Source organism: Ornithorhynchus anatinus, chromosome 1, assembly GCF_004115215.2.
Source record: "Ornithorhynchus anatinus isolate Pmale09 chromosome 1, mOrnAna1.pri.v4, whole genome shotgun sequence".
Lineage (NCBI taxonomy): Eukaryota > Metazoa > Chordata > Mammalia > Monotremata > Ornithorhynchidae > Ornithorhynchus > Ornithorhynchus anatinus.
The window spans coordinates 67152311-67274206 of record NC_041728.1 but is presented as its reverse complement, the minus strand read 5'-3'; the positions used below and the strand labels follow the sequence as shown (position 1 = coordinate 67274206).

General features: G+C 46.9%; 1 protein-coding gene across 4 annotated transcripts; it reads right to left on the bottom strand.

The window, feature by feature from the left end:
- Nucleotides 1-511: 511 nt before the first annotated feature.
- THUMPD2 (THUMP domain containing 2) lies at nt 512-41711 on the bottom strand. Of its 4 annotated transcripts, XM_029066928.2 has the most exons (11): nt 35727-36263; nt 32401-32533; nt 29475-29875; nt 28467-28544; nt 23549-23601; nt 22722-22809; nt 21234-21305; nt 20456-20570; nt 12814-12922; nt 6311-6633; nt 512-1275 (listed from the first exon to the last, which is right to left on the bottom strand). In XM_029066928.2, exons 3-10 carry the CDS (start codon nt 29856-29858, stop codon nt 6312-6314), a joined length of 1221 nt encoding a protein of 406 aa, XP_028922761.1. In that variant the 5' UTR covers nt 29859-29875; nt 32401-32533; nt 35727-36263; the 3' UTR covers nt 512-1275; nt 6311. The 4 variants fall into 4 exon arrangements, with proteins under 4 accessions (XP_028922761.1, XP_028922759.1, XP_028922764.1 ...); XM_029066926.2 differs by lacking the exons at nt 512-1275; nt 35727-36263 and adding an exon at nt 41673-41711 and having other exon boundaries at nt 4545-6633; XM_029066931.2 differs by lacking the exons at nt 512-1275; nt 35727-36263 and adding an exon at nt 41597-41677 and having other exon boundaries at nt 4545-6633.
- Nucleotides 41712-121896: the final 80185 nt, after the last annotated feature.

Sequence of the window (121896 nt, the reverse complement as noted above, 5' to 3'; positions counted from 1 at the left end):
ACTCTTCATCCCCATCGTTCAGACGGGGTAACTGAGGCACAGAGAAGTGAAGTGACTTGCCCAAGGTTGCGAAGCAGACGTGGCGGAGCCGAGAACAGAACCCAAGACCTTCTAACTCCCAGGCCTGTGCTCCATCAACTAAGCCCCACACGGCTTAGGAGTCTGAAGGACCTGGACTCTAATCCCATCTCTGCCACTTTGCTGGGTGACCTTGGGTAAATCATGACCACTCTGTGCTCAGCCACCTCATCTGTAAAATGAGGATTAAGGCTGTGAAGACCCATGGGGGACATGGACTGTGTCCAACTAGACTAAATTGTATCTACCCCCAGCCCTTAGTAAAGTGCCTGGTTTATAGGAAGCACTTTACAAATGCCATAAAAGAATAGTGGGAACAGGAAGAGCAAAAATAAAACTGGAATTGTACTTTCCAAGTACTTAGTACAGTGCTCTACACGAGGTAAGCGCTCAATCAATACGATTGAATCGAATGAATGAAGCAGCAACAATGTTTGGATGAAATAGAATTTACTTCACATACTCTTGAAGAGAGGAATATTAAATATTAAAATTAATATTATGCTTCCACAACCAAATAAGTGACTATTGCCAGTCTTTAGCAACCTCCCTTACCAGCCCAAGAACCATGTTCAGGATTATGGTTCTTGTCCCCTCTAGACTGTAAGCTCGTTTTGGGCAGGAAATGTGTCTACCAACTCTTATCTCCCAGGTGCTTAGTACAGTGCTCTGCACACACATCCAGCGTTCGGTAAATTCCACTGATGGACTGATCAGATACTTTTGTTTCATGGAGGCAGGCCAAGTCTGATTGGAGAACCACTTCAGTTTTGACTATCTCGTCTGATTCCTTTTTGCCAGACTGGCTGCGGATTATTGGGTCTTTGTAGCTTTTCTTCCATTACACTTTACTATAAATAACCTATTTTTTAAAGGCCCCATAAATCTGAACTCATTATACCGAGAGAGAGAAAACCACATTCGGAGAGACGCTGGTAGAGGTCGGGTTTGGAAGCTGGACACTTTTTGGGTAGTTTCCAATCTGCTGTTTTCCGGGACAGGTCAGGATCTCTGGCTCCTCTAAGCAGTCATTTCAGAAGACGCAGAGGCAGTGGAGAATGACTAATGCCAGCCAGGTTAGCTGGCCCCATCTCTGGACTTTCCGGCGGCCCCGGGAAACCGGTGTCAGCGGAGGACGCAGCTACGGCTCAAACTTCGGACTGGAGTCGATTCTGGCTCCCTGCTGCAGTGCCATTTCTGCTCAAATAAGAGGCGGAACAGGAAAATCTTGGGAGGTCTGAGAGTCAATACACTGTGTGCTGGAGAAGTAAACAATCAGTGATATTCAGTAGTTACCGTTTTTACAACACTTTAATAATGACACTAATAATGATGACAGTATTTGTTAAGTGCTTACTTATTTGTTAAGCACCGTTCTAAGCGCTGAGGTAGAGACAAGATAATCAGGGTATCCCACATGGGGCTCACAGTCTTAATCCCCAGTTTACAGATGAGGTAACTGAGGCCCAGAGAAGTTAAGTGACTTATCCAAAGTCACACAGTTGACAAGTGGCAGAGCCGGGACTAGAACCCAAAAACTCTGACTCCCAAGCCCGCGCTCTTTCCACTAAGCCATGCTACTTCTACGGTTGGATGGCCTGGTGACAATAAATGGGCCTGGGAGTCAGAAGGCCCCGAGTTCTCATCCTGGCTCCTCCACTTGTCGGCTGTGTGCCCTCGGGCAAGTCACTTAGCTTTTTGGGGCCTTGGTTACCTCATCTGGAAAATGGGGAGAAAGACTGTGAGTCCCATGTGGATCATAGACTGTGTTCAACCTGATTACCCAGCTCTTAATACAGTGCCTGGCACATAGTAAGTGCTTAACAAATACCATAAAAAAAGAGAATACCATGCAAGAGAGTTGGTAGACATGTTCTCTGCCCACAGTAAGCTCAAGGCCTAGAGAGAGAGATAGATTTTGATCTAAATAAATGTGTCTAGGAGATGCCCTGGGCTCTCAGACCATCCCATTTGAGAAGCTTCATTTGTGCAGCTTCGACTCCTGACGGGAAGTTTCCCAATTCCACGAACATGCAGTTCTTTCCTTTTCAGGTTTACCCATTACAGGATTTTTTAAAATATTTGCTAAGCGTTTACTATGTGCTAGGCATAGTACTAAGCTCCGGGGTAGATACAGTCCGTGTCCCACATAGGGCTCACAGTCTTAATCTCCATTTTACAATTGAGGTAACTGAGGCACAGAGAACTAAAGTGATCTGTCCAAGGTCACCCAGCAGAAAAGGGCAGAAGGGGGTCCTTCTGTCCCCCAAGTCTATGTTCTATCCATTAGGCCACACTGCTTCTCATTGGGACTTTTCAATCCTGTGCACAGTGGTTCTGTCTGGGTCTCGGGGCAGAGGATTCAGGTTAGACTTCTTTTCCCTCTTGTTCTTGATGAGGGGAGGGAAAGGAGAGCCGGTTTTGGCCACTTGAGAAGCTACCCTACACCTCCTCGGTTTTCATTATGGGGACGGAGATTGCAATAATGAAGGGGGAAACCACCAGGCACCCACTCAACGGTGACAGATCTGTCCAGGTCAGTGAGTCTGATCAGCCCAAAGAGAGAACCAATAATAACTCTTGTAGCCTCTGCCTCATTTTTCTTTCAGGCTGTTGTGTGCAGGAAAAGAAAAAAAAGTGGAAATGGCTCAGGTGAAGTGACTTGGGTGGGCAGATGAATCAAAATTGCTCATTCTGAATTAGGGAAAGACTTCTAATTCAGGGTCAAAACCAAAGCAGCAGCTTTTAAATGGGGATTTTTCTTTTTACCCCTAACTGAGAGCCGGGGGAAAGTTAAACAACATCCACCCGCTGGGAGGGGGGTTCACTTCTATTTCTCTTTTGGAGGGGATCCCCAAATCAGGAAGGCTGCAGCAGCCTTTGCCGCATTGAAGATTTTTGCAGTAAACAGATTGTTGCTACACCCCTTTAGGTCTTCTTTGGGACTTTTAGAGGAAACTAGGGCTCTGTACAGGTTTGATGGCAGGCAAAAAAAGGAAGAACAGAGGGTTAGCCATGAGAGGAAGGATAATCAGTCAGTCAATCGTATTTATTGAGCGACTACTGTGTGCAGAGCACTGTACTAAGAGCTTGGGAGAGTATAACAGACACATTCCCTGCCCACAACGAGCTTACAGTTTAGAGTCACAGGATTTAGGTCTGTTTCACCCAGACTCAAGTGATCGGAGGCAGAGGTGAAGTCACACGGGTGTTCCCAGCCAAGAGTGAGTTCTTGTAAAGCGAGTCAACTGGGAACTGAATTCTGGAGGCCAGATACAAGCAAATCACTCCCAAGATTGGCCTTAAAACACCTCCCACCAGCATTCCAATCCCCCTCTTAGATTGATTCTCTTCAAAGTGTGCCCACCTTCCGGTCTGGGTCAAGTTCCTCTGATTTTTGGTTCTACTTAAGGTCGTGTGTTCTTCCCCCTCTGGGCTTTCCAGACAAGCAGTTGCGTTCCCAGGGTGATGAATTATCACTCACCAGCGGCCCCCTCGTGTAGCAGAGAAGGGCCGAGCCACGAGCTGAGTGCCGGGACTCGGTCACGAAGAAGAACGGGGAGTGGACCACCGACAATCTCGGTCCCTGATGTCTCAAATCGAGGAAATCGATTTCCTCATTGCTTGTATCAGCATCTCGGTTTCCCTGAAGAGATGCTCGCCTACGTGAGATTGTACTCCAAAAACAGAAGCGGCGTGGCTTAGCAGAAAGAGCACAGGCTCGGGAGTCAGAGGTCGTGTGTTCTCAATCCCGGCTCCGCCACTTACCAGTTCTGTGACTTTGGGCAAGCCACTTCTCTGTGCTTCCTTTACCTCATCTGTAAAATGGGGATTAAGACCGTGAGCCTCACCTGGGACCTGATTACCTATCTACCCCAGCGCGTAGAACAGCACTTGACACATAGTAAGCACTTAAATACCATTACTATTATTATTATTATTGTTAAAAACGTAGTTGCTGGAGAGAGAAAGAGAACAGATTTTCTCTGGCCTTCTGAGGGAGAAGCTTCAGTTGACAATTTTTGACTTTGGGAGCATGGTAACTGGCTCTCTCTGCCTCACTCATGAGTATATTTTTATTACCCTATTTATTTCGTTAATGAGATGTCCATCCCCTTGATTCTATTTATTGCTACTGCTTTTGTCTGTCTCCCCCGATTAGACTGTAAGCCCGTCAACGGGCAGGGATTGTCTCTATCTGTTGCCGAATTGTACATTCCAAGTGCTTAGTACAGTGCTCTGCACATAGTAAGCGCTCGATAAATACTATTGAATAGTCTCCTGCCTGCCAACAGGAGCAGTAAGAATGCATTGATCAGTCTGAGTTTCCTTAACCACAGCACCTAACATTCAACAGTCAAGAAAGTCACTTCTCCCTCAAATGGGATTTCCTTTCACCCCCTTGCTTCTTTCAAGTGACAGACACAGTGAAGAAATTAAGATTTTTCACAGACAGACAGCACAAATTCTTCCTAGAAAAATAGGTTTTATTTTCCATGGTGCAGTAGAATAGAGATGTAGTGCACTGATTTTCTTAAAGAAGCTACCCAGTGCAGCAAGAATAAAAATTTCTCTTGCTCAGCAAAGGAAATGGAAGACTTAAAAAGAAATCTAGATTCTTATCAGAGCAGCTCTAGTGAGAGCTATCACGTTTAGAAAAGCACATTTCTCCAAGAATCAGGATTCACTTTGTGACATCATACGGCTGTCGGCTGATAAAATCAGTCAGTCAGTCGTATTCGTTGAGCGCTTACTGAGTGAAGAGCACTGTAATAAGCACGTGGGAGAATACAAGATAACAATAAACCAGTGGAACAGATTGGTTTCTTTTATTTTATGGCTCTTCTAACTACTCAGGTATATATAATGTTATCTCATTCTGAATTGGGGGAAGACTTCTAATTCAGGGTCAAAACCAAATAAGCAGCTTTTAAATGGGGAAATTGTTTTTACCCCCGAGAGCCGGGGGATATATGATGTTACCAGGGGTCACCGATATCCTTTCTGGAGCCCTTTCCAGGATCCACTCCCAGTGCTCTGGTCGTGACAAAGCTCCTCTCCCACCCTGCGGATTCTCTAGCCAACTCCGGGCCCATACACGGGGTTTTTATGTCTTCAAACCTCTTTCCGGACTCCTGCGGGTGACTCTCTCTCTCCTCTGGCCTCGGAGCCTATGTTGAACATCGGTTGCTACCAACAGGTGGTAGAAAGAGAGAACAGACGGTCTCTGGCCTTGTGAGGGAGAAAACTCTTTTGCTTCCTCAGCCCAGGCCGCTCGCCAATCCACTGAGGGTCCTGCTGGCCTTCTGCCGGTGCCTACAATCCTCCTCGGCCCGCTGTCCCTGCTTGATTCCATCCTGTGAGCTCCTGTGCATCTGTCACCACCCTCGTTTCTCCCCTGATAACTCAGTGTGACCTGTGCCCTGATTCCTGCACTTTTTTTTCCAGGTCTGAGCAGTGGCAGGGACAGCACAGTGCTCTGCGCCCAGTAAGCGCTCAAATACAATTGAATGAAGCTGTCCACTAGTAAAACCGACGACTGCTTCATGTTTTCAGAGAGCACATTTTGAAAAGCCAATGAGATTTCATCCCCTTGATTCTATTTATTGCTATTGTTTTTGTCTGTCCGTCTCCCCCGATTAGACTGTAAGCCCGTCAGAGGGCAGGGACTGTATCTGTTACCGATTTGTACATTCCAAGCGCTTAGTACAGTGCTCTGCACATAGTAAGCGCTCAATAAATACTATCGAATTAATTTCCTTCAAGCAGAAGATCGAATTTAAATTCTGAGGCCTTCAATAGGATCTCATTTTTCCTCTTCATATTACAGACACTATAGCCATTCCTCCCACTCTGTTTAAAATTTGGAATTCCATTGGCAGGCAAAACTCTAGGAAAGCGGGAACTCTTGAAGTGAGGATCCCAGCCTGCTACCCACAACAACTTCAGTGGATGGTACTAAGCTGGAAGTTCTAGTCCTGGAACCAACAGCCTTTCTTCACCGTGACTAACTATGGAGATTTGAAGAGGGTGGTGCTGTCAGTGACGTATTTATCGGTGTGTATATGGGGAGGGACAGAAGGAGGGGAAACGCAAACTGGCTGATGAAGCCAATAATCCCACCCCCCTCGGTGGGAAATGAAGATTGCCTCTCGCTGCCCGGACTAAACTACTGTTCCTCCAGGGATAATGAGTTGCGACCTAGCAACTTGGCCCAATTTAAGCAACCTACTTCAGTCCGAAAGATGTATCTTCCTGTATTTATGGATGAAGGCCTCTGTTTTTCCAAGACTAACTCCATAGCACTCTTCCACTACCAGTCTGTCCAATGGTGACGCCATGTCTCGGCCACTCAGTTCCGAGTCTTGAGGTGAAGAGGAGGTGATCTCCGGGATTCTAGATTTTCCTTCGGGATTCAAATATTTCCCATTTTCAATATTACTGGTCCTATCACCTTGGGAATCCGAAGGGCTGGAGCTTTCTTTGCAACCTTTAAGGTGCCTGTGGAGTTCTTCGCTGAGGAGCAAGACGACGGTTCCTCCGACCCGAAGCACTCTGTAGCAAGAGGAGAGAATTGTTTTCTGTCAACATCCGCCTTGGCTACTAAAAATTTTAGGTGCCGCTCTTAAAATATTGTTAGATGCTTCTTTATGTTCAATTACAACCTTAAACCCCAAATTCTCTAATTGAAACAGTCTAACCTCATACCGTTACCTTCAATCACCGTAATGCATGTCGAGGACCAAAAGTCATCGAGGGGAGAGTCCAAAGAATGGGTAGAAGCAAAGGGAGAGAGAAAGCTGACAGCGTGGCTCAGTGGAAAGAGCACGGGCTTAGGAGTCAGAGGTCATGGGTTCTAATCCTTCACTTAACAAATACCAACATTACTATTTCACAGAAGCCCACCCCATCATGTAGTACGGCGTAGTGCATAGAGCACAGAACTGAGAGTCAGAAGGTCATGGGTTCTAATGTCGGCTCTGCTACTTTTCTACCGTGTGCCCTTGGGCAAGTCCCTTCACTTCTCTAGACCTCAGTTGTCTCATCTGGCAAATGGGGACTGAGACCGTGAGCCCCTCGTGGGACAGGGACCGTGTCCAACTGGATTTGTCTGTATCCACCCTGGTGTCTGGTACAGTGTCTGGCACAGAGTAAAGTGCTGAACAAATACCATTAATGATTATTACTATTAAGCTGAGACTCCCACAGTGACAGGAACTCCAGAAACAGACGGTGGGAGGAGGGATGGAGAGGGAAGGATGGCAAAGGGAAGAAAGGGAAGCCTACGATAGGTCTAGCTCGATTTTTTGGCAGCCTGGAGCCCTTCCTGCCCGTGGCTATCACTTGGTAGGCTCTGCTTCTGCCCTCCATTCAGGGTACTTGCCTGGTGCTCCCCCAATGTTTACCCCCCCACCATGTTTACCTACCCCCCCGCCCCGACCCCATCCCCTGCTCAGGACTAGCTGGGCTGCCAGGGGCCAGGCTACTTTACTCAAGTGGGCCGGACCAAGCTGAAGGTGGCCCGGTTCTCATTTTCTGGAACCCCTGTGGCGCTCACAGAGCTATGGGGGTATGATCAGTGGCCCCCGCCCGTAAATAAGCGTGGGCGGGGAGAGGGGTTAAAGCGATGATTCTGGGTTGGGAAGTCGCCCTCTTTATAGGGCCAAGCAGCGATGGTTTCACAGCACAGGCTGTTGCAAGGCTGGCACGTGCCCTGTGCCCGTCTCAGGATGGCATGGCAAACGGCAGGAGCCGCCAGCGCTCGCTATAACCAGTGTTTGAGGTTAACAGGATGGCATCTGCTCGATCGATACAACAGATAAAATCGGCCGGCGTGCTACTGCCACCAGTGTGATTTCCGGTGGCCAGCTGAGGGACAATACTGACTACGGGGCACTGCTTATAATAATGTTGGTATTTGTTAAGCGCTTACTATGTGCAGATCATTGTTCTAAGCGCTGGGGTAGATACAGGGTGATCAGGTTGTCCCACGTGAGGCTCACAGTTAATCCCCATTTTACAGATGAGGTAACTGAGGCACAGAGAAGTGAAGTGACTTGCCCGGAGTCACACAGCTGCCAAGTGGCAGAACCGGGATTCGAACCCATGAACTCTGATTCCCAAGCCTGGGCTTTTTCCACTGAGCCATGCTGCTTCTCACCCGCCTGTTTCCTTGCCATCTGAAAATCCTTCACATTCAAGACTTCTTTAATGTTGCTAGAAAGTTGATGCAGGAGAGGGAAATAAGCAGCACGACTGTTTAAGGCAGTTCAGAGCAAGGTGGTCTTTTACGATTTCTAGAGTGGTTTTTAATAATAATAATGATGGCATTTGTTAAGTGCTTACTATGGGCAAAGCACTGTTCTAAGCACTGGGGGGGTACAAGGTGATCAGGTTGTCCTACGTGGGGCTCACAGTCTTCATCCCCGTTTTACAGTCGAGGTAAATGAGGCTCAGAGAAGTGAAGTGACTTGCCCAAAGTCACACAGCTGACAAGTGGTGAACTCCCCCTTTGCCCTCTGCTCCCCCTCTACCCCCCTTCACCTCCCCTCTGCTAAGCCCTCTTCTCCCCACTTTCCTTCTGCTCCTCCCCCTCTCCCTTCCCCTCCCCTCAGCACCGTACTCGTCCGCTCAACTGTATATATTTTCATTACCCTATTTATTTTGTTAATGAGATGTACATCGCCTTGATTCTATTTATTTGCTCTTGTTTTAATGAGATGTTCATCCCCTCGATTCTATTTATCGCTATTGTTCTCGTCTGTCCGTCTCCCCCGATTAGACCGTAAGCCCGTCAAAGGGCAGGGACTGTCTCTATCTGTTACCGATTTGAACATCCCAAGCGTTTAGTACAGTGCTCTGCACATAGTACGTGCTCAATAAAGACTATTGAATGAATGAGAGTGGTGGAGCCGGGATTAGAACCTATGACCTCTGACTCCCAAGCCCGTGCTCTTGCCACTGAGCCACACTGCTTCTTGATCAAGTCTTTAGGGTGACAATACTACTCCTATGTGAAATTCTTTTTTAATACTAAACACTAACCTTTTATAGAACGCGGAGCCAGTTACCAACTTTCTCTGGAGAATATCTCACTGCTGACATGAAAACTGGACAGATTCCCCCACAGAAGACTTCAGATTTTAACATCCGTTAAGAAATCAAGAGGGGAAAAGAGCAACTATTCATAGAATAATATTCACTCAAGTTCTTGATACGCAGGGGGAAAGTGATATTTTGTATTTACTTTCCCCACATCATCACTCCATTGAACATTATAGTTTTTCCACTGGCGGTTATTCAATTTTCACTTCGATATTCAGCGATTTTAAAGAACGCTGAGCAATCCAGAGAGATTGCATGGTATCCTGGAAGATTACGGACAGTTCGGATAACTGTCCTGGCACTTAGGACTTGGAAAGAGCCTGGGCTTGGGAGTCAGAGGTCATGGGTTCGAATCCCAGCTCTGCCACTTGTCAGCTGTGTGACTGTGGGCAAGTCACTTCACTTCTCTGTGCCTCAGTGACCTCATCTGTGAAATGGGGATTAAGACTGTGAGCCTCACGTGGGACAACCTGATGACCCTGTATCTACCCCAGCGCTTAGAACAGTGCTCTGCACATAGTAAGCACTTAAATAACAACATTATTATTATTAGAACAGTGCTTGGCACATAGTAAACACTTAACAAATGCTATTATTATTATGACACATATTAGCCCACCAGCCCTGGCCTTTCCCTCCATCTTATACGATCACTTTTCACTTTCCAAGGGAAAAGTATAATCAGACCATAACACTTCTTTTTATCTGAACCCGTCTCTGATGCTGTCAACTGAGCCCCTGCTCAGATCCCAAGGATGTGCCATTTCCTCGGAAACTCGATTTCTCACAAAGATGATAGCCGAACTTCCCTGCCCCTTTTGGTTCAGCAGAGGTGCCTTTCTGCTTTTCAGAGCCTTGCTTATGTTAGGGGAAGCCTCTCTAGAAAGGCCACAAAGACTAAGCCCCCACCTTTCCTCTTCTTCTACTTCTATCTGTGCCTTGCTCCCTTGGTTCCTTCCCCCCTCCCAGCCCCAAGCACTTACGTACATGTCTGTAATTTATTTATTTAGATGTCTATTTAGACTGTAAGTTCATTGTAGGCAGGGAATATGTCTGTTCACTGCTATACTGTATTCTCCCAAGTGTTTAGAGCAGTCCTTTGCACATGGTGAGCACTCAATAAATATGGCTGGATGATCAAAGAGACGCAGGCATTCTGAACTAACTCCACTAAGGAAACCTAACTCTATGATAGCCTTCCTGATCACTCTAGGTTACTGACGCGCCAAATCTAACCTTCTCTCAGAGTCGGGGAGAGGGGACAACTCCGGTAGATGAGGTGGGGTATGGTGCTGCCTCTCCCATAGCAATGATAATTATGGTATTTGTTAAGCGCTTTCTATGTGCCAAGCACTGTTCTAAGCGCTGGGGCAGATACAAGCTAATTACTGAGCACTGACTATGTGCAGAGCACTGTACTAAGCGCTTGGAATGTACAATTCGGCAACAGATAGAGACAATCCTTGCCCAACAACAAGGCTCACTAATCAAGTTGGGCACTGTCCACATCTCGCGGGCAAGGCAGATTACAAGCTAATCAAATTGGACACCGTCCATGTCTCGTATGGGGCTCACAGTCTAAATCCCCATTTTACAGATGAGGTCACTGAGGCACAGAGAAGTGAAATGACTTGCCTACGGTCACACAGCAGACAAGTGGAAGAGCCGAGATTAGAACCCAGGTCCTCTGACTCCCAAGCCCGTGCTCTTGCCACTAGGCCATGCTGCTTCCATATTAGGAGGTAATTATTTTAGCTTGCTGGAGAGGATGGGGGGAAGAAGCCAGGTGACCTAGCAGACAGAGTACGAGCTTGGAAGTCAGAAGGACCTGGTTTCTAACTCCAGCTCTGCCATCTGTTGGTTGTGTGACCTTGGGCAAATCACTTTACTTCTCTGGGTCGCAGCTTCTCATCTGTAAAATAGGGATTAAGTCTGTGAGCCCCCTGTGAGACGAGGACGGTGTCCAACTTGATCAGTGAGCCCGTTGATGGGCAGGGGTTGTCTCTATCTGTTGCTGAATTGTACATTCCAAGCGCTCAATACAGTGCTCTGCACATAGTAAGCGCTCAAGAAATACTACTGAATGAACGAATTAGAACCCAGGTCATCTTACTCCCAGGCCCCCCCTTTTTTTTTTCCATTAGGCCAGGCCGCTACATATTCTCTTCCAGCATTTAGTACAGTGCTCTCCACCCAGGAAGCGCTTAATAAATATCATTACTACAATCATGGGAAACACTTCTCTGTCAGGGCCAAAAAACCTTTAAAGAGGGCTCTAGTACTATCGCTAGAGGTCAGAATTTAGAATAAAATGAAAGAGGCAACGGGAATTTAGGCTGGACCTCTCCAAAGAAAACGGATGAGGAGAAGATTATCGCCAAGGCCCGACTCTGCTGACCCTGAAACCCCAAACTTCCTTTTGTCCCACACTGAAATGTGTACCGCCAAAATTTTCACTTGTTTCTTGAGGACTGAGTCCAGAGAACCCCTGGCTGGTATTCTCCCCATCAAGGCTCTCATTTCTTGAAAGCGTTAATAAATAGCCCCTTGCTTGGCCTTTTCAGGCTCAACAACCGCAAATCCTTTAACCTATCGCCTCAGAAGCAAACAATATTTATTGAGGGTCTTGTGTGTTGCTTCCTGTCCTAAGGGTTTGGGCAAATACAACTGAGGTAGAATACACAGTCCCTGCAGATAAGGAGTTTACAATCTCACAGGAGGGTGGTGCAGATACAAACAGTTAACAGCGAGGGGGAGGAGGAGGAAGGATAACATTTAACTGAGGTAGGAAGAAGGAAAGAAGGAACGGGGGATAAAGAAGTGAATGAAGATGAAGTGCACATCATTTTTTTGTACTGGAGTACAAAAAGGCTAATCAGGCTGGACACAGTCTAATTCCCACACGTGGGTCATAGTCAATCTCCATTTTACGCGCAAGGTGAGGCATAGAAGTTCAGTGATTTGCCCAAGGTCAACCAGTAGACGAGTGGTGGAGCTGGGATTTGAACCCAGATCCTCTGATCCTCGCTCTGTGATGTAACCGTTCTGTGACCTTGGGTAAGTCACTTAACTTCTCTGTGCCTCAGTTCCCTCACTGGCAAAACGGCGATTCAACACCTCTTCTCCCACCAACTTACACTGTGAGCCTCATGGGGAACCTGATTATCTTGTGTCTAAGCAGCGTGACTCAGTGGAAAGAGCACAGGCTTGGGAGTCAGAGGTCATGGGTTCGAACCCTGGCTCTGCCACTCGTCAGCTGTGTGACTGTGGGAAAGTCACTTCACTTCTCTGTGGTTCAGTTACCTCATCTTTAAAATGGGGGATTAAGACTGTGAGGCTCACGTGGGACAACCTGATGACCCTGTATCTACCCCAGCGCTTGGAACAGTGCTCTGCACATAGTAAGCGCTTAACGAATACCAACATTATTATTATTACCCGAGTACCTAGTACAGTGCTGGCACAGAGTAAGCACTTAAGAAATACAACACTAATTATTAACGGTTCTAGGACCCATTCATGAAGAGCTCTGTTATATCCATCTTCTATCCTCCCTTTGGAAACCCATCATTTTGATGAATTACTGGAAAGTCACCCCAAGGTCTAACACAGTTAAGAAACCAGATTTACCTTTTCATTTCTTGAAGAATGCTCTCGATGTCTTTTCCTATCGTGAACTTTTTCCCAAAGGGCACATCGGAAATGATAACATCAAGCCTTCCTGATGGGAATGGCAATTCTACAAAACAAAAACCAGAATACTATATTATTTGTAAATCAATCCCACAAGAAATTAAACTTTATAGAAGGAAGCCTTGGTAAAACGCAATTTCAACTACAGGTTCCGCTTTTCCCTTTGAGTGCAGGAGACGGGAGTACTTCTGTTTTTATTTACTCGTATTGATGACTGTCTCCCCCACTCCAGACTGTGAGCTCCTTGCGGGCAAGTCACTATTTAATAATGTTGGTATCTGTTAAGCGCTTACTATGTGCCGAGCACTGTTCTAAGCGCTGGGGTAGACACAGGGGAATCAGGTTGTCCCACGTGGGGCTCACAGTCTTAATCCCCATTTTACAGATGAGGCACCGAGAAGTGAAGTGACTTGCCCACAGTCACACAGCTGACAAGTGGCCGAGCCGGGATTCGAACCCATGACCTCTGACTCCAAAGCCCGCGCTCTTTCCACTGAGCCACGGTTTACTGTTGTTCTGTACCTTCCCAAGAGGTTAGTACAGTGTGCCGCATAGAGTAAGTGCTGAGTAAATACGATTGCATCAATGACTCAGTGTAGAGGCAAGAGAGGTTTTCTCTTCCCTATTCTCTGTTCCAGAAATGCCAGAAGGGACTGAGAAGGTCCTGGTGCGAGCTGCAACTTGCCTCAGGGGACCCCACTCCAATTACAATTAATCGCAGCTCGCCCCACCCCCAAATCAAGGGAGAAAATGTTTCAGTTTCAACATATGGCATTTTCCACACCATGGTTCAGATTTCAAATATTTGCCGTGATTCATCCTTGAAGCAGCATGGCTGGAAAGAGCCCGGGCTTGGGAGTCAGAGGTCATGGGTTCGAATCCCGCCTCTGCCACTCGTCAGCTGTGTGACTGTGGGCAGGTCACTTCACTTCTCTGGGCCTCAGTTCCCTCATCTGTAAAATGGGGATGAAGACTGTGAGCCCCACGTGGGACAACCTGTTTACCCTCTATCTACCCCAGTGCTTAGAACAGTGCTCTGCATATAGTAAGCGCTTAACAAATGCCAACATTATTATTATATAATGGATAGAGCATGGGTTTGGGAGTCAGAAGGTCATGGGTTCTAATCGCAGCTCTGCCACTTATCGGCTGTTTGACCTTGGGCAAGTCATTTAACGTCTCTGTGCCTCAGTTACTTCATCTGTAAAATGGGGATTGAGATTGTGAGCCCCACATAGGACAAGGGACTGTGTCCAACCTGATTTGCTTGTATCCACCTCAGTGCCTAGTACAGTACCTGGAACAGAGTACGCGCTTAAATACCATTATTATTACTATTACTACAACCTGATAGGTAAATTATTCTGTATTTGGTAAATCTGAGGCCCACAAAGTTGAGTCAGAACCCACTTTTGAAAAACCAGCTGACTTTAGAGCATACGAGCCAGGATAGAAGTTATCACTTTTTAGTGAAGAAATCTATGGGAACTTTGCTTCTCTTCACAACCTCCAGAATAATCCTGTCCACTTTTTAAGTACTTGGATTCATTCATTCATTCAATCGTATTTATTGAGCACTTACTGTGTGCAGAGCACTGTACTAAGCGCTTGTAAAGTACAATTCGCCAACGGATAGAGACAATCTCTACCCAACAACAGGCTCACTGTCTGGAATAGAATCTTGGATCTGTTCCTGACTTACAACACATACCAAATCTCAATGATTATGGTCCCCTTGAGTGAAGTAATTCTGTGTCTGTTATACTGTACTCTCCCAAGCGCTTAGTACAGTGCTCTGCACACAGTAGGTGCTCAATAAATACAATTAATTGACTGGATTCACTCCGTGAAATCTGGCTATATGAAGACATATGGAGGGGGTTCCTGAAGTCACTCTTTCTTGGAAAATCGTGATATTAAATTAGTATTTTCTGACATATATCATTTAGACTGGAAGGATTCCTGAGATCCACATTCTTTAAGATGAGTCAATTTAATAGAAACGACTTGGCTTTACTGATGTACATAGCAGTAATCTATTTCACTGTCTGTCTCACCTCTGACTGTGAGCTCCTTGTGGGAAGGGAATATGTCTATCAAATGTTATATTCTAATAATAATAATGATAATTATGGCATTTGTTAAGCACTTACCACGTGCCAAGCACCATTCTAAGTATTCTCCCAACCCCTTAGTATAGTGCCCTGCACACAGTAAGTACTCAATAAATACGATTAATCGACTGACCCATTGGCAGATTCTTTTACTGGATGGGTTCCATTGTTGGGTTTTTTCTAAGGGAGATCTGGTTCTCGCAAGGAACTGGTTCATTCAGCCACAGCAGAAGACATTTTCAGGTCCAACGGTTTACCACGATACGGTGTAAACCCAATTACCTGGCTAACCGGAGTAGCTCCTGCCTTTCTGCTCAGATACCATTTGATCTGAGTGAGTGACAATTCCTTGCTCCCCCAGACAGAAACTGAATCTGGATTAAAAAACAGAGCTATGCAATTTGTTTTTCTTCTGAGTAGAGATGTTAAAGTCAAAGTTGGGAGTATTTGCCCCTTTTTCCTGGTGATTGTTCTGCTTTTCGTTTGAAGGCATGGCCCAACGTCACTTCTAATGATCAAGCGGGCTGGGTACAAATTCAGGAAAATGAAAGCATCATCGGCAAACTCCTTCTCTTAATCAAGTCCTTCAATAAACTGTGAATTCTCCAGTTGTCCAGAGGGTTCCGCTGAGAATAACTTAAGTCCTCCAGAGAGTTAGTAATGTAGATAGGGACCAAAAGCGGTGTCAAGCTCAATTAATCGGTCGCATTTATTGAGCGCTTATTGTGAGCAGAGTACGTATTGAGTGCTTGGGAGTGTACAGTATAACAGTATAACAGAATTGGTAGACACACTCCCTGCCCACAGCAAGGTTAGCCTAGAGGGGGAGACAGACATTAATGTAAATACGTTAGACATGCAAAAAAGTGCTATGGGGCTGAGGGAGGGGTGAATAAAGGGAGCAAATCAGGATGATGCAGAAGAGAGTTGGAGAAGAGGAAATGAGGGCTTAGTCAGGGAAGACCTCTTTGATGAGATGTGCCTTCAAAAAGGCTTTGAAGGTGGGGAGAGTAATTATCTGTAGGATATGTACAGGGAGGACGTTCCAGGCCACAGGAGGACATGGACAAGAGGTTGGCAGTTGAGGATGGAGGAGAGATCATCTGATTTAGTAAGAACATCATGGATGACCTCCGAGAGGTTAAGAACATCATGGGTGACCTCTGAGACGGCAATTTCTGGGGAATGAAGGGGATGGAAATCTGATTGGAGGGGGTCAAGGAGAGAACTGAGGAGAGGAACGTGAGACAATGGGAGTAGACAAATTCCTCAAAGATTATGGAGGGGAATGGAAGGAGGAAGATGGGGCAATTACTGGAGGGAGCCATGGGGTCAAGGGAGGGTTTTTTTTTTTTAGGAGAGGGGAGACATAAGCATGCTTGAAAGCAGTGAGGGAAAAGCCACTGGAGAGCGAACAGTTGAAGATGGCAGGCAGGGAGGGAAGAAGGCAGAGGGCAAGTGCTTGGATATAGTGCAAAAGGACTGGGTCAGATGCGCAGTGGAGGCGGTGGATTTGGAGAGCAGGCAAGAGATCGTCTCTTGAGATACTGCTGGGAAAGATGGGAGAGTTGAAGAAGGGGCAGGAGGAAGGAGGGACTGGAGAGGAGCAGAGAAGATTTTAAAATCACACCTGAGAGTTTGAATTTCCTCAACAGAGTAGGTGACCAGGTCAATAGGGACTAGGAATGGGAGAGGCAGTGGGACAGAGGGTTTGAGGAGGAAGTTAAACATTTGGAACAAGTGGCGAGGGCAATGAGCTTGGGTGTCAATAGGATGGAGAAATAATTTTGCCGTGCAGAGGAGAGGGCAGAGCTAAAAGAGGCAAGGATGAACTGGACCAGGTCATCCTCATATCTAATAATAATGTGTGGTACTTTTTAAGCACTGTTTTAAGCGCTGGGGTAGATACAAGGTAATCAGGTTGGACACAGTCCTTGTCCCTCATGGGGCTCACAATCTTGATCCCCATTTTACAGAGGAGGTAACTGTGGCACAGAGAAGTGACGTGACTTGCCCAAGGTCACACAGCAGACATATGGCAGAGCTGGGATAAGTTCTTGTCTGTCCGTCTCCCCCGATCAGACCGTAAGCCCGTCAAACGGCAGGGACCGTCTCTATCTGTTGCCGACTTGTTCATTCCAAGCGCTTAGGACAGTGCTCTGCACATAGTAAGCGCTCAATAAATACTATTGAATGAATGAATGAATGAATGAACACACGACCTCTGGCTTCCAGGCCCGTGCTCTTTCTACTTTCTACTGCGTCTCATTTCTCATCTAGATTTCTGCGAGCAGCGCTCTGTGGTTCATGCCCAGGAGTGAAGGAAGTGGACTGTGGGGAGGTGATCCAGGGCTTTGGGTTACTTGTATGAATCTGACCAAGAGCACAGGGGAGCTAGTGAGCTGAGTTCAGCAGAGAGTTCAATCTATATTCTTTTCCACCTAGGACAGTGGACTACTGCAAAAATAGTACATTAGTTTATTGCTTGGTAAAATTCTGCATTTCCAGTTCATGCAGTCCGTATCTTTCCTTAAATCTGTAAAACTCTGGATTTGGAGCATTTCTTAAATGAGAAATGGCCATTTGATTTCATTACAGAATCCACCTATGAACATTTGACACATAACGGCTAAATCCTGCAAGTTATTTCTTTTTTAAATAATGATATTTGTTAAGCGCTTATTATGTGCCAGACACTGTACTTGAGTGCCGAGGGAGATACAGGATAATCACATTGGACACAGTCCACATCCCACCTAGGGCTCAGAGGCTTAATTCCCATTTTGCTGATGAGGTAAGTGAAGCACAGAGAAGTGACTTGTCCAAAGTCACAGAGCACACAAGTGGCAGAGCCGGGACTAGAACACAGGTGTTTTGACTGACAGGCCCACGCTCTTTCCACTAGACAACAGTCCTTCTCTAAAACATTCCCTGGATCTGTCCCTTCCTTTCTACTCTAACAGCTGTCACCCTGCTCTAAGCTCCCGTCCTATCCTAGTTAGACATCGCGATTAGAGCACGGGCTTGGGAGTCAGGTCATGGGTTTTAATCCTGGCTCCGCCACTTGTCAGCTGTGTGACCATAGGAAAGTCACTAATCCTCCTTGACCTCTCAGCTGCCTTTGACACCGTAGACCATCCCCTTCTCCTCCGCACCTTATCTCACCTTGGCTTCACGGACTCCGTCCTCTCCCGGTTCTCCTTTTATCTCTCTGGCCGTTCATTCTCCGTCTCCTTCGCGGGCTCCTCCTCCCCCTCCCATCCTCTAACTGTTGGGGTTCCTCAAGGGTCAGTTCTTGGCCCTCTTCTGTTCTCCATCTACACTCACTCCCCCGGTGAACTCAGCCGTTCTCACGGCTTCAACTATCATCTCTATGAAGATGACACACAGATCTACATCTCCGCCCCTGTCCTCTCCCCCTCCCTTCAGGCTCGTATCTCCTCCCGCCGCCGGGACGTCTCCACCTGGATGTCTGCCCGCCACCTAAAACTCAACATGGCCAAAACTGAGCTCCTCATCTTCCCTCCCAAGCCCGGTCCTCTCCCTGACTTCCCTATCACCGTGGACGGTACGACCATCCTTCTCGTCTCTCGGGCCCGCGACCTCGGTGTCATCTTTGACTCGTCTCTCTCGTTCACCCCACACATCCGATCCGTCACCGAGGCCTGCCGATCTCACCTTTATAATATCGCCAAGATCCGCCCTTTTCTCTCCACCCAAACGGCTACCTTACTGCTACGGGCTCTCGTCATATCCCGGCTAGACTACTGTGTCAGCCTTCTCTCTGATCTCCCTTCCTCCTGTCTCTCCCCGCTCCGGTCTATTCTTCACTCCGCTGCTCGGCTCATCTTCCTGCAGAAACGCTCCGGGCCTGTCACTCCCGTTCTTAAAAACCTCCAGTGGTTGCCTAACGACCTCTGCACGAAACAAAAACTTCTCACTCTGGGCTTCGAGGCTCTCCATCACCTTGCCCCCTCCTACCTCTCTTCCCTTCTCTCTTTCCACTGTCACCCTGCACGCTCCGCTCTTCCTCCGCCCACCTCCTCACCGTCCCCCGTTCTCGCCTTTCCCGCCGTCGACCCCTGGCCCCCGTTCTCCCGCGGTCCTGGAATGCCCTCCCTCCTCACCTCCGCCAAACTCATTCTCTTCCCCTCTTCAAAGCCCTGCTGAGAGCTCACCTCCTCCAAGAGGCCTTCCCACACTGAGCTTCCCTTTTCCCTCTGCTGCCTCTCTACCCCCCCTTCACCACCCCTCAGCTAAATCCCTTTCCCCCCCTTCCCCTCTGCTCCTCCCCCTCTCCCTTCCCCTCCCCTCAGCATTGCGCTCGTCCGCTCATTTGTATATATTTTTATTACCCTATTTATTTTGTTAATGAGATGTACATCCCCTTGATTCTATTTATTGCTATTGTTTCTGTCTCCCCCGATTAGACTGCAAGCCCATCATTGGGCAGGGACTGTCTCTATCTGTTGCCAATTTGTACATTCCAAGTGCTTAGTACAGTGCTCTGCACATAGTAAGTGCTCAATAAATACTACTGAATGAATGTAAAGTCACTTAATTTGTCTGCACCTCAGTTATCTCATCTGTAAAATGGGAATTAAGACTATGAGCCCGACGTGGGACAGAGACGGTCCAACCCTATTTGCTTGTATCCACCCCAGTGCCTGGCATGAAGTAAGCGCTTAACAAATACCATAATTAGCAGCCCTCCTCCAGCTTCTCCCCTCTTCAGTCTAAGCGGCTGCCCAGGTCATAGTCTTGAAAAGTTACTCAAATCCCATCTCTCCACTCCCCCAATATCTCCAACTGCGGCCCGATACCCCTGGACATCAAACCAAAACTCTTTTCTCTTCACAAGGCACGCTTCCAGCTTTCTCTATCCTATATTTGGCCTCTCTTCACCTGCTACTCTTTAGCTCACACTCTGCATTCTTTACCAAGATCACTCGTGTCCATTTATTGTTCTATTGTACTCTCCCAAGCACTTTGTACAGTCCTCTGCACACAATAAGCACTCAATATATATGGCTGAATAAATACAATCGAATGAACCTAACTGTACCTATTTTTTCCCTCGTTCATGCAGTTCATATTGTTCATTAAAGATACTGTTCTTTTCCGCAAACCTGGCCTCCTTGCTCCTCGTGACCCATCAGACTCGAGTTCTTCACGGTGAGAAATGTTCTCAAAGTATTAAACGACCCATCCTAGAGCAGAATGTGGACTAGATTTATGGAACTGTGGCGGACGTCTTTGTTTTAAAAACGTGGAAAAAAATGCGGATTATTTAAACACTGTTATTACTCTTTCGGGTACGTTTGAATATTACATAAGAATTCTCATGTCTTGAGAAGACCTGATTATAGGTTTTCCTGACCTACAGTTTTGTGTTCCGACACATTTTAGCCCAAAAGAAACACGCTTTGTTTCATTTAAATATACTTGTGATTCAAATACTTTACCTATCACAGAGACTTTCAGAAGCTCAATTTTATCCATCAGGCCCGCGGCATTCACATTGTCCCGTGCAACCTGCAGCTGTGAATTACTGATGTCAGTGCCCAAATAATTTGCATCCTGAGGAGAGACAGGAAAACAGGTAAAGATTCTTCACTGCGGAGAAAATTCATTTGAATTTCATTAGATGCTCTAAGTGGGAGAGATTGGTAATCCATTCTGATATTCACTTCAGATGCTGGGATCAAAAGACATTGTATAAGAAAATTTAAGACATTTAATGCTATTTTAAAAGCCAAGAGTTTTTAAAAAAAATCACGTTTGTGCTGCTGAATGCTGAATGCTGCTGAAACAACACTGCCCTTTAATCTCCCTTGGCCCCAAAGCATAGAGACTCCTTTGCCCCAAAGCATAGAGACTCCTTTGCCCGGGATCTAATACATGGGTTCGGATTGACTCAAGATACGTGGCAAGCAATCAAAACTGAGGTTGCGTGGCCTAGTCGTCAGAGCACGGGCCTGCGAGTCAGAAGGACCTGGGGTCTAATCCCGACTCTGCCATTTGTCTCCTGCGTGACCATGGACAAATGGACGAATCACTTCACTTCTCTGTAACTCAGTTAGCTCATCTGCAAAATGGGGTTTAAGACTGTGATCCTCATATGGGACATGGACCGTGTTCGAACTGATGAGCTCGTATCTACCCTAGCGCTTAGAACAGTGCCTGGCACATTGGAAGGAGTGAATCAATACCATAAAAAGAGAAAAACCCCCACCAACTTACTGGCCATTCTTTTGCGGCTTCCAAAAGGATGGTTCCGAGTCCACACATTGGATCTAAGACAAGAGAGCCAGCCTGTAAACCAGAAATATTGAAAGAACATTAGTCAAAGCAAAAGAGGGTCCTTACTTTAGTTTGCTGTAAAAGCTCCGGTAAAAAACAAACCAAAAAATCCACTCATTGTACAATGAAAATCAGTCTGATTAGAGGGTCTCTTTCTAAAATGAGGGAAGAATGCTTTATATATAGGTAGCTACCATCAAGGGCCACTAGATTAAGGGGGCTTCCCTCTCCATGTTATGATCCATTTAGACTGTGAGCCTGTCACTGGGGAGGGATTGTCTCTATCTGTTGCCGAATTATACAATTCAAGCGCTTAGGACAGCGCTCTGCACATAGTAAGCGCTCAATAAATACTATTGAATGAATGATCACTGTCACTCTGCCAAATACTTCAGAACAGTGAGCACGGTGAGCATATCCTCCTTCTCTGTCACTGCTGGCATCAGTTTGGTACATGGTGGGGTGCATTTGTTCTAGACTGTAAGCTCCCTGTGGGCGGGGAATGTGTCCGCCAACTCTCTTGTACTGTCTGGACTGTAAGCTCGTTGTGGGCAGGGGATGTGCCAGTTTATTATTGCACTGTACTCCTCCAAGAGCTTAATATAGAGCTCTGCACCCAGTAAGTGCTCAATAAATACAAATGAATGAATACTCTCCCTAGCACTTAGTATGGTGTTCTGTACATAGTAAATGCTTGATAAATTCCATCTATTATAACTGATGATGAGATCCCTGTTTTCAAGACTGAATTGATTGTGAAGCATCCAACTCTCCTCTCCAAGGGGAGAGTTCAGAAAGGGGCCTCATAGTGGGGAAATGGGCAGAGGGATAAGAACGGGAAGAAGATAGAGAGGATAGCTTTGGTATGTCGGCTGCTCCGAAGCCTATCCCAGGGGTCTGACTGAGGCAAACCCATAGGGTGTGGCAAAGGAGGTGTGAGGAATCTCTTTTCTGGCCCAATTTTAGGATCAAGAATAGGTAATGCAGTCCCAGTATTCTCTACTTACAAAATTTGTGGCTGGAAAGTTAGAGTTCCCCTCCTCACTCGGAAGAAATTTTTTTCCTACAGTTCTTGATTCTTAAACATCTTCTCCTCAAGTTCTATTTTAAGCTTCCAGGTCGCCACAAGACTATATCCGAGGAAGAGTTTCCTGAAACCTAAAATCTGTGCTCCTCTCTTAGCAGGCAGGGATCATCAACAGATTGCTCTTGCCCAGTACAGGTCAGAAACCTCGTCGTAGGCAGGAAATGTATCTATTTATTGTTATACTGTCTCTCCCAAATGCTTAGTACAGTGTGTTGCACACAGTAAGCGCTCAATAAATACGACTGAATGAATGACAATCGCCTCCGTCTATCGCCATGGGAAATTCTCAGCTTGTGCAGAAATAAAAAGTACTATTATCAACAAGGAAACTGATTTCTTACGTTTATTTCGGCCAGAGATGCCATGGCCCAAGCTATAGTAGATCGTAATCCTGCTGTCTTGATGTATGTCCTGCTCGCCAGAGGAAGCCTACATGAGCATGGAGGTGATTGTGATGTATGAAATAAAAAAAGGTTACACACTGGAGCACCAACCAGATCATATCAAACAATTTCGAGTCCATTTCAGTGTTATTCCAACTGACACCAACCCAAGTCCAGGGCCATTTCCCCATCCAAAGAGCTCCCTCTTCGAAGCCGCCCACGGGGGATAAAACCTTTCGAGATTGTGAGCTCGTTGTGGGCAGGGAGTGTGTCTTGTTTGTTGTTGTAATCTCCCAAGTGCTTAGTGCAGTGCTTTGCACAAAGTAAGTGCTCGATAAATACGACTGAATGAACGAACGAATGAAGGAAGACACTGCTATGGAACATGGTGGGCAGCTGTGGGGAAAGGGAATCTGTTCCTGGAGCAGGTAGACTGTCTGACACCATACAAGAGCGGAGATGTGGGGGAAGAAAAAAGGGCCTGGGAGTCAGAGGACCTGAGTTCTAATCTTGGCTCTGGCAACTGCTTGCCGTGTGACCTGTGTGACTGTGTGCAAGTCACTTAACTTCTCTGTGCCACAGTTTCCTCATCTGTAAAACAGGGATTTAATGCTGGTGCTCCCTCCTACTTAGCCTGTGAGCCCCAAGAGGGATGGGGACCGTGACCAACCTGATAAAATTGGTATTCACCCCAGCACTTAGAACGGGTGCTCAACAGCCCTGAAGGAGGAAGGACAATTTGGCGGCCTCAATGGCCCAGGACTGGGGCCACCAAGCACGCTTACCTGAAAACGGGAATGCCCACCACAGAGTACATGTCATTAAGATGTATAAAGATCTGAAAGGCCGAATAGAGAAGTCAGACGGAAAATGAAAGCAATAGAACAAAAACCAAACAACTGTACTCCCCAAATTATTCGGTGGACAGTTTGAGTCCTTTTTTACCTAATCAATCAATCAGTGGAATTTATTGAGCACTTATCATGTGCAGAGCACTGGACGAAGTGCTTGGGAGAGTACCTGATATAAAAGAAAGCTTTGGAACCCCTCTTCCTCTAGACCGTAAGCTTGTCGCGGCAGGGGATCTGTTTATTGTTACAGTGTATGCTCCCAAGTGAGAAGCAGCGTGGCTCAGTGGAAAGAGCCCGGGCTTGGGAGTCAGAGGTCATGGGTTCGAATCCCAGCTCTGCCACTTGTCAAATGTGTGACTGTAGGCAAGTCACTTAACTTCTCTGTGCCTCAGTTCCCTCATCTGTAAAATGGGGATTAAGACTGTGAGCCTCACGTGGGACGACCTGATTACCCTGGATCTACCCCAGCGCTTAGAACAGTGCTCTGCACATAGTAAGTGCTTAACAAATACCAACATTATTATTACAGTGCTTTGCATACAGTAATTGCTCATCCCTCCATCCCTTCTGCATCACCCTGACTTGCTCTCTTTGCTGTCCCCCCGTCCCCCAGCACTTATGTACATATCTGTAAGCCCGTCGAAGGGCAGGGACCGTCTCTGTTACCCATTTGTCCATTCCAAGCGCTTAGTACAGTGCTCTGCACATAGTAAGCGCTCAATAAATACTACTGAATAATAATGACGGTATTTGTTAAGCGCTTACTTTCATTCAACAGTATTTATTGAGCGCTTACTATGTGCAGAGCACTGTACTAAGCGCTTGGGATGAACAAGTCGGCAACAGATAGAGACGGTCCCTGCCGTTTGACGGGCTTACAGTCAAAGCACTGTTCTAAGCGCTGGGGCGATACAGGGTGATCAGATTGTCCCACGTGGGGCTCACAGTTTTAATCCCCATTTTACAGATGAGGTATCTGAGGCACAGAGAAGTTAAGTGACTTGCCCAAAGGCACACAGCTAGCAAGCGGCAGAGCTGGGATTCGAACCCATGACCTCTGACTCCCAAGCCCACACTCTTTCCAATGAATATCGGTAATTTTATTTATTTGTACTGATGTCTGTCTCCCCCCCAGCCACACCATAAGCTGCTTGTGGGCAGGGAATGTGTCTGTTTCTTGTTGCACTGTACTCTCCCAAGTGCTTAGAACAGTGCTCTGTTCACAATAAGCACTCAGTACATATGAATCTCAATAAATACGAGCAAATACAACTGAACGAACGAATGAATACGCAAGCAGCAGGCTCTTCCTATCACTCAGGGCAGGAGAAAGCACGGGCCCGGGAGTCAGGTCACGGGTTCTAATCCCGGCTCTGCCACTTGTCTGCTGTGCGATCTTGGGCACGGCACGGCACTTCTCTGTGCCTCGGCTCCCTCATCTGTAAAATGGCGATGAAGAGAGTGGACCCCACATGGGACAGGGACCGTGTCCCAACCGATAAACTTCTATCTACCCCATAGCTTAGTACAGTGCCCGGCACATACTAGGCGTTTAACAAACACCACAATTATTACCATTATTTTTAAAATACCCACAACTGGCAGTCCACGGGTCAGTCTGCAGGGCTGGCTCCGAACCGCCGATCGATTGGCAGAAGGGGCACTTCCTCCTGCAGTGACCCCCCGCCAGGCTCGGGGCATCCTGGCGGGGATGCCGGCTGAGGATGATGAGAGCGGTAACATCCGGGCGCCGCTCACTGCCCTTGGCGTCAAGCCGCGGGTCTCCGGCGGGCTCGAAGCCAAGTAGGAGCAGCGAGGACGGAGGGCAGAATTGTACATTCCAAGCGCTTAGTCCAGTGCTCTGCACCTAGTAAGCGCTCAATAAATACTACTGAATGAAAGGGCAGATGTGGCCGCCTTTCACCATCCCCTTTACCCACTCCTCCTCGCTCTCAGTCCGAGGCTTATATCATCCAGTTTGCCGGAAGCTGATAACTGATTGGACTGTGTCCAACCTGATTAGTGTGTATCAGTGCTTAGTACAGTGATTGGCACATAGTAAGTGTTTAACAAGCACCACTTAAAAAAGCCCCAACAATCCCCCGCCCCCCCCGCCAAAAAGCCCCCCCCAAAACCGACTGATTACCGTTTTTGTTCATCAAAAGAGTTTGCTGCATTCTAAGTATATTCCAATCTGCACGAGGAATGCATACAACTGGAAAATATCTTGGCTCGATATAGGGCAGACGAAAGGCAGCATATTTACATTCTAAAAATGGAAGCATAGCAAGGTCCCTGTTGGCAGGGGACACGCCAGTTTTTTTGCTTTGTGTGTCCCAAAGGCTTGGCATGGAGCAATGTGTCCCTTGGGTGTTCAATAAATGCCACTGCTACTATTGCAGAAGGTAGTCACCTAAAAACCTCATTTTTGCCTTCTATCGGGAAGTTCCACCCTATATCGATATCTCAAAAAAACTTTTAGAGAAACTTTTTCCAAGAAAAAAATGGATTACAAAAAAAAAAAAAAGATTACAAAGGATGCTTAGCCTCAGCAGAACACGCTATTGAATCAGGATGCGTTTACCATTTAGCTGAGTCCAATCGTTTCTGAGAAATGTGAACCAACTGTTCGCTATTCGTTAATACCCTTAGGATGATTTTCATCCCTGGGTTCATTTTTTCCTGAGTTTTTTTTTTCTTTTTTTGCCTCTTAAAGGCTGCGTATTCCTCATTTCCCCTCTGGGAACAAGGGGCATGAAGAAAGACAGTGTTTGCTCAGATGTCAGCATTTTAGAAAAATTAATTTGCAGTTGATACTTCATGTCCCCAACTAGGAGGATTAGCAGGGAACCCTAGGTGATGAGCTTGGAAACTATCAACAAGATTTATCTGACAGCCTCTTAAAATCTAGGAGAGGATGGGTTGAAAACCGGGAACGTGGGCACGTGGTACAATCAATCAGTGGTATTTACTGAGCGCCTACTTGGGACAGTACAACGCAAAATAATAATGTTGGTATTAGTTAAGCGCTTACCACGTGCACAGCACTGTTCTAAGCGCTGGGGTAGATACAGGGTAATCGGGTTGTCCCACGTGAGGCTCACAGTTAATCCCCATTTTACAGATGAAATAACTGAGGCACAGAGAAGTTAAGTGACTTGCCCAAAGTCATCCAGCGGGTAAGTAACAGAGTCTGGATTAGAACCTGCAACCTCTGACTCCCAAGCCCGTGCTCCATTAGTATTAGTAGACATGATCCCTGCCTGCAAGGAGCCTAGAGTCCAGAGAATAAAAGTTGTGGCATATGTTAGATACTTACCGTGTGTCGAGATGGGACAGACATCAGGTTGGACACAGTCCCTGTCCCAAAACCTAAGAATGTTGGGGGACAAGAATTTCAGCCCCATTTTACAGATGAGGAAACTGTGAGCCCCATATGGGACAGGGTCTGTGTCCAACCTGATTTACTTGTAGCCACCCCGGGGCTTAGCATAGTGTCTGGAACATAGTATGCACTTAAATACCATTATTATTTATTATCTATGAGCTTTTCAGGGGAAGACTCTGTTAGGAGGCAGTGGTGATGCTGTATCCATTGATTTTGGGCTGTTCCCACCAAGATAGCTTGGTGGGATTGGAAAGCCCAAGGCTGCAGCACGGGAGGAGTTTCTTATTGTCTCCCTAAATCTGATTTGGATATTGACCATGTCCTGCTGCTTTAGGGGTTTCAAACCTCTGCCAGTGTTCAGAGAAGAAAGGAAGGAGTGTAAAAATGCTGAGTGGAATACGCGATCCCATCCCATCCTCGGAACAAAACTGGAGCTGATCAGAGGCCAGCACAGCAAGCGTAGGGAAAGGAGGAGGAGACCGGGGTCACTTGCAAATATACTGCTCGGGATGGACCAGCTTTTGCCTTAGAACTTGCCGCTTCCAGGTTTAGTTCCTGTGCAGGCGGAGGAGTGTGGCCACGTGGAAAGAACCCAGGCCTGGGAGTCAGGGAGAATGGAGGAGAATGGAGGAGAATGGAGCTCCTCCACTGTCTGCTGCGCATAGTAAGGCTTAGCAAATACCATCAACATTATTATTATTCCTAGCATTTCCCTCAGATAACCATTACAGACCTTAACTGCAATAATAATATTTGTTAACTTCACCCTGCATGTCAAGCACTGCTCTAATGGTTGAGGTATATTACAATTTGATCAGAAGGACACGGTCCACGCCCCACACGGGGCTCACAGTCTAAGTAAGAGGGAGAACAGGTATTGAATCCCCATTTTACAGTCGAAGAAAATGAGGAACACAAGTTGAATGACTTGCCTAGGGTCACCCAGCGGGCCACTGGCAGATGTGGTTTAAATAATACTAATTTAAAAAATTATTTAAGGTGGACCTATAGAAAAGGGATTATTTACATTCGTAGAGTGCATCTGGGGCAGAGACACCAAGGACTAAATTAGAACCCACCAAAAGAATGCTTTTTCCATTAGGCCACACTGTTATTGGGCAGAGCAGTTTTAACCACATCGCTTAACCAAAAATACACCTTCTAGACTGCAAGCCCGATGTGGGCAGGGATTGTCGCTCTTTATTGCTGAATTGTACTCTCCAAGAGCTTAGTACAGTGCTCTGCACACAGTAAGTGCTCAATATATACTACTGAATGAATGAATTATTGGAATTAAATAGCCCACCGCTAAAACCACCAGACTATCGCAAGCCCAATTTCAGTCCCCCCCAAATGGATTTTTGGTGTTATATCACAAAAAGCTAAACTAGGTCTATTTGATGGTGCTAGTTTACAGGGAATGAACAAAACAAATCCAGAACCGATTCTTAGTCTAATCATCACCTCTAAATCAGGGTTCCTTAAATCTGCTTTCCAGGCAAATTGTTTTATAAGAGTCATTCCGATTACTCTTCCCACCTCCTGGAAAAAAAGGGAAAGCAAATATTGAAAAGAAAACTGTAAGCCTAGAGAGACAGGAAGAAACTGAAACACTTTGTAGGCAGCAATGTCAGTACGGTACAGATAAAAGAAGTCTGGACTCTTAGTACCGTACCAAATTATTTCCACATTGAAACAATAAATTTAATTTAATCCCTATTCTAGCAATCCAGGGTCAAGAGTTATTTCTACCAACTCTGTCATACTGAACTCTCCCAAGTGCTTAGTGAAGTGCTCTGCACACAGTAAGCACTCAATAGACGGTGAGCCCGTTGTTGTTGGGTAGGGACTGTCTCTATCTGTTGCCGAACTGTACCTTCCAAGCGCTTAGTCCAGTGCTCTGCACACAGTCAGCATTCAGTAAATACAACTGAATGAATATATACGACTGATTGGCTTCAAAACCTAAATAACTCATTTCTTCCTGCCTCAGTGACTGTGCAAGCAATCTCCATAATTCTTCAAAAATGCTCAAAAGAAGTTACTCTTCTTGTTTTAGGGCACAGTGTTCTGTTCTCGGTGATCACCAGCTCCAAGATATTAAAACTTCAAACTGATGACTAAGACGCACCCATTTCTTCTGATACTTAAATGGAAAGAGGCACCTTGTAAGTCAGTACCTCAAGTCCAAATTTACAAGGGAAAAGTTTTTCTGTTCCCCCCTGCTCTGACCTTTTAGAAGCCTCCAGTTTTGGCAAAGTACACTATAGCAAAGTTCAAAAGATCAGATAAGTTTTGAAGGTGGACCTACAGAAAAGGGATTATTTACATTTGGGGCAGAGACACCAAAGACTAAATTTCAATAGTGAAACACAGTTAATTCCACTGATTTTGTCAGTTCCACAGATGTGAAACCAACATTCCTTTTAATCTAGAAAAGTCAGAAAAGGGGAGGCTTTTGAGGGATCGTACCTGTGAGGTGAATGCCCTCGCTATTGCTCCACTGCAGCGACAAGACACTCGGAAGGTGAAGGGGGAGTCATTATCGTTCCCCGCTCCTTTCGCGCTCTCATTTTCCGACCTTTCGGAGGGAAAGTCTTCTTCCTCGGTGAGTGGGTTTTGATGCTCTTGTTCCATTCCTTCTTTTGGCTCTTCCGGCTGGCATTCGCTGAGGTCTGGCATCCCTACCGTTTGTTCCATCTTTAATTTCTTAGTAATGACGCTTGTACTCCCGCCAGCCTTTCGTTTGAAACCCTGAGGGAGTTTTTCTTCACTTGCATCAAATCCAAGGAGATTTTTCCACACGGAGACAGCATCTAACCAACATCTGGGATCCTCCGTTACAAGCCTCTGCATCGCGTTACATATTTTTCCTACATTGATAAGAATCTCTTTTCAATTCTTAACATTTCAGCATATAATTTAAGTCGAAATGCATCGTTAAAATGTTGCCTAGGATCAATCACATATTTGTTCTCTTCGGTACGTGCGCGGTATACATTACCTCCCGCAAGTTCCTAGGGCAAATTTACTTAAAGAAATGATGACGATTGGTTTTTTACGACTTACCGAGTGCCAAGCATTGTACAAAACGCTGGGTAGATCGATGATGGCCAGATTAGACCCCCATCTCTGTCCTACACGGGGTGCGATCGAAGAGGGAGGGGGAGAGCGAGTATCTGATTCCCATTTTACCGATGAAGAAACTAAGGAATGAGGGTTGAAATGGTTTGGCCGGGATCACCCAGCAGACCAGTGGTAGAGCTGGGCTAGCGGGTCTCCTGACACCAAGTCCAGGAGCCCTTTCCACCAGACTATGCAGCCGGCTTGATCAAATGTCTAGTGAAACTCTAAAATACATGTAAAATTCAACATCATCTTAAAGATACTTGGAATCCTAAACGCATGTGCGCTGCAGCACAAAATAACACCCCAAGCTGGTTTGGAAGAAAGAAATGACTTCAGGAAACTTGTCGTCTTGGTGGAGATGTTCCGTTGCAGCAAACCCCCCTTCCGCCAAAAGTTAAGATTCTGTCTCAGTAAAAAGATGGAGAGGAAGAATAAGTATACATTACAATGAAATCGAAGAGGAGAGGATGGTAAGATATAGAAGCAGCATGGCCTAGTGGCAAGAGCACGAGCCTGGGAGTCAGAGGGTGTGGGTTCTAATCCCAACCCTGCCACTTGTGTGCTGTGTGACCTCAGACAAGTCACTTACCTTCTCTCTACCTCAATTACCTCATCTGTAAAATCGGGATTAAGACTGTGAGCCCCATATGGGACAGGGAGTGTCCAATCTCATTATCTTGTGTCTACCCCAATGTTTAGAACAGCGCTTGGCACACAGTAAGCACTTAAATACCATTATGATTATTATTATTACTACAAAAATTACAGGCTTGCCAAACAGGGAGGATGATGGTCTTATTGACAGTTTGACATTGACGGGGAATTTCAGGTGAGGAGAGGGTTTGGTTAGGAAGATGAGGAGTTCTGTTATGGACATGTTAATTTGAGATGTCAGCTGGACACTGAAGTAGAAATGTCCTGAAGAAAGGAGAAAATGTGAGACTACAGAGAGAAGGAGAGAGGTTGGGGCTGGAGAGGTAGGATTGGGAGTGTAAGGCGTTAACGCTGGCAGTGGAAGCTGCGGAAGAGAATATGTTCTTCAAACGAGTGGGTGTAGACGGAAAACTGAAGGGAACCCAGAACCGAGCCTCGAAGGACTCTCGCATTGAGGGTGGGGGAGGCAGAGGAGGAACGAACTGGAGAGATGGGAGCCGAACGGAGAGGACGGTGTCGGTGAAACCGGCGTTAGACAACGTTTCTAGGAGGCCGGGGTGGGTGGGTGGCCCGAGCAGCAGCAGCAGGCCGTTAGTTTAGAACCACATTTTCTAAGGCGGGGATGAGATGCAGAAGTTCATAACCGTCTCACGATCTTCTTTACACAATTACTATGCCCGATAATAGATTCGAGAGCTCTGAGTTTCTGCCTTGCTGGCAGAAAGGGACTCAAACAATCCTATAGAACACAGAAGACAGGGTCAGCCTCTCCGCTAGTGTAGCACTGCTATTCTATTAAATGAAACGACTTTGTTACCTCACGAAATCTATTCTGGGAATAAAACCAGGGCTAGAATAGAGATGGCTTGTACCTTTTGCTGAGGCAGAAGGAATGATATAGTTTCTTGCTCCCTGGAGGCTGAAGGGAAGCAGTAGAATGACTTCACCACCCCCCCCCCCCACCAGCGCTTACGTACAAATCTATAATTTTCCATGTTTATATTAATGTCTGTTTCCCCCTCTACACTGTAAGCTCATGGTGGGCAGGGAATGTACCTGTTATACTGTTATATTGTACTCTCCCAGGTGCTTAGTAGTGCTCTGCACACAGTAAGTGCACAATAAATATGGTGGACTGACTTCACAGAGTGATGGCAGGGGCTGAGGAGTACCGGGAGAATAGCTATATCCACTGAGAAACCAGTCCCACTGAAGTGGCTTTGGGACTTTTTTTTTTAACGGTATGTACTTACTATATGCCAGGCACTGTACTAAGCGCTGGGGGAGATCCAGGCTAACTGGGTCCTAAATGGGATTCACAATATTAATCTCCATTTTACAGACGAGGCACAGAGAAGTGAAGTGACCTGCCTAAGTGAAGTGACCTGCACACCAAGACAAGTGACAGAGGCGGGATTAGAACTCAGGTCCTTACTCTCAGGCCCAGTCTCTAGGCCACACTGCTTCCCGACACGAGAGCGACGGTGGAAAAGGAGCGAATCCGTGTCTACGTTCTTTCTTCCCCTTCACTGGTTCCAGAGCCCTGGTTTACGGTTGAACTAGGGAATGTCCTGCCACTGCATTAATAAAGCAAAGAAGTTCAAGTACAACATACCTTTACTTCCAGAAACACTGAGGGGAGGTTGTTTTTTCAAGAGCAAAAATAGCCGTTCTCCAGATTTCAGTTCCCTCAGGACCGTCAAGTCGGAATTAGTTGTAAAGAAAACTTTTCCGGAAATATAGTCTACCTGATGGAAGAATGAAATGCATAAGGTAAATCTGGTGGCTGGCTAGTAGCTCACATTTCTTTTTCGGTTTCCACCACACATTTTATATGACCAATAATATGTGAACTGAAATTCTCTTGTCAATTGTCCTCCCAGCCCCTGCCCTAACCCCACCCTCCTCACGGCCTCGACCGGTCCTGACCCTGGTGTTGGCCCTATGTCCGTCCCAGTCTTGCCCCTCTCACGGAATTATCGATAACCCCACTCCGTCTGGGCCCTTTGCTGTTTCCCTCCTGTTCCGCACTCCGCTGCGTCCTTACGCTTCTCTCACTCATGCGTGATCAGCTGAGGCGAGAGAGTCTCCTTGTCGTTAGGGACACGGATGGTGAAGTTGCCTAAATTCCTTCCTTAGGCAATGAAGAAGGGGGACACAGGAAGGCTTTAAGGAGGCCCAGTGATGGGACCATAACCAACAACTTGCGTTTCTAGTGTTCTAGCTCCTAGAAAATATTCAGTCACCTAAGTAAAGATATATTACCTTTAAATGTTTAGATAATTACGAGAAGGTTTAAAATGCGTTGTCAGTAAAACACAGTCTGATTTTTACGCAGAGAGCAACACAAAATCTGGGCCAAAGTGTTCAAGGCTGGTGAAGCCCTGACTGAAAGCCCTCAATCTCAGGGAAACAATCATTTCAATGGTATTTATTGAGCGCCTGCTGTTTGCACAGCACTGTAGTAAATGCTTGGGAAAGTACAGCACAGTAGAGTTGGTAGAAACGATCCCCGATCACAAGGATAGTTTAAGGGATGAGCAGAAAGTAGTCGGTTGGGCATAGAAGAGTATAAAGAATATTAAAATAAGTATTAAAGAGCTGAAGTGAATATCAGTGTGGCTCGGTGGAAAGAGCCCGGGCTTGGGAGAGGTCATGGGTTCGAATCCCTACTCTGCCGCTTGTCAGCTGTGTGACTGTGGGCAAGTCACTTCACCTCTCTGGGCCTCAGTTCCCTCATCTGTCAAATGGGGATGAAGACTGTGAGCCTCACGTAGGACAACCCGATGACCCCGTATCTACCCCGGCGCTGAGAACAGTGCTCTGCACATAGTAAGCGCTGAACAAATACCAACATTATTATTATTAAACTGATTAAGGGGTACACAGAGAAGAGAGGGAGGATAGGGAAAGGATTTGAGTTTGGGAAGGACTCTTGGAGGAGATGGGATTTCAGGAGGGTTTCGAAGGTGGGGAGAATGGTGGATTGCCGGTTATGAAGCGGGAGGGAGTTCCGGCCTCGAGGGAGAACGTGGGCGAAGAGTTGACGGAGGGGTAGACGAGATCGAGGTACAGTGACTACAGATTGGATTTAGAGGAACAAAGTGAGTGTGCTGGACCGCCAAAGGAAAGCAGCGAGGCAAGGTAGGAGGAGGGCAAAGCGACGGAGTGTTTTAAAGCCAACGGTGAGGAGTTTCTGTTTGCTGTCCGGGTGCACGGCCACCCACTGGAAGTTCTTGAGCAGTGGGAAGACAGGGACTGAAGGTTTTCTAGAAAATTGATTTGGGGCAGCAGAGTGAAGTAAGGACTGGAGACGGGGGGAGCGAGAGAGGAAGCAGAGAGAGGTCAGTAAGGAGGTTGGTGCAGAAGGCGGACCAGTGTTTTAGCAGGTTGGAAGGAGAGGAAAGGGGGGATTTCAGAGATGTCGCGAAGGCGGACCCAACAGGATTTGGGGAAAGATCGAATAAGCGGGTTGAATGCGAGAGGTGAAATCGAGGATACCAGGGCTTGTTAGGCAGGGAGGACGGTGGCTCCGTCTACAGTGATGGGAAAGTCGGTGACGGGTTGGGGTGGAGCTTTGGGAAACGTTAAGTTTGAAGTGTCAGCGGGACATTCAAGTAGAGATATCCTGAAGGCAGGAGGGAATGTGAGACTGCAGAGAAGGAGAGAGCTCAGGGCTGAAGAGGTAGATTTGGGAACCTTCACTATAGGGATGGCATTGAAGCCATGGGCATGATTGAATCCTCCGACAGAGTGGGTGTAGATGGAGAATAGACGGGGACCCAGAACTGCACCTCGGAGCGGAGCACCCCCGAAGTTAGGGAGGGTGGGTGACAGAGGAGACTGCTCAAGAAAATATACTGCCAGTTCTAAAAAAAAGCCCAAGTTAATAATAGACTCTCCCCCCAAAAGCCCGTTGAAAATATTCTCGGGTCCTATACACCAAGACTAGTGTCCAGACAAACCCATTTACATTTGTCTAACGGCACACCGTTCTGAAAACCTTACATTTTCTCTAATAATAATAATGACGTTGGTATTTGTTAAGCGCTTACTATGTGCCGAGCGCTGTCCTAAGCGCTGGGGGGAGATATAGGGGAATCAGGTTGTCCCACGTGGGGCTCACATTCTTCATCCCCATTTTCCAGGTGAGGTAACTGAGGCACCGAGAAGTGAAGTGACTTGCCCACGGTCACACAGCTGACAAGTGGCAGAGCCGGGATTCGAACCCATGACCTCTGACTCCCAAGCCCGGGCTCTTTCCACTGAGCCACCCTGCTTCTATGCCAACCTAGCCTAAGTTTGCAGAGGAAAAGAGAGAAAGAGCCCCTTCCGTTCACACTTTATAATGTTGGTATTTGTTAAGCGCTTACTATGTGCAGAGCACTGTTCTAAGCACTGGGGTAGACAAAGGGGAATCAGGTTGTCCCACGTGGGGCTCACAGTCTTCATCCCCATTTGACAGATGAGGTAACTGAGGCCCAGAGAAGTTAAGTGACTTGCCCACGGTCACACAGCCGACAAGTGGCAGAGCCGGGATTCGAACCCATGACCTCTGACTCCCAAGCCCGGGCTCTTTCCACTGAGCCACGCTTTATAGTATTTTGGGTTATAAAAGACTTGCAAAATGCCATGGCAGCGTGCCAAGTCAGGTCTAAAACAAGAGACTGGAAATGGTTTCTTTAAAATAACACGACGACCTAGATCAACCACCTCTTGCCCACAGTCACTTCGTGTTGAAGTATACCCTAAAAACAAGATAATGGAAAACAAGTTCTTCCTGCCAAGATACGGGTTAGGGCTCTGTGTTTCCCTTCCTGGGGCTGATATCCCTTAATGTCAGCAGCAACCCGGAACCCAAACGGGTTTAATTGCTCCATCAACTTCAACAGGAGATTTTTATCTTCCGGAGCTTACGCCGGATAACGGGGTTACTTATACCGTGGAGAGCAGGAGCTGCTGACGTAAAATGTGCTGGACTGCTGTATTTTCATTTCATATTTGCTACTAGAAAACATTGCCGGCAACACTGTATTTACAAATACAATCTGTTTTTTCTCCATCTGGGGATTAAATCCAAACCCGACTTCATTTCTGACACCAGCTGCTTTTACGTCTAGCATCTGCGAAGATGAAAGAACAGCCTTTATTAACGTACTGACGGTCGTGTCCGCCAGCAAGGCTACGCGGTGACCATTTCTCGTCTTTTTTCCTAAAATTAACTGATTCAAGTCCAACGCCACGAGCCAAGCTTATATTCAAAGTAGTTCTAATATATGAATACCATGATTATTATCTACTGCAATTAGCAGAATTCACTGTAGCGCTATTGATTCGTTCACGTTCAAAATCAGATTAAGCCTGTCGAGCCATTAGACCAAGATCTTGCTGATCGTGAAGAAAAAGAAGAGTTTCAGGCATTAGCACGGGTTATTTTCACTGCTTTCTTTTTTTAAAATGGTATTTGTTAAGCGCTCGCTATATGCCAGGCGCTGTACTAAAGCTGGGGTAGAGACAAGCGAATCGGGTCGGACGCCATCCACGTTCCACAAGAGGCTCACGGTCTTAATTCCGACTTTACAGATGAAGTAACTGAGGCCCAGGGAAGTTAAGAGACTTGCCCAGGGTCACCCAGCAAAGTGGACAGAACCCGGGCCTGGGAGTCGGAAGGACCCGGGTTCTAACTGCAGCTCCGCCACCTGTCCGCTGTGTGACCTCGGATAGGTCGCCTCACTTCTCTGGGCCTCGGTCACTTCATCTGTAAAATGCCCCATGTGGAACGTAGACTGTGTCCAATCTGATGGTCTTATATGCACCCCAGCGCTCAGTACAGTGCCTGGCACATAGTAAAGGCTTAACAAGTGCCGTTTTTAAAAAAGGTATGGGTAGGGTCCTTCCCTTCCTCACCAACACCTCCTGATGAGGCTGGATCCCACAATCCCTCAGTATACTCGGCAAACATTTAGGAGGAACAATAATAATAATGATAATGATGGTATTTGTTAAGCGCTTACTATGTGCCAAGCACTGTTCTAAGCGGTGGGGGAGATACAAGGTAATCAGGTTGTCCCACACGGGGCTCACAGTCTTAATCCCCATTTGACAGATGAGGCACAGAGAAGTTAAGTGGCTCGCCCGAAGTCACACAGCTGATAAGTGGCGGAGCCGGGATTCGAACCCCCGACCTCCGACTCCCAAGCCCGGGCTCTTTCCACAAGAGAGGGTGGCACCAATTTGACCACGGACCACCTCGCCAGAAGAGTAGAGAGAATGATAACCGCTCCTTTAGCCAGCGTGTATTCTCTTACTGTTTCTCACGGGCAAGTCACTTCACTTCTCCGGGCCTCGGTTCCCTCATCTGTAAAATGGGGATGCAGACTGGGAGCCTCACGTGGGACGACCCGATTCCCCTGTATCTCCCCCGGCGCTTAGAACGGCGCTGTGCACCTAGGAAGCGCTCAACCAATACCAACACTATCATCACATCCTTATATGTGTTATTTTTTATCATTTCAATCTTTCCTTGTCGGTCCGGTGCCCCACCGAGCCTCCTCTCTGCCCCCCTTCCCGTTCTCAGGTTGCGAGTCTTTAATAAGAATAACGTCGGTGTCTGCTAAGCGCTCACTAGGTGCAGGGCACTGTTCTAAGCGCCGGGGTAGATACAAGGTCATCGGGTTGTCCCTCGTGAGGCTCCCAGTCTTCACACCCCATTTTCCAGATGAGGGAACTGAGGCCCAGAGAAGCGAAGTGACTTGCCCACAGTCACCCAGCTAAGTGGCAGAGCCGGGATCTCTGCTAGGGTCACCTCCTCCAAGAGGCCTTCCCTGACTAAGCCCTCCTCTCCTCTTCTCCCCCTCCCTTCCGCGTCGCCCGGACTCGCTCCCTTTTTTCATCCCCTCCTCCCAGCCCCACGGCACGTACGTACATTTCTTTTTATTAATGTCCGCCTCCCCCTTCTAGACTGTAAAATCCCAGCGGGCAGGGAACGTGTCTCTTTCTCGCTGTATTGTACTCTCCCAAGTGCTTAGTACAGCCCCGCGCACCCAATAAACCGGACTAACACAGTGCTCCGGATATTGTAAGCGATGAATAGATATTATTACCCTGGCATCGGTTAAGCCCTTACTATGTGCCAAGCACGGTACGGCTACTAATAATAATGTCGGTATTTGCTAAGCGCTTACTCTGTGCCGAGCACTGCTCTAAGCGCTGGGGGAGATACGGGGGTCGTCAGGTTGTCCCTCCTGAGGCTCCCAGTCTTCATCTCCATTTTACAGATGAGGTCACTGAGGCCCAGGGAAGTGAAGGGGCTTGCCCACAGTCACGCGGCTGACAAGTGGCAGAGCCGGGATTCGAACCCCCGACCCCCGACTCCCGAGCCCGGGCTCTTGCCGCTGAGCCGCGGTACTAGAAGCGCTGGGGGGGGGATCCGAGCAGATTGGCTTGCACACGATCCCTGCCCCGCATGGGCCGCACAGTCTCAGTCCCCATTTTACGGATGAGGGAACTGAGGCGCAGAGAAGTCAAGTGACTTGCCCACAGTCACACAGCAGACGGGTAGCGGGGCGGGGATCAGAACCCACGACCACCGATCGATTAATTATTCTTCCATTATATTCTTCCCCAGTACACTGACCTAAACACACTAGGTCCTCAGGGAATATCACTGACCGACCTTGGGGAGCCTGTTGATTCTTTCTGGCCTCCGTGGGGGTTATTTAGAGCCGAGCAACAATCAATCAGTGATATTTATTGAGCGCTTACTGTGTGCCTAGCACTGTACTGTCGGAGGTTGGGCGTCCCGGGAGAGACGGGTCCGTGGCGCCGCTACGGATCCGACACCTCTCGACAGCATAAGGCGTCGACCACCGCCACTGTACTGAGCGCTTGGGAGAGGAATAATAAACGTTGCTATCTGTTAAGCGCTTCCTATGTGCAGAGCACTGTTCCAAGCGCTGGGGGAGATACAGGGTCATCGGGTCGTCCCACGTGGGGCTCCCGGTCTTCATCCCCATTTTCCAGATGAGGGAACTGAGGCCCGGAGAAGGGTAGCGACTTGTTTAAAGCGCTGAGGGAGATACAGGGTCATCGGGTCGTCCCACGTGGGGCTCACGGTCTTCATCCCCATTTTCCAGATGAGGGAACTGAGGCCCGGAGAAGGGAAGAGAATTGCCCACGTGAGGCTCCCGCTCTTCATCCCCATTTTCCAGATGAGGGAACTGAGGCCCGGAGAAGGGTAGCGACTTGTTTGAAGCGCTGAGGGAGATACAGGGTCATCGGGTCGTCCCACGTGGGGCTCACGGTCTTCATCCCCATTTTCCAGATGAGGGAACTGAGGCCCGGAGAAGGGAAGTGACTTGCCCACGTGGGGCTCACGGTCTTCCTCCCCGTTTTCCAGATGAGGGAACTCAGGCCCAGAGAAGGGAAGCGACTGGCCCACGGTCACACGGCTGGCAAGGGGCAGAGCCGGCATTCGAACCCATGACCTCGGACCCCCCCCCCCCCAGAGCGGGCTCTCTCCACTGAGCCACGCTGCTTCTTGGTAGCCACGTTCCCTGCCCACGGGGAGCTCAGAGTCTCGTACGAAATCAGCCGCACGCGCTCGGCCCCGGTTCTCCTAAAACCCGGGGATCGTCCTCTCGTAAAGGTCGCTGCTTCCAACGCCGCGATATTCCGCATCCAAGCGGGCTTATGTTGTTGGATCGACATTCCCGGGTAACGTTTTCGCCCGCACGTCCAGTAAAAGCCCACGTGGACGACACGGAACGGAGTCTTCCAACCGCCGCTGGCGAAATGAGAGGCAGCGCGGCTCGGCGGCAAGAGCCCGGGCTTGGGAGTCACAGGTCACGGGTTCGAATCCCGGCTCCGCCGCCTGTCAGCTGGGTGACTGTGGGCGAGTCACTTCTCTGGGCCTCAGTGGCCTCATCTGGAAAATGGGGATGAAGACCGGGAGCCTCACGTTGGGACAACCCGATTCCCCTGCATCTACGTGCTTAGAACAGTGCTCTGCACATGGTAAGCACTTAAATACCAACGTTATCACGATTATTATTGGAACTGAAATGCTCAGTACAGTACCTGGCACATAGTAAGTATTCACCAAACGCCGTCACTATCATTATCGGAACCGAAGCGCTCAGGACGTTGCCTGGCACACGGTAAGCGCTTTCCAAATACTATCACTGGTATTATTGGGACGGAAGTGCTCGGTACAGCGCCCGGCACATAAACCCGGCTCTGCCACTCGTCGGCTGCGTGACCGTGGGCAGGTCACTTGACTTCTCTGGGCCTCAGTTCCCTCATCTGTAAAATGGGGATGAAGACCGTGAGCCCCACGTGGGACGACCCGATTCCCCCCCGTGTCTACCCCAGCGCTTAGAACAGTGCTCGGCGCGGAGTAAGCGCTTAACAAATGCCATTATTATTCTTACCAAATTTAACAAATACCAACATTGTTATTACCAAATATTATCCCTGTTATTACTGGAACAGAAGCGCTCAGTACTGCGCCTGGCACTCAGTAAGTGCTCACCAAATACCATCATGGTTGTTATTGGAGCTGAAGCGCCCGGGACAGCGCCTGGCACCTAGTAGGCGTTTACCAAATACCATCACTGTTAGTTTTAGAGATGAAGCGCCCAGTACGGCGCCCGGCACAGAGCAGGCATTTCCCCGATACCGTCACTGTTCGTTTTAGAGATGAAGCGCTCAGTACGGCGCCCGGCACATAGGCATTCACCAAATACCATCACTGTCAGTTTTAGAGACGAAGCGCCCAGTACGGCGCCTGGCACAGAGTAAGCGCTTACCAAATATCATAGTTAATATTGGAGCTGAAGCGCCCCGTACAGCTCCTGGCACGTAGTAAAGGCTTCCCAAAGATCATCATTGTTATTTTTGGAGCGGAGGCGCTCAATACAGCGCCTGTCACACAGTAAATGCTTCCCAAATACCATCGTAGTTATTATTGGAGCCGAAGCGCCCAAGACAGCCGCCTGGCATAGCAGACGCTTCCCAAAGACCATCACAGTTATTATTGGAGCCGCAGCGCCCAGGACAGCGCCAGGCACATGGTAAGCGTTTAGCAAATACCATCATCGTTATTATTGGAGTGGAGGCGCTCAGTACAGCGCCCGGCACGTAGTAGGCGCTTCCCAAAGACCATCATCGTTATTATCGGAGCCGCAGCGCCCAGGACAGCCCCCGGCACGTAGTAGGCGCTTCCCAAAGATCATCATAGTTATTATCGGAGCCAAAGCGCCCAGGACAGCGCCCGGCACGTAGTAGGCGCTTCCCAAAGATCATCATCGTTATTATTGGAGCCGCAGCGCCCAGGACAGCGCCCGGCACACAGTAGGCGCTTCCCAAAGACCATCATCGTTATTATTGGAGCTGCAGCGCCCAGTACAGCGCCAGGCACATGGTAAGCGTTTAGCAAATACCATCATCGTTATTATTGGAGTGGAGGCGCTCAGTACAGCGCCCGGCACGTAGTAGGCGCTTCCCAAGGACCATCATCGTTATTATTGGAGCGGAGGCGCTCAGGACAGCGCCCGGCACGTAGTAGGCGCTTCCCAAAGATCATCAGCGTTATTATCGGAGCCGCAGCGCCCAGGACAGCGCCCGGCACGTAGTAGGCGCTCACCAAAGCCCAGCCCTATTCTAGGTGGAGCCGAGCGGGGGTGAGCGTCCAAGAACTAGCACGGAGGGCGGTGCCCCCAGGGGACACGGGAGGCGCCCGGGCGGGCCCCGCGGCGAGGGAGCGTACTGAGCGCCGGAGCCCTGCCCCGAGCGTTGCGGCGCGGGCCGACCTGCTCGGCGTGCAGGCGGGCTCGCAGCTCGCGCAGGAGGAAGGGCTCCAGCCCGCGGCCCGCCGTGCAGAAGTACCGGACGCCTCCCGGGGGCCGCTCCCGCGCCGACGCCGCCGCCGCCGCCTCCTCCGGGCCGCCCGCCATGCCGCCCGTCACGCCGACCCGGGGGAGGGACCGGGGCGCTCCTGCGCGTGCGCCGAAGGCCGGGCTGGCGGGAGGCCACGCCCCCTGGCCGCTACGTAGCCGACGCCGATTGGTCCGGCTCGAGGCAGGCCGCGCCCCTCACCGCAGGCCACGTCACTCATCGGGGGCCACGCCCCCTGACCGCACGTGGCCGACGCCGATTGGCCCGGCTCGAGGCAGGCCACGTCACTCATCGAGGGCCACGCCCCTCAGAGTTGTCCACGCCCCCTGGCCGCCACGTGCCGACGCCGATTGGCCCGGCTCGATGAAGGCCTCGCCCCCCATCCCCGCGGGCCACGTCACTCATCGAGGGCCACGCCCCTCATAGTTGGCCACGCCCCCTGGCCGTACGTGGCCGACGCCGATTGGCCCGGCTCGAGGCAGGCCACGTCACTCATCGAGGGCCACGCCCCTCATAGTTGGCCGCGCCCCCTGGCCGTCACGTGACCGACGCCGATTGGCCCGGCTCGATGAAGGCCTCGCCCCCCATCCCCGCGGGCCACCTCACTCATCGAGGGCCTCGCCCCCTCCGCGCCGGCCACGCCCCCTTACCTCTACGTGGCCGACGCCTATTGGCCCGGCTGGAGGAAGGCCACGCCCCCCTCCGGGCCGGCCACGCCCCTCCCCCCGCAGCACGTCACCGACGCGGATTGGCCCGGCTCGCGGAAGGCCACGCCCTCTCCTTTGGCCACGCCCCCTCCCCTCAAGCCACGAATGCGTGCATTCACTCATTCGTTCGTTCATTCATTCCTTCATTCACTCATGCATTCATTCATTCATTTATTCGCTCGTTCATTCATTCATTCATTCATTCGTCCCTTCATTTGTTCCTTCATTTGTTCATTCATTCATGCATGCATGCGTTCAGGGTGGCTCAGTGGAAAAAGTCCGGGCTTGAGAGTTAGAGGTCATGGGTTAACAATAATAATAATCATGTTGGTATTTGTTAAGCGCTTACTATGTGCCGAGCACCGTTCTAAGCGCTGGGGGAGATACAGGGTCATCGGGTCGTCCCACGTGGGGCTCCCAGTCTTCATCCCCATTTTCCAGATGAGGGAACTGAGGCCCCCGAGAAGTGAAGTGACTTGCCCAAAGTCACACAGCTGACGTGGCCGAGCCGGGATTCGAACCCATGACCTCTGACTCCAAAGCCCGGGCTCTTTCCACTGAGCCACGCTGCTACTCCACCACCTGTCGGCTGTGTGACCTTGGGCAAGTCGCTTCACTTCCTTGTGCCTCAGTGGCCTCATCTGTAAAACGGGGATGAAGACTGGGAGCCCCATGTGGGACAGCCTGATTCCCCTGTGTCTACCCCGGCGCTTAGAACAGTGCTTGTCACATAGGAAGCGCTTAACGAATACCAACATGATTATTATTCAGTCATCGGTTCGTTATTCGCTCATTCATTCATTCATTCATTCATTCATTCATTCATTCATTCATTCATTCATTCGTTCATTCATTCATTCGTTCATTCAGTCCATCGTATTCATTGAGCACTTGCTGTGTGCAGCACACTGAACTAAGTTCTTGAAAAAGTAAAATCCGACAACAGATAGAGACGATTCCCCACCCCAACAGCAGGCTCACAGTCTAGAAGGGGAACACAGACAGCAAAACAAAATAAAGCAAGTAGGCAGGCATCAGTACCATCGAAATAAATAATAATAATGATAATAATGTGGGTATTTGTTAAGCGCTTCCTATGTGCCGAGCACTGTTCTAAGCGCTGGGGTGGACACAGGGGAATCAGGTCGTCCCCCGTGGGGCTCCCAGTCTTCATCCCCATTTGACAGATGAGGTCACTGAGGCCCCGAGAAGTGAAGCGACTGGCCCAAAGTCACCCAGCTGACAAGTGGCTGAGCGGGGATTCGAACCCATGACCTCTGACTCCCCAGCCCATGCCCTTTCCACTGAGCCACGCTGCTTCTCGAATCATAGATATATGGATATATACGCATCATTAACAAAATAGAGTAATAAATATGTACGTATACGCACACGTGCTGTGGGGCCGAGAGGGGGGTAGAGGAGAGGGAGGGAGTCGAGGCGATGGGGAGGGGAGGAGGAGCGGAGGTAAAGGGGGGCTCGGTGTGGGAAGGCCTCCTGGAGGAGGGGAGCTCTCAGGAGGGCTTGGAAGGGGGGAAGAGAGTTAGTTTGGCGGAGGTGAGGAGGGAGGGCCTTCCAGGGCAGAAGGTAGGACGTGGGCCAGGGGCGGACGGCGGGACAGGCGAGAACGAGGCCCGGGGAGGAGGTGAGCGGCGGCAGAGGAGCCGAGTGGGAGGCCTGGGCTGGAGGGGGAGAGGGGTTATTGAGGAGGGGGGGGTGACATGCCCAGAGCGTTTCTGTAGAAAGATCAAGCGGGCAGCAGAGTGAAGTCTAGACCGGGGTGGGGAGAGACAGGAGGACGGGAGATGAGAAAGGAGGCCGACGCAGTAATCCAGTCGGGATAGGATGAGCAAGTGTACCGGCAAGGTAGCGTTTTGGATGGAGAGGAAAGGGCGGGTCTTGGCGATGTTGGGAAGGTGAGACCGGCCGTGACCGATCGGCTGTGCGGGGTGCATGACAGAGTAGACGCAAGGATGACACCGAGGTTGCGGGCTCGTGAGACAAAGGACGGTGGTGCCGTCCACAGAGACGGGAAAGTTAGGGAGAGGACAGGGTTTGGGAGGGAAGCTAGGGAGCTCAGTCTAGGACACGGTGAGTTTTAGGTGGCGGGAGGACATCCGGGTGGAGACGTCCCGAGGGCAGGAGGAGATGCGAGCCTGGAGGGAGGGAGAGGGAACCGGGGGCGGAGATGTAGATCTGGGTGTCGTCTGCGGAGAGATGGATAGTTGAAGCCGTGGGAGCAGGCGAGTTCACCAAGGGAGGGAGTGGAGATGGAGAACAGAAGAGGGCCGAGAAATGACCCTTGAGGAACCCCAACGGTGGGAGGGGGAGGAGGAGCCCGCGAAGGACACCGAGAATGAGCGGCCAGAGAGGTAAGGGGAGAACCGGGAGAGGACGGAGTCCGTGAAGCCCGAGGTGAGGTGACGTGGGGAGGAGAAGGGGATGGTCAGTGGTGTCAAAGGCAGCTGAGCGGTCGAGGAGGATTAGGATAGCTTAGGAGTCATCGGATTTAGCAAGAAGGCAGTCAATCCTCCATTCATCCTTCTCCTCCGATCGATCGTATTTACTGAGCGTTTATTGTGTGCAGAGCACTACGCTAAGCACTCGGGAGAGTAACGACAACAACAAACGGACACATCCCCGGCCCACAACGAGCTCATCATTCATTCATTAAATCGTATTTAGCGAGCGTTTACCTGGTGCAGAGCACTGTGCGAAGCATTTGGGAGAGTACAGTACAAATGACAGGCACATTCCCTCCCCACAACAAACTCATAGACCAGAAGGGACATAATCACTCAGTCATATTTACTGAGCACTTACTGTGCAGAGTGCTGTACTAAGCACCTCTCCCAGAGGGTACCGATAAGACAGGGTTGATTCCCTTTCCCTCCCGTCCCCCGTGGCTCCCTGGGTCCCCAACGATCGACATTTATAGAGCGCTTACTGCATTCATCTTCTCCAGGAAGCCTTCCCTGACTGCGCCCTCCGCTCCTCTTCTCCCACTCCCTTCCGCGCCGCTCTTACTTCCTCCTTCATTCATCCTCCCTCTCTTCCCCAAGGCACATATTAGTATATATCTGTTATTTATTTATTTATAATGATAATAATGTTGGTATTTGTTAAGCGCTTACTATGTGCAGAGCACCGTTCTAAGCGCTGGGGGAGACACAGGGGAATCAGGTTGTCCCCCGTGGGGCTCACAGTCTTCATCCCCATTTTACAGATGAGGGAACGGAGGCACAGAGAAGTGAAGTGACTTGCCCACAGTCACACAGCTGACAAGCAGCAAAGCTGGGATTCGAACTCATGACCCCTGACTCCAAAGCCCGTGTTCTTTCCACTGAGCCACACTGCTTCTCACTGCTTCATTCTTTCTTTCATTCATTCATTCGTTCATTCATTCATTCATTCATATTAATGTCTGTCTCCCCCTGTAGACGGTGAGCTCACGGTGGGCAGGGAGTGGGTCTGATATCATCTTGTACTCTCCCAAGCGCTTAGTACAGTCCTTTGCCCACACTAAGCACTCAACAGAAACGATTGAATTCCAGATCACTGTACTAAGCACCCGGGAGGGTGCGGTGCCACAGAGTTAACAATAATAATAATAATAATAGTGTCAGTATTTGTTAAGCGCTTACTATGCGCCGAGCACTGTTCTAAGCGCTGGGGTAGACACAAGGGAATCAGGTCGTCCCACGTGGGGCTCACAGTCTTAATCCCCATTTTACAGATGAGGTAACAAGCACAGAGAAGTTAAGTCGCTTGCCCACGGTCACACAGCTGACAAGTGGCAGAGCCGGGAGTGGCAGAGTTGGAAGACATGATCCCTGCCCACAACGAGCTTGGCGTCTTAAGGGGGAGACAGACATGAATATAAACAAATTACAGATATGTACATAATTAATAAATTACCGGTATGTACACAAGTGCTGTGGGGGTGAGGGAGGAGTGACTACGGGGAAGCAGCGTGGCGCAGTGGAAAGAGCATGGGCTTTGGAGTCAGAGGTCATGAGTTCGAATCCCAGCTCGGCCACTTGTCGGCTGTGTGACTGTGGGCAAGTCACTTCACTTCTCTGGGCCTCAGTTACCTCATCTGTAAAATGGGGACGAAGACTGTGAGCCCCATGTGGGACAACCTGATTCCCCTGTGTCTACCCCAGCGCTGAGAACAGTGCTCTGCACGTAGTAAGCGCTTAACAAATACCAACATTATTATTATTACGGGGTGCAACGGTGCCCTTGACCTTAGTGGTCCCCGGGGTCAACGACAAGAACCCCCTGCATTCGGCTGAGGGAAACCGGATTAAACCTGCCTCTTGCATGATGTGTGGCAATTTTGAAGGGTCAGACCCTGCCCCGCACAACGTGAACAGCGGACAATTTCATTCATTCATTCAATAGTATTTATCGAGCGCTTACTATGTGCAGAGCACTGTACTAAGCACTTGGAATGTACAAATCGGTAACAGATAGAGACAGTCCCTTCCCTTTGACCGGCTTACGGTCTAATCGGGGGAGACGGACGGACAAGAACAATAGCAGTGCCAGGCAAAAAAGGGAAATCGATCCATCAGTGCTATCTACTGAGCGCTTACTCTGTGAGAGAACGCTTGGGAGACTACACTAAAACAGAGTAAGCAGACACGTTCCCTGCCCACCACAAATCTACATCTAGAAGGGGAGACAAAACACTCACGATCCACGATCTTTGGGTGCCCACCGCCTCGGGAAGCCGGCTGACTGATTTTTACTTTCAAAGCGTCTTTGGTGCAGCAAAAGAAATGGTTGCATTTTAGTTTCGAATTTACAGCAAGCGCGGCTCTCTCCAGTGAGAGACCGAAGACCATGGCTTAGTACTGCGGTTCAGACTCTAGGCTATTAGACTTGGATTCGTGGGCCCAACTCCATTATGGCGCATTAACCCATCTGTTGCAAACCGGACCATTAAGTACATTTATGTGACAATGTCTTTATTATTATTTCTGTGAACCGTGTCTCTAATAGTTCAGTTCATCTTGAGAAAAGACCGCTTTCTGCCTGACCTCTGTGCACAGTTCCATACCGCGAGTCAACTAACCCCACCATGGTCATCTGTACTTCGATCAATCGATCAATTAATGGTATCGATTGAGCACTTCCTATGCACAGAGCACACGGGAAAGTAGAATACGACCTAATTAGCAGACATGTTCCCCGCCCATAATGAACTCACCTTATCGTTTAATGCAAAATTACCAGGAACAAAAGACGGGTTGAGAAAGATTAGAACTGTAAACTAGCTGTGGCCAGGGAATGTGTCTTTTTATATTGTTATACTGTGCTCTCCCAAACGTTTAGTAGAAGCAGCTAGAGAAGCAGTGTGGCTCAGTGGAAAGAGCCCGGGCTTGGGAGCCAGAGATGGGTTCGAATCCCGGCTCTGTCAGCTGTGTGACCGTGGGCAAGTCACTTCACTTCTCTGTGCCTCAGTTACCTCATCTGGAAAAGGGGGATTAACTGTGAGCCTCACATGGGACAATCTGATGACCCTGTATCTACCCCAGTGCTTAGAACAGTGCTCGGCACATAGTAAGCGCTTAACAAATACCAACATTATTATTATTATTATCTCCACTAGACTCTAGACTGTAAGCTTGTTGTGGGGAGGGAATGTGTCCGTTCATTCTTCTATTGTACTCTCTCAAGTGCTTAGTACAGTGCTCTGCACACAGAAGGCGCTCACTAAGCACGATTGAATGAATGAATATGAGCCAGAAGAAGAGCTGTCTGAGAAACAGTCCAAGAAGGATTGGAGAGAGAAGAAAGAGAACTGGATCAGAAAAAAAATAAAATAAAATTGAATTTCCAGAAGAAGGGAGAGTCCACAGTGTTGAAGGCATCAGAAAGGTCGAGAAGGATTAGGAATGTAACCTAGCTGTGGCCAGGAAATGTGTCTTTTTATATTGTTATATTGTACTCTCCCAAGCACTCAATACAATGCTCTGCACACAGTAAGTGCTCAGTAAATGCGATTGACTGTTGATAGAGTAGTGACCTAAACGTTCATTCATTCAATAGCACTTATTGAGCACTCGGTGCAGAGCACTGTACTAAGCGCTTAGAACGTACAATTCGGCAACAGAGACAATCCCTGACCAGTGACGTGCTCACAGTCTAAATGGGGGAGACAGCAAAGCAAAACAGAACAAAACAAAAACAAGACATCATCAAGACAAATAGACTCAAGGGGATGTACATCTCATTAACTGAATAAATAGGGTGATAAATAATATATACAAATAAGCTCAGTGCTGAGGGGAGGGGAAGGGGAAAGAGCAGAGGGTGGAGGAGGAGGGGAGGGGAGGGGGAGCAGAAGGAAAGGGGGGCTCAGTTTGGGAAGACCTCCTAGAGGAGGTGAGCTCTCAGCAGGGCTTTGAAGAGGGGAAGAGTTAGTTTGGCGGAGGTGAGGAGGGAGGGCATTCCGGGACAGCGGGAGGACGTGGCCCGGGGGTCGACGGCGGGATGGGCGAGCACGGGGGACGGCGAGGAGGCGGGCGGCGGAGGAGCGGAGCGTGCGGGGTGGGCGGTAGAAAGAGAGAAGGGAGGAGAGGTAGGAAGGGGCAAGGTGACGGAGAGCCTCGAGGCCTAGAGTGAGGAGTTTTTGTTTGGAGCGGAGGTCGATGGGCCACCACTGGAGGTGTGTGAGAAGGGGAGTGACAGGCCCAGATCGTTTCTGCAGGAAGATGATCCAGGCAGTGGAATTCATTCAATAGTATTTATTGAGCGCTTACTATGTGCAGAGCACTGTACTAGCGCTTGGAATGAACAAGTGGGCAACAGAGAGAGACAGTCCCTGCCGGTTGACGGGCTTACAGTCTAATCGACGGGCAGTGGAATGAAGAATAGACTGGAGCGGGGAGAGACGGAAGGAAGGGAGATCAGAGAGGAGGCTGACACAATAATCCAGTCGGGAGTTCATGAGAGTTTACGAGAGTCGGAAGGTGACATTAGTAATTTACTTTTGTATTTTGTCCAAGAAAACTCTATGGATCCACTACCAGGACGATAGCAGAGGGAAGTGAGGAGATCTGGGAGAGATGTGTCCATGGCGAGGCTATGCGTCGGAGACGACTCCATGCCTTAAGACAAGACAAAACAAGCTGCACACACAGCCAGAATTCTGTGTGACATCACCACTTTCTTCTGTGCGCACATGTGGCCTTCCATAATAATGTGGGTATTTGTTAAGCGCTTACTATGTGCCGAGCACTGTTCTAAGCGCTGGGGTAGTCACAAGGGAATCAGGTTGTCCCACGTGGGGATCACAGTCTTAATCCCCATTTTACAGATGAGGGAACTGAGGCACAGAGAAGTGAAGTGACTTGCCCACAGTCACACAGCTGACAAGTGGCAGAGCTGGGATTTGAACCCATGACTGCTGACTCCAAAGCCACGCTTGTGGAAACCTGGTCGATTCCACAAAGTTAGAGCATTTTTTTGGGGGGGGGGTGGGGCCCTTCACTCACCTCCATTGTCCAGAGCCATCGCGTTAACCGTTTAACTTAGGCACAGTTCTTACCTATGAAGAAGGCTTTCAAATATTTTAGCATCGGTACCGTTGTGCAACTGTCCGACTCTCTTCGAAAGTGGCGCTTTAAGGCGGTTGCTTGCCTGGCAGTCATTCATTCAGTCAGTCAGTCAGTCAGTCTTTCGTATTTATTGAGTGCTTACTGTGTGCAGAACACCATACTAAGCGCTTGGGAGAACACAATACAACAATAGAAAAGACACATTTCCTGCACACAACGAGCTTAAAGACTGAAGCTGGCCCCAGGATAGTTCTCTAAAAATGATAATAATAACCATCAGAGTATTTGTTAAAGCACTCACTATGTGGCAAACCCTGTTCTAAGTGCTGTTCTAAGATACAAGTTTATGAGGTTGGACACAGGTACTGCTCCACGTGGATTCACAGTCGAAGTAGGAGGGAGAGCAGTTTTACGGTACTTAGGTCTTGTCTTGTCTTACGGTGTGGAGTTGTTTCCGATTCACAGCGACTCCAGGGACACATTGCTCCCGGAACACTCCATCCCTATCTGAAATCGTTCTGGCGGTGTATCCAGAGAGTTTTCTTGGTAAAAATACAGAAGTGGTTTTCCACTGCCTCCTTAATAATAATGTTGGTATTCGTTAAGCGCTTACTATGTGCCGAGCACTGTTCTAAGCGCTGGGGGAGATACAGGGTCATCAGGTCGTCCCACGTGGGGCTCACAGTTAATCCCCATCTCACAGATGAGGTAAGTGAGGCACAGAGACGTTCGGTGACTTGCCCACAGTCACACAGCTGACAGGTGGCAGAGCCGGGAGTCGAACCCATGACCTCCGACTCCGAAGCCCAGGCTCTTTCCACTGAGCCACGCCGACTCCTTCCACGCAGTAAGCTTGAGTCGTCGCCCTCTGTTTTCTCCTATGCCGCTGCCGCCCAGCACGGTGGGAGAAAGAGGAATATCTTTAATTTATTTATTTACATTAATGTTTCTCTGCCCCGCCTCTAGTCTGTAAGCTTGTTGTGGGAAGGGAATGTGTCTGTTTTTTATTATACCCTACTCTTCCAAGCACTTAGTACAGTGCTCTACACATAATAAGTGTTCAGTGAATATGAATGACTGACTGATGTATTCAATCCCCATTTTACAGGTAAGGAAACCAAGGCCCAGAGAGGTTGAGCGACCTTCCTGAAATCACACAGCAAGCAACTGGCAGAGCTGGGATTAGAATCCAGGTCCTCTGACTCCCAGGCCCGTGTTCTTTCATTCATTCATCCATTCACTCGTATTCATTGAGCGCTTACTGGGTACAGAGCACTGTATTAAGCTCTTGCACTGTACAATTAGGCAACAGATAGAGAAAATCCCTGCCCAACAACGGGCTCACAGTCTAAAAGGGGGAGAATCGGTCCCAGTAAGTTTCCAATAGGTTCCACAGCTTCTCTAGTCCCATGCTTTGGTGATACAGATGGGGTGTGGGGATTGCAACGATTAAATATCGTCAACGTGATATCAGTTTCTTTCCATTCGGTTTTCCACATCTCTTTCTTGTGATGATAGTAGAGGCAAATCTGAAATGAAGATGCCCTTGCCAAAGTCATCCTTCGTGCAGAGCTCAGATGATTTCAGAATGCAACAGATTGACCTAATTAGGGAAAGCATCGATTCTTGATTGTAATATGTTAAATAGTATGCCCGCAGCTACAATTTCATCCCCCTTAACCACTTTGATCTAAGCTCAGCACCAGCATCACAGTGAGTGTTAATTTCTATTGTCTGCCTGAATTTACAGCAGCAGCAGCAGCAGCCTGATTAATTAATGGTCTGTGATTTGTATGGTGAACGTGAGCCAGTGAGAAACTTTCTGTAGTTCTTCAGTCAGGACTCTCCTCTTCGGGTCTTGGTGGGGACGATTTTTTGGCTGAATGGAGCCATCCCACCTCTGATCGCTTCAGATTAGTGCTGCTGGACTGCCGCAGCCGTCGCCATTCAAGCTGCTCTTTGATACGTTTGGGCAATTTTGCTTCTGTCTGCCACATGGGTAATTGCCCTTCTATTGTCTTCGGGCTAGCCAATTGGGCTTCATGATGGCCTGCTCTGAAAATGACTTGGATTCCATAATTTCTCCCAGAAATGGGCCACCTTAGTATTTGATTTCTCACTCTTTCTACTCTCACCGTCAGTCTGTTGATAAATCTGCCATTTTTTCCCCTCCACATTTCCCAGATTCGTTCATTCATTCAATAGCATTTATTGAGCGCTTACTATGTGCAGAGCACCGTACTAAGCGCTTGGAATGTACAAATCGGCAACAGATACAGTCCTGTCCTTGATGGGCTTACAGGCTAATCGGATCTGTCACTCCCTCTCCATACACAACAATGATAATAATAACTGTGGTTTTGTTAAGCGCTTACTGTGTGCCAGGCACTGTACTAAGTGCCAGGCGCTGTACTAAGCGCTAGGGTGGACACAAGCAAATAGAGTTCATTCGCTCATTCACTCATTCAGTCGTATTTATTAAGGACTTATGTGCAGAGCACTGTACTAAGCGCTTGGGAAAGTTCATCTGTTGCCGAATTGTACATTCCAAGTGGTTAGTACAGTGCCCTGCACATAGTAAGCGCTCAATAAATGCTATTGAATGAATGAAAGTACAATATAACAATAAACAGTGACATTCCCTGCCCATAAGGAGTCACGGTCTACCGTCGGGGGGAGACAGACATCAATATAAATAAAATTACGGATCTATACATAAGTGCTGTGGGGCTGGGATGGAGGGGAAGGGCAAAGGGAGCAAGTCAGGGCGATGCAGAAGGGTATAGTAGATGAGGAAAAGTGGGCCTAAATCTGGGAAGGCCTCTCGGAGGAGATGTGCTTTCAATAAAGCTTTGAAGACAGGGAGAGTAATCGTCTGGCGGATTTGAGGAGGGGGGGCGTTCCAGGCCAGAGGCAGGCGAAGGCTTTAGACAGGCGAGATGGAGGCCCAGTGAGAAGGTTAGCACCAGAGGAGTGAAGTGTGAGGGCTGGGTTGTAGAAGGAGAGAAGCAAGGTGAGGTAGGAGGGGGCAAGGTGAAGGAGTTGGACACAGTCCCTAACCCGTGTGAGGCTCGGTCTCACTCCCCATTTTACAGATGAGGTAACTGAGGCCCAGAGAAGTGAAGTGACTTGCCTAAGGTCACGCAGCGGTCAAGTGGCAGAACTGGGATTAGAACCCATGACCTTCTGTATCCCAGGTCTATGGAATATGGACACAACACCCTGTGTCATCAGAGGTTATCAGAAGGCAAAAGGTGACTCGGCCGCCTGCACAAACCACACTTGCTGTCAGGAATTGTGTAAACCAGCCCTTCCCCTCACGGATTAAACTTCCAGGCATCCAAATCTATTAGCAAAAATGATTATCTTGTAAAATCTGTCAGAAATGGATCCTTAGGACCTTAGGCAAGTCACTTCACTTCTCTGGGCCTCAGTTACCTCATCTGTAAAATGGGGAGTGAGACCGAGCCTCACTCACGTGGGTTAGGGACTGTGTCCGACTCCTGGGCACTTGTCATGACCCAGGTAGACAGTGGGTACTCCTTGAAAAAAATTTTTTTTAACTATTATATCTGCCATTTCACTGATCTCTCCATCTCTAGCTTTACTGTGTGGGTCAGATCACTTTTTAAAACTTGCTTCTGCACAAAATTCCTCACTCCTCAAAAATGCCCATTCCTTTCTACATCAAATAGGAGCTCCTGACCATTATTAAATCAATCCATCAATGGTATTTATTGAGTACTTACTATGCGCAGGGCACTGTACTAAGCATTTGGGAGAGTTCAACAGAGTTAGCTTTAATTACTAGCTTTAAGGCCATCCATCTGTCTCTTCATCTTCTCTATCAACTCACACTCTTTAGTCCTTCTAAATTCACTTTCTCGCTATGCCTGTCCTTGATCCTTTATAGTAATAATGATGTATTTGTTCAATGATTCCTTTGCACAAAGCCCTGTCCTAAATGCTGGGGTAGATACCAGGTAATTAGGTGGGAAACAGTCCCTCTCCCACCTGGGATTCGTAGTATAAGGGGGAAGGAGAATCGGTATTTAATTCCCGTTTTACAGATGAGGATACTGAGGCACAGAGAAGTTAAGTGATTTGGTCACCCTACCGACAGTGGTGGAGGTGGGATTAGAACCCAGGTCCTCCGAATCCTAGGTCTGTACTCTTTCCACTAGGCCATACTCCTTGCCCTCCCACCCTCCCTCTTTAAATCCACCAGACCGCAGCTCTTCCCATCTTTAAAGCTCTCTTGACATCACACCTCCTCCTGGAGGTGTTTCAATCAGTCAATCGATTGTATTTATTGAGCACTTACTGTGTGCAGAGTACTGTGCTAAGTGCTTGGGAGAGTACAATATAGCAGTGTAACATTCGGTAGACATGTTGCCTGCCTACATTGAGTTTATACAGTAGTATTTTTCCCCTGTCACATTTTCACAACTAGCACCACAGCACTAATGAACTCCCAAACACTGCAGGGCTTTGGTACCCAACGATTCAGATATTCTGCATTTTAAACATTTTAAAAATTCACCAATCCATCTCTTCATTCCTACATTCTCTTTTTCCCTCAACTAATGATCTATACTGTGTCTCCCAACCTCTTTGAATGAAAATTCAGTGAGAAACAACGTGGCCTAGTGGAAAGAGCATGGATGTGGAGGTCCCTTATGGTTCAGCTCTGGATCCCCTTCTATGCCACCCACTCCCTCAGAGAAGTCATTCGCTCCCATGGCTTCACCTTTATGTGGATGATACCCAAATCTACATCTCCAGCCTTTATCTCTCTCTCTCTCTCTCTCTGCCGTCTTGCATTTCCTCCTGTCTTCAAGATATCTTTACTTGGATCATCATCATCCCATCATCTCTAACTTAACATGTCCAAAACAGAACTCATTATCTTCCCTCCCAAACCCTGTTCTCCCCCGACTTTCCCATCACCGTTGCCAGCGCCGCCATCCTTCCTCTCTCGCAAGCCCGTAACCTTGGCGTTATCCTTACCTTGGCATCATCCTTGACCCGTCTCTCTCATTCAACTCACATTTTCAATCCATCATTAATCCTTTCGGTTCAACATAGCTGAAATCCACCCTTTCTTCTCCATCCAAACGGCTACTACTTTTAGACAATCGCTCATTTTATCCCGACCTGATGACTGTATCGGCCTCCTTGCTGATCTCCCAGCCTCCTGTCTCTCCTCACTCCAGTCCACACTTCACTCAGCTGTCCACATCGTTTTTCTACAGAAACATTCAGGACATGCTTCCCCCTCCTCAAGAAACTCCAGTGGTTGCCCATCCATCCCTGCATCAAACGAAAACTCGTCACCATTGGCTTAAAGCACTCAATCACCTTGCTCCCTCCTACCTTACCTAGCTGCTCTCTTATTACAACCCAGCCCGCAAACTTCACTCCTCAAATGCTAACCTTCTCACTGTGCCTCCCTCTCGCCTGTCTCACCGCTGACTCCTCGCCCACACCCTGTCTCTGTCCTTGAAGGCCCTCCCTCCTCAAATCCCACAGACAATCGTTCTCCTCCTCTTCAAAGTCTTATTGAAGGCACGGCTCCTCCAAGAGACCATCCCTGACTAAGCCCCCCTTTCCTCTTCTCCCACTCCCTTCTGCGCCATCCTGACCCGCTCCCTTTATTCAAGCAGCGTGGCTCAGTGGAAAGAGGCCGGGCTTGGGAGTCAGAGGTCACGGGTTCGACTCCCGGCTCTGCCACTTGTCAGCTGTGGGACTGTGGGCAAGTCGCTTCACTTTTCGGTGCCTCAGTTACCTCATCTGTAAAATGGGGATTAACTGTGAGCCTCACGTGGGACAACCTGATTACCCTGTATTTACCCCTGTGCTTAGAACAGTGCTCTGCACATAGTAAGCGCTTAACAAATACCAACATTATTATTATTATTATCTCCCCTCCCACCCCCACAGCACTTATGTACAGGTCTGTAATTTACTTATTTATATTAATGTCTGTCTCCCCCTCTAGACTGTAAGCTCACTGTGGGCAGGGAATGTGTCTCTTTACTGTTATATTATACTCTCTCAAGCACTTAGTACAGTGCTCTGCACATAGTAAGCACTCAATAAATACAATTGAACGAATGAATCTGTTTTCTAATCCTGGCTCTGACAATTGCTTGCTGTGTGACGTTGGGCAAATCGCTGGACTTTTCTGTGCCTAAGTTCTCCCTTCTACTTAGACTGGGAACCCCATGTGGGACAGGGACTGTGTCCAACCTAATTAACTTGTATCTACCCCAGCACTTAGTACAGTGTCTGGCACATAGTAAGTGCTTAACAAATATAAATTTCTTCTTTTAAAAAAAACTCTCGAGTGTAACAATAATGTCTTTTACCTCCACTGTATCCCCCCAGGTCTTGTACACAACAGGCTCTCGATACATATTCTCGAGTGAGGTTTGGATTCACAGTTGCCAAGCTACTTCAAGGGGAAGAGGAATTTTCTAGCAAGGATGAGAAAATTGGATTAGTAAGAGAGACCAACTGCTAGGGAATTGTAAAGATGTTCAACGATCACGTGGTGGAACGGATGTGTTGAAGAAATCAACAAAACTTAATAGGTCATTTTAAGAAGGGTTCATTTGCCGTCATCAAAAAGGCCGCATTAAAATAGGCTTTCTACCATCAGAAGAAATGCTCTGCATCATTCTCGCTTCTGTTCTTTAATGTAACTTGAATGTGAATATTCTATTTAAAGTGTATTTTCAAGAGATCATTAGTGTCTCGCAGGGATACTTTGCTGCCACCTAGTGAATTGAGCTTAGTCCTTACTAAGTCTACCTGTTTGACTTTTCAATCAAATTCTACTTTAACAATAATAATAATAATAATGTTGGTATTTGTTAAGCGCTTACTATGTGCACAGCACTGTTCTGTGCGCTGGGGGAGATACAGGGTCATCAGGTTGTCCCACGTGAAGCTCAGTCTTCATCCCCATTTTCCAGATGAGATAACTGAGGCACAGAGAAGTGAAGTGACTTGCCCTAGGTCACACATTTGACAAGTGGTGGAGCCGGGATTTGAACCCACGACCTCAGACTCCCAAGCCCGGGCTCTTTCCACTGAGCCACACTGCTTCTCTTTAATTGACTTCACTTTGTGCTGAGCTTGGTGCTATATAATACAGTGGAGTTAATAAGAATTATGGGACTTGTTAAGCGCTTACTGTGTGCCAAGTAGTGTTCTAAATGCTGAAGTAGATACAGGCTACCTGGTAGATACAGGCTAATCCATTCATTCATTCAATCGTCTTTATTGAGCACTTACTGTGTGCAGAGCACTGTACTAAGTGCTTGGAAAGTACAATTGGGCAACAGATAGAGACAACCCCTACCCAACACCGGGCTAATTGGGTTGGACACAGTCCCTGTCCCACCTAGGGCTTCCAAGTGCTTAGTACAGTGCTCTGCACATAGAAAGTGCTCAATAAATACTATTGAATGAATAGGACTCACACTCTTAATCCTCATTTTCCAGACGAGGTCACGGGAGGCCCAGAGAAGTGAAACGACCTCATTTTCCAGATGAGGTCCCGGGAGGCTCAGAGAAGTGAAATGACTTACCCGAGATCACACAGCAGAAGCGTGGTGGAGCTGGGATTAGAACCCTTGAGCTCTGGACTCCCAGTGCTCTATTCACTAAGCCACGCTGGAGTTGGTTAACATGCTCTTGGCCTGCAGGAGTTCGCAGACTAGAGGGTGGGATGGACATTAAAATAAATTACTGGTGGGGTTAGGTTGGGGGATAGCAAATTTGCAAGCAAATTCAAGTGCTAGGCAATTCATTCATTCATTCACTCATTCATTCATTCATATTTACTGAGTGCTTACTATGTGCAGAGCACTGTACTAAGTGCTTGGAATGGACAAATCGGCAGCAGATAGAGACAGTCCCTGCCCATCGATGGGCTTACAGTCTAATCGGGGGAGACGGACAGACAATAACAATAGCAATAAATAGAATCGAGGGGAAGAACATTTCATTAAAATAGCAGTAAATAGAATCAAGGTGATGTACATCTCCTTAACAAAATAAATAGGGTGATAAAAAATATATACAATCGTTATTAAGCATAGTAAGTGCTTAATAAATACAATTGAATGAATGAATGAATGAATCTAACAGAGTCGGTAGACGTGATCTCCGATCACAAGGAATTTACAGTCTGCCGGGGGAGAACAGCAGAGGTCTTCCTTTTTTATGGTATTTGTTAAGTGCTTGCTATGCAACAAACACAGTTCTAAGTGCTGGGGTAGATAGAAGTTAATTATGTTGGACACCGTCCCTGTCCGTGGTGGGGCGCCCAGTCTAAGTAAGAGGGAAAAAAGGAGAACCGAGACATGAAGAAGTTAAGTGATTTGCTCAAGGTCACACAGCAAACATTTGTCGGAGCCAAAATTAGAACCCAGGGCCTCTGACTCCCAGGCCCGTGCTCTTTCGACTAGGCCATGATGTTTTCTTGCTCACCCTGTTCAGTTTCAAAAGCACAGCTCTGATTTGCAGAAGTGGAAACTTTAAATGACAGGAAAAAAGGAGTTCTGTTTTTCCCCCCCTTATACTACGGGAATTCAATCAATACGAACAGAGGGAGCCAATAGAAGCAGCTGGGTTGAAAACCTGTGGCTGTTGTATGTTTTGTTCTCTGTCCAGACCTAGTGCATGACCAACTCCGTTTCAATGAGAATTTCATACGGTAGGTAGGCGGAAGAGCGAGACCAGGTGCCTGTAAGTGTTAATCAACCTCTTTCATCATTGGATTAGATAATACAATCACTTGCCACATCTTGCCACAGTGTATTCCTCCTAATCCTGGGCAAGAAGACAATAAAATCATTATTTTTCAGAGACATTTTATTATTCTGCTGGGTTTTTTTTAACAATTGGCAGGCTTACAGTGATTACTTATGATAGAAAGTTTGTAGACCTGAGGAGTTTGTCCAACAGGGAAGCAGGTGTGTTTTGGACAGAGTAAAATGAAGGGAAGAAATCTTCTTGGAGGAAACATAGCTAGAAGGGCCCTGGACCTGTCTTTTCCCCACCCAGCCTTGCCCCGTTGTGATCATTTTTTTTAAAAAAAAGGTATTTGTTAAGCTCTTACTATGTGCCAAGCACTGTTCTAAATGCTGGGGTAGATACACTGTAATCAGTTTGGATGTAATCTATGTCCCACGTGAGGCTCACAGTCTTAATCCACATTTTACAGATGAGGTCACCGCGGTAATCAGGTAATCAGGTTGGACACAGTCCCTGTCCCAGAAGGAGCTCACATACCAGCGTTTAGAACGGTGCTCGGTGCTTAGAACAGTGCTGGACACATAGTAGATGCTTAACAAATACCATTATTATGATTAATAATAATAATATTATTTACAGATGAGGTAACTGAACCCCAGAGAAGTGAAGTGACTTGCCCCAAGTCACACAGCAGACATTACATTAATGCCCGTCTCCCACTCTAGACCTGAAGCTCATTACGGGCAGGGAACCCGTCTACCAACTCTGTTGTGCTGCACTCTCCCAACTGTTCAGTACAGTGCCCTGCACATAGTAAGTGCTCAATAAATACCATGGATCGATTCATAGATTAATTGAAAAACTGGCCCTGAGTACTGGGAGAAACACGCAGGGAGGCCTAGGCCGACCTTACCCTTGTAATAAGAGATCTGAAAAGTGGAGATTCAATACCGGATTTCCTCTTAATCAATCAACCTAATTAATGAGCATTTACTCATTCATTCATTCAATAGTATTTATTGAGCGCTTACTATGTGCAGAGCACTGTACTAAGCGCTTGGAATGTACAAATCGGTAACAGATGCAGTCCCTGCCCTTAGACGGGCTTACAGTCTAATCGGGGGAATACTTAGCAGAGGATGGTTTCGATCCATCGACCTCTGGGTTATGGGCCCGGCACGCTTCCGCTGCGCCACTCTGCTCCTGCTCCTTTACTGCATGCAGAGCACTGTACTAAGCGTTTGGAATAGTACAGTATAAGAATACAATGTTCTCTCATTCTCTCTTGCCCTCTCTCTCTTCTTCTTGCTCATCCTCTCTCCTCTCCCTCTTTGGTTTGTCTGACTCTCTCTCTCCCCCGCAACCTACGAGCAATTCCAATCCACGAGCCCTATCAAACGGTCTAAAGAGGACCCCGAGGATTGCCATCTCGAGTCCCAGCACTGGGGCTGGATCGTCTCGAGGTAGCCGAAGTTGGATTTGCTTCCGGCTTCATCCGTCTATAGATGCTTCTTCCCCGGACTGTAATGGCCAAGCAGAAGTTCACAAGCTGGTGCTTGTGCAGAACGGGCGGTATGGATCTTGCTCTCTCCATCTGAGCGTAGCATTCTACTGCAGCGCTATGGATTTTATTAAATGGGAAAGGAAAAAAAATGTTTTCCCCTGATAGCTATAGCTGTACTGGGGGATGTATTCTGTGTAGAGATGAGTTTGAATAAGGAATTATTCAGTGAAAGCCAGGTGAGGGGAGAGCACTGTGGATTGCTATGGGCTTTGCTTTTATAATTCTTGCAAAGCATTCCACTGCAGCGAGTGGAGAGTTTGAAAAGAAAAAAAACACACCCGGTCGGGTTTCCTTTTGATGATCGTCACAGGGAGCAATAGCAAGGGGGAATGTTTGAGTAACCTATTTGGAGTCCCTCTTTAAGTCAGATGATCATGTTGCTGAACATTAGTTCTTGAAAATCTTTATCTGTAAAGCCCGTGCAGGGACAGTATGTGATCTGATTATTCATTCATTCATAGAATTGTATTTATCGAGCACTTACCGTGTGCCAAACACCATACTAAGCTTGGGAGAGTACAATATGACAACAGACACGTTCCTGCCCATAGTGAGCTCATGGGGGAAACAGACATTAAATAAATAAATGGATAATCAATAAATAAATTACAGATATATACAGCTAGATATTATCGGACTGTAAGCTCGTTGTGGGCAGGGAACGTGTCTACCGACTCTGTTATACTTTACTCTGTTATATTGTACCCTCCCAAGTGCTTAGTTCAGCGCTCTGCACACAGTAATCACTCAGTAAATACCACTGATTGATGGATTGATTATCTTTGGCTTCCTTTAACTTCCTTCAGAATTACATTCACCATCACAAGAATCATTCTTCAGACCTGGCTGATATTAGCTCTGATGAATTAACACTGAGCAGGCAGTTTGTTTGTGATATTGCGATATAAAAGCGGCACAAAAATGACACCCATGGATCTATTTCCTGGTCTTTAGTGCCCTTAAATCATGAATGGCAGCACTAAGAAGACTTGGTATTTTAGAATAATTTTACAGCGCTGCAATCAATAACCATAATGGGGATTAGAGATTTAAATGCCTAGTGGGAAGAGCAAGGGCCTGGGAGTCAGAGGACCTGGGTTCTAATCCCAACTCCACCACTTGCCTGCTGTTTGACCTTGGGCAAGTCACTTCACTTCCCTGTGCCTCAGTTTTCCTCATCTGCATTACGTGTGTTTCCCCCCCACTTAGACTGATTCATTTGCTCACTCAATCGTATTTATTGAGTGCTTACTGTGTGCAGACCACTGTACTAAGCACTTTGAAAGTACAATTCGACAACAGATAGAGACAACCCCTACCCACCCCGGGCTCACAGTCTAGAAGAGGGGAGACAGGCATCGAAACAAGTAAGCAGGCATCAAAAGCATCGATATAAATTAATGGACTTATAGAGATATATACATCATTAATATAAATAGAATTATAGACATGTACATAAATACACACAAGTGCTGAGGGATGGGGGTAGAGCAAAGGGAGCGAGTCGGGTCGATGTCGGGGGGAACAAAGGAAAAGGGGGGGCTTAGTCTGGGAAGGCCTCCTGGAGGAGGTGAGCCTTCAGTAGGGCTTTGAAGGGGGGAAGTGTGACCTTCCCTCTACGCTGTAAGCTTGTTATGGGTAGGGAATGCATCTATCAACTCTCTTGTACTCTCCCAAGTGCTAAAGTACAGTCGCACAGTAAATGTTCAATAATTCTGATTGCTTGATTGATATAAAACATAAACATTCATTCATTCAATAGTATTTATTGAGCGCTTACTATGTGCAGAGCACTGTACTAAGCACTTGGAATGTGCAAATCGGCAACCGATAGAGACAGTCCCTGCCCTTTGACCGGTTTACAGTCTAATCTAGTTCTAGTCTAAGAACAAAGGCAATAAATAGAGTCAAGGGGAAGAACATCTCATAAAAATAATGGTAAATAAACAGAATCAAGGTGATGTACATCTCATTAAACAAAATAAATAGGGTGATGAAGCTATATACAGTTGAGCGGACGAGTGCAGTAACACCCTACCTAACATGAAAATGCAATCCAATCAGCTCTCCCAACCTTGTAGCAGCGCTCTCAGGAAAACAGATTTCCGTCGTGGGAAAGGTGAGGAGAATAGATGGCGCAAAGTTCACCCAATCAGCTGTGTGTGATGAGCTGAAAGAGAAACCCACAAGCTGAGAGGGAAGAATGAATGATTTAAAGACAGGAAAGCATGGTCTCAAAAAAGTCTCTCCGTCTCCCCCGATTAGACTGTAAGCCCATCAAAGGGCAGGGACTGTCGCTATCTGTTACCTATTTGTACATTCCAAGCGCTTAGTACAGTGCTCTGCACATAGTAAGCGCTCAATAAATACTACTGAATGAATGAATGAAAAAATGCAAGAGAATCTTGGCAGGCAGCAACTGGAAGGAACGAAGCATCATTTTCCAAAAGGAAGGACACCTTGGGTCGGGGCATTGTTTCTGTTCTAAACATTTAGGGTTGGATAAATGGAGACTGTCAAACAACTAGCACACTCCGCTTCAGAGGGACGTCCCTAGTGAGGGAATAGTAATAATAATAATAATGATAGTAATTGCAGTATTTATTAAGTGCTTATTATATGGCAGGCATTGTATTAAGCGCTGGGCTGGATACGAGTAAATTGGGTTGGACACAGTCCCTGTCCCCCATGGGGCTCACATCCTTAATCCCCATTTTACAGATGAGGGAACTGAGGCACAGAGAAGTGAAATGATTTGCCAAAGGTCACACAGCAGACAAGTTGGAGAACCGGAACTAGAAGCCAGGTCCTTCTGACTCCCAGGCCCCAGATCTATTCACCAGGCTTTGGGAAGGGATTGTCTCTATCTGTTGCCGAATTGTACATTCCAAGCACTTAGAACAGTACTCTGCACATAGTAAGTGCTCAATAAATACTATTGAATGAATGAATAATAATGATGTGGTACTTGTTAAACACTTATTATGTGTCTAGGGCTGTACTAAACAAGGGGGTAGGTGCAAGGAAAATAAAGGATTGAGTCTCTGATTAGATGATGGATACTAGAATTAAGGAGAATTCATTCATTCATTCAATAGTATTTATTGAGCGCTTACTATGTGCAGAGCACTGTACTAAGCGCTTGGAATGTACAAATCGGTAACAGATGAGACAGTCCCTGCCCTTTGATGGGCTTACAGTCTAACTGGGGGAGACAGACAGACAAAAACAATAGCAATAAAATTAAACAGAATTGAAATTCTGACCTACGTTCCAGGAAAACAGCCGTTCCGGAGACTCTGAAAAATTTGATTACTGGAGCAGAGCAGTAATACTATTATGATTATTACTACTACTAATATTTGTTAAGTTCTTACTTTGTGCCAAAAACCGTACTGAGAGTTGAGTTAGATACAAGACAAACAGGACACGCACAGTCTCTGTTTCACCTGGGGCTCACAGTCTAAAAAGAAGGCAGAATAGATATTGAATCTCCATTTTACAGGTGAGTAAACTGAAGCACAGAGAAGTTAAATGTGTTGTCCCAGGTCACGCAGCCAGCAAGTTCATTCACTCATTCCATAGTATTTATTGAGCGCTTACTATGTGCAGAGCACCGTACTAAGCGCTTGGAATGGACAAGTCGGTAACAGATAGAGACGGTCCCTGCCCTTTGACGGGCTTACGGTCTAATCGGGGGAAACTGGTGAAGCCAGGAGTAGAATCCATGTATTCTAAATCTCAGGCCTGGGACCTTTCCATTAAGTCATGGGTCTTCTCAACAGGAATTGACAAGAAGAAATCTCAACTGTGTTGGAAGCTTTTCGTGTTTTCGATTGGGTTTTCAGAGGCAGGCCTGCCCTTAGACCCACTTCTCTCTCTTCCCTAGAAAAGCTGAGGTTAGGGCTGGTGCTGCTGTCAAAGGAAGGAGGCTTATGAAAAAACAAGAAGAAGAAGAACAACAATCAAAAAAAAACCAGACCAATCTGGTCTTTGGGGAACCATTTGCGTTTTATCTACCGAAATTCCAGCTCAGGAGGTGATCTCGGGCGTTTCTTGGAGAAAGTTTCTTTTCTGCCACCAGATGCCACCCTCACCCTTGAAAGGAAAGAGAAAAAATCAAGGAAACCCCAAATCTGCAAGAATAGGCCTTGTTCTCTCAGACCTTGGAACTTGTAGAAAGAAAGCAAGCTGTTTTAGACACAGGATCTAATTCTCATTCCAAGTTCCCCGGAACCGATCCCATCTCAGGTATTCTTTGGGATCAGTTCTGGCAGACTTAGAATGGGAATTAGTTCCTGTATCTCAGGTATTCAGGCGGGAGGAGGCTTGGAGAGCCTAGCACTGTCTACAAAGCCGTAGGGCAAGGACAGAATTTACTCTCTCAGACATCGTGGGGACCGATTTTGAGCAGCTTTAGCAAAAAAATTCTCCCCACAGCAATTATGTACATATCGTTGCACTTGGCTGTTTCTCTTAATTATAATTTATTGTAAAGCATTTAATTTATTTTAGAGAAGTAAATAATAATGATGTTGGTATTTGTTAAGCGCTTACTATGTGCAGAGCACTGTTCTAAGCCCTGAGATAGGTAGAGGGAGATCAGGTTGCCCCACGTGAGACTCACAGTTAATCCCCATTTTACAGATGAGGTAACTGAGGCCCAGAGAAGGTAAGTGACTTACCCACAGTCACACAGCTGCCAAGTGGCAGAGCCGGGATTCGAACCCATGACCTCTGACTCCCAAGCCCAGGCTCTTTCCACGGAGCCACGCTGCTTCTCTAGCGTGGACTGGTAGCATGGACTGGTGGGTAGAGCATGGACCAGAGAGTTCTAAGGACCTGGATTCTAATTCGGCCTCTGCCACTTAACTGCTGTGTGACCTTGGGCAAGTCACTTCTCTTCTCGGCCGCTCAGTTCTCTCATCAGCCAAATGGAGATTCAATTCTATTACTTAGGCTGTGGACTCTAGGTGGGATAGGGACTGTGTCCAACCTGATCAACTTGTAATAATAATAGTAATAATGCTGGTATTTGTTAAGCCCTTACTATGTGCCAAGCACTGTTCTAAGCGCTGGGGTAGATAGAAAGTATTCAGGTTGTCCCACGGGGGGCTCACAGTCTTCATCTCCACTTTACAGATGAGGTCACTGAGGCGCAGAGAAGTGAAGCGACTTGCCCAAGGTCACACAGCAGGCAAGTGGTGGAGTCGGGACTAGAACCCACGTCCTCTGAGTCCCAAGCCCGTGCTCGTGTCACACTAGGCCATGCTGCTTCTCATATCTACCCTAAAGCTCAGAATGGTGGTTGGCACAAAATAATCACTTAACGAGTACCAGATTTATTATTATCATCCTTCACTTTAGTGCTGGGGACTATCAAAGGAGTAGCTAAAAAAGAAAAACAACAGATCCTTGTGACTCACTAGAATTTCGAAGGTGATTAAAACCCCATCTCGTAGACCATGATAATATGTGTGCCACAAAAACCAAAAAATCATGTGACCAATTAGAAACTTTTGTTGGCCGAGAAAAAGAGGTCAGCGGAGGAAGCAGTGCGGCCTAGGGGAACGAACACGGGCCTGGGAGTCAAAAGCCCTTTAATCTCATCTCGGCCGCTTGTCTGCCGTGTGACCTTGGGCAAGTTATTTAACTTCTCTGTACCTCAGTTTCCTCAACTGTGAAATGAGGATTCGATAACTGCTCTCCCTTCAGTGTAGACTGTGAGTCCCATGTGGGACGGAGACTGCGACTGACCTTATTAACTTGTGTCTACCCAGCACTTAAAACAACGCTTGACCCATAGTAAGTGCTTACTATAGTAAGCATAGTAAGTGCTACATAATTATCAGTTATTAAATAGTAATAATAATAATGTCGGTATTTGTTAAGCGCTTACTATGTGCAGAGCACTGTTCTAAGCGCTGGGGGAGATACAGGGTCATCAGGCTGCCCCACGTGAGGCTCACAGTCTTCATCCCCTTCAGTGTAGACTGTGAGTCCCATGTGGGACGGAGACTGCGACTGACCTTATTAACTTGTGTCTACCCAGCACTTAAAACAACGCTTGACCCATAGTAAGTGCTTAACAAATACCATAATTATCAGTTATTAAATAGTAATAATAATAATGTCGGTATTTGTTAAGCGCTTACTCTGTGCAGAGCACTGTTCTAAGCGCTGGGGGAGATACAGGGTCATCAGGCTGCCCCACGCGAGGCTCACAGTCTTCATCCCCATTGTCCAGATGACGGAACTGAGGCACAGAGAAGCCTACTTTTTTCAGAATTGGAAAGCTCATCTGAGCAAGAACAAGGAGGTTCGCAAAGAGAGAGGCCATGCAGGTGCTAACAGGAAATTAGGCAGAACTCCTCAGAGCAGCAAATACAAATGTTTTCCTTAGTTCAACAAAGAGACTGTCACCTTGCCAACATTCAACCCGAATCCATATTCTAATCCTGATTATTTAGTTATTTAGAGAAGCAGCATGGCACAGTGGAAAGAGCCCGGGCTTGGGAGTCAGAGTTCATGGGTTCGAATCCCGGCTCCGCCGCTTGCCAGCTGTGTGACTCTGGGCAAGTCACTTCACCTCTCTGTGCCTCAGTTACCTCAGCTGTAAAATGGGGATTAAATCTGTGAGCCCCACGTGGGACAACCTGATCACCTTGTTTCCCCCAGCGCTTAGAACAGTGCTTTGCACATAGTAAGCGCTTAACAAATACCACCATTTATTTATTTTAGTTGGAGGCGCCAGTGAATTAGGGTCGTTCGGTAAAGTGGGGGTCAGGCAGTCTCTCGGTTCAGTGACTCAGTATTGAACTAGGAGAAGCTCTTCTCCATGCTCTTCTTTCTGCTGGTTTAGACTGCGAGCCCGTCACTGGGCAGGGATTGTCTCTATCTGTTGCCAAATCAAGCGCTTAGTACCGTGCTCTGCACAGAGTAAGCGCTCAATAAATACTATTGAATGAATGAATGAATGAACTTGCTCAACCCGGGCCTGGAAACCCTAACATTTTATGTCTCGAAAGGCCCAAATATTCCAATAAGAGGCCAGGGCGTGGCTTCCCTACCATCTAGATTCAGAATTCAGAATTCTTTATTGCTACTGTTCTTGTCTGTCCGTCTCCCCCCCCCGGATTAGACCGTGAGCCCGTCAGAGGGCAGGGACCGTCTCTATCTGTTACCGATTTGTCCATTCCAAGCTCTTAGTACAGTGCTCTGCACATAATAAGCGCTCAATAAATACTATTGAATGAATGAATGAATTCTCAGCAATGAGGAGTCACATTATTTTGGAGCAAAAGAATAGACTGGAGTTTTGTGAGGCCTAATTAAGTCCTGCAGAAAGTGGACAATCATTGTGAGGTTGGGAATTCCCAGAGGTTTCCGAGATAGTGGCACATCATCGTGTCTTCCTTACCTCTAGGCGGTATCTCTGCTAGGACACCTCCCCTGATCACCTCCACACCCCATTTTCTGTCCAGATGCCACTTCTTTTATTCCAACTCTATGTTATACTCTCCCAAGTGGTTAGTACAGTGCTCGACACACATTAGGTGCTCAATAAATAGCGGTATTTGACTGAATGATTCAACACTTTTCCCCATAGCACTTATATCACATCTCTATACTCTTTCTCCTTCCCGTAATTTCTTTATCCCAGCTCTTAGTATCCCAGTGCGTAGTATCCCAGAGCTTAGTTCAGTACCTACAACACACTACATGCGGAAAGCAGCGTGGCTCAGTGGAAAGAGCCCGGGCTTGGCAGTCGGAGGTCACGAGTTCAAATCCCGGCTCTGCCACTTGTCAGCTGTGTGACTGTGGGCAAGTCACTTCACTGCTCTGGGCCTCAGTTACCTCATCTGTAAAATGGGGATGAAGACTGTGAGCCCCACGTGGGACTTTGACGATGGGACATAGTAAGCGCTTAACAAATACCAATATTCTTTATTTCTTTCTTTCTTTTGGGACCGTCTTCCCTTACCCTAGATTGTAAAATTCCCCCAAGATTGTCATCCCGATCTAGATTCCCTCTAGACTGGAAGTTTGTTATGGGCAGGAAATGTGTCTCCCAACAATGTTATATTAGGATGCTCTGTGCACAATAAGTGCTCAATAAATACGATTAATGACAATCCTTTTTAGGGCTAGGTATCATATCTGCTAACTCCCAAGTATTTTGCAGCCAGAAAGAGCTCAATAAACACCACTGAGTGACTGATTACCTGATCTGGCACAGGTGGTCGGTCAGCTCACTCCTCTTTTCTCTCTTTCAGTTAGCAGTCTTCTTGAAGAAGAAGCAGCGTGGCTCAGTGGAAAGAGCCCGGGCTTGGGAGTCAGAGGTCATGGGTTCTAATCCCGGCTCCGCCACTTGTCAGCTGTGTGACTTTGGGCAGGTTAACTTCTCTGGGCCTCAGTTTCCTCATCTGTAAAATGGGGATTAAGACTGTGAGCCCCACGTGGGACAACCAGATCACCTTGTATCTCCCCCAGCGCTTAGAACAGTGCTCTGCACATAGTAAGCGCTTAACAAATACCACCGTTATTATTGAGTTTTACAACAGGAGTCTTCACAACATCCCTTTGGAGGTCGATGTTATTGTTTTCCTCATATTACGAGCAGCTTTACCTGCCCCTCCCTGCAATTTCTGCTGCCAGTGTTACACTCTAAGTAATAATAGTAGTGATAATAATGATACAATAATAATAATGGTATTTGTTAAGTACTTACCATGGGCCAGGCGCTGCTCTATATGCTGGTGTAGATTAGACACAGTCCCTGTAACACGTGGGCCTCACAGTCTCAATCCCTATTTTACAGATGAGGAAACTGAAGCATAGAGAGAAGAGAAGTGACATGTCCAAGGTCACACAGTAGACAAGTAACAGAGCAGGAATTAGAACACAGGTCCTTCTGACTCCCAGGCCCGTGCTCTATCTACTAGGACGGGCTGCTTCTAACACTTGCCAGGTGTGCTTGGAGCATATCCTGAGGGCTATTTTTTACTTAGCTGAAGTCTCCTGGGCTTTATGAGACACTCAGAAAGTTTTATCATTATGCATCCCTCCCATTAGAGAAGCAGCAGCTCTGCCACTTGTCAGTTGTGTGACTGTGGGCAAGTCACTTCACTTCTCTGTGCCTCAGTTACCTCATCTGTAAAATGGGGATTAACCGTGAGCCTCACGTGGGACAACCCGATGACCCTGTATCTCCCCCATTGCTTAGAACAGTGCTCTGCACATAGTAAGCGCTTAACAAATACCAACATTATTATAGTGATCTATGACCTGAGCCGCAGGCCCCTACTGTAGAGGTAGGAGATCCCCAAAACAACCTCAAGAAATATTTGTTTAACATTTTTGTTTATATGTCACAGGAACCATACCACACCATATAAAATGAATCATATATTTTGGTCCTGGCCCTTTAGGTGCTAACAATTTAAGATAGCGTTGAAGCAGGGATGAAAGGCCAAATAGATACCAGGCTGCTATGGAACATATCTTAAAATAAAGAATTTTCAATGCTTTCCGGGTATTGGGTCATTTTGTAGGAATTGCATGCTTAGGGAAGGGCTCGGGAAAATCCACCACCTCTCTTTCAGTTAATTAGGAAAGACTTCCTTGAGGACATTCGAGAAGCAGTGTAACGTTGTAGAAAGAGACTTGTCCAAGGTCACACAACAGATGAGTGGCAGAACAGGGATTAGAACCCAGATCCTTCCAACTCCCAGGCCCGCGCTCTATCCACTACGTCATGCTGATCCCATTAAGCAGTGGTTTAAGCAGTCGCCCCACTAGTTCTCCGGTGCAAACTTGATATAACAAAGTTGCCGGATTTTCTGTGTAGGAGGTTGATGGGACTTTGAGCTCTCCAGACTGTCCTGAGTCCTAGGAGGAGGAAGGACTCTTCACTCTGCCTTTCACTAAAACAGTGCTGACCATAGGTCCAGACGGCCAACATGGAGGCTGGTATTAATGAATCCGTCAATAATAAACCTCCCCTCTCAGGGTCACACCTGGAGAGTTTCCAGTCCTCTAGTTTCCAGTCCTCTACCAGTCTCGACAATGGGAGGGAGAGTCAAGCAGAGGCCTACCCATTCCATTCTTAGCTTGTCCAGTGGTTAGCGAATGGACGGCAATCTGCTACAAGTCAAAACTCACCCGGGCTGGGCAGCAGCTGCATGGGAGAGAGTCGAGGGTGGAGACTCAAGTTTACTGCACAGAAGGAGGCAAGGTAAACCACTTCTGTATTTTTACCGAGAAGACTCTCTGGATCCGCTACCAGACTGATTGCAGATGGAGGTGGTGCCTTCTGGGAGGGATGTGTCCGTGGCATAACTATGGAGGTGACTTGATAGCATAAGACACACACAATAGTAAATCAGGCTAAAGTTTCCTTCGGCCCTCAGACCTATAGGGTTGTTCCTGTAGGTCAGCTGCAGGATGGAGGGGAGAGTACCAACTCTGTTATATTGTACTCCCCCAAGCACTTACAACAATTTTCTCCACACAGTTAGTTTTCAAAAATATGATTGATTGAGGCCCAAATCCCGATTCCCGGCCTCTGAGGGATGGGATGTCCAAGGTCCAAGGTCTCCTTCAGACCTTTCATTTATTCGATCGTATTTATTGAGCGCTTACTGTGTGCTGAATACTGGTACTGAGCATTTGGAATGTACAATTTGGCAACAGATAGAGACAATCCCTACCCAACAAAGGGCACGTAGTCTAGAAGTCCTGAGACCTGTTGCTCAGCTGGAGGATGGAGGATGGACTGTGTAGTACAGTGATGTACACAAACTAAACGTTCAATAAATATGATTGAGTCCAGAATCCTCCGAGGGATGGGGTGTCCAAACTGCCCCGCTCAGCCTCTCTAGAACAATGCATCTTTTTGTTTTTGGCCGATTCTTCTGTTACCTGGATTCCCTTTGGTCTCCGTCTGACACCCCAAAGGACTTATCCTTCAAAAGGCCCCCCTTCCCGGTCCCCAAAATGGTATTTCACATTCTGTCCCTGTGGCACCTCTTTGCTTGGGGACTCCTGGGGGAATTCATCACTCTGACGGGGAACTTAATTAGTTTACGTCTCTGCTGGCGTGGTAGGCAGCATGGGTACTTTGTCTCTTCTGTCGGGTTCTCAGGTCTGCCCCTGGCCTGCGTCAGAATCACGGAAATCATTTCTCTTGAAATCTTGACTGGGGGCCGAAGAAAGGCAGAGGTAGGTCAGGATTGGCTTTCTGCCGAGAAAAGCCTCATCCCATTCGATCGGTCAGTGGTCAACCCTATTTATTGGTCACCTACTGTGGGCAGAGCTCTGTATTAAGCTCTGCAGGGGGGATACTAGAAGTAAAAGACAGGGTTCCCGCTCTCCAAGAAATTACAAGCTGAAAGGTGAGACAAACAGACCAAAAGTACTTCAGGTTGGCAGAATGAGGCGAAAGACTAAATGCGCAGCTGGAATAGGAGGGCTAGGAAAGATGGATAGGAGTATAGATAATAGTGAGCAGCAGTGTGGCTTAATGGATAGAAGTATGGGCCTGGGAGTCAGGAGGACCTGGGTTCTAATCCTGGCTCCGCCACATGTCTGCTCTGCGACAAAGATCAAGTCACTTCACTTCTCTTGGCCTCGGTTCCCTCATCCAAAAATGGGGATTAAAGATGTGAGACCTATGTGGGGCAGGGACTGTGTCCAAACTGATTAACTTGTAACTTCCTCAGAGCTTAATAGAGTGCCTGGCACATAGCAAGCACTCAGAAAATACCATGAAAAAAAAAAAGATCCCGGAAACCCTCAGATTGTGGCTGGAGCAGTGGGGCTTTCGGAGTTCAGACAACAGAAGAAAGAAGAGGAGAAGGTGGGAGAACCAAAGAGGCAAGACACAGCAGAGCAGGAACAGTGGATGGAGAAAGAAGAGAGGAAACGAAGAGCGGACAAGGAAAGGATGGAAGAACGCAAGGAGACTGGGAACTCCGAATCTCAGCAAGCAGAAGATAATAATAATGTTGGTATTTGTTAAGCGCTTACTATGTGCAGAGCACTGGTCTAAGCGCCGGGGTATACAAGGTAATCAGGTTGTCCCACATGAGGCTCACAATCTTCATCCCCATTTTACAGATGAGGTAACTGAGGCACAGAGAAGTTAAGTGACTTGCCCACGGCCACACAGCTGACAAGTGGCAGAGCTGGTATTCGAACCCATGACCTCTGGCTCTCTTTCCACTGAGCCACGCTCCGAGAGGCCATGGGAGATGGGAGGGGCAGGAGAGTTGGGAGGAGGGAGGTCTTGGGGGATGAGGGATGTCAGAAGGGGGTGGAGTAACACTGTTGAGTTGGGGAAAAGATATAATGGGGGAACAAGGACTAACTGGGGGGCAGACTGGTGTTAATTGGCAGGCGCAGACCAGCCATTGTGACAGACTGGAGTCTCCAAACTAGTTGTTGTATTTTGATGCCCCGGTGATTTGATTCTAATCGTCGTTTCGTTGAGATTTTCGGCCAAGAGGCTTTTTGGGTGAAGAACAGGTCGTCAGAGGACTAGGTGGCTTTTCTGGTTAATCGATGTAACGGTGAGAGAAGCTTTAGAAAAGAAAGTCAGAGAAGAACAGGGAAAGTTAAACTCAGTAAACTAATAGGATGAGGCCATGAGCGTTTAAAGCCGCGCAGAAATGAATATCAAGACATTATCATTGCTATCGTTATTATTAATTACTATTTCTGACAGCTGGACGTTTATTTTGGGCCAAACGTGGCACTAAGCAGTGGAGAAAATGCAAGGATTTTAAATCAGATATGGTCCCGGAGGAAGCTGATGCATTTCCAAAAAAGGAGATTTGAGGAGCCAGATTTTATGCATTCAGAATGAAAGGCCGATGACGATATAGGGCCAAGGTGATTCTTCTGTTGGATGCTAATCTGCTACCCTCGCTGATGTTGTTTCTTGGGATTAAAATCAATAGTTGGAATGTCTTGTTCAATCTAAAACAATCCGAGGAAACGCCTCCCTACCATTTCTAAGATCGACCCATTTGTGCATTTCAAGAGAGGAACGACTCTAGCCGAAGCAGCAGCTCTGGAAGTTATGAAAGCAAAGAAACCGTGTGGGGTTCGTGAGGAATCTGCACGCTTCAGACCGATGGCTGATTGACAGTACTGACGCGGAAGAAACATTTCTCGTCAAGGTAGTGCTTGATGGATTGGGTGCAATATAGGTATTTCAACTTCCTCAGTAATGTCCCAAAAAGTTTTCCCCTTTTAAAAGAATTCTACACTGCAGTGGCTGTAAACTGAATGTAGAATCAATCAGAATGATTAGTCCCTTTCCTCTATCTCAACAGAAGCACCGGCAGAACAGCTCTGGAAGATATTTTTTTTTTTTTTATGGCATTTGTTAAAGGCTTAATATGGGTCAAACCCTGTTCTAAGCGCTGGGGTAGATATCAGCTAATCAGTTTGGACACAGTCTCTGTGGCGGTGCCTATTTTTGCCATTAGGAGAAAAGTATGGAAAGTCACTCTTCTTCGGGATTGGTTGAGTCCATAATTACAATAATAATAAGAATTTTGGTACTTGTTAAGCACTTACTGTGGGACTAGCACTCTTCTAAGGATTGGAGTAGATACAAGTCATTCAGGTTGGACACAGTCCCTGCCCCATATGGGGCTCACAGTCTTAATCCCCATTTTACAGATGAGGTAACTGGGCCAGAGAACTGCAGTGATAATAATGGTAAATTGTATCTTGGCTATTTTAAAATAGCTGGGTGCCTCATTTCTATTTTAATAAAGTTAGAAGCGTCAGCGAGAAAAATTAAAGTAAGGCACTGCTAACAAGTTGCAGAGCAAACCAAGGCACAGAGCCCCTCATTGGCTGGGGGTGGAAGTTGGAATATTTCCAGCGGTATTTAATACATCACGTTTGGGACTGGAACCGTTAGTTGAGATATTTTAAAGTCACTCTCTCATAATCTGGTTTATTCATCTATTAGGTGCTTCTGATTAATGGTGGCTAATTACCTACGTACCCTTATCGGGGTAACGGTGAACTCTGAGGGCCATGGAAATCCTGATAGTGTGAATGAAACCTGAGCCTAGCATTGTGAACTTTCTGAACGATGGGCACTTCTGCTTTTTCAAAGAGAGCCAACAAACAATTACTCTCCCCCACCTTCACAACCTTATTGAAGGCCCGTCTCCTCCAAGAGGCCTTCCCTGACTAAGCTCTCCTTTCCTCTTCTCCCGCTCCCTTCCGCATCGCCCTGACTTGCTCCCTTTATTCATTCCCACGGCACTATTGTCCGTATCTGTCATTTATTTATTTATTTATATTAATGTCCGTCTCCACTTCTAGACTGTAAGCTTGTTGACGGCAGGGAATGTGTCTGTTTATTGTTGTACTGTACTCTCCCCAGTGCTTAATACAGTGCTCCGTACACAGTAAGCGCTCAATAAATACGTTGACTGACTGACACTGTGAGCTCAAAACCTTTTTCCTCAGCTCCCCCTTCCTTCTGCATCACCTTGACTCGCTCCCTGTGCTCTTCCCACCCGCCCAGCGCCCCACAGCACTTATGTATATATGTATATCTCTATAATTCTATTTATTTATTTTGATGCCTGTTTACTTATTCTGATGTCTGTCTCACGTCCTCTAGACTGTAAGCCCCTTGTGGGAAGGGATTGTCTCTCTTTATTGCTGAATTGTACTTTCCAAGCGCTTAGTACAGTGCTCTGCACACAGTGAGCGCTCAATAAATATGAGAGAATGAAACTGTTGTATTTGTTGACTGCTTATTTTGCAGCAGACACTGTACTAAGCGCTGGGGTGGGAACAACTAAATCTGGTTGGACACAATCCCTGACCCACATGGGGCTCACGGTCTCAATCCCCATTTTACAGATAAGGTAACTGAAGCTCAGAGACGTGAAGTGACTTGCCCAAGATCACACAGCAAACAGGTGGCGGAGCCGGAATCAGTGACTTTCCCAAGGTCACACAGAGGACAGGTGGAGGAGTCAGGATTAGAACCCAGGCCCTTCTGACACCCAGGCTTGTGCTCTCACCACTAAACCATGCTGCTTCTCTACAGTCTGTGGTGCTCTAAGGACTGGAAATGGCTACAAATGGGGTACAGCTGGTGACTTGGATGCTGGCATCACTTCCACGGACCAAGTCCACTCTGCCAAGCTTAGGTACAGGCACTAGGTATTGCCAGTGTGTGCTCTAGGAGCAGCCAAACGAAGAACTCTGCTTTGTTTACATCCTTTTACAGAATAGCGGGATCGGCTTTATTTGGAGCCACGAGCAAATGGCTAATTTTTGACAAAAGCATTAAGGCCACGGACCACCGAAGGGCCTTTGAGTCATTTAGTGTTCTCACTGCCAGCCAACTTGGCTTTATTGGCCAAGGTTCGCATCCTAGACCACACACGCTTCTTGGCATGCGGAACCAGGTTCGGAGTCAATCTGGAACACAGATCCAGAGCACCATCCACCAACCGCAACTCCACGGAAGCAGCTCTGGGCGGAGAAAGCTGGGAAGGAGTATTCGGTTCGAATTGCTTTCGCCAAACCTTGCTTGTGAATTCCATTTCCAACGGAGAGTTTTTGGCGGTTTCGTGATGTAGTGCAATTGCAGGGGATGTGTTTCTTGCTTTATTGTACTCTCCCAAATAGTACAGCGGTCTCCAAGCGCTTAGTACAGTGCTCTGCACATAGTAAGCGCTCAATAAATACTATTGAATGAATGAGTGCATACAGTAAGCGCTCAATAAATATGATTGGATGAATGAATGAATTCTCTGCCTACAAACTTCCCTAAAGTCCTCAGAGGAAAGACCCTCCCCCAGAGCGCTTAATCCTAAAGGTGAGAAAGAGAAGAAATTGCTCTCATAAAGGAATTATTCATTTTTCAGGCCGGAAGCATAGCTTTGGGCCATGACCCCTTGAATGCGGAAAGTGGCGCAGTAGTCCCCTGGCTTTCGACCCCTCCACTTCACTGAGACTGTATTGCTTCGGTCACCAGGGACTCCCTTAACCTTGACCTGTAGTCCATCTTGACCTTCTTCGACCTCTCAGCTGCTTTTGACACGGTGGGCCACGCTATATTATTCTAGTTGAGAAGCGGCGTGGCTCAGCGGAAAGAGCACGGGCTCTAATCCCGGCTCCGCCACCTGTCATCTGTGTGACTTTGAGCAAGTCACTTCACTTCTCTTTGCCTCAGTTACCTTATCTGTTAATAGGGGTTGAGACTGTGAGCTCCACGTGGGACAACCTGATTACCTTGTATCCTCCCAGCGCTTAGAGCAGTGCTTGGCATATAATTAGCGCTTAACAAATGCCATTATTATTATTATTAATTCTCATCTTACCACTCTGATTGCTCTTTCTCAGTTTCACCCATTGCCTCCACCTCTGCCTCTTATCCTCTGATTTCGGGGACCCTCCAAGCCTTGTTCCGGGTCCCCTCTTTCCCTTCAACACTCTACACTCGCACTCTCGGGGAGCTCATCCATTCACACGGCTTCATCCAACATCCCTGTGAGGATGATTCTCAAATCTTGCTCCCTCGCCCTGACCTCTCATCTACCTGCCATCCCACACCTCTCTTTGTCTACGGGTCATCTCTACTTAGATATCCCTCCAGCACCTCAAACTCATAAAATAGAACTCATCTTTCTCCCTGAACCTACTCCTCCCTGTCACTTGCCCTTATAAATCAATAACACTCCATCTTTTCTATCCCAGAACACCCTAGTTAAAGAGCTCAGGCCTGGGAGTCAGAGGACCTGGAATTTAATCCCAACTTTCTCACAGTTGTGCAGCGTGACCTTGGCAAGTCATTTAACTTCGCTCCGCCTCGGTTCCCTCATCTGTAAAATGGAGATTGACTACCTGTTCTCCCTTAGCTTCTGAGACCTGTGTGGAACAGGGACTGTTTCTGACCTGATTGTCTTGGATTTTAGCCAGTGCTCAGATTAAGGGAAGCAGCGTGGCTCAGTGGAAAGAGCCTGGGCTTCGGAATCAGAGGTCATGGGTTCGACTCCCAGCTCTGCCACTTGTCAGCTGTGTGAACGTGGGCAAGTCACTTCACTTCTCTGGGCCTCAGTTACCTCATCTGGAAAATGGGGATTAACTGTGAGCCTCAGGTGGGACGACCCGATGACCCTGTATCTCCCCCAGCGCTCTACACATAGTAAGCGCTTAACAAATACCAACATTATTATTAACTGTGCTTGACCCATAGAAAGCGCTTAACGAATACTACAGTTAGCATTTTTATTATAGCTCCTCTCTTTCTTTCAATTTTCACAGTCAATCTGCTTCCAAATCGTATCCATTCTTCCTACACACCACCTTCTGGATCCACTCCTTTATTTCCACCCAAACTGCTACAATGACAGTACAAGCTATGCTCCCATCATGGCTAGACTACTACAAATTTTTACAGCAGCCTCCTCACTGATTTCCTTTCCTCCAGCCCTTCCCCACTCTATGCTATACTTCCTGTCGCCGGACAGGACGGACTATTTTCTTGAAGCATCGCTCTGACGACGCACCTCCTCTCGTCAAACTCTTATACCGGCTTCCGCTGTCCCTCTTCATCAAACAGAGACACCTCACAATACTATTCACCTACTCCTCCTACTTTACCTTTCTGTAGAGAAGCAGCGTGGCTCAGTGGAAAGAGGCCGGGCTTGGGAGTCAGAGGTCATGGGTTCTAATCCCGGCTCCGCCGCTTGCCAGCTGTGTGACTGTGGGCGAGTCACTTCGCTTCTCTGTGCCTCAGGGAACTCATCTGGAAAATGGGGATTAAAACTGAGCGCCCCACGTGGGACAATCTGATCACCTTGTATCCCCCAGTGCTTAGAACAGTGCTTTGCACATAGCGTAGAAGCAGCATGGCTCGGTGGAAAGAGCACGGGCTTGGGAGTCAGAGGTCATGGGTTTGAATCCCGGGTCTGCCACTTGTCAGCTGTGGGACTGTGGGCAAGACACTTCATTTCTCTGGGCCTCAGTGACCTCATCTGTAAAATGGGGATTAAGACCGTGAGCGCCACGTGCGACAACCTGATTCCCCTGTGTCTACCCCAGCGCTTAGAACAGTGCTCTGCACATAGTAAGCGCTTAACAAATACCAACATTATTATTATTATCCACTGTTCCCCAACTGGCTCTTTTAATTCATTCCAAGGCAACCGCCTTTCTACCTGCACCTGACTCTTGACTCTCTCACCTCCAACCAGATTCCCAGACTCTTAGGACCTTGCTCTTTCTATTAGGCCTCTTGTTACCGCTGCCATAGAAGCAGGGTGGCCTAGTGGAAAGAGTCACAGACCCTGGATTCTAATCCTGACTCGTCCCCCTGCCTGCTGAGTGGCTTTTCAGGAAGCAGTGTGGCTTAGTGGAAAGAGCACGGGCTTGGGAGTCGGAGGGCGTGGGTTCGAATTCCGCCTCTGCCACTTATCAGCTGTGTGACTTTGGGCAGGTGACTTAACTTCTCCGTGCCTCAGTTACCTCATCTTTAAAATGGGGATTAAGACTGTGAGCCCCGTGTGGGATAACCTGATTATCTTATATCTACACCGGCGCTTAGAACAGTGCTCGGCACATAGTGAGCACTTAACAAATACCGACAGCAGCGTGGCTCAGTGGAAAAGAGCCCGGGCTTGGGAGTCAGAGGTCATGGGTATGAATCCCGGCTCTGCCAGTTGTCAGCTGTGAGACTGTGGGCAAGTCACTTAACTTCTCTGGACCTCAGTTCCCTCATCTGTAAAATGGGGATGAAGATGTGAGCCTCACAGGGGACAACCTGATGACCCTATATCTACCCTAGTGCTTAGAACAGTGCTCTGCACATAGTAAGCGCTTAACAAATACTAACATTATTATTATTATTATTATTATTACCAGCGCTTAGATCAGTGATTGGCACATAGTAAGCCCTTAACAAATGCCCTTATTATTATTAGTTTCCTTGTCTGTAAAATGGGGATTCAATACCTGTTTTCCCTCCTACTTAGAATGACAGAGATTGTGTCTGACCTGATTATCTTTTATCTAACCCAGTACACTGCTTGGTACATATTAAATGCTTAACAAATACCACAATTATTATTATTATCACCGTAACTACTGAAGCATCTATCAGCGAGGCTCCTCAGGACACTAGTAGATCCCTGATTACATTTAGCCCCCGTACTGATAGAGCGTGTGGTGTTTTTCCACAGTAGCTCATGAAGGCTGTTGATTTGCAGAGTCATTCATTCAATCCTTCAGTTGTTATCAATCAGTCAGATTTACTGAACCCTCACTGTGTGCAGAGCACTGTACTAAACACTTGGGAGAACACAATACGACAGAATTAGCAGACACATTCCCTGCCCACAATGACCTCAGACAGATTTATTGAGCCCTTACTGTGTGCAGAGCGTAATAATGTTGGTATTTGTTAAGCGCTTACTATGTGCCGAGCACTGTTCTAAGCGCTGGGGTAGACACAGGGGAATCGGGTTGTCCCACGTGGGGCTCACAGTCTTAATCCCCATTTGACAGATGAGGGAACCGAGGCACCGAGAAGTTAAGCGACTTGCCCAAAGTCACACAGCTGACAAGTGGCCGAGCCGGGATTCGAACCCATGACCTCTGACTCCAAAGCCCCGGCTCTTTCCAGTGAGCCACGCTGCTTCTCTGCGCTTCTCTCCCCCAAGCATAGCAGTACTTGCTTGGGGGAGCACAATATAATAGAATCGGTCACGGTTTTCCCTGTCCACAACAAACTTATTGGACATCTCTGTGTACTAGGCACTCTGAAAAACTACCGCTAAGGGGCTCACAATATAGTAATGATAATGGTACTTGTAAAAGCACCGACTATGTGCCAGGCACTGTTCTAAGCACCGGGGAGATGCAAGTTAATCATCTCGGACACGGTCTCTGTCCCACTTGGGGCTCACAGTCTTAATCCCCTTTCTACCATTGAGGTAACTGAGGCTCAGAGAAGTGAAGTGACTTGTTCAAGTTCGCATGTGTGGCTCAGTGGAAAGGACCCGGGCTTCGGAGGCAGAGGTCATGGGTTCTAATCCCGGCTCCGCCGCTTGTCAGCTGTGTGACCTTGGGCCAGTCATTTAACTTCTCTGTGCCTCAGTTACCTCATCTGGAAAATGGGGATGAATACTGTGAGCCCTACGTGGGACAACGTGAATACCTCGTATCTACCCCAGCGCTTAGAACAGTGCTTGGTGCATAGTAAGCACTTAACAAATACCAACATTATTATTATTAGGTGGTGGAGCTGGGATTAGAACCAAGGACCTTCTGACTTCCAAGTCCGTGCTCTATCCACTAAGCAACGCTGCTTCCTCTGAGAATGAAAGAACAATTTAAATAAAGAAAAATTTAAATAAAGAGAACAGAAACATAAAATTAAAAAGACAATGCCAAGTGCTTAGAGTGTTATGCTATGCCCTCTGTAGGCGACCAATAAATACTATTGATCGAGAAATATGATAAATTCAGCAGAATACTGCAGCAAAATAATTTCAGACTCATTCATTCATTCATTCAATAGTATTTATTGAGCGCTTACTATGTGCAGATCACTGTACTAAGTGCTTGGAATGAACCAATCGGTAACAGATAGAGACGGTCCCTGCCCCGTGACGGGCTTACGGTCTAATCGGGGGAGACGGACGGACAAGAACAATAGCAATAAATAGACCCAAGGGGATCAACATCTCATTAAGACAATAGCAAATAAATAGAATCAAGGTGATGTACATCTCATTAACAAAATAAATAGGGAAGGAGTGGCTGGGCTGATGGCGACCCACAGTGGATCCTGGTTCATTGCGCCGCTCAGTGCAGGCACTGTAAGCCCTACGACTCATCGGATTGTCACATTTGGAAACCAGAAGTGACCACCTGGCTCGACCACTGACATGTAGATAGAAACCATGGCTCCACGTTAGGGTCGGTCATTGGACGAAGGAATGCAAAGAAGGAAGGAGGGCGAAGGGAGAAGGAAGGAACGATCCTGAAATAGTTACGGCGCCTCCCAGAAGAGAATTCATTCATTCATTCAAGCATATTTATTGAGCGCTCACTGTGTGCAAAGCACTGTACTGAGAGCTTGGGCTAGTACAACAGCAGAGAAGCGGCGTGACTTAGTGGAAAGAGCAGAGGCTTGGGGGTCAGAGGGTGTGGATTCTAATTCCTGCTCCGCCACCTGTCTGCTGTGTGACCTGGGGCAAGTCACTTCACTTCTCTGGGCCTCAGATACCTCATTTGTAAAATGGGGATTAAGACCGTAAGCCCCACGTGGGACAACCTGATTACCTCGTAACAACCGCAGTGCTTAAAGGAGTGCTTGGCATGTCGTGAGCACTTAAATACCATAATTATTTTATTATTATTACAATAAAGGAGAAAAAAGGAAGGATACCGAAATAGTCACGGAATCTCCCAAGGGGGAATTCATTCAATCGTATTTATTGAGCGCTTACCGTGTGCACAGCACTATGCTAAGCACTTGGGAGAATACAAGAAACAGATACATTCCCTGCCCATAAAGAACTCACAGTCTAGAGACGAGATCACAGTCTAGAGAGTTCTTTCTCGGCTCCATCTGAGGGGTGCCTGACTTCTCTTTTCTATCAAAGTGGTGTCTATTTCAAGCTGTGCACTTTTGGGTAAAGTGCTTTCTGCCTGGCTTGGTGTAATGGGTTTTATACTTATTGTTTGTCACAGACAAGCTCAAACACAGCTGGTTTGACAGTCCCAGAGCTTTCCATCGACCGGGAGGCAAACACGGCCATAGAGCAGAATTGGTCTGAGCTGTTCGGAAATCTTGGCAGCGTCACCGGCCCGGCAGCTGGGCTTCCGAGCACCATCTGGAGGAACGGTGGATCTTCAGAACGTGAGCAGGAATCATTTGGAGGTGAAACTCGCTTCACAATATGCTTCCCTCATTATAGTTGGCTTTGCTCTTAATGAGCAATCTGGGCAAGGCTAGGTCCATTTAAGGACTTTTAAGAGGCATTAATTCGGGTCACCTCATGGACAGGTGCGGGGGAGGAACAAGAGCTAAAAGATGGCCCAAGGGTGAAAAGACCCTGTGCCTGGGGTCTGTTTTACCAGAGAGCTGGATGTTATGATAATAATATTGGTATTTAAGTGCTTACTATGTGCAGAGCACTGTTCTAAGTGCTGGGGTAGATAATAATAATGTTGGTATTTGTTAAGCGCTTACTATGTGCAGGGTACTGTTCTAAGCACTGGGGTAGATAATAATAATGTTGGTATTCGTTAAGCGCTTACTATGTGCAGAGCACTGTTCTAAGTGCTGGGGGAGATACAGGGTCATCAGGTTGTCCCACGTGAGGCTCACAGTCTTCATCCCCATTTTCCAGATGAGGTAACTGAGTCACAGAGAAGTGAAGTGACTTGCTCACAGTCACCCAGCTGACAAGGGGCAGAGCCGGGATTCGAACCCATGTCCACTGACTCCCAAGCCCGGGCTCTTTTCACTGAGCCACACTGTTACCTTTATTTTAACTCAGAGGCTTATTTCTTTTCAAGTTTTTCTTAGCTTGCTCTTTGTCAACTCTCTGTCTCTCATCCAGATCTCAGTGAGAGAAATACTATCATCTTTTTCATTCTTGCTGATGAAAAATTACCAGACTTATTCTCCCCTTGCTTTCGTGAGAGCATTTAATACACAGCAACAAGGTAATCAGGTTGTCCCACACAGGGCTCACAGTCTTCATTCCCATTTTACAGATGAGGCAACTGAGGGACAGAGAAGTGAAGTGACTTGCCCACAGTCACACAGCTGGCAAGTGGCAGAGCCGGGATGACCTCTGACTCCCAAGCCTGGGCTCTTTCCACTGAGCTACCCATGATATTCCACAAATTATGCGAAAATCAATCAATCAATAGTATTTATTGAGCGCATCCTTCCGGAATCCCTTGGGAGAATGGATCTCTACGAGCAGACTCTCCCTTCTGTTCCTCCTGTATTTCCACCCCATATCTCTGGTCAGATTCTCCAGTAATCTGCTCTCTGGAGGTTGGGGACAAGGATGGAATAAAAGAAGCAGCGTGGCCTAGTGGATAGACCACAGGTCTGGCAGTCAGAAGGACATGGGTTCTAATCCCGTCTTTGCCACTTGCCTGTTTTGTGATCTTGGGCAAGTCACTTCACTTCTCTAGGCCTCAGTTACCTCATCTGTAAAATGGGAATTGAGACTATGAGCGGGACAGAAGCTATGCCCAACCTGACAACCTTGTATCTTGAGAAGCAGCGTGGCACAGTGGTAAGAGCCCGGGCTTGGGAGTCACAGGTCATGGGTTCCAATCCCGGCTCTGCCGCTTGCCAGCTGTGTGATCTTGGGCAAGTCACTTCACTTCTCTGGACCTCCATTACCTCATCTGGAAAATGGGGATGAAGACTGTTAGCCCTACGTGGGACAACCTGATTACCTTGTTTCTCCCCCAGGGCTTAGAACAATGCTTGGCACATAGTAAGTGCTTAACAAATACCAACATTATTATTATTATTATTAGAGCTTAGAACAGTGCCTGACACTTAGTAAGCACTTAGAAAACACCATAAAAAACAAAAAACTTCCTCTCAGGCAGCAGTGGGCCATGCCACCCGAACCTCCAGGCGATACTGGGGATACCCATTGCCTGGTCCAGTCTCCACACTCCCTCTGAGCATTGCGGGAATCAATTTGGTCCTTTTGACAGAATCCTGGGAAGGTTTTTGTGAGGAAAGACTGTGTGTCTGGAATTTTGAGAAGCCTGAGGGCAAGTCCCTCCACATCCTCTTTAGTCTTGTCTACGTTTTAGTTCTTCTTCTTGGGTTTTTTGGTCTGTTTTAATGGGATTTAAGTGTTTATTATGTGTCAAGCACTGGAGTAGATACAAGGCAATCAGGTTGTCCCACGTGGGGCTCACCGTGTCCATCCCCATTTTACAGATGAGGTAACTGAGGCACAGAGAAGTGAAGTGACTTGCCCTCGGTCACACAGCAGACAAGTGGCGAAGCAGGAATTAGAACCCAGGTCCTTCGGACTCCTAGACCCGTGCTCTCTCCACTAGGCCAAGTTGCTTCTCAGGTTTCCATGACATTCTTTTGTTCAAGGTATTGTCTCCCCACACTGTGTTCTCTCTCTTTCTCTCTGCATAACCTCTATAAAAAAATTCCATGTTCTATCAGTGGATGAATCAATCAGTGGTATTTATTAGGTGTGCGAAGAACTAAGCCCTGGGAAGTACACATGGAGATGATTCATGCATGATCTCTCGCCACCGGAAAGTCACAGTCTAATAGGGAGAGGGCAGAACTGTAGGGGAAAAAAAAAGGAGCAAATCAAAAGCAACAAGTGTAAAAATATCCATTCAATTCTGTGAAGAGTGTGGGTTTGTGTATTATACAGGTGGCTTCTGCCCTGAGGACCCTTTGTCCCGTAGAGTTTAGAGAAAGGACGGACTGCCCTCTGCGAGCCTGGGAATAATTTGCTTTTTAAATTCATTTACGGTTGTGACAGCCGATTCAGACTTCCAATCTTAGCATTAGTTAAAGCTAAACACTTACAACGTAACAAGCACTCTGCTAGGTGCCGAGGTAAATATGATAATATCAATTCATACAGGGTCCCTATCCCTAATGGGGCTCGCTATTTAAGTGGGTGAGTGAGATTCACAGACAAATAAGAATGAAGGGCAGATGATGAATAATAAAAGGTAAATTCAACAGTCCCCAAATCACCATGTTGAAATAAATAAGTAAAAAAATTCTTCAAGGGGGTGACTCTCATGGTCCTCGCTGCTTCTAGGGAGCAATGACTTTCTCATCCGACACTTCAGATCATGGGTCTGCAATTAATGATCTCTCCGGAGCAAAACACCACTTCATAATATACAACTGTAGTGTAAAAATAGTCTTTGTAATCAGGAAGACATCACAAATCATTCTTTGAGATGGTGGCTGTTTATTAGTGATCAGTTTCTACAAGGAATGACCTTCCGGGCAAAAAGGTTCATGCAAAGACAAGCTCTAAAGCTTGTCTAACTGACCAGAATTCTCTCTCTTATTGGCACTGACTTAAATGTGTAGACCACCGGACCCTATTTCTGCAGAAGTCCTGTTCCTTAGCCTTGTCTGGCAGCCTCAGCATCAGTGATATTTACTGAGTGCCTACTTTAGGCAGAACACTGTATTAGATTCTTAGATATACAGATAGAAGGTATGGAATTTACAATCTAAATGATAACCACTGAGATTTTGGTTTTAATTAATTGGGGTATTTATTAAACTCTTACTATGTGCCAAGCACTGTACTGAACACTGAGGTAGCACTAAGATACGTTGGACAGAGTACCTGTCCCACATGGGGCTAAGTAGGAGGGAGGAGGATTTAATCCCCATTTCACAGATGAGGGAATTTGGGCACAGAAGAGTGACTTGCCCAAGGTCACACAGCAGGCAAGTGGTGAAGCTGGGATTAGAACCCAGGTCCTTCTGACTCCAAGGTCTGCGCTCTATCCATTAGGCCGTGCTGCTTCTCAGTGAGATTGTACATTCCCCAAGCACAGGGAATGTACTTCAGACATTCATATCAATATAACATTAGGCATTATTTTTAATGTCTAATAATTCTAACTGTGGTGTTTGTTTAGTGCTTACTTTGTGCCAAGTACCGTCCTGAGCTCTGGGGTAGATACAAGATCATCAGGTCCCACATGGACCTCCCAGTCTAAGTAGGAGGGAGAACAGGTATCAGATCTCCACTTTGCAGGAGAGGGAACTGAGACACAGAGAGGTTAAGTGACTACCCCAAGGTGACACAGCCGGTATGTGGTGCCGTCAGGGTTCTAACCCAGGTCCTCTGACTCGCAGGCCCACGTTCTATCCACGCGACTACACTGGGATAAATCGGTGATGGTATATATTAAGAGAAAAATAACGACCTCCCTCCTCAAACTCTCCCTCACTGCAAAGCCTTATTGAAGGCACAACTCCTCCAAAAGGCCTTCCCTGACTAACCCCTCCGTGGCTCAGTGGAAAGAGCCCGGGCTTGGGAGTCAGAGGTCATGGGTTCGAATCCCGGCTCTGCCACTTGTCAGCTGTGTGACTGTGGGCAAGTCACTTCATTTCTCTGTGCCTCAGTTACCTCACCTGTAAAATGGGGATTAACTGTGAGCCTCAGGTGCGACAACCTGATTACCCTGTACCTACCCCAGCGCTTAGAGCAGTACTCTGCACATAGTAAGCGCTTAACAAATACCAACATTATTATTTCCTCTTCTTTCACTCCCTTCATCGCCCTGACTTGCTCCCTTAATTCATTCCCCTCCCAGCCCCACAGCACTTATATTCATATCTGTAATTTATTAATTTATAGTAATGACTGTCTCCCCCTCTAGACTGTAAAGCTCGCTGTGGGCAGGGAATGTGTCTGCTTATTGTTATAGTGTGCTCTCCCAAGCTCTTAGTACAGTGCTTGGCACATAGTTAGCACTCAATATATACAATTGACTGACTGACTACCCTGAAATCTAACCTCGGTTGTTCTGCGTCCAGCTGTGGAGAGGGAACATAATGGCATTCGAGTGGAGGATAGAGACTCGGATTATTTCTTAATCAGTATATCTCACTCATAATAATGATAGTAATGATGGTTTGTTAAGCACTTACTATGTGCAAAGCACTGTTCTAAGCGCTGGGGTAGAAACAAGGTGATCAGGTTGCCCCACGTGGGGCTCACAGTCTTAATCCTCATTTTTCAGTTGAGGGAACTGAAGCACAGAGAAGTTAAGTGACTTGCCCAGAGTCAAACATCTGAGAAGCGGCAGAGCCGGCATTTGAACCCATGACCTCTGACTCCCCAGGCCTGTGCTCTTTCCACCGAGCCACGCTGCTTCTCTGCTCTTTGCTACGAGTCTGGAAATATCAGGAGATCCTGACAAACTCTTCCACAGTTGAAGCAGCACCACATGATGGTTTGACTACCATGGCTTCGACTACCATCTCTACGCAGATGACACGCAGATCTACATCTCCGCCCCCGTCTTCTCTCCCTCCCTTCAGGCTCGCATCTCCTCCCGCCTCCGGGACGTCTCCACCTGGATGTCGGCCCGCCGCCTAAAACTCAACGTGAGCGAGACTGAGCTCCTCATCTTCCCTCCCGACCCCGGTCCTCTCCCGGACTTCTCTATCACCGTCGATGGCGCGACCATCCTTCCCGTCTCTCGGGCCCGCGATCTCGGTGTCATCCTTGACTCGTCTCTCTCGTTCACCCCACGCATCCTATCCGTTACCGAGACCTGCCGGTTTCACCTCTACAATATCGCCAAGATCCGCCCTTTCCTCTCCACCCAGACGGCTACCTTACTGCTACGGGCTCTCGTCATATCCCGGCTAGACTACTGTGTCGGCCTTCTCTCTGACCTCCCTTCCTCCTCTCTCGCCCCGCTCCGGTCTATTCTTCACTCCGCTGCCCGGCTCATCTTCCTGCCGAAACGATCTGGGCCTGTCACTCCCCTTCTTAAACACCTCCAGTGGTTGCCCATCGACCTCCGCTCCAAACAAAAACTCCTCACTCTAGGCTTCGAGGCTCTCCATCACCTTGCCCCTTCCTACCTCTCCTCCCTTCTCTCTTTCTACCGCCCACCCCGCACGCTCCGCTCCTCCGCCGCCCACCTCCTCGCCGTTCCCCGGTCTCGCCTATCCCGCCGTCGACCCCCGGGCCACGTCCTCCCGCGGTCCCGGAACGCCCTCCCTCCTCACCTCCGCCAAACTGATTCTCTTCCCCTCTTCAAAACCCTACTTCAAACTCACCTCCTCCAAGAGGCCTTCCCAGACTGAGCTCCCCTTCTCCCTCTACTCCCTCTACCGCCCCCCCTTCACCTCTCCGCAGCTTAACCCTCTTTTCCCCCCCTTTCCCTCTGCTCCTCCCCCTCTCCCTTCCCATCCCCTCGGCACTGTACTAGTCCGCTCAACTGTACATATTTCATCACCCTATTAATTTTGTTAATGAAATGTACATCGCCTCGATTCTATTTAGTTGCCATTGTTTTTACGAGATGTTCTTCCCCTCGACTCTATTTATCGCCATCGTTCTCATCTGTCCGTCTCCCCCGATTAGACCGTAAGCCCGTCAAAGGGCAGGGACTGTCTCTATCTGTTGCCGACTTGTTCATTCCAAGCGCTTAGTACAGTGCTCTGCACATAGTAAGCGCTCAATAAATACTATTGAATGAATGAATGAATGAATGATGGTTCTCGAGGCTTCAGTAGCTTCAACCCTTTGTTGTGTCTGGTCCTGTGGGTATTGGGTAAAATGAGAGGAAAAATCTGGAAAAGCCTTTTGGGATTCCAGGAGGAAAATGGGAAAACTGTCTAAAAATAAGTGGGCAGGAGGAGAATTTCCCCCGCTTGTCTTTCGTCTGAATGTCTCTGTGCAGTAGTAGTATTGGTAGAATAATAGAATTAGTAATAATAATAATTTAATTATGGTATTTGTTAAGCATTTACTATGTGCCAGGCAGTATTCTAAGCGCTGGGGAAGATAATTGGAGTGGACACAGTTCCTGTGCCATAGAGGACTCACGGTCTCAATCCCCATTTTACAAACGAGGTAACTGAGGCCCAGAGAAGTCAAATGACTTGCCCAAAGTTCCTCAGCAGATAAGTTGCAGAGCCTGGATTAGAATCCGTGACCTTCTGACTCCCAGGACCATGTTCTATCCACTCTGCCATAGTAAAAGCTTAATGAATACCAATAGAACAAACAAATCGAGAAAGCTTAGCACAGCGCTCCGCACAGAATGAGCACTCTATAAATTCCATTGATTGATGTTGGTTCCCCCACGGAGAGTAAGAACCTAAACTGAGCAAATGGAGAAGAATTCATCATTCCATGGGGACCCTAGGGCCAGCAAAACCCTGAGGGGCCAGTGAGCATTTGTAACTATGAAGTCTCTCTGAGAACGTGAAAGGATTCCGATCAGGATCCGAATTATCGTTGTGGTGAAAAGTGGCACGGATGCTAGAAGCTCAGTGTTTACTGGTAGCAACTCATCCACCAGCAAAGAGACTGCAGCTACACTCCACTTCCTACCTCTTAACCAATATGGCTAACTTGTCTTGACTTATGCCGTCGAGTCGTCTCCGACCCACAGCTCATCGCTCCCAGAACGCCCCGCCTCCATCTGCAATCGTTCTGGTAGTGTATCCAATAGAGTTTTCTTGGTAAAAATACAAAAGCGGTTTACCATTGCCTCCTTCCGCACAGTAAACTCGAGTCTCCGCCCTTGACCCTCTCCCATGTCGCCGCTGCCCGGTACAGGCGAGTTTTGACTCGTAGCAGATCGCCTTCCACTCGCTAGCCACTGGCCAAGCTGGGAATGGAACGGGTCGGCCTCTGCTTGACTCTCCCTCCCGTAGCCGAGACTGGTAGAGGACTGGAAACTGTCCAGGTGCCATCCTGAGAAGGGAATATGGCTAAGAGAGCCACACAATTAGGAAATGGAGCCGTCAGAGGATTGGCCTAGAGCCTTGCTTCCTTTTTCAGTAATGTTGGATTCAAGAGAGACCTGAAGAGAGGCAGGAATAGGTGGAGGGAGCTTACCTTTAAAGTGTACAATCACTTTGCCCCTTCCTACATCACCTCGCTACTCTCCCACTACATCTCAGCCCGCACACTTCACTCCTCTAATGCCAACCTGCTCACTGTACCTTGATCTTATTTACCTCACTGCCATCGTCTCTCCTACATCCTGCCTCTGGATTGGAAAGCCCTCCCTCCTTTCATTCATTCATTCATTCATTCATTCATTCAATAGTATTTATTGAGCGCTTACTATGTGCAGAGCACTGTACTAAGCGCTTGGGATGAACAAGTCGGCAACAGATAGAGACAGTCTCTGCCGTTTGACGGGCTTAGGGTCTAATCGGGGGAGACGGACGGACAAGAACAATGGCAATATGAGCCACGCTCCTCATATCCGAGAGACAATTACTTTCCTCGATTTCAAAGCCTTATCGGAGGCACCCCTCCTTCAAGAGGCCTTCCCTGACTAAACCCTCCTTTCCTCGTCTCCCACTCCCTTCTGCGTCATCCTGCCTTGCTCCCTTTATTCATTCCCCCTCCCAGGTCCTCGGCACTTATGGACATATCTGTAATTTATTTATTTATATTAATGTCTATCTCCCTCTCTAGACTGTAAGTTCACTGTAGGCAGGGAATGCGTCCGCTTATTAATAATAATGTTGGTATTTGTTAAGCGCTCACTATGTGCACAGCGCTGTTCTAAGCGCTGGGGTAGACACAGGGGAATCAGGTTGTCCCACGTGGGGCTCACAGTATTAATCCCCATTTTACAGATGAGGGAACTGAGGCACGGAGAAGTTAAGTGACTCGCCCACAGTCACACAGCTGACAAGTGGCAGAGTGGGGATTCGAACCCATGACCTCTGACTCCAAAGCCCGTGCTCTTTCCACTGAGCCATGCTGCTTCTTATTGTACTTTCCCAAGCCCTTAGTAGTAATAATAATAATAATGTTGGTATTTGTTAAGCACTTACTATGTGCAGAGCACTGTTCTAAGCGCTGGGGGAGATACAGGGTGATCAGGTTGTCCCACGTGAGGCTCACAGTTAATCCCCATTTTACAGATGAGGGAACTGAGGCACAGAGAAGTGAAGTGACTTGCCCACAGTCACACAGCTGACAAGCGGCAGAGCCGGGATTCGAACCCATGAAATCTGACTCCCAAGCCCGGGCTCTTTCCACTGAGCCACGCTGCTTAGTACAGTGCTCTGCCCACGGTAAGCACTCAGTAAATATGGTCGACTCTTACTGTCTCTCTCTCTCTTCGTGATTCCTGATGGGACTTGGTTTAATTCTTGGGGCTCTTGGGAGGGAGCACCAGACTCAATCAATCAAGCAATGGTATTTATTAAGTGCTTACTGTGTGCAGGTCACTGTACTGTGCCCATGAGAGAGTACACAGCATGGCTTAGTGGAGAGAGCCTGGGCTTCGGAGTCAGAGATCACGGGTTCTAATCCCGGCTCCACCACTTGTCAGCTGTGTGACTGTGGGCAAGTCACTTAACTTCTCCGGGCCTCAGTTCCCTCATCTGTAAAATGGAGGTGAAGCCTGTGAGCCCCACGTGGGACACCCTAATTACCCCAGCGCTTAGAACTGTGCTTGGCACATAGTAAGCGCTTAACAAATGCCATCATTGTTATTATTATTATTACACTATAATAAATTTGGTAGACACATTTCCTGCCCACAAGGAGCTTTCAGCCTAGCTGGGGAGACAGACATTAAAATAGAGTATAAATATGTACATAAGGACCGTGGGCTGAGGATAGGTGAATTTTGAGTGCTTAATGGGTACAGAGCCAAATGCATAGGCAAAACAGAAGGCATAGGGAGTAGAGGAAATGGAGATTAAATTAGAGAAGGTCTCTTGGAGAAGATGTGATTTTAGCAGGGTTCATTGGCTCATCTAACGGGAAAAGAAACACAGACTCTTAAATTACCCTATAATCTCAATGGAAAATCTACGGACCCCCCCCCCCGCCCCCCCAGTCATCTCACACAGACTCTAGTCTTTTTAATCATTTTTTCATCATTGGCTGTTTTGTTGGCAATCATTTTGTGTGTGCCCAGAAAGAACTCAATGTAGCTCTATTTAAGGGTGAAAATGTGCTGGACTGTGGCATAGCGTTCAGGTTCAAGGATTTTTCCCCTCATTTGTTTGTGTGTAGAACATCTTCCCTCATAATTCTTCACTTAGTCCCTTTCTTACATTTTTGGCTCTTGCCTGGGTACTTATCTGCGAAGAATCGGAACATGGTAAACTCTGGGATGTACTAGACCCTGAGTTGGTAGACTGCTTAAAAGACATTTTGTGCCCTTCGGAGAACATCCCTTTTTATCTGCTAAGGGTTGACAGCCATCAATGTTTGTAGCAATCTCTTTGAGGTCAACAGCGGAGCAGAAATCTGAGCACATCACAGGTGGAAAGCTAAGGCTCAGAAGAGAAGTCAAGTGATATTCTCAGAGGAAGTCGATGGAAGAATCAGAATTTTAGCAAGCAGACTCGTACTGCCTAGTCTGTAAGTTCTGTTTTTCTTTTTATAAATGTTGCCATTTGTCAAACACCTGCTATGTGTCAAGCACTGTTCTAAGGTCCAGGGTTGAGATACAATTCATCAGGTTAGACACAGTACCTGTCCACAGTCTAGTTAAAAGAGAGAACAAGTATTGAATTCCCATTTTCCAGGTAAGAAAACTGAGACACAGAGAAGTTAAGTGACTTGCCCAGGGTCATACAGTAAGCAAGTGGCAGAGCTGAGATTAGAACCCAGATCCTCTGGGTCCCAGGCCCATGCTCTTTCCACTAGGCCATGCTGCTTCCCCTCTCTCCCTCTAGACTGTGAGCTCTTTGCGGGCAGGAATGTGTCTGTTTGTTGTTATATTGTACTCTCTCAAGCGATCAGTACAGTGCTTTGCACACAGTAAGCACTCAGTAAATACGATTGAATGAATGAATAAATGCTTCTCCTTGTGGGCAGGTAACTTGTCTACCAACTCTATTGTACTGTACTCTTCTAAGAGCTCCGTACAGTGCTCTAAACACAGTAAGCGCTCAATAAATACCATCGATAGATTGATAATTGGTCAAACTATTATTTTGGCTGAAAACTAGGCTAGCGGGATATCATTCCAAGCTTGCACATCTTCCCCTGGCTCTGCAGCATTCTGGGATGTCCAGAGTTCGGTGAGCATTCGCCAGCCAATATTTGGAACTTAATGAGCAGGACCAGCTGGGGACCAGTGCGAGGTAATCAACCAGTCTGGTCAGGATAGTCCTAATTGCATGAATATTTTTCAGACAATAGTCGCCATTATCTTGGAGCAGTAGTGTGGTCTAGTGGAAAAAGCATAGGCCTGGGAGCCAGAGGACCTGGTTCTATTCCCGACTCTATCAATTCTTTGTTGTGTGACCTTGGACGAGTCACTTAGCTTCTCTGTGCCTTAGTTTCTTTACCTATAAAAAGGGGATTCAATAGCTGTTCTCCCTCCTACTCAGTGAACCTCGAGTGAAGTGTTCTTCCTCCCCCTTCTCTCCCCACTCCTCCTCCTCTCCTCTTGCTCCCCCACTCCTCCTTCTTCTCCTTCTCTTTCTCCTCCTCCTCCTCTTCCTTTTCCTCCTTCTCCTCCTCCCTCTGCTCCTCTCACCTCTCCTCCTCCTTCTCCTCTCTTTCCTTCTCCCCCTCCTTCTCCTCTCTTTCCTTCTCCCCCTCCTTTTTCTCCTTTTCCTTTTTCTTCTTAGGACTGGTTCTCTCTCCACCTTCTGCAAGTGTAAACATTCCTCTGGGTTTGAAGTCATTTCCATCAGGGCTTTTTTTCCACTGATGACATGTGTTCTCTAATACTAACTGTGGAGTCTGTAAAGCGCTTACTACGTGCAAGCATTGTACTAAACGCTGAGCTGGATACAAAAAGATAATTAGGTCGGGCACAACCCGTGACCCACAAAGAGCTCACGGTCTCAAAAATAAAAATAAATTGTGGCATTTGTTAATCGCTTACTACGTGCAAAGCACTGTTCTAAGCGCTGGGGGATACAAGGTGATCAGGTTGTCCCATGTGAGGCTCACAGTTTTAATCCCCATTTGACAGATGAGGTAACTGAGGCACAGAGAAGTTAAGCGACTTGCCCAAGATCACACAGTTGACTAGCGGCGGAGCCGGGTTTAGAACTCGTGGCCTCTGACTCCCAAACCCGCGCTCTTGCCACTGAGCCACGCTGCTTCTCCCAAGTAGGGGAGAGAGAACAGGTAGACTGTAAACTCATTATGGGCAGGGAACGTACCCACTAATTCTGTTGTAATGTACTCTCCCAAGCATTTAGTACAGTGCTCTGCACACGGTAAGCACCCTATAAATACGATGGATTGAATGAATTAATGAACGAGGAATAGGGTCAGGGGGACGTGGAAGGGAGAGGGAGATGAGGAAAAGTGTGGATTAGGAGCTTCTTCCTAGGATCTGCTTCAGCTTAAATACTTGTTCTCTCTCCATCTTCTGCAAGTGTAAACATTCCTTTGGGTTTGAAGCCATTTTCCTCAGGACTTCTGGCACTGGTCGTGGTGATCAAACCTAGTGGAAGGTGGGAGACCTGCTGCGTTGTACTTTCCCCAAACCCTCAGTACAGTACTCTCCACAGAGTAAGCTTCTCAGTCAACATCACTGATTGAGATTTTAGCATACTTCTGGGCAAGGGCTGTGCGTGATGTGAACAGTGAGTAGCCAAACGTTGGAGGCCCTAAAAATCTTTTACAGATTTGCTTTAAAATCAATCAATGGTATTTATTGAGTGCTTACTGTGGGCAGAGAACAACACTAAGTACAAGGGAGAGTACAACAGAACAGAGATACAATCCGCCCTTTTCTCTGCCACCAAACCATCACCACGTTAATATCATCACTCATCCTAACCCGCCTAGATTACTGCATCGGCCTCCTTTCTGACCTCCCAACCTCCTGCCTCTCCCCACTCCAGTCCACACTTCTCTCTGCTGCCCAGATTATTTTTCTACAGAAACATTCAGGGCATGTCAACCCCTCTCTAGCGGTTGCCTATCCACCTCTCTACCAAATTAAAACTCCTCACGATAAGCTTTAAAGCTCTCTATCACCTTGCCCTCTCCTTCCTCACCTCCCTTCTCTCTTTCTGCAACCCAACAGGCACAGTTCGCTCCTGGGGCGCTAACCTTCTCACTTTGCCTCGTTCTCGCCTATCCCGCTGTGGACCCCCGGTCCACACACTACTTCTGGCCCTGGCACTCCCTCTCTCCTCAAATCAGCCAGACGATTACTTTCCCCCGTTCAAGGCTTTACTGAAGGCACATCTCCTCCAAGAGGCCTTCCCAGACTTACCCCCGCTTTTCCTCACCTCCCATTCCCTTCCTTGTCCTCCTGACTTGCTCCCTTTTCTCATCTTCCCTCTCCCCGGCCACAGCACTTACATATATATCTGAAATTTAAGTTTTTTATATTGATGTTTGTTTACTTGTATTAATGTATTGAGAAGCAGCTTGGCTTAGTGGAAAGAGCCCGGACTTGGGAGTCAGAGGACACGGGTTCTTATCCCTCCTCTGCCACTTGTCTGCTGTGTGACCTTGAGCGAGTCGCTTAACTTCTCTATGCCTCAGTTATCTCATCTGGAAAATGGAGATTAAAACTGTGAGCCCCATGTGGGACAAACTGATTATCTTGTATCCATCCCAGTGCTTGGAACAGTGCTCAGCACATAGTAAGCGCTTAACAAATACTATAATTATTAATGTCTGTCTGCACCTCCCCCTCTAGACTGTGAGCTCGTTGTGGGTAGGGATTGTCTCTCTCGATTTGTACTTTCCCAAGCAGATAGTGCAGTGCTCTGCACACAGTAAGCGCTCAATAAATACGACTGACTGAATGAATGAATGAATGAATAGAATTGGTAAACAAGTTTCCTTCCCACAACAGTCTAGAACAATCCCAGGGACACCTGGTCCTTGCCATATCAAACCACCCTCATCTCCTTAAAAGAACGAAGAATTTATTTCTCACTCATATCCTAAAGGGTTTTCCCTCACAGGCTATCCCACACGATGAAAGTTGCTGAATTGATGAGTTTCATAAAGTCTCAGTTCTGATGACACCCAGAACCTAAATTTCTCCGACTGGAAGAATTGCAGTCTCCCAATCAGGTACACTTAATTCAGTGATGACGGTGACTAACAACACCTTAATAATATTGCCAAGGTTATCACATGTTATTTGAGAACCATTACCCCACCAGGAAAGGACCACCGAATATCTCAGCAAAAGATCAGCACACTCTTGTCTTTATTGGATGGGAAATTAAAATCCCTCCGGTGATTTTATTAGTCTGGCCACATTAACGAGCAATTTAGCTATCTACATCTTGAAATAATTTAACAGGTAATGAGACCATGAGGCCTCAGAACCTGAAAATGTCAAACCCGCTATTAGTGCAGCTACTGGAAGGAGAAACTAGCCCTTTTAAAATGTGACCTTTGTCTCCTTTGATAATTGGGGAAGTAGCCGAGATCCACGCACTCTGCCTCTTCAAGAGAAAAATCGGGTTTCTGACCCCCATCGTGCCCTCATTCAGCTTTCAACCCTGCCATCAGCACCCAGCCTGTGGCAAAGGCATCATGTTGATTTTCTCCACTTGATTTAAGCTTAAAAGATTAACCAGTTAGTTGAGCTTCTGAAGGAAACCATCATCTACATTCTAATAATCTTTCATTTGTACTCCCATCCCCTAAGCTTATTACCTGCCCCTCAAGGTAAACTGAAGGGAAATAAATAGGCTGTTTCGGTTGTAGTTTTATTTGCTAAACTACCCACTCCAGGCCCCAGGGGAACCTTGAACCAACACATCAGTCAATCACTCGCTGGAGAAATAGGCGTAGTAGAAAGAACACGGGCCTGGGAGTCAGAAGGTCATGGGTTCTAATCCCAGCTCCACCTCTTTTCTGCTGTGTGACCTTGGACAAGTCACTTTAATTCTCTGTGACTGTTATCTCATTTGTAAAATGGGGATTGACACCGTGAGCCCCAAGTGAGACAGAGACTGTGCCCAACCCCATTTGGTTGTGTCCACTCCAGTGCTTAGTACAGTGCCTGGCACATAGTAAGCATTTAACAAATGCCACACATATTCTTATTATTAATTGAGCACTTACTGTGTACAGAGCACTGTATTAAAAGATTGGAAGAGTACAATACACTTGTTGGACACAGTTCCTGCCCTTGAGGATCTGACAGTCTTACAGACAGGAAGAAGCATGACCTAATAGAAAGAGCATGGGCCAAGGACTCAGAGGACCTGGGTTCCAATCTCAATTCTGCCACTTGCATACTGTATAACCTTGGGCCAGTCACTTAACTTCTCTGTGTCTCAGTTTCCTCACCTGTAAAATAGGGATTCAATACCTGTTCTCCTTCTTAATTAGACAGTGAACCCCATGCAGGATAGGGACAGAGCTTTAATGGAAAGAGTAAAGGAGTCAGAAGTCACAGGTTCTACTTCCATCTTCACTGATGCCCTGCTCTGTGACCTTGGGAAAGTCACGTAACCTCTCTGTGCCTCAGTTTTGTCATGTATTAAGTAATGATGGTATTTATTTAGCACTTGCAATAAGCCAAGCAACGTCTCACATGGTTCACAGCCCAAGGAGAGAAAAATCCCCACTTAAAGACACAGAAAGGTTATGTATGACTTGACCAAGACAATATTGGTTTGTTCGTTCGTTCGTTCGTTCCTTCCTTCCTTCATTTAATCAATCATATTTATTAAGTGCTTTGGGGTATGGGGAGCAGGGGAAGAGCAAAGGGAGCAAATCAGAGTGACGCAGAAGGGAGTGAGAGATGAGGAAAAATGGGGCTTTGTCTGGGAAGGCTTCTTGGAAGAGATGTGCCCTCAGGAAGACTTTGAAGTGGGGAGAATAAGTGGCAGATTTGAGGAGGGAGGGCATTTCAGGCCAGAGGTAGGATGCGGACCAGGTGGTGAGACAGGTGAGATGGAGGCACAATGAGAAGGTTAGCACCAGAGGAGCGGAGTGTGCGGGCTGGGATGTAGAAGGAGAGAAACGAAGTAAGGTAGGAGAGGTCAAGGTGATGAAGAGCATTAAAGCCAATAGTGAGGAGTTTTTGTTTGATATGGAGGTGGATAGGCAACCACTGGAGATTTTTGAGGAGGGTCGTGACACGTCCTGAACGTTTCAATCATATAGTAAGCAAATGGCAGATTTAGGACTAGAATCCAGGGTCCCTGCCCCATACTCTTTCAACAGGCCATGCTACCTCCCAAAATAGGGAAACGATACCTACTGTCCCTTAGACTATGAGCCCTTTGTGGGTCAGGGCCTGTGTCCATTCTGATTATTTTATAACTAACCCAGTGCTTATCCCAGTGCTTGATTATTATTATTACTATTATTAATAATAAAAACAGCATGGCAGAGTGGATAGAGCATAGGCCTGGGAGTCAGAAGGACATGGGTTCTAATCCAGGCTCCGCCATTTGTCTGCTGTGTGACCTTGGGCAAGTCATTTCACTTCCTCTGTGTCTCAGTTACCTTGTCGGTAAAATGGGGATTGAGACTGTGAGCCCCATGTAGGACAAGGTTCTGGGTCCATCCTGATTTGCTTGAATCCACCCCAGTGCTTAGTACAGTGCCTGTCATATAGTAAGCACTTGACAAGTACCATTATTATCATTATCATTATAGCTATTAATATTAAAACAATGAACTATGATGATGGTTGTAAATTCTGCCCCAGGCATGTCTCATTAGAGAAGCAGCATGGCTTATTGGAAAGAGCCCGGGCTTGGGAGTCAGAGGTCGTGGGTTCTAATCCCGACTCTGCCACTTGTCTGCTGTGTGACCTTGAGCAAGTCATTTAACTTCTCTGGGCCTCAGTTACCTCATCTGTAAAAATGGGGATTAAAAAATGTGAGCCCCACATGGGACAACCTGCATCTACCCCAGCTCTTAGAACAGTGCTCTGCACATAATAAGCGCTTAACAAACACCATAATTATTATTATTATGGAGTTTGGCCATTTCCTACATTTGTGATGTGAAACAACATTTGGAGGCTGTGTAGCAAAAGTCTAAATTGTTATAATATCTTTCACGTTTTAATGATATTGGTTAAAGACCTTACTATGTGCCAACTCTGTACTAAGCAGTGAGGTAGGTACAAGGTAATCCGGTTGGACACAATCCCTGCCCCACATGGGACTCACAGTCTTAATCCCCATTTATCGATGAGGTAAGTGAGGCACAGAGCAGTTAAGTGACTTGCTCAAGGTCACACAGCAGACAAGTGGGGGAGGCAGTATTAGGAACCAGGTCCTTCGACTCCCGGGCCTGTGCTCTTTCCACTAGACCACACCGCTTCCCAGGAGCTCAAAATACTTTATAGATGAGGTTGGATCTATTTTTACCACATATCTCAATGTGCAAAAGGAGCAGGAAGGTAAATTAAAGTGGTTCAGAAAAGCCTCATTCCAAAAGACTAAAGATGAGGGGGAACCAGCCTCAATCAGTGAAAAATCTGAATGTAAAAATGTTTTCACAATGCTGTTTTGTCATAAGTACCTAAGTGTGCCTCTTTCTGTGTGTCTCTGGGGGTGTTTACCCTAGATTTATATTTTTGGTGCCCTTAGCAGTATGTCTCTTTCTATAACTGTCCTCTAGACAGTCTTATGGCAGTTAGAAATTCAGTTTGTCTCCTTGACAGAGATCCCCTGCTGCCTGCAACTCAAATCATACTTTTTAAATCCACTGTGGATCAAATGCTTCCCTTTTCAACTGGGAATCTGTCTTTTTTTTCACAGCGTTAGGAAGAAGAAAGGTGTGGGGTTTTTTTGCCATCCTTAACCTCTTCACCTTGGACTGGTGCAGTGCTAGCCACTCTCCCACTCATATTCTTATCGGATTCCTGCACTGGATGGCCATGGTCCCTAACAGCTTCTTTGTTCACCAGGGACACACCTGAAGAAGGACAAACTATGTCCTTTTTGAGCCCGGTATTGGCATTTTTGGCCCCCTCTAAACAGTAAGCTTGTTGTGGGTAGGAAATGTGTCTACCGACTCTGTAGAGAAGCAGTGAAGCCTAACGACAGAGCAAGGGCCTAGGAATCAGAAGGACCTGGGGTTCTAATCCGCCCTTTGCCGCTTTTCTGCTGTGTGACCTTGGGCAAGTCACTTAACTTCTCTTTGCCTCAGTTACATCACCTATAAAACTGGGATTAGGACTGCGAGCCCCACGCGGGTCACGGACTGTGTCCAACCTTGTATCTACTTTAGCGCTTAGAACAGTGCCTGGCACATAGCGCTCAACAAAAACCATACAAATCAGCAAAAAAACCTCTGTTGTACTCTCCCAAATGCTTAATACAGCGCTCTTCACACAGTAAGCACTCAATAAATAGCATCTATTGATTACTGATTGGTGCCATTAGATCAAAGACTGTACCTACCTTGTGGAGGGCCCGGTCTTAAACCCAACTCAGTTTCTGTGAAACTCTATATGGTGCAACTTCCTACTCAGACGACCCTGGGGGGTACATAGGAAGTCTCAGAATTCCTTGTGGGATCCATCCTTCCCCATCCAACCTTCCTGCCCTTTCCCTTTTGTCCTCCCTATTCACAGGATTGCAAGGACGATGAAGTTCTATATCAGGTCCCAGGCAGGATTACTCCTGACCTGCCATTCCTCTCTCTTTCCAGTGACATGCTTGGATTTGCAACTAAATTATTATTATTTTTATGGCTTTTGTTAATCACTTACTATTCACCAAGCACTATATTAAGCTCTGGCGTAGAGATTGAATGAATGCATACAAGCTTATCAGGTTGGACACAGTCCGTGTCCCGTAGGGAGCTCACAGTCTTAATCCCCATTTTACAGCTGAGGTAATTGATGCACAGAGACGTGAAATGACTCGCACAAGGTCACAGCGCCTTTGGAGTCCCGCCCCGTGCTTTTTCCACTGGGCCAGGCTGCTTTTCAAAGTTCCAAAGCGTTCCAAAAACAAAGTCAGTCTGAATCTATGGGGGAACTCTCCTTGTATTGGATAAGGACCATCGGATCCTCTGAGATTGGACTATTTTCTCTCCACCAGTCTATGCTGTTCTCTGCTTCTCTTACAAGGGAATTAAAGAGTTGCCAGTTACCCCGATGAAGAACTGGACTAAATATGGCTGACTAGTTATCAGAATTCTCTGATATATTATTGGCAAATCGGGCCAGAGGATAAACTGCTCCCTGACTTCTCTCTTGTAAATGGTTTGTGTCCTGACCTCCGGGACCCATGGAATGGATTCAACCATTACAATGTGGCCTGGGGATTTGCTGCAGGAGATTTTGCAAAGCGCAGAGTCGAACAGGCAATACGATGAGCTTCAAATTGCTCTCTTGATATCCACCTCAACATTCAGCTTATGTTTCATATTCCTCTTGTCAGCGTTGTTGGAAAAGTTAGGCAAATCCAAGCCAAATGTGTCCCCTGTGGAAAATCAAAGTTAAAAGAGGAAGGTAAAAGAGCAAGGAAGGGAGGGAGGAGACAAGGAATGGAAAGGAAAGACTTTTTTGGTTCATTTTCCCATGTCCAGAGGTGAGAAGAGGTGGAGCGATGCCGAGAAGTCAGATCCATGTAGAGGATGTGGCCAGAAAGAGAACTGTTGTTTTCAGAATCATGATTTAGAGATAAGACAGCCCCTTTGTCAGATGAAGCTTTCTTAGGAGACTGGGAGTTTTTTTGAAACACTAAAGGTACCAACGTGGTTTAGTGGTGGTACGATAATTTGAGGAATGTCCCACTCCAGCCCAGTGGGGAAGTTCACATCTGTGCTTTTGTGACTTCCTTGTCGTAATGCGCTTTCCCAAGCGGCTAGTACAGTGCTCTAAACACAGTAAGGGCTCAGTAAATACCGTCGTTTGATTGACTGCGTTCCACCAGTGGCCGATCAGCCATGATACAATTTTCTTTTCGCCTCTTCCAGATTCCTTTCCTTTTTGGCAGTTCTGCTCGCTAATCAGAGAATAGCAGCTAATCTTCCTTCCTCTTCACAGAGGGATAACTGCTTACCAACTGGGCACCACACAACTTAGCAAAAGAATGGCCTGAGAAATGATTTAGCTGCCCAAGAATAGTCCACTCTTAGGGGGTACAGTGGTCCCTATTCAATCAATACAAAGCCAGTTTCCCCCATAGACTTGGACTGACTTTGTTTTTGGAACTGTTAGAAACTTTCAAAAGCAGAATGGCTTCGTGGAAAGAGCACAGACCTGGGAGTCGGAGGACCTGGGTTCTAATCCCAGCTCTGGGACTTGTCGGCTGCGTGACCTTGGGCAAGCTACTTAACTTCTCTGTGCCTCAGTTACTTCATGGGGACTAAGACTGTGAGCACAGTGTGGCACAAAGACTGTGTCCGACCTGATTATCTTGTATCTACCTTAGTGTTTGGTACAGTACCCGGCACATAGTAAGTGCTTAACAAGTACCATAAAAAATAAGCAAACAAAAAACTGCAACTTCTTTGGACCTGCCCACTCTTTAAACTGGGATAGGAAACACTCCAAGGCACTGGAGAAAAGCCACATATCCTAGAGGTTAGCAGTAAATAGCTAAGAACAGGAAGCTCTAGAAGGGAAATATTTACTGTAGAAATTTCTGCCTTGAAGGTTTAACTCTTGACTTGAGGTATGGCAGGTATAAAGGCAGAATGAGAGGGTTCAAAACTGAGCCACCCCAGCTAATCAAGAATCTGTCGGGAAGATGAAGATGGAGTGAAGAAAAAGGTTGAAGGCCTCTCTCCTCTTGGACTGTAAGCTCCTTACTCAATATAGAGGTTGTTTGATTTTCGGAAGGAAGATTGATAGGACGCTGAGCAAGTTCCCGTGAAATTATGCCGGTTAAAAACTTATCTTCAGAAGATGCCAATGCTAGAAAAATGGAGGACTTGAGGATACTCATCCCAAATGGAAAACACAGAAAGTTTTCTCTTCTAAATAAAGTGGATCTTTGACGGGATTTGGGCTGCTCAGTGTGACGGAAGGGTGAGAGCAAGAAACTATTCTTCATTCTCTAGGGGAGAATAAAAACTGACAAGGAAGAGCTGAATTATTTACTCCGCTGAAAACCCTTCTGAGGACTAGCCAGAGGTTGGGAAAGGCAAAGGAAGGACAGAGATAAAGCACTAAAATTCGCAAAAAATCCACAGCTCTCTGTGCAGGAAGAAATACTGTTTTCCATCCAGTGGTGAAAGCTGCCCTTTCTGTTGCCACTAGGAGCCTGGACATCAAGTTCAAGAAATGGAAGCCACCTTGAAAGGAAAAAGGATGAGTTTAAACCCCTGAGAAGGAGTTATATATCACAAAGTAGCTGCAAGAGTGAACCAGGCTCATCCAATGATCTGGGCAAGATAACACAGGAACTCAGTCTTGATTTATGCTGTCGATTTGTCTCCGACCCAGAGTGACGCCATGGATGTATCTCTCCCAACACGCCCCGCCTCCATCTGCAATCGTTCTGGTCGTGTATCCATAGACTTTTCTTGATTAAAATACAGCAGTGGCTTACCATTGCTTCCATCCACACAGTAAACTCGAGTCTCCGCCCTCCACTCTCTCCCATGCCGCTGCTGCCCAGCACAGGTGAGTTTTGACTTGTAGCAGACGGCCTTCCACTCGCTAGCCACTGGCCAAGCTAGGAATGGAACGGGTCGGCCTCTGCTTGACTCTCCCTCCCGGAGCCGTGACAGGTAGAGGGCTGGAAACTCTTCAGGTGTGATCCTGAGAGGGGGGAAGGTGCCTGCCTCACGCCTGTGTGAACATGCTCTTCCTGGTGTCCACAGCTAGCATCCCACTTCCCGGAGCCGCTGCCTTCATAATTATCACCTTTTGGAGGTAGCCCTAGCTCGACTGGTCCACCCTGAGCCAACGCTCACTGTGGGAAGAGAATGGGTCTGCTAGAAGCGGCGTGGCTCAGTGGAAAGAGCACGGGCTTGGGAGTCAGAGGTCATGGGTTCGAATCCCTACTCTGCCACTTGTCAGCTGTGTGACTGGGGGCAAGTCACTTCACTTCTCCGTGCCTCAGTTATCTCATCTGTAAAATGGGGATTAAAACTGTGACCCTCATGTGGGACAACCTGATGACCCTGTATCTACCCCAGCGATTAGAACAGTGCTCTGCACATAGTAAGCGCTTAACAAATACCAACATTATTATTATTATAATATTGTACTTTCCCAAGAGCTTAATACAGTGCTCTGCACACAGTTAGTGCTCAATCAATACTATTGACTGACTGACACCCTGTAGGCTGAAATGATGGCTCGCTGTGGGCAGGGTATGTGTCTGCTTATTGTTATATTGTACTCTCCCAAGCATTTAGTACAGTGCTCTGCACATAGTAAGCACTCAATAAATACACTTGAATGAATGAATGAATAAATGGGCATAGCTGAAGCTGAGGCAGGGACAAAAGACAGTAGAGGAAACTCAGCAGGCCAAAGTATCTCCTTGCCTTGGTCTCCTTTCTCTACTTTCTGCCTCTTTCTAAAGACTACGTACCAAGACTGTGTACTTTTTTACTGACAGGGTACCAAGCACTGTATTCAATGCTGCAGTAGATACAAGCTAATTGGGTTGGACACAGTCCACGTCCCACATGGGGCTCACAGTCTTAGTCCCCATTTTTCAGATGAGGTAACTGAGGCACAGAGAAGTGAAATGACTTGTCCCAGGTCACACAGCGGACATGTGGCAGAGCTGGGATTAGAATCCAAGTCTTCCGATTCCTTGGTCCATGCTCTTTCTGTTAGGCCACAGTCCTTCCCTTTTAACTCTCTCCCTCCCTCTCCCTTTCCCTCAAAGTTCCACCCACAAAGCTCCGCCACCAAAGCTTTGCCTTCCAAGTCTCCCAAACCACACCAAACTCACCCCAATCCTCAAAAAGAAAAGTTGTCGCCCTGTCCTGTATTTTGAAAGAAGTAGATTCGAACGTCTCTCAAAGCCCTTCGGAACCTCAGTCTTCCACCCCTGTCCCTTTCTCAGTCTGTGCCCCCTTTGATGTAAGGAGCATGAGAAGAGAAACAGGCAGAGTATCTGGAAAGGTCAGACCCTGCTGGGTCTTGAGCTTATTTTAAATCGCAGAACAGGCAGAAATGGTTTTCAATCGCCCCAGGACTTTTAATAAGCCAATCTTGCAAGGATCTACCCCACAGCAACCTCTGTAGGCTTTTCTTGTTTCATTTTCTTCCACTCGAATTCCCACAATCGAAATAGAAATGCACACTGGTTATCTGATTCACAGCAGCCAATCCACTTGTTTAAGCTTCCAGTCCTCGGAACTCTGAAGCAGCAGCTTGTGAAAATATTTATCTGGCACTGGAATAAAGTCTGAAATGTTGGCTCCCCTTCTATCTCCCTTTGCAGTACGGCCACCGGGGTGTTGTTAACCCTCCAGATTTGCATTCTGGATAATTCGGTCAATCCAGACATCAATCGATCGTAGTTATTGAGCACTTACTATGTGCAGAGCACTGTACTAAGTGCTTGGAAGGGGACAGTATAACTGAGTTGGGAGAAACACGGTAGAAACATTCCCTGATCACAACTAGAGGTGGAGATGACATTAATATAAATCAATAAATAGTGGAGTAGAGGGATAGGTGAGTAAAGGGCAAATCCAATTTCAAGAGCAAACAGAAGGGAGTAAGAGAAGAGGAAATGAGTGCCTACTCAGGGAAGGCTACTTGGAGGAGATGTGTTTTTAATAAGGTTTTAAAGGTGGGAAGAGTGAAGCAGCGTGGCTTAGTGGAAAGAAGGCAGACTTGGGAATCAGAGGATACGGGTTCTAATCCCCGCCCTGCCACTTGTCTGCTGTGTGACGTTGGGCAAGCCACTTCTCTATGCCTCAGTTACCTCATCCGTAAAATAGGGATTAAGACTGTGAACCCCACATGGATCAACCTCATTACTTGGTATCTACCCCAGCGCTTAGAATAGTGCTTGGCCCATACTAAGAGTTTGACAAATACCATCGGTATTATTATTATCATTATTATCCGTAGGATATGAAGAGGGAGGGCATTCCCAGCCAGAGGCAGGATATGGGCAAGAGATCGGTGGCAAGATAAATTAGATTGAGGTACAGTGAGTAGTTTGGCATTAGAGGAGCAAAGTGTGCTTGCTGGGTTATAGTAGGAAAGCAGTGAGGTAAGGTAGGAGGGGACAAAGTGGTTGAGTGATTTAAAGTCACTGGTAATGAGTTTCTGTGTGATGCGGAGGTGGATGGGGGACCACTGAGAGACCTTGAGGAGTGGAGAAACATGGTCTGAACGTCTTTGTAAGAAAAATGATCCGGACAGCAGAGTGAAGTAGGGACTGGCCTGGGGAGAGACAGGAATCGGGGATGTCAATGAGGAGGTTGATGCAGTAATCAAAGTAGCATAGAATAAATGCTGGGAATAACATGGAAACAGTTTGGATGGTAAGTCACCATTTATAACTGTTTACCCTCCAATGGCTTTTACCCCCACTGCTTTCAAACAGGCTTATGTCTCCCTTATCCAAAAAAAAACACCTCTCCCTGAAATCACCCCATCTCCCTCCTACAGTTCCTCTCCAAACACCGAGTCTGAGTTGCCTACATCTGCTCTCTTCACTTCCACTCCTCCAGTTCTCTCCTTGACCCCCTCCAATCTGGCTTTCACCCCCTTCAGTCCAAAGAAACTGCCCTCTCAGAAGTTCACATGTGATCTTCTTCTTTCCAAATCCAAAAGCCTCTACTCTATCCTAATCCTTCTCTAGAGAAGCAGTGTGGCTCCGTGGAAAGAGCCCGGGCTTGGGAGTCAGAGGTCATGGGTTCTAATCCCGGCTCCGCCAATTGTCAGCTGTGTGATTTTGGGCAAGTCACTTCACTTCTCTGTGCCTTAGTTTCCTCATCTGTAAAATGGGAATTAAGACTGTGAGCCCCAGGTGGGACAACCTGATCACCTTGTATCCCCCCAGCACTTAGAACAGTGCTTTGCCCAAAGTAAGCACTTAACAAATACCATCATTATTATTATTATTATTTTTATTGCCACTCAGTTGTCTTTGACACTGTCAACCATTCCCTTCTCCTGGAAGCAGTATACAACCTTAGCTTCACTGACTGTCCTCTCCTGTTTCTCCTCCCATTTCTCTGACGGCTCATTCTCATCTTCTTCTGTGGGTTCCTCCTCTGCCTCTAACCCCCCAGAAGGGAACTCTTCAAAGCTCTATTCTATTCTCCATCTCTACCCACTCCCTTGGAGAATTCATTCGCTCCCATAGCTTCAACTCCCATCTTTATGGAGATAATTCTCCAATCTACATCTCCAGTCCTGTTCTCTCTCCTTCTTGGCAGTCTCGTATTTCCTCCAGCCTTCGGGACATCTCTATCTCGATGTCCTGCTGATACCTCAAAATTAACATATCCCAAAGAGAAACTTCTCATCTACCCACTCAAACCCTATTCTACCCCTATCTTTCCCATCCTGGTAGATCACACCACTATCCTCTCTGCCTCACAAGCCCGTAACCTTGGTATTATCCTCGACTCATCTCTCTCATACAGCCCACATATTCAATCTGTCACCAAATCCTGTGAGTTTAACTTTCACAACATTACTAAAAATCTGCCCTTTCATCTCCATTCAAAATGCTACTATGCTGTTCCAAGCATTCATCCTATCCTGCCTTGACTAGTGCAACAGCCTTCTTGCTGACCTCCCTGCCTCCTGCCTCTCTCCACTCCAGTCCATAATTCACTCTGCTTCCCGGAGCATTTTTTCCACAAAGCCATTCAGTCCTTGTCTCCCCACTCCTCAAGAAGTTCCAATGGTGCCCATCCCACTCCACATAGATTAGAAACTCCTTATGATTGGCTTTAAAGCTCTCAGTCGCCTCAACCTCTCTTCTTTTTGAGTGCATCTTATGCCGTCGAGTCGTCTCCGACCCACAACGACACCATGGACACATCTCTCCCAGAACTTCCCGGTCTCCATCTGCAATCATTCTGGTAGTAGATCCTTAGACCCAGCCCACTCACTTCTCTCCCCAACTTACTAACTGTACCTTAATCTCGTCTATCTCTCCGATGATGCCTTGCCCACATCCTCCTTCTGGCCTGGAACTCCCACCCCATTCATATATGACAGACCACCATTCTCCTAACTTTCAAAGTCTTATTTGAATTATATTTCATCCAAGAGGTTTTCCCCAACTAAGTCCTCATTTCCCCTACTCCCTCTCCCTTCTCTGCCGCTTATGTATTTGGATCTGAACTTTTAATAATGATAATAACAATAATAATAGTATTTGCTAAGCACTTACTATGTGCCGAGCACTGTACTGAGTGCTGGGGTGGATACAAGCAGAAGCACTTGACCGCCCACAGCCCTTATCGACATATCTGTAATTTATTTTAATTTCTCTCTCCCTCCTAGACTGTAATCTCACTGTGGGCAGGGAGCATGCCTACCAACTCCATTGTATTATAGTCTCCCAAGTGATTAGTACAGTGCCTCTTTATTCATTCATTCATTCAATCATATGTATTGAGTACTTAGTGTGTGCAAAGCGCTGTACCGGTAAGTGTTCAATAAATATCAGTGATTGATTGATTAAAAGCAGAGAGACCCCACTCTGTCTCCCCAGAGGCAATCACAGATACAAAGCATCCACTAAGGAAAACACTGGGATTTTATGTTTGGTTTGGTGAAAGTTGGGTCCTACCCCAAACAATTATGTACATATCTTAAAATTATATTTTATTAATTACTTATGCATTTGTATTAATGTCTGTCTCCCCCACTAGACTGTAAGTTCTTTGTGGGCAGGAAACATGTCTGCTAATTCTGTTGCCTTGTATTCTCCCAAGCACTTAGTATAGAGTTCTGCACATAGTAAGTGTTCAATAAACACCATTGATTGATAAAACTGTGCACTTTCCACTGTGCTTAGAGAAAAGTAAATGCCTGGCCAGAGTGACAGACTCAAGCAAATTCCTGTGACTGATGGAAAGAGGTTTTCCCACAATTTACACCCTTCTTTTATGGGCAACCCCTTTTCTTCCTGCTCCCAAGTTTACCCTATTTTTCTTACCTCACTATTGAAGGATTGGGAAAGGGCTTTTTTTTGGTCAGAGGGTACTGGAGATTTTGCTGGGTTCCCTTGGGATGGGGGCGGGTGGGGTGGGCAGCGAGGGGAGAAGAGGGACATTTAAGGAGTCTAGTTGAGATGAGAGGAATGCAGTCCTGGGGCCCATGTGCTTACTTTCCTGCCCTATTTGATCCTCCTACACCATCTGAGCCTCTGAGATAGATCTAGAACTCTCTCTCAGTGTTTTGGGAGAACACGATCAATCTGACCCATTCGGGACCTTCCCCGGACCTGACAAAGGTCTTGAGAATCAGTGCTGCCTGGTTCATGGGTTTGGAAGTCAGAGGGACCTAATAATAATGATAATGATAATAATAATACTATTTGTTGTATTTTTAAGTGCTTACTATGTGCCAGGCACTGTACTAAGCACTGGGGAGGATACAAGCAAATTGGGTTGGACACAGTCCCTGTCCATGTGGGGCTCACAGTCTTAATCCCCATTTAACAGATGAGGTAACAGAGGCACAGAGAAGTGAAGTGATTTGCCTAAGGTCACACATCAAACAAGTGGCAGAATTCAGGTTAGAACCCAGTTCCTTCTGTCTCCCAGCTATGCCACTTCTTTGATGTGGAATCTTGGGTCAGTCACTTAGTTCTCTGGGCCTCGGTTTCAGCGTGGCTCAGTGGGAAGAGCCTGGACTTCCGAGTCAGAGGTCATGGGTTTGACTCCCGGCTCTGCCACTTGTCAGCTGTGTGACTGTGGGAAAGTCACTAAACTTCTCTGTGCCTCAGCTACCTCATCTGTAAAATGGGGATTAACCATGAGCGTCACGTGGGATGACCTGATTACCCCGTATCTCCCCCAGCACTTAGAACAGTGCTCTGCATATAGTAAGCGCTTAACAAATACCAACATTATTATTAAGACTGTGAACCCTATGTGAGACAGGGACTGTGTCCAACCCGATTAACTTGTAACTCCCCCAGTGCTTAGTACAGTGCCTGACCCATAGTGAGTGCTTAACAAACACCATAAAAACAAACAAACAAACCAGTATGAACAGTGATCCTAAGAGTGACCTGGCTGGCATGATGGTCTCAGAGACCTGCATAGACCCTTATGATGCTTCGAGTGGCATATGCACGTCTGGTTTCAGATGGTATTCATTTGTTCAATTATTCAATAGTATTTATTTAGTACTTATTGTGTACAAAGCACTATATTAAACACTTAGGAGAATACAGTATAACAACAAACAGACACGATCCCCGCCCACAGCGAGCTCACAGTCTACAAGGGGACACAGACATTAATATACATAAATAATTGAATAAATACATTACACACACACATATATATATATATATATATATATATATATATATATACACACACATAATTTGCTGTGGAAATTGAAGGGAGAATGAATGAAGGGAACAAGTCAGAGTGACGCAGAATGAGGTGGGAGAAAAGGAGAGGAGGAATTAGTCAGGGAAGGCTTTTTGGAGGAGATGTGCCTTCACCAAGGCCTTGAAGTGGAAGAGAGCAATTTTCTGTCTAATATGAAGAGGGAGGGCATTCCAGCCCAGAGGCAGGATGTTGGCCGGGGTAGGCAGCGAGATAGGTGAGATCGAGGTAAAGAGAGAAGGTTGGCATTAGAGGAGTGAAGTTTTCGGGCTGGGTTGTAGTAGGCGAGTAGCGAGGTGAGGAAGGAAGGGGCAAGGTGATTGAGGGCCTTAAAGCCACAAGAGATGGTACTTTAAGTAGGCCGTTGCCTCGGGAAAGTGTGGGCAACGGTGACCCTGGGAGATCTTTTAAAAATAGTGGCTACCCGGCTTCTCTCAAAGAAGGACATGCTACTACCGGCTCAGGGGAAGTGGCAGGAGGGAAATGATCTGCTAATGGGACAAATTTGGTCCTGGAGCCGAACTAGATTCATTCATTCAGTCAGTCATATGGAGCGCTTACCGGGTGCAGAGCACGGTATCGAGTGTTTGGGAGAGTACAATACAACAATAAACAGACACATTCCCTGACCACAATGAGCTTACAGTCAAAAGGGGGGCTTCCTTTGAGGAGTGCCCCAATTTTTCTGCATATTTTTCTGAGAATCAGAGGTGTCGCAGATTAACTTAGTAGTGAAAACATTTATCGAAGCTCCAGAAGACGCAATGTACTATACCAGGTTTTTGGGAAGTACAAAACAAACAAGAGACACATTTCCTGCCCACAAGAATTTTACATTTTAATCTAAAGCTTCACACTTTAGGCCAAAACTTCCATTCCTTTGGTAGTAGTTTACTGGGGAAGAGAGAGTACATACTCTGAATTATTACGAATTCGGTATCGGGGGGGTCTGAATTAATAAGGACTTGATGCAGTTGGAAGAAATTTTAGCCTCACAGATAAACTGCTGAAATAATTATTTTTAAATGCAATTTGAATTGAATAATTCTTCAGGTTGCGAATTCATTCAATCTTTTCAAATGTAGTGGATCAAATATTCTAACTCTCGAATAGGAATAGATTTGCAACTTGCTTGTGTCATTAGATTATCCACAACCTCTCTATATTTGATACACGGGCAGACTATTTCGCTGAGACATTTGGCAGTGGAATGAGGGGCCAGAATTGAACTCAAATAAAGCCTTTAGTTTTCTTTTATGAAATATGAAAGTCTTTTCTGGGAACTCAGCCAGAGAAAGGGAAAAGAGAACTGAATCAACTTTGCCAAATGTGTTATCAAGTACATTCCGTCTCTAAATATAAATGTCCAACCGGGGTTGTGGAAGAGAATTGGGTATCATTAGAGAAGAATGGATGGAAAATTGGGATTAGGTTCTCTCTTTAAAAAAATGTAATTGTTTTGAAAGTAAACGGAGGAAGAGTTAAGGAGGAAGATGGAAAAGTTAAGGGGGAATGTTCTAATTCTAGTTCCACCACTTGTTTGCTGGGTGACACTGGGCAACTAAGTCACTTCACTTCTCTATCCCTCAGTTACCTCATCTGTAAAATGGGGATTAAGACCGTGAGCCCTGTGTGGTACAGGGCCTGTGATATCTTCCCAGGAAGCAGCATGGCTCAGTGGAAAGACCTGGGCTTGGGAGTCAGAGGTCATGGGTTCGAATCCCGCCTCAGCCACTTAGCTGTGTGACTGTGGGCAAGTCACTTCACTTCTCTGGGCCTCAGTTCCCTCATCTGTAAAATGGGGATTAAAACTGCGAGCCTCACATGGGACAACCTGATGACCCTGTATCTACCCTAGTGCTTAGAACAGTGCTCTGCACATAGTAAGCGCTTAACAAATACCAAAATTGTTATTATTATATCTTGCACATAACCCAGGTTATCTTGTCACTACCAAGTTATCTTGTACCCACCTTTGCACAGCTCCTGTCACAAAGTACACGCTTAACAAATATAATTAAAAACAAACCAACCAAAAAACATAGTCAAGAGCCAATAAGCTGCATCTGAATATTGGTTACATAGGTTGATAATGCGGGTATTCAATTCACTTAGTGGTCAAGATATACTGTTGCCCATTTTCCTCCAAACATAGGCTAATCCACAGGTGTGGAATTAACAGTAGCTCTACTCTACTGCCCCTGGTTTTGTCATCTGACCAAGATCCTCCACTCCTCCTGACTTTCTAGTACGCTGCAGACAGTAAATGCTCAGTAAATACCACTGACCGATCGACTGATCAGAATGAACGTCCGGAGAGGAGGGGGGATGGGAGCAGATTGAGCTGAGGTGTTGGAAAGGTGAAGGGGAAACTCCTTTCCTAAGACTTCCATTCACCCTGAAAGAGCTCTAGCTCTGCCAACGTCCTGCCTCTATCCCCTTCCTCCTTTGTAAACGGTGCCACTGTGACCAATTTCTCCCACCGTGCATTAATCGATCAAGCGATCGATCAGTGGTATTTATTGAGTGCCTACTCTGTGTAGAGCACTGAGTTAAACAGTTGGGAAAGCAATAATGATAACAATAATAACGATGGTATTTGTGAAGTACTTGGAAGTAATAATAATAATAATAATGTTGGTATTTGTTAAGCGCTTACTATGTGCCGAGCACTGTTCTAAGCACTGGGGTAGACACAGGGGAATCAGGATGTCCCACGTGGGGCTCACAGTCTTAATCCCCATTTTACAGATTAGGTCACTGAGGCACAGAGAAGTTAAGTGAGTAGCGTGGCTCGGTGGAAAGAGCCTGGGCTTCGGAGTCAGAGGTCGTGGGTTTGACTCCCGGCTCTGCCACCTGTCAGCTGTGTGACTGTGGGCAAGTCACTTCACTTCTCTGTGCCTCAGTTCCCTCATCTGTAAAATGGGGATTAAGACTGTGAGCCTCACATGGGACAACCTGATGACCCTGTATCTACCCCAGCTCTTAGAACAGTGCTCTGCACATAGTAAGCGCCTAACAAATACCAACATTATTATTACTATGTGCTAGGCACTGTTCTAAGTGCTGGGGTAGATACAAGTTAATCGGGTTGGACACAGTCCCTGTCCCACTAGGACTCCCATTCTTAATCCCCATTTTACAGATGAGGAAACTGAAGTTCAGAGAAGTGACTTGATCAAGGCCACAGAGCAGGCAAGCGGCAGAACAGGGATTAGAACCTAGGTCCTTCTCACTTAGAGGCCCGTACTCTATCCACTAGGACACGTTGCTTTTCCTCATCCCTCTACTGAGTACAGTACAATTAGTAAATACAGTCCCTGCCCTCAAAGAGCTTACCGTCGAAGGGGTTAGGATACAACAGATGAGTGGCCCTACCCAATGACCCGTGTTGAAAGTGATGTGGGGTTGCATGTCTGCAGAGAACTGGCGCTTAGTACAGTGCTCTGCACAGAGTAAACGCTCAATAAATACAATTGAGTAAATAAACTGGCCCAGGGGAGCATGGGGTAGGACCGATAGGAGGGCCGATAAGAGTTCTCTTTGGGAAACCTGGATTTTCTTATATCCTGAAGCTTTCTAGTCAGGATTCTTTCTAGCTGTTTTCCCCATGCGTTCTCCTCTCCCAGCCCCGTACATCTCTTCTCTTAAGATCCCCAGTTCTGAGACTTTTTTGGGCTCTTGGCAGGATGGACATCAGTCGGTTAGAAATGTCTGTCGCATGTGCGGGAGTTTGATAACCAGCCAGCGGCACTGCTGCGAAAATTGGAGAAGACACAATATTGAATGGAAAACAAAGGAATTAAGCCATTAAAAAAGTGATGAATGGAAAACAAATTAAAGCAGATCCTAGAACACTTGAGCGGAGCCCATTGAATCGGAGTTAATGTTCTCTACGGCAGGGTAGTTCGGTGAAATATTCCCAGGTGTCAGGGGCAAATTCTTCCCTGTGGAATCTCGATGGGTTTTGGCTAATATTTTGTAGTTAGAGTGAGCCCATCTCCTCAGAATCAGGGCCCCCCACAGGCCCACTTCCAATCAAGTTGTGAAACCTCAGGCTTCCTGCCATCTGGAAGGCAGCTCTTCACTTTCACTCAAGGAAATGAACCCGGGATGGTGTCATTCAGAGGTCAGGGACCTCATGGTCAGAGGTGTGACTTACCTAGAGTGGGTCTTAATAATAATAATAATGATGAGGGCATTTGTTAAGCGCTTGCTATGTGCCCAAGTACTTTTCTAAGCTCTGGGGTAGATACAAGGTTATCAGGTTATCCCACTAGGGGCTCACAGTCTTAATCCCCATTTTACAGATGAGGCAACTGAGGCACAGAGAAGTGAAGTGACTTGCCCACAGTCACACAGCTGACAAGTGGCAGAGCGGAATTCGAACCCATGACCTCCGACTCCCCAGCCCGGGCTCTTTCCACTGAGCCACGCTGCTGCCCTCGAAGGCATATCTCCTCCAAGAAGCCTTCCCTAACTACGGTGGATGGGGGCTCTGGGTGCTGTGGGGGACACCCTCTTTGTTTTACTCCCTCGATTAGGCTCAGCCTAGTGGCTCCCACCTCTTATGAGTCAAATCCCTTGGGTTCTGAAACTTGTGTCTGTTATGTTGTACTCTCCCAAACACTCAGTACAGTGCTCTGCACACAGTAAGCACTCAGTACGATTGACAATTGACTGACTCGCCATTTCTCCCACTTCCTCTGCATCACTCTGACTTGCTCCCTTCAGTCAATCCTCCATCCCAACCCACGGCACTTATTTATACATCATTTATTTATTTATATATATTTTCAGGTCTGTCTCCCCCTTTAGACTGTCAGCTCATTGAGGGAAGGGAATGTGTCAGTTGTTTTACTGTACTCTCCCAAACTCTTAGTGCTCTGCACACAGTGAGTGCTCAGTAAATACCACTGACTGACTGAATGATCTGATTGGATAGAACAGAGTAGCCACTCGCTTGTGAACCGTTTGATACTGTACTTTAACGAATATAATTGTGGTATTTGTCAAATGCAAATACCATAGAGAGGCAGCGTGGCTCAGTGGAAAGAGCCCGGGCTTGGGAGTCAGATGTTATGGGTTCAAATCCCGGCTCTGCCACTCGTCAGCTTTGTGACCGTGGGCAAGTCACTTCACTTCTCTGTGACTCAGTTACCTCATCTGTAAAATGGGGATTTACCGTGAGCCTCACGAGGGACAACCTGATTACCCTGTATCTACCCCAGCACTTAGAAGAATGCTCTGCACATAGTAGGCGCTTAACAAATACCAACATTATTAACATTATTAAATGCCTACTATGCACCCGTTACTGATCTTAAAGATGGGGCAGACACAGTATTATAGATTGGACACAATCCCTGTCCCACATTGGGATCAAAGTCTAAGTAGTAAGGGAATTTACTCCCTATGTTACAGATGAGGAAACTGAGTCACGAAGCTGGGATTAAGTAGCGGAACCAGGATTAAAACCCAGATCCTCTTTCCACCAGGATAGGCACAGTAGACCAAAGCTAGTGCCCCATCATCAGTTAGTTCAAAATTGACATGCAGCTATGATTGATTGATTATATCGGGTTTACTTCCTTAATCCAATGTGCTACACAGTTTTGGTGTAAGCGTGCGCTCATACAATCACCCGCTGTATCTAGATGTTCCTGGTGTTTGCAGATACATGCTACTGATGGTGAGATATAGCCGTTTGAGGGGGGTGGATAATAATGATGATATTTGTTAAACACTTACTATGTGCCAAGCACTGTTCTAAACACTGGGGTAGATGCAAGGTAATCAGGTTGCCCCATGTGGGGCTTACTGTCTTGATCCCCATTTTACAGATGAGGGAACTGAAGCACAGAGAAGTTAAGTGAGTTGCCCAAAGCTGATAAGTGGCGGAGGCGGGATTAGAACCCACGACCTCAGACTCCCAAGCCGCGCTCTTTCCACTAAGCCATACTGCTTCTATATACAGTATAGTGGATAGTGCTCCAAGTGCTTAGCACAGTGCTCTGCATAAAGTAAGCACTCAATAAATACCATGAATTGATTGAGGAGGTGGAAAGATTGCTAATAATAATTGTGGTGTTTGTTAAACACTATGTACCAAGCACTGACTTCATTCCTGAGGTAGGTACATGTTAATCAGGTTGGACACAGTCCCTGTCCCACGTGGGGCTCGCAGTTTCAAGGGGAGATCCATTCCCTACTAGATGCTGGGTTATTTTTCTGGGTTCCATGGTTACAATATTATAAACCCAATTGTTGTTAATCTGGTTTTCAGCATAAAGCTGATTTTTTTTTTTAATTCTGGCAAACGTCCACAGTGACAACCGTACAAACCTATCCCTCCTGACACTCAATTTCGGTAAAATCCACAGGATGAGATCTGGGTTTTCACCACAGTTCAAAATAGAAAATCCCACTATATGAAAATAGTTTTTGTCTGTATCACCCATTAGGTTAAATCCTCCCTGAGGGCAGGGAAGATGGGTGAAAAAAAATAGTGTAGCCTAATGGAAAAGAGCGTGGGCCTAGAATCGGAAGACCTGGGTTTTTATCCCAGCTCCATCACTTGTCTGCTGTGTGAAACAGGGCAAGTCACTTCAATTCTCAATTTTTTAATGGTATTTGTTAAGTGCTTACTATGTATCAAACACTGTTGTAAGCGCTGGGGCAGGTCCAAATGAATTAGGTTGGACAGAGTTCCTGTCCTGCATGGGACTCACAGCGTAAATGGAGGGAGAAACAGGTATTCAGTTTTACATTTGAGAAAACTGAGGTTCAGAGAGTAGTGAAGTGACTTGCTCAAGGTCACACAGCAAGCAATTGGCAGAGAGAGAAGCAGCGTGGCACGGTGGAAAGAGCATGGGCTTTGGAGTCAGGGCTCATGAGTTCGAATCCCAGCTCTGCCACTTGTCAGCTGTGTGACTGTGGGCAAGTCACTTTACTTCTCTGTGCCTCAGTTCCCTCATCTGTAAAAAATGGAGATTAAGACTGTGAGCTCCACGTGGGACAACCTGATTCCCCTGTGTCTACCCCAGCGCTTAGAACAGTGCTCTGCACATAGTAAGCGCTTAACAAATACCAACATTATTATTATTATTATTAACCCAGGTACTCTGACTCCCAGGACCGTGCTCTTTCCACTAGGCCATGATCCTTCTTGATGCCTCAGTTTCCTCATCTGTGAAATGGAAATTAGATCCTGCCCCCTCCTATTTAGTCTTTGAGTTTCTTGTGGGATGGGGATTTGTCTAATCCAATTATCCAAAATCTGCCCTAGGGTTTAGCATAGTGCTTGGCACATAGAAAGCACTTAACAAATGCCATGCTTATTATTTTTATTATGTGTTGTACTTTGGTTGTCCATTCCCAACTGCTTAGTAATAATAATGATGGCATTTGTTAAGCGCTTACTATGTGCAAAGCACTGTTCTAAGTGCTGGGGAGGGATACAAGGTGATCAGGTTGTCTCACGTGGGGCTCACAGTCTTAATCCCCATTTTACAGATGAGGGAACTGAGGCACAGAGAAGTGAAGTGACGTGTCCAAAGTCACACAGCCGACAAGCGGCGGAGGTGGGATTAGGACCCATGACCTCTGACTCCCAAGCCCGGGCTCTTTTCACTGAGCCATGTGGTGCTTCACACTCAATAGGGGCTCAATAAATAGCCTGGCTGGATTGATTCTGGTATTTTATAGCATTTCTAGAAAAGCAGAGTTCCCTATTTCCACAGCCAGAGAGACCCAAACCTGATATTACCCTGTATCTACCCCAGCGCTTAGAACAGTGCTCTGCACATAGTAAGCACTTAACAAATACCAACATTATGATTATTATTGCTTAGTTTCCACTCTGATTGCTCAGTGTTATTAGCAATCCCAGCAGCTGTCCTCCTAATACCATTTTTCTCTGCCTCTTCACAGAGCGGGCATGACGTTGAAGCTGGAACGTTCCTATCCACGTCTTCTGCTATCAAAGTTGATAGGTCAGTATAATCAATCAATCCATTTATTGAGCACTTACTGTGTGCAGAACACTGTACTAAGTGCTTGGGAAAGTATAACACAACAATAACAGACACATTCTCTGCCCTCAGTGAACTTACAGTCTAGAGAGGGAGACAGACATTAATATAAATAAATCAATTACAGATATGTTCATAAATGCTGAGGGGCTGGGAGGGGGGATAAATAAAGGGAGCAAGTCAGGGCCGACATAGAAGGGAGTGGGAGAAAAGGAAATGAGGATTTAGGGAAGACCTCTTGGAGGAGATGTGCTTTCAATAAGGTTTTGAAGGAGGGGGAGAGTAATTTTCTGTCAGATATGCATTCAATCGTATTAACTGAGCACTTACTGGGCATATAGCACTTTACTAAGCGCTTGACAGATATGAAGAGGGAGGGTGCTACAGGCCAGAGGCAGGATGTGGGTGAGAGATCGTCAGCGAGCTAGATGAGATCGAGGTACAGTGAGTGGGTTGGCATTAGAGGAGCGAAGTGTGCGGGCTGGGTTGTAGTAGGAGAGTAGCGAGGTGAGGTAGGAGGTGACAAGGTGATCGAGAGCTTTAAAGCCAATGGTGAGAAGTTTCTGTTTGACACAGAGGTAGATGGGCAACCACCGGAGGTTTTTGAGGAGAGCGGAAACATGGCCTGAGTGTTTTTTATAGAAAAATGATTCGGGCATCAGAGTGAAGCATGGACTAGATTGGAGAGAGCCAGGAGGCAGGAAGGTCAGTGAAGAAGCTGGTGCGGTGATCAAGGCGGGATGGGATAAATGCTGGCATCTACTTGGAAGCAGTTTGGATGGAGAGAAAAGGATGTTTAGCAATGTTGTGAAGGTTCAACTGACGGGAGTTAGTGACAGATCGAATATGTGAATTGAATGAAAGAGAGGAGTCAAGGATAATGCCAAGGTTACGAGCTCATGAGACAGGAAGGATTGTGGTGCTGTCTACAGTGATGGGAAAGTCAGGGGGAGAACAGGGCTCGGGCGGGAAGATAAGGAGTTTGTTTTGGACATGTTAAGCTGGAGGAGATGAGAGGCCATCCAAATAGAGATATCCCAAAGGCAGGCGTGGCTTAGGGGAAAGAGCACAGGCTTGGGAATCTCGGCTCTGCCACCTGTCTGCTGTGTGACCTTGGGTAAGTCACTTAACTTTTCTGTGCCTCAGTTACCTCATCTGTAAAAGGGGGATTAAAAGTGTGAGCCCCACGTAGGACAACCTGATGACCCTGTATCTACCCCAGCATTTAGAACAGTGCTTGGCACATAGTAAATGCTTAACAAATACCATAATTATTAATTATTATTATTTTTAGGAGGAATTACAAAACTGCAGAGAGGGAGAGAGATCGGGACTGGAGAAGGAGATTTGGGAATCATCTGCATAGGGGTTGTAGTTGAAGCCATAGAAGTAAATAAGTTCTCCAAGGGAATAGATACCCACAGTTAGGGGATAGGAGGCAGAGGAGGAGCCCGCAAAAGAGACTGAGAATGAGCAACTAAAGAGGCAGGAGGAGAACCAGGAGAGGACAGTGTCAGTGAAGCTGAGATTGGATAAAGTTTCCAGAGAAAGCGGGTGGTCGACCGGGTCGAAGGCAGCTGAGCGGTCGAGAACCATTAGGAAGATGTAGAGGCCGTTGGATTTGGCAAGGAGGAGATCATCGGAGGCCTTTAAGAGAATGGTTTCTGAGGAGTCAAGGGGATGGAAGCCAGAATGGAATGGATCAAGGAGAGAACTGGAGGAGAGAGACTTGAGACAGTGGTTGTAGACATCACACCACCATCCTCCCCGGCTCGCAAGCTCCTTCTTTTGGCATTATTTTTGACTCCGCTCTCTCATTCAACCCCAATATTCAATCTGTCAACAAATCCTATTGGTTTTGCCTTCAAAACATCACTAAAATCTGCCCTTTCCTCTCCCTCTAAACTGCTTCTATGCTGACCCAAGCACTTACCATTTCCTGCTTGGACTACTGCATTAGCCTCCTTGCTGACCTCCCTGCCTCCTACCTTTTCTCCTCCCGTCCATACTCGGCTCTCTAGATCATTTTTCTACAAAAACTGTTCAGTCCATGTCTCCCTGCTCCTCCAGAACCTCCAGCTTTTGCCCATCTACCGCTCATCAAACGGAACCTCCTTACCATCGGCTTTAAAGCATTTACTCACCTTGCTCCTTTTTATTTTGCCTCACCAATTTCCTACTAGAAACCCAGCACGCTCACTTCATTCTTCTAATGGCAACCTATTCAAACTTGCTTATCTCGCCATCGGCTCCTTGTCCATATCCTTCCTCTTTATATTGGACAGAGCACCGCTCTCACTACCTTCAAAGGCTTATTAAAATCAATTCACCTCCAAGAGGCCTTCCCCAACAAAGCTTTCATTTTTCCTACCCCCTCTCTCTTCTACTTCATCCTGGAACTTGGATTTGTACCATTTAAGTACTTGATATTCATTCCACCCTCAGCCCCACAAGCACTTAAGTAAAAATCCATAATTTACATTAAGGTCTGTCTATCCTTCTAGACTGTGAGCTTCGTGTGGGCAGTGAATGTTTCTATCAACTCCACTGTATTGTACTCTCCCAAGGGCTCAGTACACTGCTTGATACATTGCTATTGTTCTTGTGTGTCCGTCTCCCCCGATTAGACTGTAAGCCCGTCAAAGGGCAGGGACCGTCTCTGTTACCAATTTGTACATTCCAAGCGCTTAGTACAGTGCTCTGCACATAGTAAGTGCTCAATAAATACTATTGAATGAACGAATGAATGAATAAGCACGCAATGAAATAGCATTGCTTGACTATTTCTGGAAGAGCTCCTGTCTTTGATTTTAGTGCTATCTTACTGAACTGCAAACAGTATGCTTTCCCCAAAGTACAATTTCATGAGACTCAAGATAATATAGAGAAGCAGTGTGGTCTAGTGGATAAAACATGGGCCTGGGAATCAGAGAGTACAATATAACAATATAATAGATACAGTCCCTGCCCTGCGTTCCAATCTTGAGCCTGCCACTTGTCTGCTGTGTGAACTTGGCTAAGTCACTTAACTTTTCTGTGCCTCTGCTGCCTCATCTATAAAACGGGGATTAAGACTGTGAGGTCCATGTGGAATAGAGACTGAGTCCAACCTCATGATCTTATATCCACCCCAATGCTTAGAGCAGTGCCTGTACATAATAAGAGCTTAACAAATTCCATAAAAAGGAAAAAGCAAATAAAAAAATCTTATATTTATGTCCACTCACTTCTTCTGTTTATGGTGCTGAAATAGTTAAGGACTGAACCTTACTTTTTTCTGACTTTTGCTGCGCTTCCCTCCCCCATGAAACCTCTTTTTGTTCCCTCGTGCATCCTTCATCATTTTCTTCACCTCCTCCACCCGAGTTTGCAACTTACATCCTGGTTTGGGTAGAATTCAGGT

Excerpts from the sequence above, each read along its gene's own strand:
- THUMPD2 (XM_029066926.2), bottom strand. The coding sequence starts at position 29,858 with ATGCAGAGGCTTGTAACGGAGGATCCCAGATGTTGGTTAGATGCTGTC. Across the intron at positions 23,602-28,466 it reads TAAGGAACCCTGATTTAGAG|ATCTTTATACATCTTAATGA; the intron begins GTGATGATTAGA and ends TCGGCCTTTCAG. Across the intron at positions 20,571-21,233 it reads AAGCCGCAAAAGAATGGCCA|GATGCAAATTATTTGGGCAC; the intron begins GTAAGTTGGTGG and ends GTCTCTCCTCAG.